We start from the raw sequence: 113,075 nt of genomic DNA on the forward strand, positions 1-113,075 counted from the left end.
CCAGTACAAGAAACAACTCCCTCCATCTCTGAGTACTTGGAGTTAGTCTCCTAGAAGTGCACTTCAGGTAACAAGAATAACTGAACAGTGTTAATGAGAAACCTCTTCCAGATTTATATAGTATATTTATTCAACATGCATCTGCCATGCACAATTCCTGCTGATAAAGAATTATCAGAGTTCTTGCATGGACTGACTTGCTGGAAGCAATTCCAGTCAAGCCATTAAGATTTCATCATGTCTGGGGTGTGACAGAGCAGCCCTGGTGACACTGAACAGATTCTTCTCCTGAATTACTTCACAAATAACCTCCTCTGTCCTACCCATTAATTGGCCATGACCCATAACCTTTATCTACCAATATGGAAAAGCCAGTTTCCACTCTGAATGAAATTTTATGTAGTAATTTTTCAGCTGAAAACCAAACTATAGGAAAATGCCTTTCCTTTGAGAACAGCAGAACAAGAGTACAGATTGTTGCAGCCTCAAAATGAATTTCCTTCCCTGGGGCAAAGAGCTAGCCTGGCAATTAATTACACTTTCTCTAAGAGTCAGACAAAAGATGATAAGTAGTGGTGCTTTCATAACTGAAGGGAAGGACAAGAGATTGTGGTACATGATATTTCTGTCCTCCTATACAGCCTCATCACATCAAGAAAAATAAAAGCAAACCCCAGCAATATTTAGGCTGCTACAGTCAATTCCACAGTTACAGACCATTTTCCTCTCTTGTACTTTCCAATTAGTTTACCAGTATTAGTCTCTTTGTATAACACTACCAGATGGCCTGGGGCAAAATAAGTGTTTTTTTCCTATGACTTCCAGAATACCCTTACAATAAACATAACTTTATTCTGGACCATCTTTTACTTGAATAATCATCATAAGCACAACTTACTAAATATGTAACCTTCAATTTTGCTTAAAGCTACATCAAGGAGCTCACCTCTGTCTCCTAGGGGCTCTAGATTCTCACATAATTACTAGTGACTTTAGCAGACTTGCAAGAACAAGGATATTGATAATTAAAAGCATACCTGACAGGACTCCAAGGAGTTATTGGCAGAACTCATTCTACTAACGCTTGAAAGAAAAATAGCTTAATGGCATAATTTTTAACCATGAGCCATTTAGAATGTTTATATAATACTTGTTCACAAACTAATCCAGCAGCAATTATTTGCACTTCCTTCTACCCCACAGCAATGGAGAAAAGATCAGGGTTTGAACTTTCACAGGTATTTTCAAATGCAAACTACAGTTGTGGATTTTGTATGTCTTCTTGTCATGCTCTTTTTGGAAATACAAAACTATTTTCCAGGGTGATAACACTGAGAAACAAAATCAGACTTTTGAAAGCCATACCAGCATTCTGAAACATTGAAAAATTTCCTTTTTGTTCAGATAAAATCTGAGTAAAGGATTGTAGTAAGAACACCGTAGGAGTCCAAATTACTTTAATGTGCAATGAATTCTAGTGGAAAAAAATGTGTTCTTGACAATGTTTTCTGAGACATTCAGCACATTAAGAACAACATTTATGAATTAACAATCCACGAGCTGAACAGGAAGCTCTGTGAATTTGACTTGTGCAGACACAGTGTGAGCAGTAACCTGAAATTCCAGAATGTCAATATCCATCTCTTCAAACAGTTCAGCTATAAAAGGGTTTTTCCCACCATTGTGGGCATTCATGTAAGGCATTTACTTTATCTAAGTCTGAAGCCACTAAAAGAAATAATGACCAAGAGATGTGGTATTACAACATACCTGAGATGAAACAGGAAGGAGTCTGAAATGGCAATGGCTGGGCAGTGGATGTGCCCAGAATGGTGACAGTGCTGATCATTAGGAGCCAATTCAGAGTGATGATGGGGTGAAGGTGACCTGCATTCATGTTCAGAAATCAAATTACAGCAGAACACACAGTTCTGTACCTCCAAAGTTCTGTAGATCTAAGCACTCAAGGAGTTTAATGGTGACATACATTGACTTCTGGGTCCCCAAGAGTACATGAATGCTTTCACGGTCTGAAACTGCATTTCAGGATATGCAGTTACCTTCATAACCAATATTAACATTTAAAGAGTTAACATCTGTAGATGCTAATGCTACTAGAGGAAACGAGAAATCTTGGCAGAGAGAGAGACAAAACGAATTCTATTAAAGCAATTTGGTCTGCTGGTCTTCAGTCACACTTTTTAAAAATCTAAACAAACTGAAGAATCATCTTTATGGAATCCTTACAGAATAATGCCCAGAACAGGATCTAGCTGCTGTACAAAATAATTTAATATAAAGTATTTGAGTATTTACTAGCTTACTGAAACATGTAATACTAAATTTCAAACAACATACATTAACAAAAAAAAATACAACCATTATTCACTAGTTAGGAGTTCTGTTTTACCACCCTGCCACAGCAGCAAGATGGTCATTTCTTCTGTGAACTCCTGCTGAGAGCCAAAAATCTCATCTTTGTTTACAGTAGATCCAATTTTTGGTACTTGTAATAGTATCTGGGAGGAAAAAAAAGTGATAATTATCAGTAAAGTAGTACATTCTCACATGTAAGAGAAAGCTCAATGATCTGACCAGCTGTTCAGATGTCCACTAGATATATTCAATGCTAGCATTTGTCTGGAAGGATCTGGATCTTGCAGGTCTCATTTGCTAGTGAGAACAATAGTTTTGAGTATATGTACATTCCTAGTGAAGACCAGCATCATCTAAAAGACTCCTTGAGCAGAGAACATCCAGCATAAATCCCTCTGTTGCGGTCTGTATTTGTTTTAATAGTTTCATTGTTAATAGTTTATTTCTATGCTCCCCCATGTTTCCCCCAGAGCTGGTTTGCCCCTAAGTTGTATCCTCCCCTAAGCTGCCCATCACTGTGACTCCTTATTGCAGTACTTTCCCTGTCATTGTAAACCCTGCCCCTTGTTCTGGACACTTCCCTGTGAATCCCATTAGCCCAGCCCCCTTCCAATACCTCCCCTTTGGAAAGCCCTTATTCCTCAAGGCCCCTTTGGCCCATGTGACCTGTCTTCTTTTCCCCCTTATCCTCATTGGTTCCTATATTATAAACCCCATCTCATGTTCCTCCCCTGTGTGCTACTGATTAAGATTTTGTACCCACTCCCTGTATTTAATCCCTTGCACACAGGTGCTCAGCACTCTTCTGTCCCTGACCCCTTTGGCACCAATAAACCCTTCCGTGCTGGAACCTCATATAGAGAGCCTCCTCCTTTCTCCTTCGCTTGATGCCAGATGTTGGTTAGCGATCCTGCACCGTAGAGCAAGTGGCTCTAAAGGTTCTGCCTTCAGTAATTCCCATACTGAGGCAGTTCCCCATACCTGGCACGGCGCTGGTGTCACACTTTGAGCTAGCCCAGGTTCCGGTGAACCATGTCACCCCCCACCACAGTAGGGTCTAATTCCTGATACCAGCACCCTCTAGAAAAGGAGTAAGAAAACCAAACTTTTGTTCTGACAACACTACTTGCTGATTTCCAATTCACTTTGCCCACCAAGTACAACCTGTGTTCTGTATTACCATAATATGCCAGGGCACATGACCTAGCATCCTAGTTCATTGATTTGTAGAGAAGCATCGGATGAGTGTCATTAACTACACGCTTATAAGCACTTCCCTGCATTCTAGATCCTGTATGTATGGTAATAAAGTAGGAAGACATTTCGACCTAAGAGACTGCAAATGAAAATTTTTGTGTGTTCAGTACTTTTGAAAGCTGCCACACTTATACAGTATCTTTGTATTGAATTAAAACAGAATGACACACAACTTGCAGGAAACTTGGAGAAGAACTGCTTTAAACTTTGGAAGACACATGCCATCCAGTGGTACACCAAGAAACTTCATGAGACATGGGAAAGGGACCTCTTTGTTAAAGTGATGAGACAGTTTTGTTCACAGTCTCATTTTTGTTTAACAAAAGGTTTAACAAAAACCTAGGAAGTGAAAAAAGGAGCTTTCCCTATGTTAAGGGTTTCAGAAGAAAATAACAGAAACCTTATGAGAAACAAATAAATTTTAAAGAAAAATATTACTGATAATTTGAACTACTTTGGTAGAGGGGTGGTAGTGAATACCAAAGTTCAACTGAGGCTTACCCTAGAAATAAAGCACAGAATAATAGTAAGGCCTTAATTGTGAAGTAGCCTATGACTTATATTAATTCCTATGCTAAAGATCCTTGGAAGAGAAAACGTTAGTGCAATTTTAATAAAATACTATTGCACAAGAACACTATTAAGCCAGAGAGTTGAAGTTTTATGCATCTTTCATTCTTTTTAGCCTTGCAATTTTTCCAAATATTCAGACTTTTAAAAAAAGCCCAACAACCTTTAAACACACAACTAACCAGTTAGCATCTGCACAGTGTACCAAGTCTATATACTCCTTTACCTTCAGGCACTCCTTTGGGAAGGCAGAACTCTTTCCAGTTAATTGGAACTTGCTGGAGCTGGGAAGGCCTCTGGCCTGGTGACATTCTAACAATGGAGCAGATTTCTTGTCTGTCACACAGAGGCTGAAAAGATTAATGACATTTCATTCACACAGCTATTTCCACTGAAGAAATACTCTGAAAGAGCTAAAAGCTTTCTTCTAGGGAAATTAGAGATTACCTGCAGATTTCAAGGCATGTCACTAGAAAACATTTAAGACTACTTGTGTAGTAGTCAACATGCTATTAGAAAGGGTGATAGAAAGCTTCAAAGCTTTAACATTCTCTTTAGCAGTTTTGATACTGTAAGGACTAAATATACAGTACAATACAAATTAGCATGATAAAACTGGATTTAAGAAGTGCAATAAAATCAGAACCTTTAAAATATTCTTTTCTTCTGGACTTTGAGGAATAATTTCTTTTTCTGAGCTCAGAGACACAGGACCAATTTCTTCTGAATTTACAAATGGACCTGTGGTATTCAGGAACAGGTCTTCCCCAGGTGAGGCTTTATACACCGGCGACAAGCTAAACTACAGCTCCGTTGAAATAAAAGAGATACAGGAGTAAGTGCCCAGTTAAATAACAAACAACAATTCAGACTGGCTAATGCTTGTTGGCTCATGCAAAAGATATTCTATTGCTTAAATAAAAATTATTCAGGGATTCAGCAAGACCCTAATGTTCTCTTATTTATTAATCTAATATGCACTAGCTCAAGAGTGAAGAGACAAGTGACAGTACTGTACTGCCAAAGAATTCAAACTGCCATTTAAACATCAATTTTGAGTCAAAGAGTTTGTTCAAGTAAGGATACTAGTGCTGGTTTTACATTACATTTGCCAAAATACAAAACAAATTCCTAGATTAGGTTGTTTGGGGTTTTTTAATTGTTCAGAATTTATCAGTTTCTTGTGCAATATGCAGTGTAACATATATATAGGCAGAAATGCAATGTGCCACAAGGAATGATTTCTTTGGTTCTAATCATTAAAAAAAAAAATAAAAAGATTAGATAGACACTCACATCTAGCTCTAGAGGCTGAGCATTACCAGGATTTTTTAGGACTTTGTTTTCCTCCATGATTAGCATGGTGGAAGTCATTTGCTAAACAAAAACAGAACTCAGTATCAGTTTCAAAGTCTGCTGTTTATTATTACTCTCACGGTATTTTCCTAATATACAGTACTTTAAGAACTCCATTTAGAATCACTACTAGTTCTTCAGTTTTAAGTATGGAATTCCTGTCATTCAGGAGTTTTTTTGCTCTTATGCTCTCCAAAATTAAGACCAAGAATTAGTTTACTGCAGCATAGACATTTCAGATGTGGCACTTTCTGCCACTTATCCTATTTAATTGTAATTTCGGTCAGGATTCACAACTCCCACTTCCATTCCATGCCCGTGTTAATCCGTGGGGCACAATGGGAATACTCACCTCCACAGCATCTGTGCATTTGGTTGGCAGAACTTCTGCTGTCAACCCCTTTGATCTGACTGACGTGTCTTCTGGAGCATCAAGCTGCCTAAACAATGATGAACCTTCTTCTAAGGAATTAAAACTACTTTTTCCTTTCTTCCACCTTTTGGCTTTAGCTGTTTGTTTATCATGCTAAATAGTGAAACAATTACATTTTGTGTTACAAAGTGAATCTCTACAGCCTTGTAAGCACTAAAAAAAGAGTCCCCCTGTCATAGTCAATCTCAACACAACCCATTTCAGTACTACTGACACAGCCAGTCTGAAAAACAGTGAGCTTGGGGACATCCATGATTACCGCTCTATTGAGAGGGAGAGGCAAGCTACATCTCCACTCTGCCCTGGCTGCAAACACCGCTTTACAAATGTAGCAGGAACTACTATTCCTCTAGGTGGAGTTTTCCACCCAAACAAGGAGAAAATCATTTGTGTTACAACCTCACAGATTTATTAAGGATCTTTCACCTTGCTTTCCGGTCCTAATGGTGAAGAACAGTGCATACCACTTTTTAGGTCTGGAGTTCTCTCTCTTGCAGCTGTTATTTTACAGAGTTTTTTTCCTGTGACAGATTTCCAACACATTAATTAACTTTGAGATAAAGACAACAGCTACTCCCCATCCCATGTCTTACAGGATGATTTCCAAAGAGGAATAATTGCAAAGTCACCCATGTAAACACAGTTCTTTCCTCCAATATAACCCTCGTCTCCTCCCCACCATCAGGACTGCTTTACCTCACTCCCATTCTGTAAACAAGGCTGCTTATTAATCTTATGTTCACCTGGCTATTTAGAGCTGGGTAAATACTGTGGGATCAGAGACGGCATAATCACAGCAGTCCTTACCAGCAGCAACTTCTGCTGCCATTACACTCCAAATTAAGCAGGGGGATATAATGTGGTACCTGGGCTACACAGAGAATTGTATCTGTCACAGGTCAGAACTGTAGTTATATCACAGACTCAAACGTATTTGTGATGCTGATATGAAATAGACTCAAGCAAAGAGCACAGCACAAACAGTTATGTTCCTGGGTAAGGTAAATAAGGAATGTCAATTTTCATTGAGCATCATGGGTGATTAAATGGAAAAATTCAGGGTCTCAGACTTCAGTTGGTTGGTTGTTTTTGTTTTCTTCTCCTAACACACTAATTAGAACTAAGTCCTATTTGCTGGGATGATTTTTCAATATACACTTTCCCTTCTAGACACAACTGAGTTTAGTCTGTGCTGGAAGACAAATGACACAGCAGAAGCCTGGTTTAGATACTGTGCAATCATTTAAGTTTGGGTAGAATATTCTGTTCTCACAGCTAGTACAACTACTTCAGGTCATATTTTACCTGCCAGTGTAGTTGAAATGCTTCCTGCTGAAGAACTGTAATAGCAATTTGATGATCTCTTTCTAGAAGAGGAGAAAAAGAAAAGAAGAACTATTCTGAATTAATGTTAATATTAAAAAAATACTATTAATAAGAAAATCCTAGGAGTGAAAAGGGATAAATATTATTTTAAAGAATACTGTCAAGGAGTTGCTTAATCACCCTTTACAGTTATTTGATAGTTTATCAAGTCACACATCTTATCATTAGGATTGTCACAATTTAAGACCCTCAGAAGACTCACTAAATACTTAGCACTTCAGCATTCTAGGACAGAACACATTTAAGGAGGATGCAGGGGAAATTAGGTTTACAAGAAAATTCAGAATCAATTGGACAGAGATCTGTAACACTAAGACTGATATGTGTTATGAATGAAAATGTCTGCATATAAGACTGGAAGGAGAAGCACAAGGGTTAAAAGAAATGATGCTGTTCCTAGAAAAACATTCTTGTTCCTCAGGTTCTTATATCAGAACCTGAAGGCAGCACTGTGACAAGACCAAGTATAGAAGACCCTTCTCTGTGATAAAACCTTACCACAGACAACTTGTCAGAGAAAACCTGGCATCCAGCAACAGGAGGGTGTCAACAGGGTGTCAGCACAGCACACACGCACCCCCCCCATTGTACTTCTTGGCAGATGCATTCCAAGTAAGAAAACACTATCAACAGGCAGTAACCTGGCCCAAGATTATAATATAAAGTCAGCAGGATTTCAAAGCAAAGGAGCTCCCCATGTAAGCTGATGATTCCTAAAGAACGTAAAAGACCTGCCTGTAAACTGATTTTACTCTGGGCAAGCACAGAATGTCAGACTTAAAGAAGACTTGACAACAGATACCCTTCATCCTCTACCACAGAGACAAGCCTGGCCAGACTACCTTAGCACACCCCTCTTGCTGTGACTGAATGAAATCTGACAGAATTAGTGCGATTTCATAAAAGCAACTTATTTAGCTGTTTGCTTTTTAGGGATTTTGTATATAAATGTCATCTCCTTCCATAAAATCCTTCATTGAGTTCTCTTACATTGACTTCCCTACAGTTGCAAGGCCAAACTAGAAATCTGTAAGGCAAACTCTTCCCTGACCAGTTTCAAATTTCACCAATATCAAAGTTAAGGAAATCACAGGTAGCTGAAACTCCACAGAAGCATCTGCAGGAGCAGAGGCTTATTTGTAACGGCCTTTCTTTTAAGTATCACTCAAAAGAGAAGAGTCTAAACATTTAGGTGCATCAAAGAGTGCTGTAGTGATTACCTTGGCATACATCGGTCTGGAAAATCCTCTGGTACAGGTTCTAAAAAAAGCAAAAACACGAACGCTAAACTTTAAATGCCAGCTTGGACCAGACAATTTTTTAGTGCGAACTAACTTATAAAGTACAACATTGGAAGCAAACACAGACCACTAGCAGACAGCTGCTCTCTATTATGCAGACAGACCTTACATAAAATGACCATTATATATTTTATACAGATTCCTCACACCAGAGTGAAATTTGTTTATGTTTATATCCTGAAGTATTATAGAAAAGAATTACCTAATATTGCTGAAAGATTTGAGATCTGTGGTATCTTATCTATGGTCACTGCTTTGCTGGAGTCCAGGAGAGTAGAGTTCTTGTACTTGCCAAGGTCCATGGAGTAAAAATTGCCTCTTTCTGGACATAAAAAATATAAGTGCAGATTTCTTATGCTGAATTTCATTGAGTTATTAAATTTATGACCAAACTGAAAGCAATCACATTTGCAAGACAGGAACTAAAAAGCAAAATTAAAGCACTGTCTTGGCTCAAACAGCTGCAGAAAAGTTTGGAAGGAATTTGACTGAACACACATTTGTGTGTCATTCCCAATAAACAGCTTGTGTCAACAGTGAATACTTTATGTTTCAAGTAGGATTCAAATTACACAAGGACCTGATTAACACCAGATTAAAGGAAAGATACACAGATTTCATGTTAAGCACAGGTTTATAGCAAAGATGTGACCCGGTGAGTCACACTAAGGGAGGCTGCTAGTCTCGCTACTGTAGACAGTCTCCCCACATTTTCTACATCAAATAAAACTGAAAAAAAGTCACCCAAAAGTGTCACCCAAATCATCATCTCTGAATGCTTCAGGGGATGAATAAGTCTTCAGGCTGTCATCTCTGAATGCTTCAGGGGATGAATAAGTCTTCAGGCTGTTGCTAGCAGTGCTATAATCTGCAGCTGAATCTTCATCTAAACAATCTATCAGAAAGGTGGAAACACCTGTGGGAAGAGTAATTTCTGTACCTAGAGAAAGAGACAAAAAAGGTGGCTAAAAAAATCTATCATCTTGTACAAACCATCAGGATTTCCTTATCTGAGTTTCATTCCTGTAATGAACTAAGCATTGTCATGTCAGTATCTCATAATGAGTCATAATACAGTTAAAGAAGCAAACAAAGGGCATCCTTTGTTTATTTCCATACACTACCATAAGCCAAGAGAAGATACCTTCTTCGCCCAAGGCTCACAAGACAGCCTTTAAGAATTTAGCCTCCAGCAGGGTAATTCTTAAATAGGTCACAAGCTTTTAGAAATGCAGGTTTGAGTAAACTGAAGAAATCATGTTCAGGACTAGTTCTGTCAATGATAAAATCAAGATCATGTGGTTTCCAACAGGCTGGGCTCAAGACTGTCTCAGGTGCTTTGGGTCTGTCTGTGCTGCCTACAACCAATTCATGTGAGCCCAGCCACAGACTGCAGTAACAGGCAGAAGTCCAGCCAGTGGTATCAAAACCTTCACTTCCTAATATCACACAGTCAGAACCAGTACAACAGCACAGTACAAGACCAGTACTTCTACAGAAATAAAATGATATAATGAATTTTACATTTAGTTTATTATTGATATAAAATATATTTAATAATATAATGTATTGCCATTATACTCACTTGACGTCACTTCAGCATTTTTCAAACATCCTTTACTTTCAAAGTTGGTTATTTTGGATTCCTAAAATTAAAGAGTAATATAAACAACCTGAAAAAACTGCAAGTAGACAAAGAAAGGCATTTAAATATCATCCTTTATTAGCAGATGCTGAGAAATCTCACTGTTTAGTACTTCAGCACTTAAGCCTGCTAATCACAGTGTAATCTGTGGCAAGATTTTTCATGCACATTAACGAATCCGCACTCTTACAGCTCTAAAATTCAAGGCGACTATCCCATAATTTGGTTCTGCAATCTTTGCTGGATGAAACTGCTGTTGTAGGCATACTAATATCAACTGAACTTATGCACAACAGAGGTAAAGTATTGAACTTCATTGTCTTTTGATTTTATTTTTTTTCAGATACCCAGTCCTCACTTTCAGAATCCTACACCGTTTCTGTAAATACAAACATCTATGATGTGCAAGCAGTAGATTCTATAAAACTAGGCATTTTGTAGAAAATGTAAATAATTGGTAGACTAAAGAAGAGCCAACATTTTAAAGAAAAATAAATCTTATACCAGTATCACCTGTGTCCTTTGTTGCAGCAGATTTCAGTTCAAATACACCCAGTTCACTATTCTCTTGCCACTGCAGTACTAACTGTCCTGTAACACTTCTGTACCATCATCTCCTATGACCTTATTCCAGTTTTAGTAACACAAGAGCATCAGGGACCTGTTAAATGTCTGTGCCTGACCTAGAAGTGAGCAATTCTCTGGAATCACAATCTACTGAGATCTCTTCCACACAACACAATTCCTACAGGCTTGCCTTGTCCAGGATAATTAGTATTGATGTTTTCTCATGCATCCAGTAGCTCCAACAGTTTTTATTCTGGTCAAAGACACAGAAAATGTAATCCAAAGTACAGGACCAAGTTCAGCCTGAAAAATGTCTGGGCACACACAGACATAATTCATAGGAAATTTTACCTGAATAGAGAAAGAAATTAATGTGTCACACTTCTCTGATTTATCCTCCATCCCTAGTAGATAAAAAGCAAGCCAGCATTCTCACCTTCAGTGGGACACTTCTTTCTTCTGGTTCCTTTTCTTTTATCTTGAAATCTGTTGTTCCTCTGCCAGTCACTTGATTACTGCAGTTGAAGAACAGAACCAAATTCAATCACAGAGCTACACTGTTTTAGACAAAAGCAACAACTTTAAAACGTCTTTACAGGGTGTCAATAAATAATCTGACAAACATCAGTGCACTGATATTCAGACTGCATTGTTCCAAGAGCCATCTCACAAGGCAAAACAATGTAATTTATTAACAAGTCTTAACGATGTTGTGTTTGAATGACTTCTAGCTGACCTTTGGTTGCATGAAGAGCTCTCTTCAGTATATTCAACGTTTTCTTTAATTTTTGGTAGATTTTTCCCACTGAACTTTTTCTGCAGGCCTACAGAATAAATATTTATTTCAGTAATGATAATTTCAATATTAGAATTATATTATTATTTCTAACAGGGAACCTTTAGCTGTTCCCACCCTTTACACTCAATACATTTTGACTGTATTATCACTAACAATGTAAAATCTGAATTTGCTTGTTTCAGCAGTATATGAAGACAAATCAAAAAGGAGACATAAAGAAATACTTCTTGTGTTTTAAAAACCTGTGGATTAAAAGGAAAGAACTCCACCACCTTGGAAGCAACCTTTACCTTGATTCAAAGTAGTTTTGAGTTTTAAAAAATCAGTTTTAAATGGAGTTTATTAGGAGCATCAAGGATGTCTACATAAACTGGTCCTCACTGTATATAATCCCAAATGGCATTAATGACACAATAAATCAGTAACCAGCAAATTTCAGAGACATATTTTCTTATCCTAAAACTAATTTTATAAGCCATTTAGCTTTGTGCTTTGTTTTCATTATCTAAGAGCTAGAAACAGTCACACTTTCATGACCTCAAAGGATCCCCACACTAAAACCTGGGTCTGAGTCACTGCATTTCCCCAGGGCCACACAGAGCCCTTCAACTGAAGCTTCCTGGGAATTCAGGACAGGATGACATACGGACAGGACTCATCCTTCTCTTTCTTTTTTTCAAACATATGGAAGACCTCCAGGCAGCTGGTTGCACTCAGTCCTGTGCACAAGAGCACTAAATACATACAAGAGCAGGAGCCAGCAGAGCAGGAACAATGCAGTAACAATGTTCGCTGTACGCTCTAACACGAAAACTTTACTTTTAAATTACCAATATCAGCCCAAGATCAAGACATCCCACGCTGGTCTTCCCCATACTCTGTTAGCCTTCACTTGATTCCTATCCCTTCCCTTGAACTGCCATTTTTTTCTTAACAGGTCTCAAAATTCTTAGCTTGGTATCTGCTGCAATGCGTTCAACGAGGCAGCTCCTTTTGAGTAACTACTTTAAGCAATTCTTAAAATATTCTCTCAAAGGTAAGCAAGGCTTTTGTCGTGACATTTCTCAGTGCTCCCTTCCAACTCGATTAAATAGAGGGGAGGCACTTTACAAAAGGAAAAATCTTACCTATTGCTAACTAGCAGCTAAAACACAAGTAACACTCCTGTTTTCAGAACAGCAGTTTGCTTTCTACAAGTGGTGAGAGACATGGACAAGAAGAAACCACTTCCCAACCTCACACAGGACCCGCTGCGCTGGGCACATGCGTGAGGAACAAACCTTTTTGGGGACACCGAGGACGCTATCGGTAAAAATCTTGGCCGGATTACCCTGCCCAACATCTTGCCCCACGAGAGCACACCGGACAAAGCACAGCGCAGGGTCCTCTTTCGCCCACGCTTTCCCGTCGGTACCGGCCCAGCCTCCTGCACCCCGAGCCCCAACGCCACCCGGGAGAGGCGCTTACAGGCAGGCTCGGGCCCGCGAGGCCCCGCGCTCCCGAACAGGCGCCGCCGGCACATCTGGGAGACATCGGCGCGGCTGCCCGGGAGAGCGGCCGCCCCCGGCAGAGGGGAGGCGCGGCGCTTCTTCCACGGCGCTTTCCCGGGGCGGGGGGCGCGGACCCTGCGGTCCCGCTCCATAGCAACCCGAGCCCCCGCAGCCACCCCCGGCCGCGGCCCCTCAGGCCGCACCGCCCCCGCGTCCCCAGCCCGCATGCGCGGGGCGGCCGCACGCGCCCCGGTGTGAGGGCCCGGCCCCCATGAGGGACCGGCTGTGGGCAGGGACACCTGCACCGGACGTGGTGCGTTCGTGACTCGTTCCGACCCGGCCTCGAACACTCCCAGGGCAACCTATGACATGGAAAAAAACTCGTGTATGAAAATGGAGTAAATAAATCTTGTGTGTGATAATCCCTGTACTGATCCGGCCCCGTGTTTCAGCTTCAGTTTGTAAGAGAGGAAGAATATCGTTGCTTCGTTACCTGAAAAAATAGAGCATATAGAATCATAGAATGATTTGGGTTAAAGGGACCCCAAATACAGTGCTGTTCCAACCCCCTGCCATGGGCAAGGACGCCTTCTGCTACACCAGGCTGTTCCAAGCCTCATCCAAGCTGGCTTTGGGCACTTCCAGGCGTTTCTGGATACCGGAGGGAAGGGAGACACAAGTGCACACAAAAACCGGAATAGAGCCCGAATGCTTTGAAACTTTATTGGTTTAGACACAGTCTGAAAAAAATACTATGCATTCCCAATTGTCAATTCATAATTAACAAGCATATACATTTGGTTATATGATTATTGATTTAAAATTTAAAAAATGAAACCATTACAGAAAGACTTTGCATCTTCAGAGAACTTAGCAATAGTTTGTTTTCATAGGAGATTGCTAAAATGAATCTCATGTCTCAATATGATTTTGGTTGTTACTTTATTTTACATAATTTCTTATTTTTACAATACGTTTAGTTTAGGCACACATATGAATTCCGAATGACTTCATACCGATGGTGAGGAGAAAGTGCTGGAGGAACAACAGATTTTATAAAAGAGCTTTTATTGTATGTCAGTCCACAAGAAAATCTTATGAGCAGTTTTGAGAAAGGTGAGAATTTAGTTCTTTACAAAAATTTCCATAGATGACTTTTTGCTATACATGCTAATATACCAAAACCGAAAAAATTTATTAAGTTAGGATTTTTTTTACACAAATGTGTATGTTAAATTTTACCTCCCTTCACTTTCAGTTGAAAATACAATAGGCAACACTTACCAAAATGCCTCATTTGTTGGCTGCTTTTACATTGCTAAAATACATAACAAAAACCTGAAATTAAGGGCTTAAAGGGGCTCCAGATGCCTCAGAAAACATTTTTCTTTGGAAAAATTTGAGGGATCTAAAACTTTTTCACTTCTGGGCTACAGGTATCCAGACTTCTCTGAAAAGCTTCATCGTTTCACGGGTGCAGAAGTGGTATAGAAACCACCAAATGTGCAAAATACTGAAGAACATTCAAAGAAGAAAAAATTATTTAATTCTGATTTTTTTCCCAGTGAAAACCAAAGTGACCTAAAGATACAAAAAGTATGCCAATAGAATTGCCTCTAATTAAAATGCTTTTTCAATTTCTTTCTAAGGCATCGAGAGGTCTTTAAGTAACCTATTACCATGCAAAAATAGTATATTCTTTCCCATTTTACTTTCATCTTGTAGCATTTATTTACATATAGATCAGCAGTTTGTGCTTTTAACACATGTAAAACAAAACCAAAAAAAAAAAAAAGTAACTTAATTTTTTCATTCCAGAGGTTAAGGTCAGATTATTTTGTTGCACATGAGAATTTTATATTCATGGCAAAAACAAGACTGGACTTTAGTGTTGCTGATAGGATACTGACTAACAGTGAGGGCAGATTGCAAAATGGTACTTTATCAAAAAAACTTACCATCTCTGTCCCATCTGATGTGCATCAAACATTTTAACCTGCAAATGTGCCTTTCAGGACAGAAGTATTCCATGTAATTTCTGCCCATATGGGGTTAAAGACTCTGGTCTGTTTTCTGCTCACATTTTGTGCATTCTGGCAGAGCAGATTTTTCTTTGTGCAATATATCAAGCAAAGAACATATAAAATATATAACTAAGCAAGTCTCTTCCTGAAAAATGTATTTTATGTGGTTTTTTTTATATATAAGAGATTATTCCAGTGATTCCACAGGCATAGCATCAGGCCCAGGAAGAACCTCCCTTGTTTAGTGTGTCCAAGAATGTAGTACCGCAACTGTAAAACTGACTGCAAAAAGAACTGCCACTCTTTAAGATGAATAATTTAAACTAATTTTGTAATTAGTTATCTTAAGGTAAAAAACAAACAAACAAAAAAAAAAACCTGGTTAATGGACAGCCCTGGGGATTTTATCTTGGTGGTCACAAGAAGTGTTTCATTTTAAGAAAGCTCAATACAAAATAAATATTCCCGGAATTTGAAGAGAAGCAGGATTGAGCCTAGTTCATGCCTTATGCATGTCTCTTTTTCAAATGTTAATTTCTTACAACATCGTTATTACTGTGGTAAGAGAATGACCTGCAGAGGAAAATCTGATTATACAAGTATAAAAGAGAGCTTTTAGTTTATTTATATAATTTTTCACAAGTTCTGAAAGCATTCACAGTTTTGGTGTGACAAAAACTAACTCAGATTTTGCATCATCCAAGTGTGGCCAGATATGCATTTTTTTCTTTCTTATTCTTTTGGTGTTCATATATTTGGTTCTAGTGCATCTGACATTCTGCATCAAATACCAAAAGAAGAATATTATTCAGCATCATATATGTAAAAATAACAGCCATCTAAGCTGTAAATAAACTAATATTGGGATCTTCTATACTTACACAGAGTTTAGTTGTCTCAAAAAGCCTGAAATCATCTTAAAAGAAAAGTAAATTAAATTCAAATTGCAAAAAAATATCAGTGAAAAATATCTTTTCTCTATTTACTTAGATGACTAGGGTTTGGGTTTTTTTATTTAAAACTGTTGCATTAAAACAATCAGGAAATTGTACTGAATTTAATTCTCCATTGCTCTGAAGGTTGTGCATGTAATGACTGTCTTTTGGCTGATACAAAAAGGATATGAACTGAACTCCACTGAGATAAAAATCCTTTATGACTTGACCTAAAGAACCAGATTTTATGCAGTAATCTCTAAACTCCATTAATGTGGCGCACACAAATTCCCCAGGAATGCTATTGCTGCATACATTGGTGAAAAATTATGATCCCAACAGATCTCAGATATTTCTTTACTTGCTTTGGACTGATATGAGTCATTGCACTGAAATCAAAGGAGGAATCAGGTACATAAAGTGATTCAGGTGCATAAAGGGATCAAACACACATTTGATAAATCAAACTGCCACATTGTTCGAATCAATATGTTACTGATACAGTTTCCTATGTATCTTTTTATTCTGAAATCACTGCAATAAATCAGTCTTCATATAACACTAACTCAATTCACTAACTTAATTCAATTTCATTTAGAAGCATGCAACAGCACTTCAGAGAGAAAATAAGATACTGTTTAAATTAAAAATTTAAACTTTTAGCTTCAGAAGTCTACAGTGGATTCCACTATAAAAGAGAGAATAAGTGTGCATCCACTGTCCTAGCAAAGATCTAGCAGGCACACCTCCATGCTAGTATGCACTGGTGCAACAAACATCAGCTAGTAAAATATACAGATATTTAGGACCCTGTTTAGCAGAAAGAAGCCATCAACAGTCCAAGTATTCAAGCAACTTGACATGACAGTTTCCTCTTTGCCTTGCACCGTGCTTTGTACCAAGAGAGAGCTCTAGAGTCTGTTCCTGCTCCTTGTGAGACTTACCCCTTTCTGACAACCACTGAAATCTAAGGTTTTATCCAGACAACTTGCTGGTTATTCCAGAGAGGCCATTGAAGCAATGCCAGTGGGACTTGATGCTTCCAGATGTCTGACCATAAAGATGTTCTCATAAATAACACCCCTTTCTGCCACCACATCTACTGTTCTGCCATACAGTTGACACCTTGCACAGCTATGGCTAACACAGCCTTTAGCCCATCCCCGTGAGTCTTTTGGGGCAGTATTCCTTCCCCTTCCATGGCCAGACAAAGGATGCCCTCCAGTGCTGCATCTCAGGCCGGCCTTTTCCCAAACCTTTTCATTTTGCTAAGCCCCATCCAGAATCACAGCTTATTCCTTGTGCTCCATTTCTTTAGTGCTGTTTCTGAAAGGGAGTTAGTCCAGCTGGAATGCGCAGTATTAGCAGCACGTGAAGTAATAAATTAGGGACTGGGAGCATATGGATTATCGTGAATTCCCACCTAAAGCCACCACAGAGCCAGGGATGCTTTTGCAACCTTCTCAGTTTGAGCAGTTTAGATGTTTGTGAGTGCACTGGACTGAAGAAGCCCTAATGCTGAATCTGCATACCATGAATAAACTGTGTTTGGATGAAAATAGAGGGAAAACTGTACTATTGCTTCCTACCTTGTTCTTGTAATTTCAAGGTAACATTAATCCATTAAATGCAATATACTAATAGGTCTATTAAGTACACATAGTGTGAAATTCCTTCCTATTTTTGTTCTGGTTGTTAAGTCATCAATGATTAAATCAAATCAATGTAATTTACGTCTTGAAAAATATAAAAACTATCACTTAATATATAAACCAATATCCAGCTTGAAGTTCCAAATCAGAGAAAACAGACTTTTACTTTCACCATCAATCACTGATTATTTGAGTTAGACCACATTATTGAATTATTTATTATTTTAGTTTCTAATATATTAGGTTATATACAATCAAGTATCAACAGACATACCTGAAATTTTCCCTATTTTAATTACAAATGTTTGTAGTTATTTATAAGATAAGCTTCTGTAGTTTACTTGGCCATAAATTGAAATTTCTGCATATTTTCTGGCAATTTAGCATAACTTTTAGTAGTGCCTTACTGTGTATCTAGAGTAAAAAAGAAATTGTATCACACCTGATGGCAGAAAGAAGGGAAAATATGGTTAGTGATGAAATCCTAGAAAAATGAAAGGCTCAAATGTAAGATTCAGATGCATTTGTAATGTAAGATTCAGTATCCATTTCAGCAGTGTTGTTCTGGCTCTGTACTTTTTGAGTATTATTCTAATATTGCTATGAAGTCTATTATTCAGAAGATTCTTCCTGTGATTTCAGATGGAGATGCTTGAATATAGCTCTTCTATTTGTTTTTTGAAGTAATCTCTCAGTTCTGGTCTCTTAGCCTTTAATGTTGGTGTCAACAAACCGTTTTGCACTGAGAACATATCAGAGTGAATATAAATGGCTTTGACCTAAAATAAAAGAGGAATATATTTATGGCAAAGGTTACAGGCATCACACTGAATAAACATTCATTTTTTTGCTGTGCTTCCCTCCGGTGGTGCCTCAAGTCCAGGGCACTTTTCTGCTGAGTCCCCAGGATTTCCGTCCCCTGCCCACAGAAGGGAGCTCTCCAAGAGAATGAGCACATAATTTTCTGTATGAAAGCAAGGCCAGAGCACAGCAAGGCATCACACAAGAGACAGTGTGATATCGTCACTGCAGTTTCACACAGCTGAAAGGCAGTGGGGGAGAGGGCAAAGGCAGGGAGTTGTGCTAGGAAACTTCAACTCCACTGCAAAAGTAAACAGCACGGATTTAATCTTGCAAAATTATCAAGGTTTGCAGGCACAAAGCGTGCACATTATGATATTCTTTAGCTAATTAAAAGTGATACAAATCTTTTAGCCTGTGCAAGCGGCATTTCACAAGGCTGCCCTTGTTTGAGACAGTGGCTCTGAGCACAGTGGGGAGCTTGGCAGCACAGATGGGAGTGAGCTCTTCCTTCCCAGGCTGGTGTGGGAGAAAGTAGAAAACTGCTGTGTGACTGGTCAGAGTCCACTGATTTAAGACAAAACTCCCCAGCCATCTGCTACTTTTGTGATTCCCCAAGCCAGATTGCTTTGCAGTTTGTTTGGCTGGCAGTTGCAGCGATACAGGCTGCAAATCCATTTTCTATTCCTTAAATATGTGAGTCATCTTTCCCTGCAAGCATTGTGGTCCAGGCCCTGCCCCCATACAATCCTTCATAAATCAGTGTTTGCACTATTAATGCTCCCACATTTGCTGCACTAGCTTTCAGATCCTGGAAGCTGATGGTTATAGAAGCCACACTTGTCATTCCCAAGACAGAGACCCACGCTGCAGAGGATGATAAAGAGTATCCCCATAAACAGGGGATCCCATCCCACCAGAACATTAGCCACTGTATCTGGCTCAAAGTATCTGGTTTTCAGATTACATATTGCAACAGAGATGGAGTTCTGAAGCCCTTTAATTTTGAAAACTGTATAATTTATTTTTTTATTCTATTATTATTTTCTTCCAATTTTTAGAAAGATGACTTTAGAAAGATGAAGGCTTTCCTCACTACTTTACACTTGATTAATTGAAAACTGCTGGTGGAATCAATTACTTGAGGCTATTTCATATTGTGAAGAGCATGACAGAGGCAAAAAAGACTTACTAGCACAGACAATTATGTGCATTAAAAACTATGCTTTATACTGAATTATTTTAAAATAAATTTATTTTTGCTATAATTTCATTTGCATAGGTAACTGAGAAATTAAGAATAACAGGGTTATGTTTAATAATGCTTCTGCTCCCCTCCAATATGGTGAACTACTCATTAGAATTATCACCCAGAAACAGTCTAAACAAAAGCAAAAAGGCCCTGGCTAATTATATGTAATGATTAAGATGTTCACTTTTTTAATCAGAAATAAGCATTTGACATTTTAAAATGGGGTGGATACTTTTTCTGTGTTTTTAATGCAATGTAATTCATGGTTGATTTCAGATCTCCCCTTCTGAAGTGTTTGTAGCTCTATTGCAGAAATATTTACACAAGCAGGAAAGAACTAGTGCCCAGACTGAAAAGAAAGAAACCAGCAGTATTTCAAGGTCAGGTATAAGCATAGTAATTAGTGACCCAATTTCTAACAGAGCTTTCAGTGGCAGGAAAGTCAGACTCCTACAGATGTTTATCTTGACCTCTGCTTGTCAGTCTGGAGATTATCCATGTCCCCGATTTATATTTTGACCTCTGCACCCTAAACTTTCACTAAATTTAATTCAAATTTCAAACATGGGTAGCAAGCAGAATCACAGCAAATACATTTTTCCAAAGCAATAAATACAACTTGCCAGCAATAAAGCTCTTTCCAAAATTATCATGTACAGCTGCAACAAAGATTTGTAGTAACATCATAAATGCTGACAAATCCCTCTTCTGTACAAAATGCCTGTCTGACCACACTGAATGGTGTATTTCATTTTACCTGCTCAAAGGAGTGAAGCCCACTCTCCTTCCCTAACCGTACCATGTCTTCCATTATCGCTCGCTGCAGTTCCTGCGTTAAAACACAGAAATTCCTCATGAGCTACCATAGTCTACTTTACATGCAATTAATGCTCACTGTTAACACCAAAAAAGTGTTTCTGAGTAAAGTTCAAGTGCCTTACTAACAGTTAATATATAATTAGCAAAATTCTATTGTAGTGTATAAACATTACACTTAAGTGTGGTGATGTAGAGTGTCTCCTTGGTATGAAAAGCAAGGTTCTATTTTCAAACCAGCTATGTGACATAGAAGTTAGATTTACAGTCCTTCAGCCATCTGCCAGACTTCAATGCAGAATCACTGCCCACAGACACCAGTGGGATGGTTCAAGTGGCATCAGTATTCCATGATGTGATACAATGCAGTTCCTCAGTATTAGAAAGCATGTGTTTAAGATTAGAGTCCTTTTTACAGAATCATAGAATCTCCTGAGCTGGAATGGACCCACAATATCTCTGGGCAAGATATTAGCCCTTTTACTACACAGATGGGGCCTGCAGACCTTAATCCTCTCTCAAGGGAGAGAAAAAGAGTGATGACATGTAGAAAAACAATATAAAAACACCGAAGTCAATACAAAAAAAAGGTGAAGCCTCAGATAAAAAAAAAATGAGATGCCCTAATAAAGCTGAAAGTTCTATTGGTAGGGCCATAGCAATAAACAATAATACACTAAAATAGCCCCTTCCATTCATAAAAAAGTATAAAAAGATAAGGTGTCCAAACTGTAGAAGTGAGAAGAAGTATCCATGATACAGCAAAATAAGTGCTAAAAAGACTGTGATCCCATGAAAAGCTTGAACAAAAAAAAGAAAAAGTAATGAAGACCCTTTACCTGTAGGGAGAGAAGAAGACCCCTGTTCCCAGAAATAAAAATAATCACAAAAATAAATTAAAAAATCTTTGCTTTTAAACAGCTCCTCCTTAAAATAATACTGCATAATTTAACAAAGCCCATAAATGCAGCTGTAGGAAGGCTCTGAAAATAAGAAGAGTTTCACAACTGCAAATCTCTTCCCAGACAGCTGCCATTTGTAAAAATAAAAAAAAACATGAGAAAACTCTTTCTTCTAGAAAAGTCTCCATGGCATGGCAATAAAAAGCTCCTCTCCCTACAAAAACTAATAAAAAATTATTGTAAAGTAGGTAACTGATTTAAAATCCCAAGTTTTATTGTCAGTTGAAAAAAAAAAATGACAAGGGGAGGAAAGAAATTCTAAAAGTTTTACTCTAATGCTTCTTATTCTTTTAGTCCTATTAATAAAGTTTTCCTTATACATTTTAAGTTTTAAGCTTATTTTACCCTGTTTTATCCTAATCCAGATCTCATAACAAAAAATAAATACATACAGTAATGATTTTAACCGTCACTAAACCCACCACAAGCCCCATGAATCATAACATGTGCCTGAGTGTTGTCCAAATGCTCCTTGAGCTCTGTCAGACTTGATGGTGTGATAAGTCCCCTTGGGAGCCTGTTCCAATGTCCAGGCAACATGTCTGGGGAAAACCTTTTCCCAGTATCCAACCTAAACCTCCTCTGACACAACTTCAGGCCCTTCCCTCTGGTCCTGTTCCTGGTCACCACAGAGAACAACAGTGATAAAGTCTTATTTAGTTGTCTTATTAAGAAATTGAAGCAAACACAATCTCTCCTGCTGTACTGTTGTTCTCTGTAAGACAGACTCTTGGCCCTCCCACGCTGCAGGGCAGAGGTCTGTGCCACCAGTCAACACATATCACTAGATCCAGGTCAACTCTGCTGAATGTTCAGTGGGGAAATAATTCTTGTCACTGAAACTGTCATTCCTAGACACAGTATTGTGCACACATAATACTACAGCAAAAAAAAAAAGTCTTTACTGCAGACACAAACCTTATTTTTACAGAGTTCTGCATATGTTCCTTCAAACCCTCTTTTCTTTGCCCAACCTGGCATAACTTCAGAATCAGGTACCACAATTCCCACCAGGAAGGCCTGTAGGTAAAGGAGAAGGAGTTAAAGGTAAAAGCTGAACCACATTCCAGGCTCTACATTTAAGTGAATACACAAGACAGGTGAATTTCTGCATGTTTACCACTTCTTTAGTTATGTCAACAATTTGCTAACATACCATCATGAAGTACATTCTGATGTCTGTGCCATTTTCTCAAATAAATGTTTGTCTGTGACTGTGCATTCACCAGCAGTTTTAATACCCTCAGTTGGGTTTGTGCTCCTCTTGGACATTAAATAACTCACATGGCCCTGCAAGTCCCAGGCAAGCTCTGATGCCAAGGGAAGGCTCATGCTTGTGAGCCTTGAATGCAGAGGATGAATTGCCATTGTTTCAAAATCTGTAGGTGTGTGTATAAATGTGCAAATTAACAGAACAAGATTGTTCAGAATAGCCAGGCAGTGTGGGGGACAGGAGTGGCTTTGCCTTTGCCTGGTTTACCAGGCATTGGAGAGACCCAAAGAGTGACACCAAAGCCAACTTAAAGGCTCTTTGCCCACAGCATTCTCTAAGTTGGTCAGGGTCACACCAGCAGCTCAGCTCTTGCCTGGCTGTCAGCCAGCTCCAAAGCAGGAAGGAGACAATGCGGTGTGATCCACTCACATTTTCCCTTTGTCCATGCCCAGCTCTCTGTCTTCTAACTACTAAGAGTAAAGTAAGATTTTCTGAAAGCTTGGTTTGTACCTGCAGGCTGTCTCCATGGACATAGATCTGAGCAACAGGGTCACTGCGGATGTAGATATTCTCTATCTTCTCCGGTGCAATATATTCTCCCTGAGCAAGTTTAAATATATGCTTTTTCCGATCAATAATTTTAAGGGTACCATTCTGTTAGGAGAAAGAAATGAGAATTCCCAGAGTCGTTATTTAACCACAGAAACTCAGCAAGCAGTCTGTCTTTAAGAGAGCTCTCAGTGTCCTGTTGTGCTGTCAAATGCTTCACTGACATATTGAGCTTATTCTGCCAAATATAAACTTAACCCTTTGTAAAGACAGACCTGCTTGGAGACCTAAGTCCAGTCTGTGAAAATTTACATGACATAATACAATTCCCATTAGAATTCTGTGTGTGTCCAGTACGCACAGGTAACCATTTTCCAATGTCTCCTGTGTGAAGCCAGCCCTCCTGGTCGAGCGCCTCAGCTGTTCTCTCTTCATCTTTCAAGTAACCTTTAAACACATTGGGTCCTTTCACACAGATCTGCAAAAAAAACAGGGGTGATGAGGAATTATTTTTTTATTCTGCTATAAATACAAGTTAAATAGTAACTCACAAAATTTGAAATATTTTAATGACTGTGCTCCATGAAACTAAAATAGATTGGGTTATTAAACTATCTATGTATTTTTTTCAAGCTAACGGAAATATGAAGTAGGGTTTGAAAAACTGATTTGTTTCACATTGATTTGCATTCCATTTGCAGATAAATGTTCAATAAGTTTAATTTTTGTGTAGTATAGAAATCACAGTAATGTAGAAATCACAGCAATGTAGAAATCACAGAAATTCAGCTCTTCTTAACTGAATTAATTCAGTCATAGCAGTTCAAGGAATCAGGCTGGAAGTACTGCCACAGCTCCTTTTTCATTAATTCTTTGCTGCTCTATAGTTAAACTGCCATTTTCCTTTCCTGATTGCACTGTGTAACACATCAGCAACCATGAACCCTACAAAGGTAAAATGCTCCTATAAACTATTTCATACAGTGTTAACTAGTGAGAATTTGATATAAAAATGTGATTTTCTACCTCTCCTTCTCCTTTGGAAGCAAAATAATTCAGTTCTTCCACATCCTTCAATCTGATTAAGTTACAGGGCAAAGGGGCTCCTACATGACCTGGAAATCAAAGTTATCAAGTCATTTGTCATCTCTTCTATAAATTATAATTAACATTTTATCATTAGTTACTTGCACAATTATAGATACACTGGATGTTCTTGCAGGAGCAAGATTATTTCTGTGAGGAAATAATTTCCTTAATTAAGGTTTTGCACTATTAAAACTAAATACCGACACCTCCTCTTTGGATATAAAACCTATTCTGAAATAGCATGGAGTGGTTTGGGTTGGAAGGGACCTTAAAACCCATCTCAGTCCAACCCCCTGCCATGGGCAGGAACACCTTCCACTAGACCAGATTTCTCCAAGCCCCATTCAATGTGGCCTTGATGTTACAGTCCATAATTTTCTAATCAAATGTGCATTTCTTTTATATCTTCAAATGGTGGAAGAAAACAATTACCTGATGTCCAGTCACCTGGAGTTGTAAAGGTGCATCCAGCTGTGCATTCTGTTTGGCCATAGCCTTCATAAACCTGACAAAGAGATAGGTATCTTCAAAAGATCATAAAAGATTTCTCTATTACAAACTGAAATCCCAAGCATTGCCCTCTGTTTCACAGTCCTGTGAGCTGAGCCTGCAGCTGCAATGTGTGGGTGCCCATTTGCCATGGGGACACTGTCCCTGGCTTGTACTGTGTACAAAATTACATTTACAAAACTAGGAAAAAACATGGCCCTGTAACCTTGAAAACAGGAAGAAGATGAGTTGAGCACTTAGCCTTTGAGTCAGGACATATGCTACACTATGACAGGAACTTATTAATGGGGAAAAATAGATAGTTTTGTGAGACATTTTGAAAATCCAGCCCTTTCAGTTGCCCTGGGCTTCCTGTCACAGAGAATTAACACAGTGGGTATCTCAAGTGGGTTAGGCTGACATCTGAAGATTAGCTCTCTCCATTTACAAGTAAAACTCATGAAGTTCCCAGCACTTGCACAAACACATTTAATTGCACATACTCGATTTGGTGCTGAGAGGTGGGTGGGATGAGCCTGCAGGGTTTTTCTGGGAAATGCCCAGGGTGAAAATATCTCTTGCCTGTTACTGCCATCCCAGGGCTGCTCCCACCCCACTGAGCTCTGGGTGTACCAGGACTCTGTGGCTGCCCTAAGCCCTGCTGATGGATCCATCCTGGTACAGCTGTCCCAAATGTAGTTCTGAGGGTCTAACCCATCACCTTTCTTAAATATCATGTTTCCTTGCTAACAGTTGATAAACATCCCTGAACAGCCACACAAACCCACCTGGCATCCGAGGGCTGCGCGGAGGAAGCCCAGGACAGTTGGGGATGCAGGGGCAGCTCCTGTCACTATCATGCGGACACACCCCCCAAGACTTGCCTGTTTGGTAGCAGGAGGAAACAGAAGAAAGCATCAGAGGCTACTGCAGATGGCAAAACCACGAGCTTGAACAAAATGTGTTCTCTAGTATAGGTGTGCAGGATTTCCTGCCCATGGCAAGGGATCAGAATTAGATGATCTTCAAGGACTTTTCAAACCCAGCCATTCTGTGGTTCTGTGATGTGGCCATGTATGGAAATACAAACTAGCTCTGAAGCTTTCCTGAGGGATAAAACCCCATTTAGTGTACAGAGACAGGAGTACCCATGTCCCTGGCAGGATAAGCTGCTCAGCCTGGGCTTCTGCAACTGCTGTGCCTGGGCAGGCTGCAGACCTGGCTCTGGGAACTGCTGAGAAAAACAGACTCTTCCCCCATCCAGTCTTTTTTGCTTATTTACACCTCATCGGTTTTAATGAATTGCCTCCCAAGCCCTCTAAAATAATGTTGTCCCTTTTTTAAGGCAGATGACCTTCAAATATTTCTGGAGGGTATTACATCAATTCCTGTGTCTCATTTTACTTCTTTCCGCTCTCCCTTCATTTCCTTTTCTTTATTCTAAAAGTCAAAAAGAAAACCCAGCACAAAATAAAACAAATGCTGTCTGAGTCTGCCTGTCTCAACAGCCTGGCTTGCTCCCGGCTGGGTGAACTCTGCTGTCATTGCATACTGAGCACAGACCACAAGTACAGTCAATTTCTTTAGTTAAAAATAAAATGGTATGTCTGCAGATAAATAATCTGATCAAAAAAAAATAAATCAGAGCCTCCTGGAGTAGTACAGAGCCCAAAAAGGCTGGTTTAAAGCCAGTTTAATATATTTTTTTACTGAGATGTGTGGCAAACAGAAGAGCATTCTGATTTCTTTCCTCATGGTTGCTAAACCATGATTCATTTGTGCAATTTTCTTTACAAACTTATTCTCTTCCTAGGAGGAAAAGTGCGTTTGAATATGTCCAATTGAAACCCAATCCTAAATCCAATCCTATTTGTTGAGATTTTGCAGAAAACTTTGGAGCAGCATCTCTTTGATCAGTGACTCCTTTTTTCATGACCACTTTTCTGAATTTTGTCCCCAGATACCTTTTCTCCCCTGCAGGGGCATAGTTCTGTCTGCAAGCCAAAAAAAATTTTTGGCACTATTCCATAAATCAGTGATTTCTCGGTGCTGCTGAAGAGGGATATGGCCCTCTTAGCCCACCCTGTGTTTCTCCATTTCCCTCTGGAAAGTTATCCCTGAGATAATTGAAATTTTGACAATACCCATGGTGTTTGAAAACCAAACAAAATAATAAATATGACAAGACTTTATGGAGCAACAAATTGTGCTCAGTTCCCTTTTTCTATTCCATTTTCCAGTCTGTTGTTCACTACTGAGTAGTGATCGACCACAGTTCATCATCAAGCAAGTGGACTACACTGACTTTAAGGAATCATAGAATCATAGAATTGTTAAGGCTGGAAAAGACCTCTAAGATCATCAACTCCCACCACCAACCCAGCACAAACACCATCTTCACCACTAAACCATGTCCTCAAGTGCAACATCCACACCCTTTTTTAACACTTTCAGGGGTGGTAACTCCATCACTGCCCTGGGCAGCCTGTTCCAATGCTTGACAACCCTATCCATGAAGAAATTCCTCCTACTGTCTGAAACTCCCTTGTCAGAAAACCAGTCATTGCTAGAAGAAAAGAGTCCTTTGACTTCAGACTCACTTCTCAAATCACTTACTTGTATTTTGTTAAAGAAAAGTTTATCCCACAAACTGTCATTTCTAATGATGCCGTTTCGAACTTCAGCCTTTTTCCGTCTGACCGCAAATTCCAGGATCCAGCGCTTGAGGGATGTGTCAGCCTGGCTGAAGATCTGCGGGAGCACGGGATGGCACATGAGGTGTCACAGAGAAGAGAGAGCACACCAACATCTGTTCTTCCCACGACACCCACCCAGCCAGGTGGGTACAGTTACATTTGCAGCACAGGTAAACAAGGCTACACTGAGGTTTGTTAGTGGGGGAAAAAGGAATGATGTGTTTCACTCCATTCCCTCTTGTACATGTGGTTCCTTTGGGTGGAAAAGACAGGATGGTGGTGCAGGCTTTGACTAGATTGACAGGGCTGCTCTTACTATATAATTTCTGTGATAGGGTTCAGTGAAGTTCACACAGCCTGAGCAACAGGGAATGAGCAACATGAACAGGTATCAGTGGTGGCTGATGTGGTGATGGGGGCTAAATTTAACTGAGCTTCATCAGGCACCAGCACAAACTCCTCCTCAACAAATGAGAAACTCCCATTGCCTGTCCCCCTAATAAAGCACAGAAGCACTGACCTTGGGGAAAAATTAAATCAGTAGCTTGTGCTTAAGCTTGTCTTTAGCAGTTAAGTCTTCTGAGGAATAAATATTCCCAGCTGGTCAAACAGATTTAACACGATGACCAGACATGCCTGTCTTAAATACCTTGACCTTAGTTTTAAAGATTTCTAAATCCAAAAGCTACTGTTACATTTACACTACCTAAGTCCTCAAAGGCTTTTTGAAATTTCTGATTTACAGCTGTTGCTGCCACCAGAACAAGAGATTTGAGTTTCAAATCCTGTTGAAGGGCACAAAAGTTTCTTGTGCAGCCAGGTTTGACTGATGTTTCTGTAATGAAAAAATCCCGTATCTCTAGAAATGTCACTGGTAAGCTTAATGAGAACAGTAAGAGGGGAGTAAGTAAGGGTAGGAGGCTAATACAGAGGGATTTCATATTCACACATGATAGCTGTGTCTGGAGTCTGTGTAAATTTTAATACAGACTTATATAATGAAGGAGCTGTATCCATTATGCAAGGTAAGAATGTGTCTGGAGCAAGGCAGAAATAGTGTCATCTGCTTGAGAAATATCCATGACTAAGGGAATTCTTCCACATGAGTACTAAAGGGACGTAAACTCCATTGTTCCAAAAAGAGTAAAATCAAAATCCAACTCACCTTGTCATACATTCTGTTTAACAGCCGTGGCACGACGGGGAAGATGGTTGGCCGCAGTGCCTTCATGTCATCAGACAGGAGGCGAATATCTCCTTGGAAGAAGCCAATTCGCCCTCCGTGGCAGTATACTACAGACTGATGGGGAGAAAGAGGAACACATGTAACCCCTTTGCTTTCAATTCCCAAAGCAAAACATTCCTCCCAAGCACAGAAGCACCTTTTCTGAATTTCTACTCTCCAATACTGCAAAAATAGGACTTTGGAAAGACCATAAAGTAACAACAGAGTAACAATAAGTAACAATTTTGCACTGAATAGAAATATCCAGAGAGTTCTGGGCATTTTTCAGTACTGGCAATTCAGCATTTACCAAATTTGACACTTGTTCTGGAAGAACAAGGAATCAATGTTTTCAGAAGGGATTTCTCTTCATCCCCAGCATATGGGGATGGAGAAGTCCCAGTTATGGTCAGAGTCTGGATTGGAACATTTCTAATGCCCAGCCCTTCCATAGCAGCTCACAGCATGAGGACCTATCGTCAATACAGAAATGCAAAGTAAGAAACATAAAACATGGAGCAGCGGCCAATTTTTAGATGTTAATACTTTAGTTTTGTTTAAATACAACAATATAAACTACATTAGCAATACAGTGCCTGATCCTGTTTCCCAGAAATAGAATCCCACTTCATAAAAGATGCTTGACTTGTATGGAAACTACAAATCTAGAAGCCTTGTACTTGAAAACAAAGCAGGAAGTTTTCCTCAGATCAGAATGGAGCTCAATGTGTGGGATGGGGCAGAGGGGCTGCTGGCCATGAGCCAACTGGTAGCTGGTTACTGGTAATCAGTAACCCCACCAAGAAGCCATCACAGACTGCGTCAAACTGGCAATTTATCACTGAAGAACATTTGGAGACCAGCCCTTCTCCCACAGTTTTACAGTGCATGGAGGAGAAAGTGTCCTCAGCAAGCAGCTGTGATGCCAGAGCTGAGCCTTCCTGAGTCGACTAGAAACTTCAGCTCCCTTTTGTGGGCTTGTCTTCCCCAGATAACTAAGTTGAAAATTCCTTTAGAGACATCCATGTCTTTTGTGCTGCTCTTAAAAATGTGCAATACTAACCAAATTGCTCTCTCTGCTGTCAGGCAGATAGAGACTGTCTCCATCAGCTGAAACCACAGGAATTTTACATGTGATGTGGGTTAAATGAAAATCACACTGCTGAATCTGTGCTTTACACTGCACATTAATTTAAAAAAGAAAATGTAACCAGTGTGCTCATTGGGAATTGAAAATAACTAGAAAATCTTAGCTTTAAAGAAGGTATCTGTATGATTTTAACTGTAAATTCCAGGAATGATTAATGTTGGCTAAAACTAGGTCACTGATGCAGTGCTTGCTGTTCAGAATGCTTTTGAAAAATACTTTTTAGCCCTTTTGAAAAAATCTTTATATTAATAAGCTATTTCAGATGGGAGGATAAATGTGGACATCCTTTGGAAGCTGTCCCTTTCAGTACAGCAAAATCCTGTGAAATGAAAGCATTTTCAATGTTTCTAATTTGTTTCTGTCCCCCCATCAGATGAATTTTGAGTATATTGTTGTTTGCCTGAACAGTGCTGGCACACTGAACAGCTTGCCTTGCAAGTGGAGAAAGGCTGTGCTGTAATTCTCCAAATCTTTCATGGGCTTTTACTTCCAATTTGTGACATTTCTAACAGAGAAAAAAATATATTACTTCTGGCACAGATGTTACTAAGAAGTGGGAGGTTTATGTTCAGATGCTTGTCTGACTCAGAAGGTATGCCTTCAGTCTGAAACAGGCCTCCCTGAGAAAGTGCAGAGCTGCAACTGGATCCAGATCCAATCTTCACATACTGGATCAACTTTAAGTTTGCAGCTTCTTGCTGGGAGACCTGATGTCTCACCTGCCCTTCCTAATTCACCAACTGCAGTGACCAATCATCACCCTACTTTTTTCCCCAAAGAGACATGGAGTCAGTTCTGTGGGCTGGCAAGAGCAAGTACTTGGATCTGCCATAATTCCCAGGGAACACAGGCTCCAGTGAATGGCCGCTGCACGCTGCCCTGCCAGGAGGATCACATGTATCACACCATGATCTCAGTTTCCTCTTTCTCAGTGTCTGCCAGGTTGGGGATCTTTTTTTGCAGATCATGTTATTTATGCAATAAAATCATTTTAGTTGATGTAGAAAATGGCATGAAACTATCTTGAATCATAAACACCTCATTGTAGAGTCCTTTGAAAAGCTGTCCCACAAATTGCTGAGGTAGCAGTAGCAATAAGCTGAATGAACAATGAGTTTGGCTCATTGTTGAAGGGTTATTTTTCAATCCCTGAGCCAGGTGTAAGCTGGAGAACTCGGGAAACTCTCCTGGACTCACAGCCACGTCACTGAGACCATGGCTCTGGTGTTATGCACATGTCACTTCTGGAGTGCAAGCCTTTTTAGTGCTAAAAGATATCTCTGGTTATTTAGTATTTTATTCATTTTATTTTGTATTTTTGTTGTTGGTGTGGAAAACAGATAATTTCCACTGACACCATGACCTTACCTGTACCATTCTCTCAAACATGTGTGCTAAAGGCAAATAGGAAATGTGTACATCCTCACAAGTAGGAGACCACTGACTCTGGAAGAAAACACAAGGAGCCCCACAAGGCCTCGTCAGTTCAGGCAGGTTTCTTACCTGTATAACTCTTTCAAACATGTGAGCCAGAGGCAGGAAGGAGATGAGCACATCGTCCTGTCTCGGAAAGATCACTTTCTGCAGGTGAAGGGCATGGGAGACAGAAAGGAAAGAAACACTGACAGGAAGACAACAAGAAAGTCAAAAAATAATAAAAAGAAAAATGGCACCAGAGGAGCAAAAGGGTAAAGATTGTCAAGAGAGGAGGGAGCAGCGGACACAGGGAAGCGTTAAAGCCACAGCATCATGGAGCTCAGTTAGCAGGAGGAGTAAAGAGCACGCAGATGTAGACACAGGGCAATGCAGAGGGCTCTCCTTGGCAGAAGGCAGATTGTATCCACGCAGCTCACACTGGGAATGGAGGCTCACCCTGACGGAGAATCCAATTTTTATTCACTGCTTTCTACCAGGAGGTGCTGAGACCCTGGTCTGTGCTCTCAGCTGTGCACAGACAGCAGGATCCTGGTGCAAACCTGCAAGAGCCCCCAGGATCCCAGTGCTAACCTACAGGAACCTTCTGGACACCAGCAGGGCTCTGCAGGAGCAGCACTTTCCTGCTTTGTATACAGCCCATTCAAAAATCACAGTGTTACTGGAGTCAAAATTAGTGATTTTTTTTCTTTTCCTTTGGTTAATCATTGATTTGAATCAGAATGTGTGGAAAACTAATTATTTAATCTTAGGCTTCAAAAACTAATTACTTCTGTTAGTGTTTCTTGTAATTTTAAGTGATTAAAATATGATTTTAAGGGCATTATGACTGTCTTACAGACAGGGGAAAGAGAAGGTTGGACATATTATTTTTAAAAAACAGTGGCCAAAGTCTTGATTTTGCAAAGTTTTTAACTCTCTCTTGAAGGCTGCAATAAACAAAGGCCCCAAGAGCCTTACCTAACCCATTCCCCAAAAGAAAATAACCTTTCTATCCGCATTTCCTACAGTACAGCTTGCTGTAATATTATGGATTAGAAAAACTGAAAGGTTGAATACCTGATAATTTCCATCAAGGCCAGTGGCTAGTGGAAAATGGGTATAAAAATCTATCAGCTCACAGTATTAACAGTTTATACCCACTTGCACCTTCACTGCTCAGAAGGAATCAATGGCCCATGATCTGGGATACAGTGGAGGCAGACACAGGAGTTCATCCCTCAGGGGATATTTTATTGAAGGTAAATCTGGGCTGGTCAGATTTGGGTATGGCCTCCCAACTATCACCTACCAAAGTCAAACATTATTGACCATGTGGGTGTTCTCAGCATCCCATTTCATATTATTGTGTCTGTCAATCTGAATGAAGCCATTAGGGCCTTCAGATCTATTTATACATTATTTCAATTTGGCTTCATTTTCTGCAAACACAGTAATGCAAAACTTTTAATATCAACTAGGGTTATTTTTTTTATTATTACTGTAAGGGCCCAGACAAAATAATCTGGTTTTAAATCAGACTAAAATTATGCCATTGAATAGCATTTCACAGTTGGCACAGTTGTCCAGTTAAATTTAAAAGTACAAAGAACTTATTGATATTAGAAAACAACATTTTAATAAAGCTCTGGACTCACTAAAAAATATGTCCAGTTTTAAAAAAATCACTGAACTAAGCAAAACTGCCACAAGAACTTGCAAACAACAGAACCAAAGAACTTCCCAATTTTTTTCTTTAATTTATACTACTTTCAAGTCTTTGACACTTTACTTCATTATTGTGGTCAGACATTACCCAAATCTTGTGGATCAGCTACAGGCATTTACCCTCTGCCAGCAATACTCTGGTGACTGGAGATACCAAATTTACAATCACACCAGACTTGGGTCTCAATCTGATACCTTTGAAATTAACCAGGGTCCCACTGCCATCAGCAAACACTAAATCCATTTTTATGGACAAGTCCTGGAAGATACCAAGTTCTCTCAGCTCTAAATTAGTGCACTTCCAAAACAAACATTCCTGCCCTTTGAAGCTGGGGCCCCTCCACGCCTCAGCTTTCATTTGTCCCTCTTGCTGCCACTGAAGCCATGGAGAGCTCCATGCTGAGAAGCCCTCATTGCAGCACTGGCATTTCATCCTGCACACTGTGGAGGCACAGTCCTGCAAACATTGGAATATGTGAGTTCAGTGGGATTCCTTACATGTCTGAGTCATCACATGTATGAGTTTCTTTACACCAGTGATCCAGAAATCTCAGAAAATTCAAGGATTAAAGTAATAAGACTGCAGTAATTTCAGCATCAACAATAAGACCAGTATGAGGCAACCAATTGTCCATCCCATGTGCATGTAACTACTTTATAGAATTGCCTGTTCACTACCAGAAGTTAGATTATTTATATTTGTTCTACATAATGTGTAAAATCCTTACTATGTCATGGTAAACTGATTTGGCTTCCTATATTGTTTCTAAACATGAATTTACATGTTGTATGAAACATATTAAAAAGTCACTTGGCCAGCACTATGCTGTGCTCTATTAGAAATCTGTATAACAAAAACTGAGATATACTGGAATATCAATGAAATTAACCATTAATCAATCTTGTAAAAAATCATATATGTTCATATATATATATACACATATATACATGTATATGTATTTATACACACACACTTTGTATGCAGAGAGATTTCAAATATATGACAACATTTTGGGGCACAATTGGACACAAAGAGCACAAAAGGAGCTTGAACTCCTCTTCAAGCACCAGTTGCAATTCTACAGGGCTTGTATGCTCTCCTAATTATTCAAAAAGAGTTAATGAATTGATTTACAGAAGTCAGCATTGTTTCTTAGACATCCTTAGTGCCCTACAGAGCCTGGGAGCCAGGGCTGGAAAGAGGATTTAATGCCTTCCAGTACTGTAGATTCAGCCTTGCTCCATTCCCATGGATTTGGCCCTCTGAGCAGGAAAAATGTCATCTTTTATCTGCAAGAGCGTACTTACAGCCCGTGCAGGGCCACAGCTTAACCCACACACTCTGCACATGGCAATGTTTTCTAGTTCAGGGTAATCACCTCCGTCACTTTCAAAAAGCCTGAAAAATCTGCCACCACGTTTCCATGGGTCAGCATAGCACCTTTGGGATTTCCTGAAAGGAAACAGAGAGGGAGTTTAAAAGATAAGCCAGAAGGTAAATTTCAAAAACTTTAAAAAAAACCCAAAACAAAACAAAAAACAACAAACAAACAAAAAAAACCCCAAGAAATGGTTAAAACATTATGTTCACATTTTCAATTTTAAAACATATGTATTTTTTACCATCATTTCTGTGCACTAATTTGCACCAAAAACACTTACTGCAATACTCAAAACTTAATAACATGATACTGCAAACAGAAATATTTCTCTTGGAGACTCTGGAAAACAGGTTCCAGCAGAAACAGCCCAAATGCAATTTCTGAGAGAGCTTAGATGGAGCCACTCAATGAGTACAGCCATCAGACTTGGCTGGCTGTTCCAGCCTATTCTGGAAGGATTTATTTCATCCAGATTTTGACTAAGAATGATCTTGAATACCAAGAAACACTGTTTAAAAGCCTGATACACTCTTACTTAGCCAGTACTCTGGATAACAGGAGAAATGCAGAGAGCAGTGCAGGTAAAAATTAGGCTACAAGACCCTTTGAGACTGCAGTTAAGGGAAGCTGTGAATAGTAGCAGCAGCAGAGGTGCCTTGAAGACAGCCCTAAACCCATTAGGGAGTCAGCAAAGCCCCTGTGTGTTGTGTTCCACAGCTGTGCACTGCCCCTGCAGCATTTCATCTAGCACCAGTAGGTACCTCAGCACCATCAATATTTGCCTTTTTACACTCCTTTGGTAATGGTACACTTCTTGCATTTCATATCGGTTTGGACACCAAAACACAGTGTTTGTTAAGCAGCAAATACACAGGCTGAAACCCTCATGTTCACAAAAAGGTGGCACAGAGGACTCTGCATGTCCTCCTGTCACAGTACTGTCCCTTTTCATCACCCTCCAAGGCTTTACTTGTGAAAAGAAGGTGTAACTCAGCTCCAATAAAGATTACGGGGCCAGCCTCTTTCCAACATGTTTTTAAGCAGATTGTTTTAATTCGATCACGCCACTGCCACGTAGTTTCTGCTGCTTCATGCAAAGGCAGATCAGAGGAGCTTTACCTGCAGGTGCCCCACGTGTCCCCCATACAGTGGGCACGAGCAGCCTGGCAAAGCTCCTGCAGTTAATGTAACAAAATTGTAAATCAGCCAGAATTTCATTCTGCCTTCCTCAGATTAGGAAGTGCTCTGTGAATATGTTTCAGCACAGGAAAGTATGTTTAGTCCTCTAATTTCAGAACAGTTTGAGGGCTACATTGCTAGCAGCCCTCCAGTGTGGGCATGGGCACATTCAGCACCGAGTCCTTTGCCCTCCCAGCATTATGACCATCACACTACTCAACCTCCCAAATAAGTAAAGGCAAGCACAAACAGCAGTTGCAATTGTTGCATACATTTATTGCAATAGAACAGGATATTTTCAACACAACGTATTATACTGAAAATCCCTATTTGCTGTTCCGAGTGTCTTGAGTAATTCAGTCCCAAACACTTGCAGATGAACATGGTGCACAGGAGGCTGGTTTGGTCTCATCCAAAGCTCAGGGGTGAAGCTGACAGCTTTGCCAGCCAAGCTGCTCCCATTGTAACTTGTTGAACTAGCAGGCTCACAGGTATCAAATCAGCCTGGCAGGTTATTTTCACAGCTGGCTGCACACATGGATCCAGGGTCCAAGAAGAGTCCATGAACAGATGTCAGTTGTACATACACAACACAACTCAAAAATCACTTGTGTTGTGGTGTCCAGCCAAACACATGTGCTCAGTCCTTGCAGAGAAGCAGCTGTGCTCCTGCAGCATCGCAAAACTCAGGCACCAGTGGAGAGGATGTGCTCAGTAATGGTTTGGAAATTCAAAACTGTGCCCTCTGGCACATACACAGTCCCTGCACTTTTTCTGGAGATTTCCAGTGTTCAGTGATGGGCTGGATGGGGCTTGGAACAAACCAGTCTAAGTGAAAGTGTCCCTTGCTGCGTCTGGGAATTGGAACTAGACATGCTTTAAAGGTCTCTTCCAAGCCAAACTATTCCATGATTCTATGAGATTTCTCAGATGTTTGACTTATTTACTCACTCCACCTCTGACTTGAATGGAGATTCAGTACCTCTGCCATGCCTGGAAGCAGTATTAACATCCTGACTCCTTCCTCTGCATCCCTCTCACACAGGCTCAACATAGTGGATAGGCTGCAGTAATAATGGTGTCTAAGCAGAGCAGCAGTGTTGGAGCCAGGAGAGCCTCCAGCAGGAGAAATCCAGAACAAACCAAGCTGTTATGGGACAGCTGCAGCTTTTTGGGTTGGGGAACTCCTGTAAACTTTAACCTTCCTTAGCAGTTCTAAGAGTTAACCTAGCAAAAGAGGTGCCTCTTTCTATAAGCCTTTTCCCAGAATTACCACTTTGAGAGAAGAAGGTTGGCAGGGATGCTGCTTTTCTATTTAAAAAATCAATGCCATTTCTGTAACGCTGTTCTTGTTTAATTTACTCACAAAGACAGACCCAGTGAGTGTCCATTCTGTAGAATGGATACCTTGCAATCCATTAATAGCCCAGGAATGTCAATTCCTCCTTATCTTGGTGCCAGGCTTGTTTGACAGTTCTTATAAGCAATAGTAGAACCTTTAAAAAAATAGAAAAACATTTTTCACATTGCCAAATGGGTCTTTCAAGAGCTCCAACACTAATTTGATGGTGTATCCAACAGCATTCTGGGATACAAGCACTTTCCTCCCCTGGGGAGGTCTGGCAAAAAGGAACATGCACTGCCAGGATGGGAGAAACCACTGGGAAGCAATTTTTTTCCACCTGGTTACCAGTGGATCCTTGAGAGAATGACAGTTGATTTCTCTGGAGTAGCCAACATGAAAAATTGTATCCTGACAGTTTGGGGATATCTATGTGCCTTTGGCCCATTTCCAAGTGCTGATGGCTTCTTGGCACTACCATGGAAGATGGTCTTGTCATCCAAGATCAGCAACCTCAGCCTTCCTTTCCTCCCTGGGGAGGCATTGGGGCATCTGATCCTATCAAAGAAAAGCAAGTGTTAAAGTCTGCTCCTGGGGAATTTTTTCTAATTCTACAATTTTTCAGGCGACAAATTCTACAGCAGAGAATTTTATCGCACCACACAAAAATATTTAAAGCCTTTTGGAATTGGAAAAGGCCTAGAGAACATATCCTTTGGAAGAAAATTATAAATTTAGTCACTAAAAATTACATGGGCTATATAAAACTCTTACATCAAAGCACCGTGAGGAAATAGAACAGAGTGTTGATGCAACCTCTAGATAAGGCAGAGAGCGATGTGCAAAGTCCTGCAGCAGCAGAGGATGGCTCATGCATCACAAAGCATTGTTATGAGAGGGTTCAGTTCAAGGTAATTTGCAAAATTGGAAATCTCTGGTTTGGATGGGAGAAGGGAAATTAATTTCCTGGTTGTCCTGTTTCTGCAACTCTGGGCATGTTTTTAAGAAAAGCACAAAATCAGAAACTGGCCCGTGATTGCATCTGCAATTAAAAAAAAAAAAAAAAATAGAAAATCAAAAGAAACCTTCTCTATGCAGAATTTCTTATTTAGAAATAAAAGATACCAACAATAATGTGACTTGAAACAATAATTGCTCTGTACTTGAACATCCACACAAACACACTGTGCCGTGCTGTATCCCTACTGCTCCCATTTGTTCCTGGTCACTTTGTGCTTACTCTGTACATGGCTGATGTTCATGTCCACCACTGGGTTCAGTCTTTCCTGTTTAGGAATTCCCAGTGTTGGAACAAAGCAGAGTCACAGGCTCCTTCCCCTCAGTGCTCTGCCCTGGGCAGTCTGAAGTGCAGATCTCAAAACTAAGGACCATGCACAAAGGTAAAATACCCAAACCCTTTTAACACATCTTTAGTTTATACTTGGAGCTGATAAAGCAGTTGCCTACCTGGTCTGAAGCACAAGTCTTTTCTGGGAGGCGAAGGATGAAGGTGTTCCCTTGTGCTCAAGCCTGACCCACCATCTGAGAAGCACCAGCAGCTCCCAGCATCTTCTGCTGAGACCAAACTGAGGATGCTTTGGTGTAGGAAAATGTGCTCTCCCAAGAGCACAGGTGGATCTGGAAAAGCTGCTCCAGCAGTCTCTGGAGCATGGACCTTCTCTGTAGGCAAGTGCAAAAGCAGTTTCCCAAGCAGTCATGTCTTGTGCATACAGCTTTCAGGGAGATGTTACGGAGGCTGAGTTCTCATGAGTAGGAAATTTCTGCAAGCTGATGAAGACCAAGATCTTCACTGCCTCTGCTAAGAACAGGCAGGAAAATGATGCTGCTCCTCTCTCCAAGAAAAGGAAGCCAGCAGCACATGAGTACCACCACCATGGGCTGCCCAGGCTCATCCCAAACCTCCCCAGCACTAGGTGTCACGAGCAATACACAAGAAGAAGAGACAGAGGTTACAAGGACCTTGGTGAGGCTGGAGACATCAATGTGCTCAGGATACAGAGAATGGAAAATTGTGGAACCACGTTTTAGAGTTTTGGGTTTTTTGTTTTAAAACATTTGCAAGAGATAAATACCAATCAACCAAGTGCTTCACAACTACACAGCAAAACGGGAAGCAGACACATAGGTGGATTTTCAGACAACTGGAAAATCATACTGGCAAAGTGTATGTCAGAGAATTCAATTGAAAAATAAATTATTATTATTTTTTAATTTGCATATATATACAGAACCTATATATTCTTAAATATTAAAAATGCCTAGAATAAATGCCTAGAAACATCATTTCCATATCAGTATAACAGCAAGTTCACATGTATGGAGGTGGGATTAATAATTAATTTCATAAGCTATTCTAAGATTTCAAGATTAAAGTGCCTCTTTTACCTGTAGTGCCACTAGTAAAACAGACAATTGACAGATCTTCTGGTCGAGGAGGCTAGAAATGCAAAAGGAGATTAGGAAAATCACACAAGACAAATAAAGATGTGTCAGTGGTAGAGACTGTTGGCATTGTAGAAACCTAAACCTATTTTTGCTCTGGCATCAAAAGCTATCATTCCCCTCAGCATATATAACCAGGTTTCTTCAGCTGATGCAGACTCTATTCCTCCCTTTATGCTGTGCTCCAGCTGTACTAAGGGCATGCTTTAGTGTTCATCTCACAGTATTTTCCAAGCCACCATCTATATCTGTAGATGAAGACAACTTGAGATAATTCATCAATTTCCAGATCAGTTCTGGAAAGAACTCCACAACAGGGGTCAGGATTCCAAAGCTGCTGATTGTTCCCATTTCCAGCAGCATCTCTGTATTCTCAGCACCACCCCATACATGCAATATTTTGGGTCATGAATGACTAAATAAGTTTGAATATCAGAAGCTGCTTTTGAGAGTTTTTTATGAATATGAGCAGCAAGTGAAAAATACCAAAGCAATTTTCCCAAAATATCCCATATAAATACTGCCAAGCAGTGCTTCTGAACTATAGGAGCCCCAGCAGAAAGTGAAGGGTATAGAGACATTCCCCTAGTGTCACTAGGATAAGGTAGTGGAATTAGGGTATCTTAACAATGGCATTTAATTACTGTCCCATTAACATGTTAATAGCAGGATGAGCTATCTCAGTTAAGTGTTCCAGGTAGAGGGAATAAAGCTAATATTGCACATTGTTCCCTATGGGGGTGGTGAAGCCCTGGCACAGGTTGCCCAGAGAAGCTGTGGCTGTCCCATTCCTGAAAATGTTCAAGGCCAGACTGGACAGGACTTGGATCAAGTAAACACCCATGGAAGGTGTCCCTGCCCATGACAGGGGGTTGCAAGGAGATGAGCTTTAAGGTCCCTTCTGCTGCAGTTGTAAGTGGGAAAAGCAAAATGCCAACACTCACCACAGGCACATGTCGACTCTCACGGCCACAATCCTGGAAGAGATTAAAGTAACAAAAGTGATTTACACTTTAATTCCTGCAGTGTAACCCACTTGTTAATAACCTGCAAACCACTAAGGGAGAGTGTGGGCTAAAGAAGACAAATTCCTAGCTGGCACTGAGGTCATCTTCACTATCCTGAGTTTCTTGCCTTAACTGCAGTGCCTTCCTTGGATTTCAAGTAGTGTTTGGGTTGTTTGAGCTGCATGCAGGGTGTTTCAAACAAGTGTGAGGCTCTAGGCTACATGTAGTGTGGGTGAGGGTCCATAGTGACCAACCAACCACTATACACCATGATGTGACCAGACAGTGGTTAGATGACTTGTTTTCCTACCCGTAATTCCGCTGAGTCTCTTTCCCATGATCATTTTCTACTTAGCCAAAGTAACAGGCTTGAGCCATGATTTTACAAGGCCTTCCTTTTGTAAAGTTTTACTTACTGGTAACATTGTAGGACAGTGTCGCAAATAACAACCCCCTTCCCATGCTTAAATAGCAGCTGATAGCGTATTTGATAAAGAATTAAAATGTTGGCTCTGCTATCAACAAAGAATAACACTGAGAGGCAAGTGCACCCAGCATCAGTATTATCAGCCACAAGCTGGTTTTTTGTGCTCTCCAGACACTGAACCTGGCACTCAATTCACAAGTCTCTGTACACTGTACTGTCTTTTTACAGATATTACAAGAAATAGTAAAAGGAGAGGGAGAGCAAACTCACTTCTACCTCCTGCATGGTCTGGATGCGAACCCCACAGCGCCTCCCTCTCTCTGTCAGCTCCTTCTCAAATGGGTCCATCAGGATGATAAAGCTCAGGCCTGGTGTTTCTCTCCTCTCCACATGGTCAAGGAGTAGCCTGGCTTTTTCAGGCTTGTCACAAATGACTGTGGAAATGTCAGCTGCAAGAAAAACAGCCAAACAAAGTGTTTGCAGTAAATCTTTTTTAATGCAGGCTTATAGCTAACACTGCATCAGTTCTGATAGTCACTCCAGGCTACACCAGAAATCTCAGCATACAACACGTGCTTCTCTTGAAACATGAAAAAAAATGCAACCTTAGCTAACCTAAATCAATGCCAAAGATGTTGCTGACATTTATGATTATTCTGGGATTCAGTTCAAAATATTCCCACACAGATTAAAAAGTCTAGGAGGTAAAATATCAAGCAGAACAGGAGTGGGTGGCCATGGAGAATTCCCACATCCAGAGCAGCCCTTATCCATGGCTATGCACAACTGGGCATGTGGAAAATGCAACAGGGGCAGCACAGGGACACACAGCTCGTCAGGAACCTCTTTAAATGAATTCTAGACACTCAACAAGTATAATTACAATGCCCCATCCCTGGAAGTGTTCATGGCCAGGTTGGATGAGGCTTGGAGCAACCTGGTCTAGTGAAATGTGTCCCTGCCCATGAAGAGGAGTTGGAACCACATGAGTCCCTTCCAACCCAAACCATTCTAGGATTCTGTGATCATCTGTCTTTTAGAAGCAGAAAATGAACCATATTCTAAGCAACAAAACTGAGAAGATCACATCAGTTTTGATTTTACCTGTGTTGACAATGTACCGAATGGCTCCAGGACCTAAGGTGTCATACAGGGGAACCACCACCATGGAATAGGTATAGCAAGCCAGCTCAGAGATGATCCACTGCAGGAGAACATGGAAGCATAAAGGTGAGAAGGGACCATGAGAGCACATATAACTTGAGAACAAGCTGACAGGTCAGGAACATTATTAATACAATATCAAGTTGGACATAAAGTCTCACCTCTGGACGGTTTTGAGCAAAGACACCAATGAACTGCTTTGTGCATGGCTTGCAGCCCTGCTGCAAAAGGCCTGAACCTAGAGCTTCTGCTCTTTCAGCCACCTGGAATTTGGAGAGGAAATAATACATAAAAAAAGGGGAATATAAACAATACCAAATTAAGCAAAGACTTACAGGGAGGCTCTCAAATTATTGTATTTCCTATCTAAAAGTCCAATTTCTATGTTATCATGAACCATCATTAGCTGACTAGCAGTTGATGAGGTTGGCAATGCCCCATGGCTCCAGAGTGCCTCAGTGTTGCTGTCAGGAATGGGATCATGGCATGGAGCCAACCCCTGAAAGCTGACACACCCCTCTAACACCTGGATATGCCCAGGTGGGACACCAGGAAGCATCACATGGTGCATGAGCAACATCGTAGTCTAACGTGCAGGCACGCCAACACTCCTTCTTGTGCTGGGCAGGGGAAGACAATGCACAGTGGGTGTCACCTCCAGCTCACCTCCTTGTAGGACAGCCACTGGTAGGGCTGCTTGGGCTTCCTGAACCCCAGGCAGGGGCCATTCTCTGAAAGACACAAGCAGAGATAATGAGTTATGGGGGGGCAGGAGTTAACACATGGGGCCATAATGTGGGAGAGCCCTCCAGGAGTAAATCCATAGTTATTGGGTTGGTTCTCACAGCAATCTCCAGCAAATTACACACACAAGTGCATCTGATGGGAGCTGCTGTGATCCCCCAAAAAGGCTTCTGTCTTCCCAACTGATAGCTGTTTGCCCCAAACAGCCTCATTAAAAGACACTTCTCAGAAGGTGACATGAGCATTAGTGTCTGAAATAATAGCACTCATCCCAAACATCAGCTCCCACTACTTACACTGCCTTTTGATTTAAAAAGGTGAAAACTACTATATTTAGTCCAGCCTACTCTGGAGGAAGGTAAAACAACATGCAGCTGTGCATGACCAGATGAAAATTTGAAAAGTTTGAATAATTTGCTAATGGTACCTACTTGCAGAAATCCATTCCTCCATACACCTACCATGTCCTTTATTTACCCATCTTGTGGGGAAGAATATGTGCAGTTTCATTGGGGGTTTTTATGGTACCAAAAAGAATAATCTGACCATGACACTATTGTATCCAATGAGGCAGGACACCATAAACAGCAGACACAGAAATAATTAAGATAGAGCAGGGAAGAGTCATCATGGCTATTTGGAGTGGGAAACAATGTCTCTCAAGTGTGTGAGAGCTTTGTGACAATATCATTGACTGTGGGGTAAGAACATCTGCATGGCCTGGTCCCCACCTCTCCTAACTTCTGATCCTAGGCCTTCTCACCACTGTGTTCTCACCAGAGATGTTGAATCCCCTCCTGAAGACCTCATACATGGTCCTGGCATCATCGTAGTAGTGCGTCAGCAGCTGCGGGCTGTCCCCAATCACTGAGCGGCGTGCCCCAGCCAGGCCCTGTGTGAAATGAGGTGACTGAGATGACACAGCCATCAGCACTGTTCAAGGGCTGGGAGATGGGGAAACCCCCACCACAAAGCAGCACACTCCCCAAATACCAGCAGGTATTCTGTGACCACCACCTGCCCAAAGACACAAAGGGATGTGAGAGGGGGAACATTGACCTCAGCACCTCAGGGACACAGTCATAGAGGAGCATTTGATCCAGCTCATTGTCACTGAGATCATTGATATTTCCCTAGGGAATTTAATAAGGAATTATGGGTCTCGAAGTAATGGACTGGGGATGTGCTGGGGGAAGCAGCTGCTCTGGGCACCACAGGTCTCCAGGACTAGCACCTCCACAAGGACATCCAGGCCAACATGAAGGACAGACTAAGGCACAGGCCAGCCCCCAGTGCCATGAGCTCAGCAGAGGTGTTTTAGGTGTGGGCATCCAGGGTGAGACTGACCAAACCAGGACTGCACTGGAAAAAACAGCCTAACTAAAGCCCTAACCACAGGGAAAAACCATCTTGAAAAATGTTAATTACTCACACCCTTTTAAAAAGCTGTTGGAATTAAAGACAATGATGTTTTAGAGGGACCATCACAAAAGGCTTTAAAAATTCTCATCCCACTTTCAGATATTAAAATAAGCAGAGACAATATTCAGAAATATTTTTGTTCTTTAAAACAGAATGGCATCATTAGAGCCTTTTGCAAGCATAACAATTAAGGCAACTCCTCAGCCTCTAATTACCTAAGTAAATGCTTACCTAAGGTTTACTTTTTCTTACTACTACCAAGTTTGCAGCCCCAAACTCAGCAATGGGCACACATGAAGAGTGCTGGGTGATCTGTTCTCATCAGCTGTTGCCTTTCCATTGTTTCTCCCATGCAATGGCAGTGCCTCTAATTTTTGGCCATGGATGGTTAAGCAAAGTGATGACCAAAATTTTACTGAAAATCTAAGAGAATAACATGCTCTATTCTAGTTTTTTAGTTTACAGAAAAAAATAAATTAAGGGGTGAAGTGATCCACGGCACAGTGCATTACATGGTTGACTTCAGGATGAGGTGGGAAACTTCCAAAACAACAAAAGAAAGCCTTCCTGGCATCCCCTGTGGACATAGATTTGTAGAAACAAGTCCAGAGGGGGCCATGAAGGTGATTAGAGGGATGGGACACCTACCCTATGAGGAAATGTTGAGACAGTTGGGGTTGATCAGCCTGAAGAAAAGGCTCCAGGAAGACCTTAATGAAGGGGGCCTACAAGAGAGCTGGAAAGGGACTTTTTACAAGGGCACATAGTGACAGAACAAGAGGTAGTGGCTTTACACTGCAATAAAGTAGGTTTAAATTAGATACTAGGAAGAAATTCTCCCTGGTGAGGGTGGTAGGGCGCTGGCACAAGTTACTCAGAGAAGCTGTGGCTGCCCCATGCCTGCAAGTGTTAAAGGACAGGCTGGAAGGGGCTCGGAGCAGCGCAGTTTAGTGCCCATAGCAGGAGGTTGGAATGAGATGATCTTTAAGTTCCCTTGAAACCCAAACCATTCTATGACTTCCAGGCATGCAAATCTTGGAGAAAGCCAGCGGGGGTTGCCGTGGCCTCACCTCAACTTCTTCTGACTGCATGTGCAGGTCACAGGGTGGCTTCACAGCCCTGGGCCGGCTGGCAAACCAGTAGGCGACGACAGCTGCAAAGGCACCGATGCCCACCAGCGCTGTGGCCGGCAGGTTGCGGAAGAACTGGCTGAGGTCATCGAACTCGGGGAGCCGCAGGCTCCGCAGGATTTCCTGAGCCTGCATCTTCTCCACCAGTGAAACGGCAAACTCTGCAAGAGCCAGAAGGATGGGTCAGGTCTGGTGAGGTCAGGCTGCGGATGGGCAGAGGCAGCACGGACCTCTGGGGAGGGGAGAACATGCTTTGCCTCATCAGCCATTGCAGACACCCTGCTCTGCTGAGTCCTGGGGCTGCCTGCCAATAGCCACCTTAATAATATAATACACATACATATATATAATAATATAAAACAGAGAAAAACACCATCTGTGGAAGAGATAGAAGAAAGGAGGAAGCATCTGTAGCAGGGTGAGCAAAAGCTCACTCCCTAAGCACAACCAAGTACCAATGTACAGGAGGTGATGCAGCTGCAGTTATCTGGACTGAGAGATGCTGGGACAAGCTTTGGGATCCAGCTATGACCCCTCAGGGCTGCTAGGAGCTTTCTCTGCCTTCCCTGAGCAGGAATGCACAGCCAGTTGTGCTGGGCTCAAAGAGTGGGAGCTGCTTCTGGGAAAGGCAAGGTCACACTGTGGATCAGGCATCAATCCAGACTGCTGCAGCAGGTTGCCTTGCTTTTCCCTTTTGCACATACAGAAACAGCACCAGAGATAAGGAGCCAGGCAGGTGGCTCACTGCTCCAGACTGAGAGGTCAGGCTGCCCTCAGGGGACTCATGTTTGGGTTTTGAATACACAAGAAGCATTTTAAATAACTCCTGTTTACAGTGACAGCCCCATATCAGCTCCACACTGGGGAGTCTCCAGTATCAGCCAGCCCTCTGAAGGATGAGCCAAGCAGGTGCTGCCCAGAGGGAATCCAAACAGTTAAGGTTTCCCACAGCTCTATTTATGGCTTTACAAGAGTCAAAGTCTTAAAAAAGTTTTTCAGCCACATGAGCCCAGGCAGCCCCTTCCCTCTTGCCCTCTGGCCTTACTCCAGCTTGTGGAGCTACATAGCTTCACTTCCATGAGGGGGTCACCACTTCACACACAACAGCACCACTAACACAAAGTTGCTTTTTTCCTGCTGGAAACAGCATCTGGGCTGCACTATCCTGAAGTCCTGAGGGTCAGGACTATCCCCTAGTAGCTTTCTCCTATGTTTGTACCAAGTGATCATTGGGGCTGGCACAGGCTGGGTGGTGAACAGGGGGGCACCCCTTGCACAAGACTCTGGAGAAGGATTGTAAGTTTGCAGAAGGGAAAAAAAACAAACAACATAACAAACAATTAACCTCATTGACTTTTGGGTTATGAAATGATGAAGGCACCAGCAAGGGGACAGTGACACAGAGCCCATGATCAGGGTCATCCGTCTCCCCCTGAGAGCTCTGGCCCAAACGCCAGGCTGCTCCCTGATGCTGACCCAACATCCCACAGTCTCCTCTGCTCCCAGAGAATTCCAGACTGCAAATCCTCTGTGACCACAACCAGCCTCTTTAAGAATGGTTGAATCCCTCCAATAATCACATCCAGATTATGTTACTGGGAATTACCCACACAGGAGATCATTTTCTCCTGAGATCTGAGCATCTTTTCAGAAATCTCCACATTGATAAAATACTATGTGACTACAACGATGCTAGGATGAACTGTGACAGTGGTGAAATACTGGCACAGGTTTCCCAGAGAAGCTGTGGATGCCCCATCCCTGGAAGTGTTCAGTGACAGGCTGGATGGAGCTTGGAGGAAGCTGGTATAATAAGGAATCCCTGGTCATGGCAGGGCAATCAGAACTGGACAGGGTCCCTTTCAAACCAAATCATTGTGGGACAAAATGATTCTATGAACTGAGAGAATACTGATTTTTCCCCTCAATATTTCTCAACAGCAGACTATGAAAAGCAGCCTGACAAACATACTTTTACTACAAAAATTGGGAGAGCTTAGCAAGGGAGCTATTAATTTACTGATGAGTTGCCAATTTGTGCAAAAGCATTTCAGCAAGTCCCTGTTAAGACTGTCTGCTCCCAGAAACAGCCTATCCCATCAAAAGCAGCCACCCAGTTTGCTGATATCTTGGTTTGAAAAGACAGGTGTCAGCTAAGGAAGGCAGAAACCTCCCTTGAAATGGAAAAAATATAACACACACCTCCATCCCGAATTATAATCTTGAAATCAAGGGGCTCTCAGACAAAGATACGGGAATAACAGTTCTTAACTAGGAAAATTAAAATAAAAATGCAAATGCAAAAAAACTCCACTAACAGACAGAATACAGCCTGACACCCTGTTGGTCAGGGTGTTGGTAGCAGTCCAGTTAAATGGTGGCTGCAGTCCTCCTGGAGTGACAGATGTGGTTCTGTTGCAGCAGTGATCCTGTAGAAGGGTGTAGTTTTCCACTGAAGGTCCAGTGGTGTAGATGGGTCTGGTCTTTCCTCTGGGAATCCATTGGAGAAAGGCTGCCTGTGGTGTTCTTTGATTATATCCAGGTAGGAATACTGGGCTCCTCCCCCTGGGTGGAGCATCTCCCAATGGGATGTTATAATTTTATCAGTTGTGCAGTGAGACAATGTCCCACTAACAGCAAATATCCCCCTGGAGGGAGCATAGGTCATGGAAGAGATAAAGAACACTGCCACAGCTGGTTTTAACAGATGGCAATAGAATACATACTTCTGGTTGCATCTTGCATTGTATTGTAACCCAAGACAGCTGGTTACACTCAAATCTTGGGAATTACTTCCTCAACAGCAGCCTGGAAGTGCTGTTTTGTATCCATCCATGCAGTTAAGTTGAAAGTGGAAAGCTGGGAAGGTGCCTGTGGGAACAGCACTGCCATGGGCGGACGCTTGGCTACAGCCATATGCTTCTGTCCTGCTTCTGCCCTGCTCTCAGGGATTGCCTGGGGGGAAGCAGGATCAGGCCTTTACATCTATCTGGGTCAATGGCATCCATGGGCATCTAGAGCTCATAGCATCAACAAAAGGATCATGAGAGTCAGGGCTGCAATTTCTGTTCACATTCAATTTTGGCACAGCAGAGTTCACCCAACTTGCCTTTTGCAATAGTTAATCCTGGGGTTTGCATCCCAAAGTGATCAATGATGAATCCATACTTGATCTGCTCCAAGCAGCCAACCTGCCCTGGGATGGTGGCCAGGAAAGGGGCCCAGGTGTGTTTGGGATGATCAGAGAGAACTGCCTCACTCTCTCCCTATACCTACGGAAAGAGGGGTCAGGGGTGCCTGGATCACAGCCTCCTCTGATAAGTCAAGACAAACAGGTGAACACCTCATGGTCACGTGCTCTGGGAGTACATTTCTCATGTAATCAGGAAAATAAATAATAGTAATTTAAACCCAGCACATTTGGGCTGGGTTACTCATCAGCAAGGCAGCATTGCACTCCAGAGTGCACAGCAATCAGCTGCTGCTGTCACCCAGGATCAGCAGCAGAATGCTCTCCACACCATTTCTCCACCTTTCTGTTACCTTTGTGCCCCATTCCTGCTACCTCTTGGCCCCATTTCTGTTGCCCAGGGGGGATCTACCAGCCTGCTGTAGTTCATGTTCCCCACAAGCAAGCAGCCCTGGGTGCCAGTGAGCAGAGCACAGCACCTGTGCATGTGGCACATAGAAATGCTGACATTTCCATTTATTCCAAATGGCATTTCACATCACCAGATTTCTAAATTATTCCCATGGGAAAGAAAAGAGAAAAAAATATGCAAGGAAGGATGGGAAAAAGTGGTTTGGAGGAAGGAAGGAATAAGTGCTGGAGAAGTGCAAAGAGAGCACAGCCATGGGTAAGAACTGGGGGTGTCTGGCACAGGGGAACTTCCCAGTCTGGGCCCAGGCTGAGCAGGGCTCCTGCAGCCTTGGGGCAGCCAGCAGTGACACTGGGCTCCAGGTCACTCACCAGCCTATGTCTATAGCAATCACCCCCAGAACAGGGCTTATTTATTTATTTTGGTAACAAATGGCTCTCTTGTACAATTTAGTTTTCATCTTTTTCTGCTGGAAGTGATTCTGTGACTCCAGTCAATGGAGTTCAGTGACATAAGCCAGTGTGGGAACAGTCTCAGACTACTGGTGTATGCCTAATGCAATTAAAATTTTACTGGTCCTGTGTGGCCATGTAATCACATCCTTCCTTCCATTCCTGCTTAGGAAGAACAACTCCTATTGGGGCATTTGTATCCTTCTGCCCCCCTGCATCCACAGCGGGATGGTGAAGAGGCGGGTGATTCATTTTATCCTGGAAAGTGGGCAAAGTGTCCCATTACCATCCCTTTATTCAAGCCAATAAAAAGGCCATTTACATAAGACTTCATAGCACAAAACCAAACCCAAATAAGCAGCTTTTCAGTATGTCTGAGAGAATTAATTGTTTGCAGTGGGGAACTCCAAAGCAGAACCAGTGACATGCAATGGCTCAGAGCCCACAGACCCTCTGCTTCTCTCAGAGCAAGCTGGAATATCCCATCAGCAGACACCATGGATCCATGTCCTTGGCTACAGCACTGGCTGCTAACTCATTTCACTGAGGAAACAGAATTTACAAGATCTAAAACATCTCAATCAAAATCATCTCAATCAAAAGACAGGCAGATTTAAAGGGACTTCACTCCAGTGAAACACTACAAGCTTTTTGAACTCTTTTCTCATGTTCAGTTCTGCAGAGCCCAGACCCTGAGATTTATAGTTGTTCTCTTGAAATGGTGTCAGTGACAAAAGATTTGCACAAAGAGGCATCCAGCAAAACTTGGACCACTCTCCCTCACCTTCCAGTGCAGAACAAAAACATGCCTAGTGCTCTGTACAGAGGGCTCAGGGGACTTTGCAATAGGGATTCAAATCACGAATGACACTCCAATTATGACTATGAAAGAACATATCACGAATTATGACATGAAACAACAGAATTTCCATTTGCCAAGGGGAAAGGGAGCATCAGCATTCCTAGGGACACATAAAGCTATTAGTCAGACTGCATCACTGGAAATCACTTGTTTATTTAAAAGAAAGCTGTTGCAATAATTAACATCTTTATGAAAACAAGCACAGAGGCTACCACAGCCATACAGGCAGAGGCATTTAGGGATGTTGTGTATTACTTGCAGAGTACAATCATTCTTATTTTTCCTTTTTCCTCAAACTCCATGTAGGCATGCAGTGGGAAAAGCCCCTGCATCATTAAATGCAGCTCAGGTACCTCTGACCTTCTCCAGCTTGGCCAGAGAGCTCCTGGGACACCACAGGCTGTGAATTCCTAATCACTGCTGTAATTAAAGCCAGAGAGATGATGCCAAGTCAGCCTCCGCTCTGCAGCTCCACGAGTTTTCCCTGTGTAGGCACAGAGGATGAGAAGCTGGATGAGCCTTTAGTTCTCATCCTGGAGCCAGTGTGGGTTGGGTTAGATCCAGGTGAGGAAGTGGGACACCGACCACTCTGCAGCCACCTGGGCTCACATTTCTCTAGATTTTATGGGAACAAATGATCTAATGAGAACTCCTACCACAGACTGTGCTGTGCTTCAGCCACAAATGCAATGCCCAGTTTAATCCAAACCTGCAGATTTTTTTCTCATTTGTTTCACTTAAACAGGAAAATTTGGAAAACTCATGACACTTCACCACCTTTCCATTTTCAACCAGTTTGAGATCAGGTCAATTTATTCTGTTTTAATGATTTTACACTACAGTGTTTATCAAAATGGTAATGCCACACTTTACAGCTGGACAAAGCCAGTGTTAATTACAGAGAAAATGCCATTATGTATTTGTTGGGCATTACAGGGAGCTACTGAAAACCTTACAGAACAACTCCCTGCTGTGAGACAGGAAGCCAGGCAGTCTGCAAGCTTGCAAACTGCTTGAGAAAGAGTAAAGGGTGTGATAAACATAAAGGGGAAAATAGGAACACCAGAAGTATCTGAAACTGTGAAAGAATCGCTGTGTGGAAATCCAGTAAGTAGCCCCAAAATGAAGCAGCAATACTTGGGCCAAATGCAGGACACCTTAGAGCTTCTGTCCCACACATGGAATTGTGGTATAAACACATCACCACAACAGTGACACAGAACATTTCACTGTTCATCCTGCATCCTTCCAGAGCAGCCTGGGCCAGGGTGACCTCACAGCCCTGACCCACCACACTTATTTGGATGTGTGTACAGGGACCCTCTGTACTCTGCAAGGGTTAATCAGCCTTGATTCACATGGGATCCAGCAATTACTAGGATTATTGATCTAGCCAAGGCTAATACTACCTAAAACTTTCTGAAATGATACCTGCTTTTGCTCCACTAAAGTGACCTATCTCACTATAGCCCTTTTCTCCATTTAATGTCTCTCACCTTCAGACACATCACCCTAAGCCATCTCCCACAGCCTCCACATGATGCATCACTGCTTTGATTTTTGGGACAGCACATTTTCATAAAAACTGTGTTTTCCATTAAAAAAACATACCCTCTACCTACCAAAACCAGACCAAATTGAACTCTTACAGGTGCTTAATTTTACTCACTGAGCAAAATAATTGCCTCTGCAGTGCACAACCACAATTACTACATTTTACTTAGATCACACAGTTCTTTTCAGGGCCAAATAATAATACAGGACTCAAATCCAAGGCATTTGGCCTCATTGACTGTGGTTCCACTATAACTCAATGAGTTATAACTGGGAAGGGGAAAAAAATAAAAAGAGGGTGGGAAAAAAAGGAAATGGTTTAGGGATCAAATTAATTTTTTTGGATTATTATGCCAGTGCTCAGGCAACATAAGTGTAAGAGGCAATGAATAGCAAACAAGGGAGGACAGGCACATGGTGCCTGGGAGGCTGTGGCACTTCTCTGAGGAGCAGACACTAGAGAAGCATCCCACAATCAAGAAATGTTATAAAAGCAGTTTATAACTTTCATATTCTATTTATATTAACAAAGAATATCTTTCTCGCTTTCCTTTGAGAATCAGACCCATCCAATCTGTGAAACTGGCCTTTTGCCAACATGACTATTAAAAAACAGAGTTTCAATAGTACCTAAGCCTCTTTAGCTCGAATTGCTTTTGTGATGGCAGAGCCAGCTGGGGGCTTGGTGCACCCCAAACTCAGGGTCTGGGGCATGGGAGCAGACATGGGGCTGCAGCAATGCCACCAGGGACTGTCCCCATGCCCCTGCCTCCCCACTCACCCTCTCCCAATGCCCTCCCTCCCATTCAGCAAGGCAGAGTTATCCACAGTGGAAAAAGGCTTTGCATCCAGGTCAAGCCTTGGATCTGCGGGAGAAGAATAAGGCAAATAAACTTCATGGCAAGGAGGCCAGCCTTGCTTTCCTGTGTTCTCTGGTGAGTGGGTGGGTGAGTGAGTAGAGCACAGGGATGGATGAAAGAGACAAGTTCAGCATATAGCTGGGGCTGTGATATAAACTTGGCTGAGTGGTGTATTATTTTTTAAGGAGAGACAGGCAGTTTCACTCAGAACAGAAAAAAAACGTCTCAGGGAAAAGGCTGCTAAAGTACTGGGTCCCATTTTTATATGGTATTTACACACATGTAATTGCATAGCTACATGCATGGATGTAAATGCTTGTGTGTGCATGTGCATATATGTAAAATATATATAAAATGTAGAATTTCCCCCCAGTCTGAGTGAATGATGATTAACAGCACTAATTGCATAATAACCATGTGCTCCTAGCATGACTGTAGAAATATCTCACTCCTTAAAAAAACATAAGTAGCTGGTTCATGAACAGCCTGGGTGTGACCATGGTATCACATTTCCCCATGGTTCCAGGGAACAGAGCTAATGGCAGACCACTGCACTGGGCTCAGGCGCTTTGCTGACGCTCCAGCTTCCATCCACCTTCCTGACAACCCCAACCCCAAAGGCAGGGCACAGACAAAGGATGGGAATCTCCAAGCAACCATAGGAGCAGCACTGGCCTCTGCTCCCTCCTGCTCTGCACTGCTGGGAAATGTATTTGCAAAATGCAAGATCATTGCAAGCATCCACTAAAAACAGAAAAATGCTAACAAGGAGCTCAGTGTCCTGAAAGAGACCAGAAACCACGTGTAAATAGAAGTATTTAAAGTATCTAAAATATCTGCAGCATATTGGTCCCTTGCCTAAAGAAATTATTCAATAAATAATTCAGTGCTAATCGGAGATCTTACTTTAGACATTTGAGATCTTTCAGAGAGCAAAATCCAGCCCCCAGCTGTCTGGAAATGCCCCTTGCTCAGAGCCATGCATGGACCACCAACTCATCCTCCTCTCTCTGCACGGGATCCCTCTTCATCCACTGATACCAAATCGTCATGGAAAGCTCCATCCTCCATCCCACACCTCCTTACCCACTCAGTACCCATCAGACATGTGAACCAACCTAAAAATACCTTGTGCACTCCTGAGCAGAGCAGTGTAGCAGCCTTCAGAAGCCACACATGACTCACACACATGGAAAAGCCCTGACTGGGAATGTGGTCCAAATCTGCCACTCCTCTAGATAACAGAGCATCAGGAAGCCAGTACAAGCATTTTAAGTTTCCTACCAAAAGGGAAAAGCTCAACAACTCTGCCGTCCCTGAAATCTATCAGTTGCCTTAGGCACAGTAACACAAAAGCTCCTCTAACTGCTGAAACACCCTTGAGGGGCTATCCAGCACCAGCATGATCATCACAAGGTTTCACTGACCAGGCTAAAAACCTCAGCCTGTGGTTGCAGAGGGTGGAGTTCAGATGGGAAAAACCTACGTGGATATTTTTGCACCCACTATCCCCTTCATCATATTAATCTTGTTCCACTTATGCCAGGGTAGCTTCTGTGTGCTCACCCCAAGTCAGGCCATTCCTCCAAACTAAAACATAACCCGGCCAGGAGGAAAAGCAAACCACCAAAGTTGTGGGGTTTTCTGGATGTCTTCAGTTCTCTGAAGCCTGCTCACAAACCTAGGGTCCAAAATTAGCACAGGGGCTGCAAAGTTCTGTCTGGGGAAACCACAGCTTGATCCCTCCCTGTCTGCTTCTCTGGCTCACAGGCAGCAAAGTCCATAGGAGCATCCCACTGAGGTGACTGAAGCAGGAGAGAATTTGCCACTGAGCTCTATGGCAAAGCTTGCAGGTGGCAGTGAACCTTGCACATATTTTCTGGGCTCATGCTGAAGTGCCATGTGCTGCTGGCATTGTCACACAGGGCTGGATCCTGACAGTTCATCCTGGGACTGCTCCTGCCAGAGCTGGGGCTTCATTCTGGACACTGCTCATAGAACACCTGCAAAGCTCCCTCCTTCCCACAAGTACCCACAAGCAATTGTCAGCTTCAGAAGAATGAGGATTGTTGGGTTTTGGCTTTTTTTATTTTTTACTGACGTTGATTGTTGATTGTCCCATATACTATATGGTTCTTGAATACGCTGTGTCAGGCAGCAAACAAACAGCTTAAAGAATGGTGTAAAAATAATTATCTGGGGCAGAGTACAAAGAAGCACTGAATAGAAAGGGAGAAAGAAGCTGTGCCCCTGACAGCTGGCTTGGCAGAGCAGAGATGTGAAGGTGCTTTGCAAAAAGCTTGATGGCTTGTTGACAGGGAAAGTTTTGATGTTTACCTTTAAATATTGAATTTAAATAAACCTTAGTAGTGTCTGTTGAAGCTTTGGTCCAGCTAAGAACTCCAGTCACCTGAAGGCTCTGCAGTGTCAGTGCAGAGGTGCAGGGACCACAAGGGGACTTACCCTTCAATGCAGCCAGGTGAGATTTTCTCCCCTCCTCAGCTCACTGCCCAGCTCAGTTTCAGTCTCCACATGAACATGCCATAGCCAGGCCCTCTGTGGTGATCTCACTCTACAAAGCCCCTGGCCCATGGCCGGGTGGAGGCAAGGAGATTATGGGTACAATGCCAGGCAGGGAAGAAGCTGGTACCACAAGTATGCATTGCCCTGGCTGTTGAGGACTGTCTCTGCTGTCCCCACAGCATGTCACTGCCAGACAAAGGCACACATGCAAGCAAGTCCCTGCACTGCCAGTTCCCAGTTCTCCATGACCATTCACACTCTGCCCTTGGCTGCATCTGGAGGGTCACTGTGTGAGACTGGTCACAGTGACACAGGGACAGCTGAAGGGACAGCCCTGGCCCTGCTCTCCTGCTGCATGTACAAACTGCACAGGTCTGAGTCCTGCTGGCTTCTGCAGGGTGGGATGGATGACCCCAAGTCACACCACTGCTGGACTGGGTCAAGAAGGGCCCTTTGCCTTACACCCACACTGGGGCACATGGCTGTTGGCACAGAAATAACTGTCCTGCTATAGAATCAGAAAAAGTGGTTGGTTTACAAGCAAATCCCCACTTGGCATGATCAGATGGCATCCTAGTGGGAGGGTGGGGTCATGTCCTCCCTGCATGACTCCCTGACCCACCACACACCCACCTCCACCCCTGCCTGGAGCACAACTTGTGGAGCCCACACAGACTGGGATGCCCCACCATATTCCAGGCCTGCCAGGACAAGGAGTCCTCCTGACCATCTTCCCCTTCCATCACTCCCACACCCACCCTGCCTTTCCCAGGCACCAACACAAATATTTGTGCACGAGTCCAGAGGTACTGATCCAGCTGCAAACCCTTTGTTAGTCCTGCAGAGGATAGGGAAGAACAGGAATATTTTGAATACCACTTCCAGGTGTTCAGGTGTTAGCCTGCATTGTCTCTCTGACAGCTCAGACTGGACCAAAACACTTTATCAAACTTCAATTTTGTGTTGTGTTCTGCAATATCAACAGTTATGTAGCAAGTGTTCACAGCAGGGCTAAGCAGGCCAGACTGCAGATGGCATTGCCTCCAGCCATGAAGATCCTAGAAATTTGGTCTGTTGCTGTCTACAGAAGGTTGCCTGTGCGTTATCACACCACAGATTTTCATCTTCTCCTGCAGATGTAGAGAGAGACCTCACAGTTTGGACCATATCATAGCCAAACAGTGCTTATTGAAAGGAACAATTCTCTTTATGCCAATTCTATAGTCTGAAGAGCTCCAATACTTACTGACCTGCCACTGCAGTTAAAGCAAAACCATATAAAAAAGGAGAGGACTGAAAGGCTTTGCCAGCTTTGTGTCAAACACATGCCCATGAAGACAGTACAACTGTCACACTGGAAACTGAAATGAGAAAATTACATCAAAAATGAGAGTTTACAAAAATGTAACAGTAGTGTCACTAACTATAACAAATACAGTTGTATCCCTCTCTTAGAGTTAGCTGATTGTAATTAGACCAGGTTAATTACCAAGAAAGTGCCCTGCAAGTTCATGGAATCACAAATGTGTTGGAAGATTCACTGAAGATCATCCAGCCATCCCCCACACAATGGGCAGAGATGCCCTTCACTAGATCAGATTGCTCAGGGCTCCATCCAACTGTAGTTGTAGTGCTTTTCTAAAGGACCCTGTGTGCACAGATGGGAAGGAGTGAGGGGATACCAAAGGTTAAGAACACATGGAGAAGGCAGAATTTCATACAGACTCTGTGCATACAGAACATGACTGCCTGAATCCGCTTCAGGTTTTATCCCAAAACAAACCAGAAACTGAAGGCAGCCTTGAAAGCTTTCAAGGCTTATTTGGCAACCTTGTAGTGCAGTAAGGGGCAAGAAAATAAAGGGGCAGGTCATGTGCCAAAAAGCCAACAGAAAGCAACTCCACCTTCCCACTGCAGGTGGGGGACAGCAGCAGGGACAGCAGTCGGGGCAGGAGCAGCATGATGCAGCAGCCTTGCTTGCTGCACAGACCTGCCTGCTCCTGCCATGCCCTCTGCCTGCCTGGGCTCTGTGCCAGCGGCCTCCAGTCAGGACTGAAACACGCTGCCTGCAAAGAGCCAGAGCTTCTCAAAATAATCTCTTCTGTACACGAGGGTATCACCATGCTTTTAAAGGAACACAACTTGATGTTTCTCTCTTGCATGGTATCAGTAAAACCGGAGTGATTACTGCAGAAAAGGTCATGGCATTAGGGACACTCTCACTGCTCAGGTGCAGAAGGTTTTCCAAGGAGGCCCCGCAGTGCATACAGCCACCTCTGCAGCTGTACCCAGGGCCACACCTCACCCACCACATGGTACACCTCCAGGAGCAGGCAGGGACCCCTCCACCTTCCAGGAGACTCTCTGAAACTACTGAAACCACCATCCTCCCATTCTCTTCACATCCCCAACCCTCTGCCCCCACAGTGCCAAAGGATGGGACGCACCAGCAACAGGCACATACACAACACAGCAAGCAGGAAACCACACTGTGTCCAGATAGGGGATTTCATGGCTACAGACAAGGTTTTCATGTTCTGTCCCTGACACCAAGGTGCACCCCCATGAGCTCTCACAGCCAACATAGCAGCAGGCTCTCCCCATGTGGATGGAGCATGTTCATGGTTTCATGCTTGAGGAAAGCGTGAATGCACAGCATGGAAGTAGGAACAACACCACACAGTACACCAAATGCTTGCAACCTACCACTGCTGCATAGTTTTGGCAAAGGCAAGTTTTGCCACCAGCTCTGGGAGATCCCTCAGGCAGAGACATACATTGCAGAAAACCTACACTGAAGTCTGTCTGGCTGAAAGTTGAGACACAGAAAGCCTAGAAACCAGCAAGATGTCACAGAATCCCAGTAATTTAGGCTGGAAAAGCCCTCTAAGATTATCGAGTTTCACCATTCTCCCAGCACTGCCAGGCTTGCCACTAAATCATGTCCCAAAGTGCCATATTTGCGCATTTATCAAATCCCTCCGGGAATGGCGACTCCACCGTTCTCCTGGGTAGCTTCTTCCAGAGCTGAAAAATTCTTCTGGTGAATAAATTGTTCTTAATATCCAATCTAAACTTCCCCTGGCACACCTTGAGGTCGGTTCATCTTGTTTTTCCATTAGCTACTTGGGAGGAGACCAACCTCCCCACCTAGCTCCATCCTCCTTTGTAGAGTGATGAGGTCCCTTCTGAGCCTCCTTTTCTCCAGGCTGAGCTCCCCCGACTGCTCCTTATCAGTCTTGTGCTCCACACCCTTCCTCAGCTCAGTTGCCATTCTCTAGACATACTCCAGCAACTGAATGTCTTTCTTGGAGTTGAGGGACCCAAAACTCCACACAGGATTCAAGGTCACGACTAAACAGGTATGCCAGGCTCCGCAGAGCTCCTGCTGTGGGAAACAAGCCCCTATATGCAGGGTCAAGAGTTTGGGGCAATGAACTATGCGGGCAGAGTCCTCCAGGGAAGCCCCAGGTGCCATCCCTGTGACTGGGAGCAGGAGGAGCTGCCCTCGCCGCTGATCCCAGGGGTGCTGGAGCGGTCACCCCGCGCTCTGGAGCTCCGCAGCCCAAGCAGGACCTATGGGCCCGCTGCCTCCAGCGCTAGGAACTCCAGCCAGAGCCGAAGAGGAGCTTTTCCCCTCACTAAGGCTGTTGGAAACACCCCAGCGAAACGAGCCCACCCACCCCAGCAGCACTGGGGTCCCTTCTGCAAAGCCGCCCTGCTTTTTGCGACTTGGCTGTGCTCGGCATCCCCGAGCCCGGCTCGGGTGGAGCCTGCGGCCCCCGGGACCCACCCGGAGGGCCCTGGGATGGGGATCCCGTGTGGAGCCTCCCGGCTTCTCCCAGACCCGGCCGAGCCTTGCCCGAACGCAGCTCCTGGATCCCGCTCGGAGCGCCCCCGGGCTCCTCACACGCGCTGCAATAACAATAATAACAATAATAACAATAATAACAATAATAATAATGAAACCCCCGGCGGGACTCACCATCCGCCGGTCTCCCCGGTGCTCTGATGGCCGGTCAGCTCATGGCCGGGGCTCCTGCCCTCCCGGTCCCCGCACAGAACTGCTGACTCCGGGGCGTCCCTCCCCCTCCCATCCGCAAGCGGCTGAAAGAAGTTAAGCTTGGCTAATATCGGCTTAGGCTGTATTAGCGCAGCAGCGATGCCCGCTGTAACCCTTCAGCTTCCACTCGCCGGCCACCGGAGCCGCCTTCCAGACAGGAAAAACCTACTCCGTCGGCTCCTGAATATTGCAGTATTTTCGCACGTCTCTGTCATACTGCAGGATTTACAGACTCGAAGCAAGGCTTTTTGGGTATAAAACTGTAAAACCTTCCTGCAAATGCGCGATTTAAAATTAGAAACGGCTTTTTTTTTTTTTTTTTTTTTTTTTTTCCCTTTGGGAAAAATCATGAGAGAAAGTTTCTGACACCAGTTCAGATCTGCTGAACTATAAACATCATAGGTCCGGTATAGGCATTTAAATGTCTTGTGACAGGACAAAGCTTCACACTGACAGAGAGCAGGGTTACATTAGATATTGGAAATATCTCATTATATCTAATAAATATCTAATAAATTCTTCCCTGTGAGGGTGGTGAGACACTGGATCAAGCTGTCCTGAGAAGATGGGGATGCCCCACCCCACAGGTCCAAGGCCAGGTTAGATGGAGCTTGGAGCAACCTGGTCTAGTGGAAGGTGTCCCTGCCCATGGCAGAGGGATTGGAGCTGGATGACCTTAAAGGACCCCTCCAACCTAAAACATTCTGTGATCACTGAGTAGAATAAATACAAATCCCCTGAATCAATAAAATAGTAGGATAGTAACTATTGCCAACATCATCCTTATACTGCTATATATATTAAAAGAAAAAACCCAACACCCTGGTATTTCAGCCTAAACCAGGTTTTGTTCATTTACACTCAAAATAACAAGACCAGAACTTTGAAATTCATTTGTCATGGTAAATTATTTACATTTACATTTGAGAGATCTGGCTGAGATACTATCTTAACTACAAGAACATTCCTTTCAACTGAAAGCCAATAGTGTCTGATAGCTTCCAACTCCCCACTCCTGAGCAAAGATAACACGGGTGTGCCAATCCTGGGCCCCCCCGGGAGCCCTTGCTCCGTATCATCACATTATTTACTGTTCATTTTTTACTGTTCGATTCCTGCTTAGGACTCTGGCTGTTAGGAAGGCATTTGAGAGGTCCAGCCTTCCAGATGCTGAATATCTGACATTATTAACACTGAAATTATTGTTTTCCTTAACTCCTTTTTTTCCCTGGCTGGATTTCCACAACCACTCGGCAGAAAAGGCAGGAGCAGAGGGAGAGCAGCTGTCTGAAGACTCACTATTACCACAGTTAACAAAGTTTCTGTCTGACCTAAATTTTACTTGTGATATTGGAGTTTGTAAAGGAGAATTCTCAAAGAACACTTAACACCCATGAATGAAGAGATTATTTAATGAGATTTCAGGCAAGACTGTCAAATATCACTCTGTTGGGGTCACGTGGGGGGTGTTCTGCAATCAGGCTTAATTCATCAAAGTGCCAGGGTAGGGCAGGGAGTACTAGACTGAATGGTCTGCAGGTGCAAATCAGCATCACAGTGCTGGCTTAATGGGACCTCAGCAATATTCACCAGCTCAGGTTCCTGTCCCTTTGTTCCTTATGAGCCACAGCCTGACAGAATCTTTGTAGTCAGGAAAATATTTCAGGGATATGAACAGCCCTGGACTCGTTGGGGCTTCAGTGCCAGTATCCCACAGTCTCAGCATAACTGTGTTCATTATGAAATGCCCTAAAGGGGATGTGGGAATCCTGATTTCAAATGAATATTGGATTAAAAACAACATACTGTGCTATGGAGCTCTTCTTTCAAACACCTGCTGGTAAGGGCTGGTCTGGCCTACCAAGATGAAGCTCACCGTGGGCAATATACCCTCAGCACAGGTGGTGAGGTTGAGTAAAGTATGTGTTTCATGGTAGAGTCTGACCCTTTTACCTCCTCTGTAAATACCCTGAGCAGTAATTCCCTTTCTCTTGTCTTGCTTCCATTGCATACATATGTGTATGGATTCACTCAAACAACCATCGGAGATATTTGAGGGAGAGCAAAGCAAGGAAGCTGAATGTGGGCTGCCTACCTTAGGAGGAAAATGATATAAGCATACTTGAAGTAATACACTGAGAAAAAGCTTTCCCCCTGCCCCAGAATTTTCTGCCAGGTAATTTGCAGGGCAAAGTGATGGGGACAGAGCTTTATGGGAAGACAACCTCATTGTTTGGACTCACAGCCAAGAGAAAGCACACAGTTCTCCGTAAATAGGGGTTGGCTATGAGATCTTTTGGCATGGGAGCACAAAGAACAGCTCAATTCTGTTTTCAGATCCTCCTGTAGATGTGTGAGCCTGTGCCCTGCACAGATGTGTGCCCTGCAGAACAGAAAGCTGAAGGCTGGTGGGGATGAGCACTGAGATGCTGAGCATCCAGAACCCCACCTTGGCAATAGGAGCCACAGAACCCTTTTAAGCTTCAAACCAGGATGTAGGTGACTTCTGTGTCTGTAGAAATCTGCTCCAAACTGGCCCTCACCTTAGAGCATTAAGTAGCAGGGATGTTTATACAAGTACAAAGGAAATTAGACTTCATCTTTTGTGCTCAGTCTAAAGCCCAGTGAGACCCACCTACCAGTAAAACCAATGGAAAGACTTCAAAGGACTTTACAGGATTTGTCTGAGACCTGACCAATCCAGGAAAAAAAAAGATATATCAGTAAATCACAATGCTTTTAATGCTCCCAGCCAATGTTAAATAATCCTATAAAAGAGAGTAACCTATGGAATCTCTCCATGCTTTTATACTTTATCAAAATTAATGAGAGATGCAGATTAAGGTTGAATTGAAACATTGCTGCTTATAGCCAGGAGAATACAGGATAGGACACGGTGTAATTGTTTTAAACTAAAACATTGTCTATTCAGACTAGATATAAGGAATTATTTTTTTATTAGGAAGGTGGTGACACACTGGCACAGGTTGCCCAGGGCAGCTATGGATGCCTCAGCCCTGAAAACATTCAAGGTGAGGTTGGCCAGGTCTTGGTACAAGCTTGTCTAGTTGAAGATGTCTCCTCATTGTAGGGGGGTTAACTAGATAAACTTTAAAGCTCCTTTCTAACACAAACTATTCTATGACTCTAAGTAGAGTCATCAGTGCAGCTGAACAAGGCTGTACCACCAGGAAACCACACAGAGATGAGACAGCTTGGGAGCTTCCATTGCTCTATGGAAGAGTTCCACTTCAAAATTCTGAGGATAACTCAAAAAAATCCAAGCTGCTGCTATGGTTTTCAGGACATTCCCATAAACCAGAGCAATAGCTTCAGTTACAGAATAGAAATCTGCCAACAGTATGTCTACATTCCTGAAGGCCCATCTGTGGAAAATCATGCCTCAAGTAGAAATATAAACCAGCCACTAATTCAAATAATGTGTGAGAAAGGGGAGCTGCCTTGTGTTTCTTTTTAGTGGTCTCCTTTTCTTTCTGTATCTTCTGGTCAGATATTATGCTTTTATGTTTATACCGCCTATATTTTTGACCACTTCCAAAGAGCAGCAGGAAGGAAGCATACAGCACAAACTTAGGATTAATTCAATAATTAGGAACATTAATATTATGTTACTGGGCAAGTGTTTCTGCCTTTTCTCCCTCTAGCACTCAATTTCCTTATGCCATAGGGATGCCAACTGATGGCAAAGTAATAAAAATAAACCCAGGCTGATGAATTTATTGCTTATGCATCTCTTCCCAGCTGTCATCCTCATAATACTTTACAGGCATCCAGAAGCAGTGTCCACACTGCAGCTGAGCATGGTTGGTGCACCACAGTGAGGTGCAGGGGCCATGTCCTGGCCCAGTCCAAGAGGGTCTCTCTTGCACCCTGGAATGTCAGAAGGGATGGCATCCACCAGCCAGAGACCCTAACCACACTGCACACCCAACTCCAGTTCCTCTGGCAGCAAGGCCTTGCACTGTGGTAGAAAATGAGGGAAAAGGGGGGATTTGGCATCATCTCATGGAAGGTTTTTGAGAAATCTGTGGTTGAGCTGTGATTTGAGATGTCCTTAAATATTCCAAATTAAATACTTTGCTGAATTTTTCTTTTTTTTACACTAATAACAAGCAATTACATTGTTTAAATTATTTTTAAACACGTGGCTTATGCTTTAGGATCTTTGTTGTTGCTGCAGGATTTTTTATTTATTTTGTTAACTAAAGCAGCAATTAGGTTATTTCTATTTTCATTTCCAGAATGCTGATCCCACACCCTGAAGCACCCAGCACTTTTCTGTGCCTGATACTGCTGTAACCTGCTTTTGCTCTCCTGTTTTCACAGGTACTTTCAAGTCACCCTGAAAACATTTCTGTCCATGCTCAATTTTGCAAACTCTCTGCAAGTCAGTCTGAGGCTGCAGATAAGTGAATTTTCAGTTCAAAGGTATATGGCATATTTCTGCTGACCTCTGTCAGGACTTTCCTTGTCTCCAGCCTCCTTCCCCATACCTGCTGCAAAAACAGCTTTAAAATCTCTTTTTTCTGGATATTTTTAATCCTCCAAGATGCTGGAGCAAGGTTCCAAAGGGTTAAGATGGAGGAGGCCCCCAGAAGGCTCATTCTGCAGTCTCAATGACCGAAAGCTTTTGCCTTTTCAAATATATTTAACCAAATAAAGTGAATAGAGGATATGCAAATGCCTTTTCCAAAAGGAAACACAGCCCTGAATTGTTGTTGGCAGGTCAGAGCATCACACCACCCTCAGCAGCCTCTCAGCTGCAGGAGATTCAGGCTAGAGGAGGCGGTGGCACAAAAAGACTCTTTTCAGGCAGAAAGAAAGCAGGACTTGGGTATTCCAAGGAGACAGAAGGAGGAGGTCAGTGGGGATGGCTCCCCCGGCACCTCAAAACCCTGGTTCTCTGTGAAGGTGATGAGGCCCTGGCACAGATTGTCCAGAGAAGCTGTGGCTGCCCCATCCCTAGAAGTGTTTAAGGCCAGGTTGGATGGGGCTTGGGGCAACCTGGTTTAGTGGCAGGTGTCCCTGCCCTGTAGTAACATGAGTGGGGTGCACAAGGGACACCCGCAGTGAAAAAAGGTTCAGGGGACATCAGGACACTGGCACAACTTGGGTGACTTTCACAAGCTGGTGCTCACAGGCTATCCACAAGCTGCTCTCAGCTCCAAGGAGCTATTTCAACATTTGGCAGTGTGTTGTTTTGGGCTAGAAATATACTTTATCAGGCATTTCACATCAAGATTTGGGTTGGAAAAAGCAGACCTCATGTCCTAATTTAAAGGACAGGTGTCTGCCAAGGAAGGCAGGAGCCTCCCTTGGAATGGAAAATATGACCCCCTTCCCTCCAAATTATTGTAACTTTGAGAATATGGGGCTTTCAGGCAAAGATATGCAAAAAGCAGTAACAGTTCTTCACTAATATGTATGTGTATAACAAGGCAAACAAAGCACAACAACGACAAACAAAAGCAGAACCAGCAGCCTTCTCTTGGCTGTCTCCCCTCTCCGCGGGTGCAGTTCTGCTCACGGCCGGCAGGGGCGCTGCTGGCTCCCGGCCGGGCAGGGCGGGTGCGATGATTCCCCCACGCCTGCAGGGGCGCTGTGGCGCAGCTCGGCCGCCTCGCCGCGTGTGGGTAATGGCGGGCAGGCCGGCAGGAAAGAGGGGAAAGGGATTTCCTTTGCAAAGCCCATGGGGCAGCCGGTCCCGGTGCCCCTCCGGATGGCAGAACGGGCAGCAGCAGGAACCTCGGAGTGGCAGCTGGAACAGCAGAGGCGAGCACACCCCGCGGTGGCAAGGGAAGCATGGCATTAGCCCTAAGCGGTGGCAGAGGCAGCAGGGGATCCTGGTAGGCCTTGGGTGTTAGGCTAAAGCGTAGCAAAAAACCCGAAGCAGTGGAAAAAAACCACTGAGGCTGTGCAGCAGCAGTTGGGTTCCCACAAGCAGCCAGGAGATGCTCCCTCAGAGGTGCTCTGGGCCTTGTGTTTTCCCCAGGGCACCCCAGTAGATGGTGAGGGCCCTTTTCCAGTGAGGTCAGGTGTTGATAAGGTCCCAGTTCAATGGCTGCTCTGATAAGCAAAGGCTCGCCCATGGTAGGAGAAACAGTAAAAGATGTAATTGTTGGAAACAATATAACATTTAAATTTTTATTTTGTCTCTCTAATTAGGCTTGGCATGACTTTGCCTTGGAGAAAGGAATTTTCTATAGTTTTTTTAGGAGATATAACATCAGTCTTAAGGAGATGGGCTTAACATAGCAGCAGTCTGGGAGTAGCCCAAAGATACCCAGAAAGATAAAAGGTCATCAAGGAAACATCTCTACGAATATCTACCCCCAGATGCCACTTCTTGCAAAGTTGAAGACATCTGGTCCAGAAAGCACTGGTAAGAAAATCAAAGAATGAAGATCTAATTAACATTGGAGGGCAAGAAATTCAGATCCAATGGAAAACTGAGTACTAGGGGTTGCTCAACTAGAGTTCTAAGACCAATTAACTTTGAAACCGTGCATCTCTATGGGTTTTGACTGTATAAAGTTTGGGGGGAATTCCTGCAAAAGCATGTGTCATGGAATGTTTCTCTCTGCACACCTGGGCTATGTGTGGATGAGATTATTTCAGTGGTATATTCTTGCAAGAGTAAAGTAATGCCTTGACTCTCTAACCTTAAAAAATTTGTTGGAGGGGTTTTCCTTTTCCTGCAGTTATGGTGACAGAACTCTGTTGGAGGCGAATTCTTCCCACAGCAACCGCAGCCCAGCCATCTCCCCTCTGATCCGAGAGTGAGAAGCTGAATCCAGCCCCTCAGCGCCCAGCCAAAATCTCACAGTATCTCTGCCCTTCCCAGGAGAAACCCCTCAGCTAAGAGAGTAGCCAGCTGCCTCTTCCTCACTCCTCCTCCCATCCACATCTTTTGTGCTCTTAAGTACCGGTTGTTATTATCCCTTGGGCATCAAATGGGATAAAATTCCCTGAGAGAAAGAAAAAAAAAAAGAGGAAAAACTCCTAACCTCCAGCAATTGGAGATACTAAATAAACTATATTTAATATTTCAAAAGGGGTTCTAATATATTTATCTTTTTTTCTCCATCATTGGAAAAAATCTTACAACAAACGAAATAATGTGTTCTCCACTTATAACTAAGTACTGTTTTCTGCAGAAAAGACATTAAGTCTGCATCATTCACATCTGTAATTTCAGTGCTTAGATCGCTTCCAACTCACTTCAATCAACAGCAGAATGATTGACTGTTTTCTAGATAATTTTTCAAAGAGGAAAAAAAAAATAAATCAGTTTAGCAATCTCTGCTGGTTCCCGTGCCAACCAACTCATACTTGCCCTTAGAGATGGGGGGAAAAAAAAAGAATGCCAGCTTAGCAAACATCTCAGTGCTTTCCCTGCTATAGCTTTTGGCTGGGGGCATCTAACAGCGAGTGGGATATCCCAGCAGTCACAGAGATGTCAGTATGGCTCCTGAAGCTGATTTTAGGGATTTCATTGCCCTTAGAAAGGGGTTGCTTGTTGCTTTGGAGAGGAGTGCGGCTCTGACCCTTACCATGCAGAGCTAGATGCAGGCCCTTCCCTGAAGAAGCTGTTCCAGAGCCCCTGTCCATCCCTGGGCACCATCACTGGTCCACATGGGTAGGCACAGCCCAGGTGCTGCCATGTGCATGTGGGCAACTCATCCTCAATTTCCTAGTGGCTGGTGGGAGAAGGAAAGCTCATTTCTGCCCCTTTGATTCTCAGCCATGAACCAGCACAGTGGCTTGCCAGGAAAGGAAGTGGAGGCTGTGCAATTTTCCATCTAGCAGGAGGTCAAGCAGAAGCCCAAAGTGAGCTGTGGTGCCTTCTGCATCCATCCATACACTGCCCCTGCTCTCAGCAGGAAAAACCCATTCTTTCCAAAGGCAAAAGAAACCAGGCTGAAGAGGGGGCACAGCCCCAGGAGCAGACAGAATGGGGCAGAGATCTGACACAGAGAACTGTCCCAGAGAGGAAGGCTGTGCCATTGTCTGGAGTGAAAACATTGGGAGAAAAACAAATAGCTTAGCTGAGACAAATAGACAGGATCTGGATTAGTCATAAGGAAGTCTGAGAGGAAACTTGGAAGATTTTGTAGTTTCTAGAACTTTCCAAATGAAAGTATGTTCACAGGAGGAAGAGTCACACTTATGTGGAAGGATTAGCTGACATGGCACCACACACCAGGTGTGAGTTGCCTCCGCCCAGGGAGGCAAAGATTTCGTTTCAGATAAGTGTTGTTAAAGTGAGAGGAGTGGCTTTAAAGCCTGGGAAGAGTAAATTCCATCCCTCTGCCTCGGGGGGTGTGTCCTGTGAGCCCGGGAAGAATTGTCCCAACCCCGGACCCTCTTGGGGTATCAGCCAGGGGTTCTGGTTGGTTTGTACCCCTGGGGTTTCTCTCTTGCTGTGCCCCTATTAGTCCTCAACCTTAAACTCCACCCTGGCTCTGTCCCATAAAACCCACCACCCAGCCTCTGTTCTGGGCTTTCTGTCTCTGGATTTAAGCTGAGTTTGTTCCTGTGTTGAATAAATGGTTTCCTGAGATTAACCAAGCAGAAGCCCATCTTGTTGAGTCCCATGTCGGTCACCAGTAACTGCAGCCTCCCTGGACATGATCCTGCAGCCCCAGAGCGCTACAACAGTCCCTACCACCTCAGTGCTTCTGTTTCTTGACCCAAAGTTATATCTTAAAAATTACAGAATCATAGAATCATTATGGTTAGAAAAGCCCTCAAAGGTCATTGAGTCCAATGGTTAATCTAGCACTGTGAAACCAACCACTGAACTATATTCCCAAACACCAGAGCTACATGGTTTTTTAGCACTTCCAGGGATGATAACACCAGCTTTTGGAATTGTTGCTCCTGGGCCAAGTGATCCACTTGACCTCAGAGAGAAAAGTCACCTAAAAATCCCCAAATGCCTTTGGAGCCTGTTACTCTCAGAGGCAAACTCATCCAGCACGGATTTTGCATCATGACTATGCAGTACTTAGTGGAAACTCCTCACTGCAGTTCATATGTGGTGTCTCTGAGATTTTATCTACACAACAGAAGCCGCTTTGTTGAGCAAAGGGAAATGTGAGCTGCAGTCTTGCAACACCATGGCACACAGGTCTGAATAAAAACTTTTCCTCCCTGATCTGGGGTTTTCCTAGAGAACAGTGATTTCCACTGAGCTACACACTTTTTTTTACAAGTGACACTTTCTTCCTGTGGTGTGGAATGGAAGAAAATTACTTGAACAGGTTGGTTGGATTTAGCTTCTTTCCATGTTTATGAGAGTGGAATATCCCACACAGCACAGAAGACAGAAAAACCCCATGTGGCTGACAGGGGAGTTTGAGGGAGTAATTAGGTGGTTGTAGGGGAATCACCACTGGGGTTTGGCCAAACCTTGCTGTGGACTCAGCCCATGACAAGAAGGGGCTGCATTTTCAGCCATGCTTTTCCAAAGTATCTGCTACATACTGTAGCTGAAGCAGCTACATCACTGCTTGCAAAAGCCCAAGCAGTGAGTAAAGGGTGCTGAAGCGTGGCTGCAGCAGGGAGTTGGAGACCAGCTTACAGGTGCTGAACTACCCCTGTGGTTTTGACACTCTTTCCTGACTAAAAATCCCTACTCATCCCAGTGTCTTACTTTCTCAACACCTGCTACCTTGTTTTTCATAGTGCAGTCTACAGCAGGATGGTAAAATACTTATAATTTTACCTATGTACAGAGTGTATGAAGAAACAGAATGAGGCAAAGCCCCTGGTCTGCTTCCTCACCCACCTTCCCACCAGCCTCAGGTCACCTTGGAGGCTCTGTGACAATGTTTATGGTGCAAGGAGGCTTTGACACAGCAAATGACTTGTCATCAGTATGTCTTGGTGGCACACTGTACAATCAATCTAAGCCAATCAAAACATTCCCCTGTATCATGCTGTGTGGAATCAACGCTCAGTTCCTTGAAGTCTCCAACAAGCCTTTGCAAATACTCTGAATCAGCATATCTGGGGAGAAAAACTCCTGGAGAGCCAATCATGGCTCACAGCAAAATGCAGGAAAGTGTAGAAAGGAGCATGAGGGTCCCTGCTGGGGATGCATGGATTTTGCATGTATATTTCAAGCGTATTTATACGTACATATTATAGCCGTATGTTCTCTGATATACCTATCTCCACTCTGTTTGAGTGGTTTCACAGGGTAAGAGGGTATTTGGGTTCCCAAGTTCTGCTAACCCTCCTGTTGAGCAGGAAAAGAGGCAAGAGGATGAAGCATTTTGGACCAGCAGTACCTTCTCCAGAGGGGACAAGTCCCTCCTCCGAGCTGTCCCTGCTCCCAGCACCTGCAGCCCTGCAGGGACAACAGCAGAGACTGATGGGTCCCAGTGCCAAGGACCTGCAGGGCTTTGGCTTTGCACAGTAGCACAAGAGACAGAAATAACAGCAATGGAAAAAACCTCATTACTTGTATTGGCCTATCTCCAAAGGATATATGCAGAGAACTTAAAAATAAAAGAATAAATTAACAGATGTTTTTCTTTCATGTTAATTTCTGATCAGAAAGAAGGTGACTAAGTTATTTTATTAGGGTCTATATGAAGAAATAATGTAGCAAAATTAAGAACAAAGCCATGGGAAAAGAGCTGCCCTGGATGCCTGTGAACCCTCATCAAAAGGTAACTGCCTGCATCACTTTACATCTCACCCAGACTTGCCTCCAGTTACCTATAAGATATCGAGGTGCTGATTGCAACTGTGCAGTGATGAAGGAAGAAGATATTTCTCTCAAAGTGCTCTCAGAAATGTGCTCACACTGAAACATTTAAACTCTCTAGCGCTCTGCCGTGTTTGGTGACATCGAAAGGGCAATTATACCCTTACTGATGTAATGTTGTATTTTTTGTTCCTGGCTCTCTCCCAAGTCAGCTTTCCTATTTCTGAGGGTATTCAGTTCATTCAGTTTACCATCTGTCTTCAAAGCTTCTTTCCTATTTTTATTACTTGAATAGAATTGTAATATCCATACTTCTATTGTGAAGACAAGAATCAAATAAATGTTCAGATTAGTCCAGAGCAGCAGAGAAAAATTACTATGTCCTGTATTTTCCTGTGAGGGAGCAGGGAAATACAAATACATCTATTCTTTCCTTTTGATGGTATCTAGCAAATGTTCAAATGGAGAAGTAATAGAGGGATGGAGAATAAAAGCAACTAAATATACCTCAACCAACACCATGAGCTTTGCTTCCAGTGCAACGTCTGGCACTCCACAATCTGGGCTGAGCAGCCTTGGGCATCTCCTCTGTACACAAAACATCACCAAGGACTCCTGTGTCACAGTATGAGAGCCAGGATCAGGAGTGGGATCGTACAAGTCTGTTGTGACCCCAGAGAAACCTCCCAGCCCTCTGCAAACATGCACTGAGAAATATTTGGAGATGCACTGGTGCTGTTGGGAAGGGACACTGTAATGGCAGACTTCCTTTCTTGTGTCTCCACACATGAATGCAGGTGCCTGCCTGGCTTCCAGCTGCTGCCAGGAGGCAAGAGAACAAAGACTTCATTACTGTAAGGCAGGACTGACAGGGCAGGAAAAAGCTCATGGTTACAGCCACATGAAAGAGAAGAGCAGAGGAGTAAAAGTAGGAAATCCCAGAGATTCAAGAGGTAAGGTGAATTCTTGGACAATTTCAACCAAACCAGCAATGTCCAAATCCCTAGAGGAATTTGCCATTAGGTTTGTGTTTTGTTTACTATACAACTCCTGCATCCATCAGACCATCCAAGACTGCACAGTAGGAAATAACTGGCTTTGTCTTTCACTGACTTCTACCATTATATCATTGAGATGAACGTTATAGACCTCTTCTCAACTTGTTAAAACTTGTCTAAGGACACCAGAAATTAATTTGAATTAAAGAAGAATGTTTCACTGGGCTGTAATGGCCAAGGAGCCCCTTGTTCAGTAAATCAGCACAGCCACAGTGACTCCTTTGCAACATGGAGCCGTGACTGATGGGATGAGGCCACCAGAAAGCCAAAACCAGACATGAGAGCAGCAGCTGCTGCTCCAGGGCTGAGCAGATGCCACACTGCCAGGTCAGGCAGAGCCATTGGCTCTCTGGTGGGATCCATCTCCCAGAGATGACCTGTGGCAGCATACATCTCAGTGCCACTGCAGAAGGCAATAACAGCACATCTGTCTTCTGAGGACACCTATTCTGCAGCCAGAAACATTGGGCTAAAGTCGTGTTCACACTGAAATAAAGTGAGCACAGCATTAAATGAGGCCCCAGACACACACTTTGGGATAGCCAGATGCACAAGAGAGAGGAGCTGGGACACAGCAGAAACACTGAGATGTGAAGCACAGAAATCAATACCACAGGGTGGATGTGGAAGACTGAGGGTAGGAGCTCATACAGGAGACTCATTCCCAGTGGGTCCCAGGTTCTCCTCCTGTTGTCATAAACAAGCCTAATGTAATGGAGCACAGAGCAGTCCCTGGGGCCTTGGGGCCCAAAATACAGTAAAAAACATTTGCCCACAGTTTCCCAGCCAAGTCCTCCTTTCTGTTTCACCCATGTAATTCCCTCATATTTCACTGTGTAAGTTTTGCTACAGTTCTAAAGCAGCTGATCCAAGCTGCTGATATAAGCAGCTTTAATGAGAGCCACCAGGATATTTTCAGAGGCAAAATTCAGGCAAGCAATTTAGGTTCCTTTTTTTTTCAGTGTGAAACATCCTTTTTCATAATCAAAAATAGCAAGTAGGCATGAACATAAATAATTACAATATTTTCCATTATCAACACTCCCCTCAGAACATTTACCTAATGATGCTAAGATATTGTCTTTTAAAATCATTTTCCCCTTTGTACTTCTTCTCCTTGAAAGTCTGCCTGTCTAGAGGGAAGCTCTTCGGTACATAAAGGGAGAAATAGCACAGACATTGAACATTACCTTTCTTTAGAAAAGACACTTCACACAGATTCAGAGGACTCAATTTCAGATCAGCACAGCAGATTAATTCATGATGAACCTTTAAATACCTTACAGAAATCCTTCTGTTTCAGACTTGCAAGAATTTCCTAACGCAGACCCACTTGGAATCGTCATTGCCTGCCCACAAAACAATAGGATCCAGCATCACCCTCTGCCCAACAATTCTTAACACACACACACCCCTCCAAGCGCGCCGCCCTATTTCACATACCCACTACAAACAAAGTGCCCCAGCAAATTTACCGGAGCTGGACTGGTGGAACAAACCAGCAGGATTGTTTGAGAGCTATTATGTAATGCATCCCTCCGAGCTGTCTGCACCACTGCCATAGCGGCTCATGGTGCCGGCCCCCCGCCGCACTCATCACGCCGAGGATCACCCCATCCCCATGCAGAGTGCCGCTCCCGCCTGCCTCTTCCCTTTCGAGAGCTTGCAATGCCCTTTATCCCGGAGCAGGGAGGGCCCTGGGGAGCCGGACCGCGGGCCCAGAGGCCGCTTCGGAGGGTTCTTGCCGGTACCACCGTGCCCAGGCGGGGAGCGGGTCCCCACCCGCTGCGGAAAAAGGAGCGGGGAAGCAGGGAGAAGGACAAACCCCCGCTGCCGAGGCGGGTCGGGGGAGCACTCACCCAGCAGCAGCCAGCCCGAGCCCGCGGAGCCCAGGAGCGGGGCGAGCATCCCTGCGGCGCGGCCCCGCTCCGCACACTGCGGTGCTCACTGCGCACCCGGCCCGGCCCGCCGCGCCCCGCACGCTCCCCGCCGCTCCCCCGGCGGAGGGCGGCGTTTTTAACAGCCCTCCTCCTCTCCCCATCCTGCCGAGGCCTCCACATCCCTCCGAAAAGAGCCTATGCTGCCGCTGGTGCGCGGATGCTCGTCAGAGCATTCCTGTCCTCTCCATGAGCAGCGGCGGGGGGAGAGAGGGGGAGAAACTTACTCCTTTATGGCTTTATTTTCACCTTTGGCCGATGAAATTGCGGCTGGCCGCTGACCTGCACAACAGCGGTACTGAAGTCCATCAGCGATGCTGAAACACACCCAGCTTCATCAGCAGAGACAGCTCGGCATTCCCTCTAGACATCTCATCATACAGCTCGTTATTTAAATGGAAAAAAAAATAAAAATAAGAAAAATAAAGAAAAATAAAAAAAATAAGAGAGGAGAGAAGAGCAGATTTGTGTTCTTGACTGTTCCCTGAACAAGCTAGGCGTAAAAAACCTAACGTCCTAGCTCCATGGCACATGAAGGGCTTTGCAGAAGGAGGTGTTAAAAGGGCTGCACCAGTGGTGAGAACACGTCTTGCATCCCTCTGGGAATCAGAGTATCAGTGGAGTAAACAAGATGGGAATGCCAAAGAGTAGAAGAGATGCTGTCTTTTTATTCAGCTGTCTTTTTATTCAGCAGTTTGAGTCACTAATATGGTAGGTTTGCGCAGCAGGCAGAACTGCCTATTCCAAGCTGTGATATGCAGCTGTTTAACTCTTTGAGAACATGGGCCAAGATACACCAATAAAATTCTCTGCTTGTACCAGGAATTAGCACTAGTTCAGGTATGATTAGAGCTGTGAAGGACAAACATTTTCTTTGCAGATAAAAGCTTTTGGTTTTCTTAAAGGTGAAAATGAAACATATGAAAATAAAGAATTTCTATTCCATGGCAAAAAAAATTTCACCATGTGATTTCCTTCTGATTCAATATGGGAATGACTTAAAAAAACTACCTGTGTTCAGAAGCCCAGCAGCTGATTAAACCTGATGTAATTTGTATTAGAGTCATCACTGCCTACTCCTGAAAGCTGTTATAAAATTGTCATGTCCATTTTAGTCAAGGGTTCTTTGTCTTTCAAGACTCAGTCTCAAGGCAGAAAACCATCATCAAGCACACTGACAAGTGAGCTGGAGACCAAAGAGAACTGTATCTGCTTCCTCAGACTGCAATTCTCATAGTAAATGCCTCTAAAGTAATTGGGACTTCAGCTACATCTTCAAGTGCCATAAAATCAAATATAACAGCTATAAAATAGGACTTGGCAAAATAATTTCTACTGCCATCTATTTTGCTTAAGAATGAGACAGATTATAGATTAAATACTGCACAATCTGTTTTACTTAAGAATATTTGTAGCTTATTCCTATAGCCTTCTCTTTCTTGAGAAAGAAAAACAGTTTTTATGCCAATTTTTACCTGTGTCTCTGTGGCAAATTTTGTGTTGGAAGGCTGTTAGCATGTCTCATCTTCTGCAGGCTTCCTGGATCCTAAAGTTCCTGTGTGTAAGTAAGCCCAGACTTCTCTCTGAACCACCAGAATCATTAACTTCCTTGCTTCTGGACTCCTGAAATCACAATACTGAATCTAAACAAATTGTCCTAGAAATATTCAAGGCCCAGTGGGGCAGGGCTCTGAGCAAAGTGATGTATTGGAAGGTGTCCCTGCTCACAGAAGAGGAGTTGAACTAGATGACCTTTAAAGGTCCCTTCCAACCCAAAATGTTCTATGATTCAGGATGTCTTGATCTTTGAGGAGATGAGTATTTTTAAATAATACTTCCTTAGGGAAGTTGAGGGATCAGAGGAAACTGGTCAAAGAGTACCATCTCCTAAAACTTCACTAAGATTTATGCAAACATATCTGAGCATGCAGTTGCACAATGAGTCCTGGAAACACCTTTTGTTCACCTACCATAGGAGTGAAGATCATTGGCACGACAAATCCCACCTGGGCCTCCATGCCCTTGCTTTGGGAAGCCGCAAGGTGTCTGCCTTTGCTCTGCAAAGCAGAGCTTTCCTGACCTCAGCATCTCTCGCAGAAGCTCCTCCAAGCTCTACACAGATTAAAAAAAGGCAAGTGACTTCCTGTGTTTCACCACAAATTTCCTGCCTCTCTGCAGAGTTCTCATAAACCTTTCTCTAATTCTTGACTTTAAAACCTTTGCTAGGTTTCTACTTTTCTGTAACTACAGTCCAAGGCAAACTTGGCTAAACTAATTATCAAAAGGCCCACCTACAGTTTTCTGAAACTGTCCACACCTCAACACCCATTTAAGTGCTCTCACTTACTGGTATAATAGTAATGGATATTCTGCCTTTGGAGGTGACAGACACCTGTCATAATGATGCTGAAAGTTTCCATGCTAGGAAACCACCCAGAATCTTATGATTCACAAAAGTGCCCCAAATCACTGCTATCTCTCCTGCAGGGGACCTTCAGCCACCAAGATATTAAAGCCACCAGCAGCAGTGACCTTCCTAATAGAGCAGAAAGCAACATCAGGAAAAAACTGGTGAAGGAATCTGAGCTTACACCTCTCTAAATTATGTTAAATTTTCCAATCCACCCCAGAAGCTGTTACTACCAGAACTCCTGTTTCCCCATAAACAGAAAGCAGTTCCTACTTTCTCTCACAATTAGATACAGTAACATTAGCCTAGCTGGGAATAAATCAGTTTATTTCTTGCTTGAATGCATTTATGTGTCTCTTCAGTAGTCCAATATAATGTTTGCCCCAAGTAATATTAATATAATAAACTTTCAGAAGTATTGAATTTTGTTAAATATTTATAAAGCATATGAAATATATTTCAAGCTGGGATTTACATTATTTTTATTTCAAATTTTTCAGCCTGTCCTCATTCCCAACCAGCTGGTAAATAGTTACTATGGCAGCACCTAATGCAGAGTGACTCAGCACTCCCTCACATTACAGTAGCAGCACTATTTACCCTTTTGGTTTCTTATGATTATAGTCTTGTCTTCTCTTCATTGTTTCATTGCAGAATTATGATGTTTTAAGTATCATTCTTTCCTTGTGAAGCTCAGCATTTAGTGGTGGAATTAATGCAAGAATCTGCTAAATAAAGATCATGCTATTCAGGATGCTATTTCAACTTTCCTTCTGTGCTGATCACAAAGATGTTTGAATTGCTTCCATCATTTCTCAGTGTTTCTTTGGAGCTTTATATTTCCAAGTGAGCTTGTTTCATATCAAACCACAACACACCCAGCTCCAAAATATACCTGTTTGATTGAGAGCACAAACCCCCCTTCCCTTTGTTAATCTTGAAGGCTCCTTGCTTTCTGTTCCTGTGGGGTTTTTTTAAAATAACCTTGCTTTAAAGGTTGTATTTACACCTTGAGTCTTCTCCTTTATCCTTTCTTTGGATTTCAGTTCAACCCAGAGGTGACTGGCCAGCCAGTTACCATTGTTACGAAAACTCTTTGAATGTGACCATGCAGCCAATTCTTTAGCTACTACAGTCATCCAATTTATCAAGTCTAAAAGTATGAAAAGATTTTGCAAATCATCAATTGAGAAGAAATTCTTTTTGATAACAGTGAAATTTGCAAAGTCTGTGGTTTCCCACCTCGTGGTTTGATTTCCCCAGAGTTAGAATGGTGTGAACTTTCCCATCATGGATTTTCCTGACATTGAGGTAGTTGTTTTACTGTATTGTGACATTCTGGAAGAAAGTGACTTTAAAGTGGCTGCCCGAGGATCTCAGCTGAGTTAGTTTCTCAACCTTAACTTTCTAAAATATCAGCTGACACATTTATGACAAATAATATTGCAAATATATGTGGGGAGGGTTACGGTATTTTTTCAGTACACTTTATGAACATTAAGATAGTTCTTTTAGACCTGGAATGCAAAAACATGCCTGAGGAAGAATAATAAATTTTTTTGTCTTATCCTCCAGGCATCTTTCACTTTTTTCTCAGCTATTCCGAGCCCTCCCAATCCTGGCACCACACAGGAAGCTCGAGGCCCTTCCCACCAGCGTGCACCTGCTCGGGTATTCTCAAAGACCAGGAGAGATGGTCGCAGCTGGTCCCCGAGGGGCTCGGGAGACACCTCCAGCACCACGGACAGCAGCAGCTCAGAAATTATTTATTAACAAACCTGTTCTTTGTCCCATTAAATCACTGGCAGCTCTAAGGGACTCCCTACTGTGTTCCATATTACTGCCAACAACAGTGATTAATGTGTAACCAGATGTTGCAGTTGTTCCTTCCTTGTCTTCTGCTTCATCGCCAGCATCCTCTTCTGCCATTTTATCTTTTCCTACCTGTGGAAAAGAAGATAAAATTAAGTCCATTCTGCACTGGACTAATAGAACCCTTTAAGTCAGTAAATGTTTTTGATATAATCAAGCCCACCATTAATCCATGTTCTCAACATGTGCCACAACTACACCTTTCAAATTCTTTCAGGGATGGTGACTCCACCACTGCCCTGGGTAGCTTCTGTCAGTGTCTGAAGAAATGTTTCCTAATAGCCAATCTGAGTCTCCTCTGGTGAAATTTGAGGCCATTTCCTCTTGTCTTGTGGGAGAAAAGGCCAACCCCACCTGGCTCCAAGCTCCTTTTTTGGGAATTGGAGAGAGAAAAAGTCCCCTCTGAGATGCCTTTTCTCCAGGCTGAGCCCCTCCATCTGCTCCTCATTCTCCCCAGCTGTCACCTCTTATAGATGACTGCAAGCCTCTGCCTAAGGGCTGGAGGCAGAAGGTGTGCTCAGGATGGGCAGAGGATTTATTTACCAGAGGGACAGCACACAGATTGGTGCTATCTGGCAGCCCAAATCCAGATGAAGGGGTAGGACTGCCATTACAATAAATCTGTTTTGCATCTCACAGCCAAGAGAATGGTTCCAATTGCTGCTGAAATCTATACAAACATGCTATATGGTGCCAACTCTCCAGATCTTCCTGACCTTGAAGATTTAGATAAGATGTTGTGGTTAAATGAAGGGAATGAATCAACCCTTTGAAATCAAAGGTGAACATTCCCTCAAGTCCATAGAAACAGTTCTTTTGACCACTACATTGGCACTTAAAGCATTCCCAGCTTTCGGGTTGTTCATATCAGCTGGCAGAGCATTCTGATTTACCAGCAGCTCTCATTTAAACTATACTTCAATTAGTATGATCTTAGCTTAATGGCAAGGGTACAGCTAACAGTTCCAGTGCAGGCTAATGGCTCCCTAAGCCACAGTAACACACCTGCCCTCCCAGACAGGATGCAATTCCTTGCAGCCAAGCACAGCAAGCAGGACAGGCCTCAGGGTGGCAACCAGGGGTCAGGCAAGATCCTGTAACACCAGATATTACTTGAGAAAGGGCCAAGGTCAGGAAGAGAGTTCACAGCTGGGGGCCAAAGTCCCATGGCTGAGCACAGGCATAGCTGTGACTGAGCTGGAGACCAGCATTACTGCAATACAGGCTAGGAAGAAGCCTCTGGGACTGGGTGTAAATGGTCTCCTGTGCACAAGGGAAGGGGGTGGGCAGGACCATTAGAGCTCCCAGGACTCCAGCAGTTAAAATCTTTCTGCTTCCAGAGCAGTCTTTTAATGTTGGACTCCAGACACTTGGCATAACAAAGGTCCCACATGATTCTGTAATTGTATTAATTAACTGTCTTTTATCTGTTAAACTTCCACAGTTAACACTTTTCATATATACACACACACAAATTAGAATTCTTGGACTCTGAAGCAATTTACCAAGTGCAAATTTTTGTATGTTTCATTAATTTAATAAAATTTCACCTATGCATTCCTGTTAGCTGAGATCAATTAACTTAGTGCCAAAATCTTCATGGCTGTAAGGAAAAGAGACAAGACCTCTACTCAACTATTCACAGAAAAACTCAGCTGATTGACTGTGAAAAAACAAGGAAACATAGAACATTTCATTTTGAGGATACAGAAATACCAACAAGCATTAGATTAGAAGTGGTATAATGACCTAGTTTGTTCTTTTGGTTTCTGTTTACATCCGTTCATTACCATTAACTCTCTGAACTACTTCTGGTGGGGTTATGCAAGGAGTGCACAGGCACTGCTGTTGCTCTGCTGCTGCTCCACCTGCAAAGACAAAGCAAAAACAGAGCTTTTAGAAAAAAAGCAAATCCCAGACCCACTCTTCCTACATTACAATGAGAAGGGAGAAAATAAGTAGGTCTATTATGGTTGTTATGGAACAAATGAAGATACCTAAGTTCAACAGAAGTAATTTAATCTCATAACCCTTCATGCCAGCTATGCTGAAATCACATTAAGAAAATAAGTGATATTCACTTAACCCCTTTTTTGGCTTAGAGATCATACTCACAACTCAAATCTGAAAAGATCCTGTCAATAAAGCAGAGCAGGCTCTGGTCACACTTCTGCTGTGGCCAGAAGAGCTTAATGCTGCTGCAGGAAATTATGTTATTTCCATCAGACTGGAAACAAAGCTTCAGCCGCTTTATATAGATATAAACATACACTGTAATGACCTTTGAGCTTTCTTTAGACAAAAGCTCTTCTCTTTGGATTTGGATAATGGACAAATACAGGTATTGTGATTCAGCTTGCAGCTCATGAGCCACACCTCTAAAATAAGTAAAGGACAAAGCCAAGACCTGAGCATGTCCAAAAGCTCAGAACTCCTCAACTTTAGGTGGAGTTTTAAGTGATAGCTAATGTATATTAAATAATTTTGCCACAGACTTTGGCTGGAGGCAGCTAAATGCTGAGCTGTTCATGGCAGAGCTGTGCAGGCAGTGAGGTTGTGCAGTGGCTGCAAAAAGCAACTGACTGTTCCTGCTGGTGAGCCACTGAAGTGCCAACCCTATTATTTAAAAAGCATCCAGGCTCTTTGGAGCTCTAAGTGCTCCAATGAAACACTGTGCTTCAGCAGCCTGTGTGAGCAGAGGGAGTCCTCATGGCCAGATTTTGCCATTGATGCACAATTTGACCTTGTCAATGGCAGCAGACTGGCAGATCAGGGCAACGATCTTTCCACCTTGTTTCCTCCTGTAGCAATCCCTTTTTGATTTCTGGTTTTGAGGAAGGTGCCATCTGCTGTCAGAAGCTCATTCAGACAATTGGGAGAGAGTCAACTCCAGTGAAAGCATCAGAAGTCAAAGAGCTGCAGAAATATTCCCATTGAGAGTGCAGGTTGAGATGCCTTTATATAACTTTTTATTACTATCTATCATCTCACACATTTATTCATTATTTTCTGTTAGCTTGTACTCAAATGGAACATATTTTAAACAAGCATTTGTGTTGCAGACAAAAAGCCCTTTGTCCCAATCTATCAGGGCTTTTGATGTCATTTGTCTTCTTGCCGTGATCACCTACCAGCTGCCTATTTGTATTGGTTTAATTAAAAGATAGAATTGATTAGTCATGAAACTTTTATAATAGAAAGATTAATAATTTAGAATAACATTCAAAAACAAAGGTAAAAGAGGTCTGAACATCAAAGCTGAACCTTAATATGGTCTTTTAGAAGTACTGTAGAAGCATCAGCATTGAGTTTGTTGCACAGGGAAAACTCACTGTTTACCAAGGTAACAGCAAAAGTAGCTGATAAATAGAAGATTTTTCATTAATATTTTGAATCAAATATTATTTCTTGAAAGGGAGTAAAATAGACTGTATGGTCTAATAAAATGGATGTAAGGGGAACAAATCCCAGTCTCAATGAATGGAGGCAGGACTGAATGTGCAAAAAGGTGCATAAATAAAAACAAAGTGATGAGGGGTTTGAATCACTTCAATCAAAGGGAAAAGACATTGCATGAAGCAATTAATTGCTTACAAGACCATGTTTCAGCAGCAGCATTTAAAGCCAGAATTAGCAGTAGCAAAGACCTGCATTGCTTAATATCCTCTGGAAACGGAGGTGGATGAAATCTGAGGAGTGGAGTGATGCCAAGTACTCTCTGAATTCGAGCATGAGGCATAGTAGGATCTCACAAAGATGAGTGATTGGGCAAGAAGATAACACAAAAAGCCCAGTGTTGGTAAGCAAAGACATACACTCAGAAAACATAACCTAAATAGGTACAACAGAGAGTGAGTTGGCTTTTTTAGTGACATGAGGAATGTTTCTGTTGAGCTAAACTCTTCCCTCCTTAGAGTGGTAACTCTCCCTGGTCACTGCTGTGTGCAAGCATATGATGCTCCCCACAGCAAAGTGCTCTGCTTTCCAGAAGGCTTTTATTTTTCCATTTATGCCAGTATTTTGAAAACACCTCTTGAATGTTAAAGCAGCTGCCTTTAAGCATGCAAGAGACTTCAAGATCTTTTCCTAATACAGATCAAACAATTCCTTGGAGAGCAATATTTCCTTTTGCCTTCCAGAGGAGCATAGGAGGAGCAGCTGGAACTGCCAGCCAGCAGCACTGAAGCAAAAGGCAGGTTGTGCTGCCTGTGGCACTTTTGGATAATGATGGTAAATGCACTGTCTGCTGGTTCCTTTAAAGTAGCACACTTACTCCCAGGACCTACTTCTCTTTTCCCAAGGGTAAGAGGTACTGGAATGCAGTAGTTTATTAGACAATCAAATGAGATCTAGAAACCTATTTCTCAGTACTCAGGTGTGGAAAACCAGACTGAAATCTTCACAGCATTCTGAAAATTCCCCCTTTTTTCCTCTCTAAACAGAAAAAACTGACATTGATACACCTTTGATTTCTCATGTCTGTGTTGTCACATCAGTTTGCTTGCAGCCATGGGGATGCTGCTATGAGCCCCAGCCTGCTCAGTGCACACTGATGGGTATGGGCTGTGTGCTGCACTCTCCATGGCTCTGTGGGGAAAAGAGTCTGGGAGATACAAAGGGAAAAAAAAATTCTGGTTGTTTGAAATGATTTAGAAATAACTCTTTTTGGTTGTTTAAAAATAGTACAGCAATTCTAAATATTGATGTTACTCTCAGCTGATCTGGAGATGTCAGGATGTGAGTAATCTTCCAAGCAGGATTTCTTGCAGCTGCTGGGGAGCCACAAAGTGCCTTGAGACACTTTGCTTCACAAACTCCATATTGGGCTCTTTAACCTGTGACTCTCAGCATTTTTGCCATTGAGGAGCTGGGGTGCATCACCAGCTCCCACACATCCCACTGGTTGTACCAAGCTGGAGGTGATGTTCTTTCCTAGTGCACTTCCAAAAGATCCATCTTTTGCATTTTCTGGGAAGCCTCATGTGTTAGCTGTCATTCTCTTTTCTCAACAGACTTATCAATGTTTAATCACCAGGACAAAATTTTCCATGTTGATTGGGATTCTGATTCATCTTGAAGATGTCAGTAGGTTCCAAATATAGGACCTAGTATAAAAAGATATTTAGTAAGACTGAAAACATGAAATTACTTTTTGTTTGAAATCTCTATGGCCTTATACAGTGTAGTTCACTGAGTTTGTAACCATGCTGGTGTCACTGACTCCACAAGGTACATTGCCTGGGATTTTGGAGTTTGGTTTAAGAAACCCCAAAACTACATAGGAAAAAATGACTTAAAAGGATTATTAAACTTGTGAAACAACGACTTAGAAGTGCTACAGAAAAACTACCCAAGAGAGGTCCACCCTGAGCAAAAAAGAGATTCAACAATTTTTTCATGGGAAAAAATAAGCAAAATATAACTAAAGAAAGTTTGAAAGCACAATGTAAGGAGACTAATATATGGTCACATAAACAAACTACATTTTAGGATTTTGTTCTTAGGAATTATAGAATTATTTAGTTTGTAAAAGACCCTTAAGATAAGCTTCTTAGTGTTCAACTTTGATGTTATTTGCAATAACGTATAAAAAGTGATAAAAGGATTCACTACACAGACAAGAAGTTGGATTTGTGAAATCTTTTACTGAGTCATTTTTATCTTAGACAAACCTGTGTGGAGGCCCTTGAGCCTATGAGGGGAACTTCTGGGGGATGCCCTGGAAGAATCTGCCAGAGGCTTCTAGAAAGCCTGACTGCTTAGGATGAGACAAAAGGCTTCCCCTTGGTGCTCTGCAACACCAGGTTACTCTGCCTCAGTTTCTATAGGTCACTGTCCTTCGCCTTGCCCCCGTGCTGCCCCAGTGTCCCCAGACCATTGCTCCTGACCCCATACTGAACCTCAGACACTTCAGGAAATCCCTGTCTTTTGTCACTGGATGCCTTTGGCAGGGGTTGTCTTTTGTCCTTTGAGTTCGCAATAAACCTTGCTGGAATTCCATACAGAAGACTCTTCCCACCTTCACTGATGTATCTGTGGTGTGTGTGAGTGTGAATTCAGTGACTGTCTGTGCCTGCCCGAGCAGCTTCCTCAGAAGACACTTTCAGAATGGTAGCAGCAATCACCATCCATTTTCCATGCTGCTATAAACCTGTAAAAAATGCCCAGGTAAAACCTTTGGCTACAAGGATCCTATCAACAGCTGTGGCTTTGTGATGATAATTCCTTTCCTGAGGTTTGAAGGTCCATTCCATGGAAGATATTCATATATAAATCCACAACTACCTGTAAAAATTCATTTTTGTTTGTCTTTGCAGTGGGTGCAGCACGGGTGGCATTTTTCCTCTGAAACAGAAACCACCACATGACCTGTGAGCACCATCAGCTCACCACATCTGAGAAGAGGAGTTTCCAGTCCTTCCCACTTCCACCCAGGTCCCAGCATGCCTAAGGCTGCCTGCCACATAAGAAGGAGCTCGGAAGAAAATTGGCTGATTTTTACCTTCATCACTGACAGTAGCCAGATGACCACCAGATTCTCATCAATACTTTCAATTCTGTTTTGCATTTTTTATGCAAAATATCCCAAACTATTTGCTGTACTTAAATAATTGTTGTCTGCCAGGTCAACTTCATGGATGTCCCCTGTTCTGTGTTTCTGGGTGTATGGTTTCTGGCTTATGCTCCTCCCTTTGTGCTATTAATACAGTCTCTAATTCACATAGTGCTGGTGCAGCCATCTCAAGCTGATGTCATAAAAATAGTTATAAATGTAAACTCCCACTGTACTTCCCACTTTGTCACAGACACTACCAAATGCATCAAATTCATTGTGAGTTTGAAAATAAGAAAAGAAAAAAAAGGCACAACCAGAAAATCAGAGATAATAAACAGTTCTACTCGCTGCATATATTATCACAAAATGTCTTGAGTTACTTCTTGGCCACGTGGGAGCAAATAGCACAAGAATCAAGAATGCCTATTTTGGGCTCCATTCTGGAGCAATGAGATCCCAAGGGGTATCTATCCAATACACCTGGCATTATGGCTTTTGTTGTTACAAATGACTCTGCCTAGACATGTCTGAATGCAGTAGATGGTTGGATGGAAAGCAGAGGGAGCAGCCAGGCTGTAGCCCACCACTCAATTTTTGCATTTTGACATCAGGCTGACAAAGCCCAAGACCCTTTCTAAAATCTAGAATTCTTTACATGACTCTGAGCAGGTTTTGCAGAGCTGCATTTCACAGCAGCAAGAATTTGCATGTACATCAGAACTGGAAGTTAAAGATCCCATCATACCATTGCATCTCTGGTGTCCTCATTTGATCTCACAAAGGGTATACTGATGGCACAAGAAAGCACTTGTGGTTTTTATGAGAACATCTGTAAAGTTTCTATAAGAAAACGGAAATAAAACCTAGGTGATATACATCAACTTTCTGACACAAATATTTCTTATTCTGCCAGTGGTTCCCTGCCCATGGAAAGTGAGATGATCTTTAAGGTGCCTTCCAACCCAAACTGTTCCATGATTCTATTCTACTCATTTATTCCCTCAGGAATTTGGCTGAGTATATGTAATTAACATAATTGTTTAATTAAGATCACCCAATAGTTGGTCTTGATAGTTCCAGGAGAAAGTTTTATATGTTTGCAAATACACATTTCAAAATAAGTAATTGGAAGAAGAGTAAATAAATTGAGATTACTGAGCATGGAAGAAATGTACCGTTTTGCATGAGGCCACTCCAGAGTGGGTATCCCCAAAATAATTAAATTTTCAGCTCAGTTTAATGGGAAGCTGAGTGTGAGAGTAATTCAGTGTCCTGCAGTACAGTAGTTGATTCACCCATGTTTCATAACCTGGTTTCTAGTAATCTCATCACTACTGAAAAAATCAAACCCTTCTCTATGTGACTGCATGTAGTGAACAGCAATGAAGCCTGTGGGTGTGGGCTCACTTGCAATTTGGATTATGGCCTGAAACATACAGATTTTTTCAGTATTTACTATGCTGACAGCACAAGGTTATTGCAATATGTTCCACTTAGAGAAACTAAATCCATCTCATTAACATGAGATTCTGTTTGGAGCCAGAACAGAGGACATTCTTCCTCCCACTGTGTCTTCCAGCAGTGTTCTCCATGACCAAAAGAACATTTTGGACGTTGGACACCTTCAGGCACCTCTGAGCGTACAGAAATAGCTCATGAGCTGACAAAATTGCCACTGATGACTACATAAATCTTCCTCTACTCCATCCTCCAATATAGGGCAACACAGCTAACTTGCCAGAGGTACCCAGTTTCCTAGAAAGGGCTTTTTCAGGTTTCTTAGAACAGACTTGTACATTATTTGGAAGGAATTTGTTGTTTCACAGACCGAGAAAACTTTCACAGTGATTCAGTGTTAATGATTTTGCAAAATGCTCTTCCAGTTTGAAGTTTAAGGCTTTGGGGAGACTTTCTATAATACAGATACAGAATAGAGAATGAGCCAGGCTCTGAGATGTCTCAGAGGTAGAGGACAACCTGTTTGCTGACCATGTAGCCCTCTGTAACTCAGTTGTCTTTCTGAGGGTCTTCCTTTGCCACAAAAACACAGCTGTTACTACTCATCAATTGCAGAAATTTGGAGCAAAGACTCTAAACCAGGATGTATGTAGACGAGCTGGTCAACCAAACACAAGAGTTGTCTTCATAAAAATATCCCCTCACAGAAACTTTTAATTAAACAAACTGTAGCCAAGTCTGCAGGATATGATGCAATTAATTTTTGAGTTCCTAAGGCTCTCTGCAGTGTGACTGTGGATGACAGCTAAGAATCCTGGAAAACCCAGAAGACAGTGGGAATTTCTGGGAGTGGACAAAAAAAAAAACCACAGCCTGGGACCAGTAGAAATCTGAGAAGCTGCTTATAGAGCAATCCACAGCTTGAGCTGTGGGAGGATCTGGGAACCAGTTCTCTATCAGTTTTTCTACTAAAGGTGATTGATGAGCTTTCATACATTCATAAAATAATTTGAAACTCACATATTCCAAACTTCCTGCAATGGGCAGCGACATCTTCAATCAGACCAGCTAGCTCAGCCTGGCCCTGAATGTTTCTAGAAATGGAGCATTTTAAAGTGGTCAGTAGAGAGCTGGGGAAACACTGCTGCTCACAGTTAAACTGTTTGATGTGGGTGAGGGTGAAGGGATTGCTGGGCTCCTGGCATGACAGGCTGGGGACTGTTGAAATGTTTGAAGACATTTTCTTCAGAGGATAAAATATCTCATCATTGTGCATGATTTCCTATCAAATAGAGGCAGAACAATGGAGTTTTCACAGGCAGTTTCCTGACCCAGATATAATTTTTAAAAAAGTAGTTATGAACTTTTTGAATCATAAACCAGGGACAATCCTGGTCAGAATTGAGTGTGATGTGCTCTTGGGAAGACAAGGCATAAAGTGCAATGATTAGGGAGGCAAATGGCCAAATGGCCACACACACACAGACAGAGTGGCCGAGCACCACTGAAGGATCACAAACATCAGCTAGGTTTGCCTGGTGCAGATTTTTGTCTTTTTAATTTTTTTCTTCTAATTTATTTTCTTCCTGCTTCCTATTTTATAAATGTGCACAGTTCCTGTGGGATGTACAAGCAAGCTGTGGAGATGTAAGACATGACAGATGCTTATTGTGTCCTGCACATTCCTGCAAACATAACAAAGCATCTCGCAAAAGCCTTTTCCCAAAAAAATTCTCCCTCAGAGTGATGGTGCTGACACCAGACAGCTATACTGTTTTTCCATAACCTCCTCAGCACAGCTATTCACTTACTCTAATGCTCTAGACTGAATCCAGTAACGTAAGTCATAGTTCTGGCATTTATCTCAGATTATCATTTCAGATTTTAACACTAGCTTCTGTTGTTTCTGGCAAGTGCCCTGATTGCAGGATGTAACCAATTGCATGACTAACTGCTTTATGCTTGCCTGTTGTAAATCACTTGCTGTATTTGAAGTTTTCTTACTAATACATTTTACACTTGTTAATTGGTTTTCAGCCAGTCTCCAGCCCTCGCCTGCACATTGTGTCCCCTGCCTAGGCGTAAAAGTATGTCCAGAATGGTGAAAAATTTATCCTGAAATATGCATGACCCTATCAGCTGTACTAATAAGTTGGGAATTACCAGAGAAATGTCATAGTTTATTGATGGAATGTTGAAGGAGTTATTAAGCACAGCTGAAATACTAGCAAAATGATGAGGAAACTATGGGTCATTGCTGGAAACTACCCCTGAGATGAACCACATAGATATGGAGAAACAGAGGTAGCTGGAAGAAAGCCTGCTGATGATGTGATCTAACACTGATGTATGAGATATGCTTTCTCCTTTCCCCTCTTACTTGACATCTTCTAAAGACTATCCAAATTCACAGTGTCATCTGTATTTGTCACGGTGTAAGGGCTCTTGTAATACAACTGGGAAAAAAAAGAGATTGTTATTATAGGGCTGACTTTTCAGGAGAGGAATGTACTCAGTGAATTTAACAAAATGCGTCTGAAAGATGACTGTGTGTGATCTGAACATACCTGACCATACAGGAATGAAAACAAAAGGGAGCATCCAGTTCCCTGAGCTGTCGGTGATAAAGCACCTGCTTGTATTCTGAGGGAGCCTTGCTTTCCCTGAACATCACTTAGCATGGTCCTTCCAGAATAATGGCACAGTATGTTCAAGGGACAATCTGATTTTAAAATTTCTTTCATTTCTGAAGAGCAATAACAAACACAGAGAGCAAAGCAGATCATGTCATACATAACATTTGTTAAAAATAGTTTGCTCTTTGGACTTCTGCTTGAGTTAGTAGAAAAACGTTTATTGACAATTTGTCAAGGCTACAGCATGTTTTCATAAGCAAACTAGGTGAAAAGAACTGAAATTACTGCATTAAATATATCACTGTACAAGCAATTCATCATCAGCTCGCAAGCTCATACCTAGCCTTGGCTGAAAGGATCTGGTCTGGATCCAGTATCAGGCAGGATTTTCATTAGCAATATTGTATTAAAGAGAAGAGAACATTCAAACAAAACTTCTGGATGACAGAGTGTGTGCTTCTACTACTGGCTCTGAAAGTGTGTTAGGTATGGGGAAAATACTGGGTAGAGCCTTCCTTTTCCTTCCAGGATATGGCTACAACCTCATCCAGCATCCACAACTGCATCCTCAATAATCCAGGAGTGAATATATATCCTGGTAACACTCTGATTTGGAAACTCATTTTTCATATGTTTAACAGAACATGGAAAACTACGGCTTGGTTCCCATCCTCACTTGTAGCCCCAGGCCAAGTCAGTGGGAGGTGACACAGCCCTTCTATCCAGGGTAATGCTGATCTAACCTCTCTTTGCCAGGGCTGCAGCATCCATGGTGATCTTCCTCTAATGCAACCCAAGGGACAGCTGTTCTTATGAAATCTGATTTTTTTTTTTATATTCACAGGTCAGCAGACTTCTGAATCATTCTTTTCCAAATTTCTCCACTTGATGTTCATAATTAGCTCGTCCTGTGCAGCTCTACCCATATTAAACCAAGTTTGATTGTAAAATTTCTCAGTTACTGTTCAGCTGTTTTCTCCACAGACAGCTGAAAAATCTGTCCTGAGGCCACAGTGCCTTTCCTATGAACACAAAAACCTTGGAATCTCGGTCCTGACTCAGTCCGGTCCTAATATATTTCCTGAATTAGACAGAATTCGCTGTAGAAACCCTGCTTAATACTTATGTTAACTTTATTATAAATCTTAAAAAGCATAAATCTACTGAGAACTATATCCCTAGCTTTCTGAGGAAACCTGTACATTTTCATTAAATTACCTCCAAAGTTTTGGAAGTCCTGAGAAACTAATATAAAGCAAGATTTAGTTTTCCAGCACCCACAATTGTGTGCACATTTGTCTATATATGTGTATGTATAGTCTATGAATACATGCTTTAATATGGATACAGATATCTGTCTACACTTTATCCACACTAAAGGGTTGTACAGTTTGCCTTCAAAATATATATTTACCATTACACATTTACCCATTACAAAGGGGTTCAGGTAGAGAGTCTATAAAATTGCTGTTGATGCAGAAAGTACATAGACTCTTACTCATTTGAATAGCCAACAGATACCATTCTTCAGGTAACTCTTCCCCGCCTCCCCTTCAGCAAGAGCATGTTTGTGGTGAGATATTAATCATTTCCTGCAGCACTGTGTATATAAAAGGAGCCCAGGGCAGAGCCACACATAGTTCACCCAGCTAAGGAGCAGAGCTGATTCTCAAAATGCTGGTCCAGGTTGTGGCTCTGCTGGGTCTGGGGGTGCTGGGCAGCTCAGCACAACTGCAGGAGGAACGCTCTAGGACTTTGGTGGGATTGATCACTCGAGAACTTCTCCAAGATATGAAGAAACTAAATTTAAATGCAGTAAGTTCCTTAATCTTGAACAACTTTTCCTTAGCTGCCCTTCTATTCCAGGTTCTATTCTGAAGTTACTAATTTCCTTTTCTCTTGAGCAGGTTCCCAGCCTTGTAATGGTGAATGCTACGGTAAGAAACCACATACTTCTATTTAAAATTATTGTCTAAAATCCCCAAATTTCTTTCCCACTTCAGAATTCTAATAGCAGTAAGAGAACTTTACAAATCTAGGGAAATGAAAAGTTTTTGCAAGAACCTATGGAAAGCTGCTGCCAGTACTAAAATGCTTCAGTAGTTCTCTCAGTAGGCAAAGGTCTTACATGTACTCCAGCACCTTCTTGGAAGCCTCACAAATTCACTCTGATCCCTTAGTTTTAGAACAGAATGTTTAGTCCATATTCTATACAGACACATTCATTTCACTGAGCTGTATTTTCCTGAAATCCATGTAAAATGACCTTTTTATGGAGGACACAAGAAGTAGCAGTGAGAAATAGCAGTCCACCTCCTATTACAAGTGAACAGAAGACAAATGGCATCAATCCCTCTTAGTTTCAGGGAGAAAAGTTGAAGATTCACACCACCAGCAATAATTGACAGTTTCAAGAGAGACACAATAGCAAGACATGAAGCCCTAACACAGGGTTGGTCCTCCTTTCCCTCGAGGAACAAATATCTCCAGAATTGAAGACATCCAAATTTTGTGAGTCCTGTTTCTAGTGGCACCTGCAACTTACTTAAGGCAGTTGGGAGTTTTTGGACCCTGGCATATTCTTATAAATGAAAATTATAGATTGGACTATAATTTCCTAAACTTGGTGTCCAGTAAATGCCTGAATATAGAATCAGGGTTAGTGTTGAAAACACAGCTCTTAATTCCTGTAGGTTATTATTTTTCCTGGGTATTTAAATCCTGGGATACAATGTTTTATTTATGTGCTACCAGTTATTACTGTTTAAATAACTGTTGAAATAACTCTTCCCTATCCCTGCAGGTGGAGAGATGCATGCACAGCCACCTGAAAACCTTTGCTAGCACCTTGGCAGGTCTTGACACTCACAGCAAAGTCATGGCCAGAAAACTGACCAGACTTAACACCTACAAAAACATCCTTCCCAAAGTAAGTTTGGCTTTGTGGTACTTAACAGCCAAATAATCAGCAAAGGTTGTTCAATGATGGGGTGTGGCAGCTGGGATGGCACTGAGCTGGCTGTGGTGGACACTAGAAATCTCTTCTAAAAATGATATGATTGAGAAAGGTGCAAATACATCCACCTTCTTCCTTAGATCACACTCTGTCATCTTCTCCCGTGGTAATCCCAATTGCAAGGAAGATAATAATAATTAAAACCTTCAGTTGTGAGTAGCAGCTGGGAGAGCAGTGGGGCTCAGGGCACCTGGCATGCTGGCAGGTGATGAGCTGTCACCCAAACATCATCATCCTGCCTTGGAGCCTCCAGGGGCAGCTCACCCAGCTCTCCAAAACTTGCTGTGGACTATTACAGCCCACTTGTCAGCTGAGGTATCAAATACCATAGACTTAAATGTGATATCCAAGTTATGTGGCTGAATTACATTGTCTTTTTTTTTTTAAAGGATCTTGATAAGAAATGTAAGACTGCACAAGTAACATGGTATGACTTCCTGGACACGCTAGACAGGTTCTTGAGATTGCTCTCTGAGAAAATTCAAAATGCCTAAATAGAGCAACCAGTCCAAATCTGGGAAGAAAAGGAGAACTTGAACTCTGTTGCAAACAAACTGTGACTCAATTAACTTATCCTCAGGAATGTGGCCATAGAATATTTATATAAAGAGAGATATGTTGTGTATATATATATATGTATAAAAAGTGATGTTATAACTGCAGTCATGTTCTCTGTAATGATTGAAACATGCTGATAAAAGACAGGCACTTAAATATTTAAATATTTCAGATAATTTTAATATTTTAACTTATGCCTTTTTCATAATGAAAGATCAGGTTTATTTATTTATTTATTATTTATTTATGTATTTGTTTGTTTGTTTATTTATGGAGACTTTGAGATATTTATTGTGATGCTGCTGTATTTAAGTATTTGCTTTAGGAAATTGCTGTGTGATGGTGTGTGAGGAGGAGCTCTGGGGATCTGCTTTGGCATTGGCTGTCTCAATATTTCTCTCCCATTGTCACAAGCCCCAGGGCTCTCAGAGCTGGGTGAAAGTCAGTCTGTGGGACAGGGACAAGGCCATTGGTGCCACCCAGCCCATTCACTTCCCCTTGGCTCCTGAACTACCTCCAGAACTGGAGAAGATTCATTTCAGTTGTGCACTCCCTCCTCTGCTCCCTCCCTGAGAGTTCAGATCCATGGGGTAGCTTCAACCACCACGTTTTATTGTTGGTGAAGCAGAGCCATATCAGCCAAATCCTGCCAAACTGGTTAACAAAAGCAAAGAGATCTTTTTTGTTTTTCCTCCAAGTTTGCTCAGCTGATACAGTGTTTCCCACATCTCATGTGAGCTGTATTCTACTGAACTGAATCAGACAATACTTTTTTCCCCAAACTGTTTAAGTAGCTATAGCTATGGCAGGTACTCACAAGGTGCATACCCATGTAAAGCCATCTGCTAAGATTCTGAAAGTTAATGTTTAATAAAAGAGTATTGAAGGGGAATGTTCCTGCAAGGACTGATTTTTAAGGACTCTTGTCATGTGCTGCCTGTATTTATGTATCTGTTACTGAATATTTGCAACCTTCCATTAATGTAAATGCACCTTTACAAAAATAAACAATTTTTCCTGCAAAATTAAAGAGTCCTTTATTTGTGAAGGGGCAGTGGTTTCAGCACTGTTCAGGGGAGCTGTTTGATTTCCAAGTGGGATGAACACAACAGGTGCTGCCAGCAATAGGGGAGATTCTCCTGATCTCCACATCTGCCCTCACCTAACCCATCACCTTCCCAAGGCCTGGAGCCACCTGCTGCAGCCTGGCCCTGAACTCACCTTCACTGAATCATGTGCTTGAACTTCTGAGATGTGTCCTCTTGTCTGGGGTAACTCATTCTTGGCTGCACCATGTCCCTGCCACACCTGCAGTGCTGTGAAAGCAGAACTTTTCACAGCTGAGAAACATTCCCTTGCCTTCACTGATGTGGAAAATTTGAAAAACTGAGAAGCATCCATGTTCACCAAGAGAACAGGAATGGAGGGACAGTCCAGGTGAGGAAGGAATCAACACCCAAAGATCCAGAGACATACAGCCACCCTGGCAAGCACCCATGGAGACAGAGAATGCCTTGCAGAAACCTCCAGAAATGTGGTTTTACCCTGCTGACAGCATGGTGGCCCTGGGCAGGGCTTGCTGCAGCAAGGGCTGGCTCCTACACACATCCCATCCCTGTCACACACATGTACAGAGCACATCCCAGTTTTCAGATACACACTTCCAATGGCTGAAACCAAAGCAGGTGCTTTGCATTCAAACTGTAAATTGCAGAGCCCAGTCAGGCTGGACAGAGACTTCATCTCCTGACACAGGGGAAGTAGCCTCAAAAACCTCCACAGTGGGGACACAGCCATCAGCCCTGCATGGGGACAAGTGCCCTGACTGTCCCTGGGTACCACAAACTGCCCAGGCTTCACAGGCAAGGCCATTGCACATTGTTTTATATTGAATTCTTGTAAGAATGGGGGAAAATGGAAATCAAACCAAACCCTGAATCTGTTTACTAAGATCAGAATGAGTCATCAGAGTGAATATCCAGCCAAACTCCCTCAGGTTAAACAGTCAGGAAAACCTCTGCTCCTGAGCTCCATCTCATTCAGTGCAATAGTTCAAGGAATAAGAACTGCCTGAAGAAATCCTTCCTGAATTTCAAAGTTTTCATTAGTAATGAGGTATTTAATATTTCAGACACATAATTTGAAACTACATTTAAATATTTTACATTAAATTTTAAATACTCTCTTCAGATAAATAAGAAGTCTCAGAGTCACACATGTATGGAAAGGAGAAGAATATTAGGATTTTATGGAGGAAACATTAATCAGCCTCAGTATTCTTGGCACAGCAGTCCAGGAAATTCTGACAAACAGACAGGAGGGAAAAGTGAAGCATTAAATAACTCAAAGTCAACACTGGGCTGACCACAGGAAAATGCAGCTGGAGCTGTTGCCCAGGGCAGCAGACTGCCAGAGAAAGCACCGGCATGGTGGGACAGCTCTGGGCCTTGCAGGATGCAGGCAGCAGGATGCAGGCAGTGGGGATGCAGGCAGCAGGATGCAGGCAGCAGGATGCAGGCAGCAGGATGCAGGCAGTGGGGATGCAGGCAGCAGGATGCAGGCAGTGGGGATGCAGGCAGTGGGGATGCAGGCAGCAGGATGCAGGCAGCAGGATGCAGGCAGCAGGATGCAGGCAGTGGGGATGCAGGCAGCAGGATGCAGGCAGTGGGGATGCAGGCAGCAGGATGCAGGCAGCAGGATGCAGGCAGTGGGGATGCAGGCAGTGGGGATGCAGGCAGCAGGATGCAGGCAGCAGGATGCAGGCAGTGGGGATGCAGGCAGTGGGGATGCAGGCAGCAGGATGCAGGCAGTGGGGATGCAGGCAGCAGGATGCAGGCAGCAGGATGCAGGCAGTTGGGTTGCAGGCTGCAGGCTTCCCAGCCATGGTGCCAGCAGCACCCCATAAAGCTCTTAAGTATGGCACAGCCCTTCCTCTTCACCACTCTGCCCTGGCAAAGTCCATTTGGCTGGGGCTTCCAAGGGCTCGGCCGTCATCTCTGATCCCATGCTGGCTCTGAAATGACCTGATACCATTAAGCATAAACTATTGTGCAAACTGCAGTGAAGGGAATGCCTGGTTTCAGCAGGCAGGACAGTTTTATCACCAGCATTGACAGCACTGGTGTGCTGAGCACAGCTGCCTGAATATGGTAACTCCAACAGCTTCATCACAGTTTTAACAACCCGGATAAGCATCCTGCATCATCATAATACAATAAAACACACCTGTCTTGATATCTCAGTTAAGTTCTGACGTTGACTTTCACGGGCTGCTGCAGATTTGTTTGTATTGGAAGTAGATTTTCCATTAAAACATGATTGTTGCATTTCTTACACCAAGGCAGGAAAAGCAGCTTTGTGGACCTCAGCAGAGGACAAGATGTGTGAGTTGCTGGCAGAGCGGGGGAAGGTATGCTGCATAGCTTTGTTGTGCTACTTTCAGAAGTTGTAGGTGTGAGTTATATTTAGCATTCCCCATTTGATGACCAAGAAATTATTCACAGTAAAACCCATCTCCCCAACAGAGTGACAGCAGAGCAGACCCCCTCCAGTCTGCTGAACTCCTTTGGGGTGCACACCACATGCCTAGACCTGCCTGTGATTATGAGATCCATGATGAGCTCTCCAAGGGCAGAAGAAGCCCATCCACCCTGTGTAGGACCAGCCACAGTCTTCTGGGTGCTCTCCAAATCTTTAATGGTAGCAGCTGTCCTGTGCCACCACAACAAGCAGGGGGAAGGTTTGCCAAGAGACATTGCACTCTGGGAGCATGTGGGACACCCAACACACAGGCACCAGCTTCAGAAGGCCACGTTTTTCAGTTTGGTTTGGAGGTGTCTCTCCTGGAGTCTCGCTTTCCAGGCTGTAGATGGTTCTGGAATAGCTGCACAGGGGAATGTGGCAGGGCAGCCTTGAGGGAGATAGCTGTGCCCCAGCCCGCAGGCAAGCTCCCTGCCAGAGGATCCCCTTCATTCATGCCAGGGCAGAACTGATGGAAAGCAGCTTGGACATGGAAATGTGGTTCCCATTCCATCCTTCCCCTACCATCCCAGCACCACTTCTCTTGCCATCATTTCTTAGCACTAAGGATGAGAGAAATGGAATCAGCTATGGCATCGCTCCCCTGCTCAGCTGAGCACAGAGGATGGTGATGCCATCACAACCAGATGAACGCAGCCTCAGCTCCATCAGGGAGCAATCAGCAGCCAGATCTGGGCTTACCCTCTGCAGGGGTAATTCCCCTGTTTACTTTTTTTTTAAACATTTGATTACTCATTTTCTGTTGATACTTTACTTCCTTTTTCATCTGCAGTTCTCATTAGTCACTTGCCAGGATTCACAAACCTATTTTCTGCACAACATGATCCCACAGGCTTTGGTAGACCTGTTTTTTATTTCTTCTGTTATACATGGCTAATGTGATGATTGTCTCTCGCAATTAAGAGATGAATATTGTGCGTATGTGTAAGAGAAGTTTTGTTGATGTATGGTTATATAATTGTAGTTTGTTGTTTGGACACCCTCTGTTCTCCCCATAGTCCCCTTTTCCCCTCCTGTACTGCTGCCACTGGAAAGCCTTGGTTGTCAGGGTGTCAGAGAATATGGAAGGAGGGCACGTGCATGTGCCCCTTGCATGGGGCAGCTGGGGACAGGGAACACCTCACCTCCAATCAAGTTGCAAGAAAACACCAACTGATGGCAAAGAAGAGTTGACTGGCAGACTTTGGGTGGGGATAAAAAAGCCATTTTATGGATGAGCCACTGGCAGTCAGCCCCAGTCCCAGCACTGTCCCTTTTTCCTTATTCAGTCCTTTGTTGTGTTTGTTGAGGTTTCAAAAACCTTTAAAATTTTAAGGTGAGTGGTTGTTTCTCGCACCTCTGTTGCTCTGGAAATTGAAGCCTTCTGATAATGTTTTCATAGTTTTAGTTACTTTCCCATGGAAGTTCTATAAACATGAGTTATCACATTCTTTCTAAGAAACATCTTTTGATGGACATTTCTCATGACCAGAAGTGTGCTTGGGAAGGTGGTAACTTAATTATCCAATCCCTGGTCATTGTCGAGAATTTATAAATACTGGAGTCAGAGAATAAAGGCACTGTTTCTTCTGTTCTGACACTGAGAGATGTTCATGTGAATAATTTTGTGTCCTCTAGTGACTCACCTCCTTCATACATAGTATCTTTGAAAATAAAAAGTTAAGTGTCCCGCTCTGGACGCCACCGCTCTGGAGCCAAATTTCATCAGGCCAGTGGGTGAGACTTGAAAACACTCATTACAGACTTTTTGGATTGATCATCTGTGTTTTTCTCAGACTCACTTGGTTTCAGACAAGTGACTGAGAATGCAATGAATCATCATTAAATACAGTTCTCCTTCTTTGGATGCTTATCAACAATTGCCATGGCCACTGCACAATGGGTGACAGGCTCCATCTTAAAGATGCAAGAGGTGCAAGGTGGTGGCTACTCCCAGGGTGACATGAGGTCCTGAGGCAACTTCAATGTCAGAGTGAGCCCTGTTGACTCCCATCAGCTAGGGAGACCTTGGCAGAGCCTCAACAGACTAAGGGATTGCAGCAGAGGGCAGGAGTCCAGGAGGTTGAGATGTGCAGAATGAGTCAAGCTTTGGATTAATTTCTGATTTCATGTGTCAGTACAATCCCCCCACTGGGTCCTGCAAAGGAAGGACTGTGACTCACAGGCACTTTTTTTGAGTAGCTACAGAAGTCATACAAACACGGGGAATACCTTCTGATTAAATAAAAAATCTTTCTCTCTCCAGAGCCTATTTCAAAACATGTAACCTCTGCTCTCCAATTAGCCTGACTTGGCCCCGTGCTCCAAGGGCCACGTTCCAAGGATGACAGCCCACTGGCCAGACAGCTGGCCACAGACCAGTGACCACAGCCAGAGCATGAAACACAAAAGGAATGTCCTTGGGCTGGGGAGCAGAGCTGCACATCTGCTGCAGATGCCCCAAGTACACTCATCAGCTACAATGATCTTAGTTTCTACTGCTTCTGAACAGCATGTAAAATCACTCTGCAGGGCAGGCAGGGGTATGGCTTCCTCCTTTCTGCAGAGGCAGACCACAGAGATAGAGCACTGCAGAGGCAGACCACAGAGATGGAACACTGCTTAACTCCTTCCAGGACCAAGGAACACAGCATCAATCCTGTAGCACAAAGGACATTGTGTATTGTTTCAGCCTCCCTATTCAAGATTAATTCAAAGTGAAAGGGCTAAGGAAGAATAGAGGGAGGCCATCAAGAGCCTTATGGTTTGGTCTGCTCAGAAGTGTGCAAGTGCAGCTGCCAGCTAGAAGTGTGGCAGGGACAAACATTTGGGAGAAATCAAAACACTTCAAGGTTGTGCAAGAATGAGCAAAGATGGACTTGGCATGTGTGTGACAGGGATGTTCACTCAGAGGAGTGAGAGGAGGTGCTGATCAGTCCTTTCACAGAGGAATGACAGTAAGAAGATAGCTTTGAGATAGAGTGTCACAAATTAGTAAAACTACTCTCAAAACTGTTTGCTTTCTCCCTGACAGGACAGGAAGCCTCACAAGAGCTTGTGTCACCCTTCAGCTGGCTGAACTATCACTCCAGTGAGTGACATGGGTGTGATGATTCTATAATGATCACTAATGTGGTGATGAACCAGAAGTTGTCCAAATCCTTCACAAGGGAAGAACAATCTCTGTACCATTGCTGAAACTTCTCACCAGGAATTCTACCACATAGAGCTCAGCTTCAAAACTGAAGCTCACCATCTCTCCAGTTTTAGAAAAGTGAACAATTCTGATAGTTTTCAGTTCATTTTCTACTATCTTTTCAGTTTTTTGGTAATTTTATGTTAAGCTTTTGCTTAATGCCTAATGGGCTGGACCATTTTCTGTTCATTGATTTAATTTCATGTCTGACAAGGATATGTGTATTTCATGTGGCTCTGTCTAGGACTGAAATCATCAGTGATTTACATCTCATCAGTGCTAATCCTTGTGGAATGTTTTGGTGGTGGTGGAGTTGGATGGAAGCACTGCTGCATGAGCCCTGGCTGGAAATTCCCTGCAGCCCTCTCAGATTCCTACAGCAGATATCCCCTCAGTACAGAAAAGGAAAGAAAGGTCAATTCTGATACAACCTTGAGGAGAGCAGGGTGGTCACTGCAGTTTCACCTCTGAGTGAATATTTGCAAAAGGATTGGTGTGTGTGAGATCAACTGCTGAATGTGCGTACATGAGTAGACCACAAGTTCCATCTTCCTTTCTGGTTTTATCACCTTTTTTTTTTTTCCACCCTGGCTGCAATCTAAGAAAGTATTTGCATGTCATCAGTGGCTTAAAAAAGAATAAAGAGAAAAAGGTGGAGTCATAACCTCACAATTAATTTTTTTCCAGCAGTAAAAGTCCATTCTGCCCACACCTTTCCCTTCTGCCCGCTCTGCGGGAGTTCTCATTTCCTTAGATATTTTGGAGTTAAAAGCAAAATCCCCAGTGCTCTCCAACAGGTTTAGCTGCAGCCTTAGCTCCTACTGCTTTTTCTAAAGGATGAAATTCCCTGCACTTTGAACCTGGCTACAATTTATGGTACCAGCAGGTACAGCCATCCATGCAGGGTAAGGTTAGATGGGGCTCTGACCAGCCTGGTCTAGTGGTCATTGCAAGGGGTTGGAACAAATTTGACCTTCAAACCCAACCATTTCTATAGTTCTATGATTTAATACATACAATCCATTCCTTCCCTTTAAACCATGCTATAATCTGTTTTATCTCCACAGCCACAGCAGTGCCAGGGACAGGCAAAGTCCTGAAACAACCAGAGACAACACCTGAACCTCAGGTGAAATTCTGCTTCCTGAGGTGTGCAATGCACAGGTTCACTGAAAGGGTCCACACTGCTCATGAACTCATTAAAACATAAAGAATCACAGGATTTTCTTTAAAAGAGGCCATGTATGTACCACAGAGATTGGTGAATTGATGCAAATCCCTTGATAGCACAAGGCACAGACAGCATTCCAATGGATGCTGCCCCACTAAGGAAACACACACAGTGGGTTAACCTCAGCTCTGGAGCAAAGCCATTCTTCTGCCTACAGGGAAACACTGGGAATATCAGTGACTCCAGCAAGGCAGGAAAACTACCCCAGGTCCCACACCAGCACACCCAGGGCATGCAGGAAAGCCAGCACATTCTGCTCCACACCTGGCTGCTGCTTTCAGGGTGGCTCATCCAGCAAAGGCTCCTGAAGGCTGAGCTGTGCACAGCAGGGTTTGCCTCACCAAAAATTAGCAAAATGACTGAAAACAAAAAGCTGAACAAGGTGGCTCCTCATGGGAGAGAAGTGCCTGGCAGCATCTCCAAAACCTGGTTTGTAGCTAACAAGATAGTGTCTTCTGATTTAATTAGTATCATGCAAGGAATCCAATGAAATTATGTGTTCTGTGAAACACCAGCTTAGGGACCAGTGGGAAAATGCCATGAGTGTGGAAAAAGCAGCACTTGGGCTCTCATCAGCTTGGATGGCACCTGTGTGTGGGGGTCACCTGCCCTTGCCTCAGGGGAAAAGCACAAACAAAGCCATCTCTGTAGCTACGCACCACTTGAGTTTTTTTAAGGGCAAGGAAACCTAATTCACATTAAAGAATGTCAGTTACATAATAAAACCCTTGCAGGATTGAAAGAGCATAATTTAAATTAAAGCAAAAACATGTAAACATAACATTCCAAGATTCTGGATAGTAAAGACCTGGTGTTCTGCAGGTGTAATCCTGGCATGGTGTTCATTCCTCTTGGGATGAGTGAAGAAGAGCTGTGCAGCAGGGTCAGAGGTAGCCCTGATGCAGGACTAGGGAACAGGAGAGGGCTCTGCACACCCAGGACCCACTATGGCTAACCCAGAGCCCACCTGCAGCTTGAGGAACAATTCTACCAGTGTCCTCATCAATCATCAGTGCTATGTACCCCATCAGCCGAGCTCCCTGCAGATGAAGTAAAATGAGATACCAGCCAAATGGTAAACCTCCTCAGGAGAGCACAGAAACTGGATAAATGCTCCTCAAAAAGAGAAGAGGAGCTGCTTTTCTGTCCCCCCAAGACATGAGTTACCCCAGCAGCCCATGGCTGATCCTTCTTCTCAGCACAGGCCCCACATGGTGTCAGAAGGAGTCTCAAAATTGTCATTTTTGTCTGAGCATGGTACCACTGAATAATCCACGGGGTTCTAATGGCAAGCACCCAGAACAAGGGCAGTGAGCTAATTAGTAGAAGTGAGAGTATGATTTAATGTAATTGCAATATTAAGTAGGGAAAATATGGATGTAAAGATCCATGAGATATTTAGTTACTTTGCATCAATCTTTAGACAGTATCAGTTCATAAAAATGCTCCAGCATTTAAAATCACAATGGCTCAAATATCTGAATTACGTAGCTCCCACTGAACTTCTGGGGGAGTCCTTATTTTAGAAACATGTAGTTTCCTCAATCAGATAAGAAGTGAACAGCTTCCATTTTACAGGTGACTACTCGCCTTCAGTTTAAGCATTTTTGTGGTGAGGTATTAATCACTTCCTTGCACCAGAGCACATATAAGAGGCAGCAGGGAGGCAGATTAGCCAGTCCAAGGAGAGGAGCATACCCCTTTGCCACAATGCTATGCCTGTTTGGGGTGATGCTGTCAGTGCTGTGCCTGGTGTCCCCTGCACCACACAGCAGAGGCACAGCCTGCCCTGCCAACGCCCTCTTCAAGGAAACCATCCAAGTCCTTCGGAAGCTAAGCTCCAAGGTTGGTCCATTTTCTCTGTGCCCTGTGCCTGACTTTCTGTGTTAGCAAGGAACCTGCTAATGTAATTTTTACTAATCTCTTCCAGGGCAGCAGCGAAATTGCACCTCTGGTAAGATCTCTCTGTGGTTCACTTTGCAATGCTGTGGGCTCGTGGGACGCTAGCTGCTTTTTGAGAGGGAGGGGGAAAGCAGATGTTGTTATAGACCATTCAGGATGCTCTGGTGCTCTTAAGTCAGGTCTTAGATGGCAGTCAAATCATCATTTTGGCTTTTTGGGAGCACCATGGTGGGGTTATGTGTGCTGAGAGATCACATGCAGGGCTCTGCTCCCTCCAGAGTGATCAAACAGATCTCCCTGAAACACCAGTGCTTAGGCCTCTGCCTTCAGTATAGCATTGCAGAACAGCTGGCTCCCAGACAGCATCACTTCTCTCTTTTCACAGGTAGATAATCAAAACTGTTTGTCTCCCAAAATCAGATGGAGACAGGTACCTTGCCATTGAAAAGTGGAGAACAGGTTGTTTCCCTGCCTTCTGGGGAAAAAAATACCCACGTTGTTAGAGACCAATGCAAGCAGCATCATCGGCAGTGCGTTTCCTGGGGAAGCTCAGGAGAGGAAAAGCCCAGGTAGCAAAGCTGGAGGTTAAGGATTCTCCTGAGAATCACTGCCTTCCCATGCCTGAGTCAACTAAGGAGGCAATAAAAACCAAATGGTGCCTGGTCATGCCTAGTTCCATCTCCACAGACTCACTCTAACTTTTGAAGGTATCATCAGCCTTCAGGAAAAGGAAAACACTGGACTGCACAATTGCTTCTCAACTCCACAGATTATTATATAATTCTATAATAATTATTATGGAATTTTGCCCTCAAATCATTGTGCAAGATTATTTCTTGTAGCAGGCATTTTGATTACATGGGTGTGATGTAATCTGTGCCAGGAATACAGTACAGAAAAGACAAAATTACGGAACTTTGTTATTCCAGAACAACACGATGGAGGCAGGAGAGAATGCAGCCACCTATCTGGAAGGATTTATCGAAGCCTTAAAAAACAGCAAAGAGAATGTGGAGAAGAGACTCATCATTCTGAACCTGCAGAAAATCCAGGCTTATGGAGAGTCCTGCACTGGGTGGATGGTATGTTTGGGCTGATTCTCTGCTTTCTGCTTCCTGAAGGATTTCCTGCTCGCTGGACTATGAAGGATTCTATGATTTTTCCTGGCTGCTCTGAGAACAAGGGTCTGACCAAAGCACCCACTGCCTCCTGGTCATGTGGCAATGGGAGCAGCTTCCAGCCAGCAGCTGGCACCTGGCCATGGCCTCAGTGCTTCCACTGCTCTGGTCACCCCTTCCCAATGTCTCCTGGCTAAGACAAAGCCCATCACCAAGTGGAGGTGTCCTGGTGCAGGTGGGGACTGGAACCCTGGCTGAGAAACAGCTGCACAAGGTGCAACATGTAACACATTCCTCAGCCATTCAAATCCTAATATCTTCATGAGAGCCTTTCTGGTCTTAAAATTAATTATTAAGGAAAAAACCCAAACTTAGTTAGAGAACAGAATGTAACTTACATGTCCTGATTCTTTTCACTCCTCTCCTTTCAGTCTGCCCTCAAGGAACATCACTGGAAGGCAGTGGAAGAGTATGATTTTTTCAATAATTTGGAATATTTATTAAGGTTCCTGGGTCACAATGCCCTTCCAGAGGAAACAAGCTAAGCTTCAAAGGAGTTTGAGGCACCTGCCCAGATTGCCAGAAGACCTGAACTCAGCATATCCTCCTTCAAGCAGTGCTGTTGGGAGCTGTTATTTATTTGGATCTCTATTATTATTTATTCTATTTATTTGGAGAAACTTCAAATTATTTATTTTTACTGTGGAGAAATACAATAATTATTTGCTTTAAAAGAGCTGCTCTGGGGATTCAGTTTGGGGGCTGTTGTCACACTATTTCTCTTAATGCTGTTCCAAGCCAGGGCTCAGCTGTGCATCACCCAAATGCTCCCAGAGCCAGAACAAGGCCAACCTGTAGGATGGAGCCATCCATGTCACTCAGCATCTCCACCTCCCCTCTAGGAGGCTGAGGCACTTTCAGGAGACAGTTCTACAAAAAGATGCACTTTTTCAAATTATACCTAAATATTTATTTTAACTGCAGACTTTTATTATGCCACAAATGCAGTGACAATAATTTTAAAATGTTAAAAATGTGAAGTGCAAATTGTATGAGCACGACTGTTCTGATTACAGCTGTGTGCTGCTGGCACAGCACTTGTACATTTTTTATATTTAAGTACTTGGGAAATTTGTATGCAGAACTCTATGAAATGTACCCAAACTGTAACAGAACCTATGCAAAATAGATTTCCTGCACAAAGATAGAACTGGTAGGGTTTTTTTGTGGCACATATAACACAAGCACACAGATATTTTATCTATAAAATTATATTTCATTATATATAATATATATTAAATATGTAATATGATATTTATGTTTTAGATATAAAATATCTAGACTGTATAATATTTGATATATTATCTATAGAATAAATTTTATAATATAAACATAAATACACATTTATGGTGATATAAGGAACATTCTATCTAAAAATAATTTTGATTGATTGAATGAATGTCTCCTACCAGTGAGGTCTGGATGGTATCAGCAGGGTATTATATTCAGAAATCTTTATAATATAGCCTATAGATGAATGACAAAAAAATGTGTAGAGAATCACCATTTTTAGGCCTAGATACCACCTAATGCCACTAATATTTTCAAATCTGTGTAAAAGTAGCACTGAAATTGTGCATCAAGATTTAGTTTCTTTCTTTGCTTTCACTTCACCAGTGCAGATCTCCCTCCAGCAGCTCCTCTCTTCCATCCAGTTGGATATTCTTATTTCAGGAAGATTCACCCATGCAGAAGAAAGCAAAATGTAGCTGACAGAATAGAAACCCTTTTTGGGGCTCTGATGGGGACACTAACAGGGACATCAGAGCTGTTGGACACACACCTTCCCCTCTGAGCAATCCAAATTTGGATTGGCCCACCATAAATAGCCCACCATATTTATGTACTTTTGCAGGCATTACTGAGCACCTACAAAGAATTTCCCCAAAACACATGATTCATGGAGAATTTAGCAGAGAGCAAAGACTGTGCAAGCCATGGTGTGCCCGTGGGATACCCCAAACACCACATTATCAGCAGGAAAAGGCAGGTTGAAGAGGCAGAGATATCCATGCTGGAATCTGCAGGGATCCCTTAAGGCAACCAACATATTTGAAAAAATAGCCAATTTCTGTAACAACACCTGAAGAGGAGTATTCTTGAGTGTGGGGCTAGAAAGAAACAGTCACTGCATGGACAGGGAAAAAGCCACAACCCAGCAATGGGTTCAGTCATCATCTTTCTGCCACCCCAAAACAGTCAGGAATAAAACACTAACAAATACCTGCAAAAATACAGAATGCAAAAAATTAAAAGTTTGACATTTTTAGTGGCTTTAGGGTCAAAGCAGCCCACCCTGTGAGGGGGTGAGGGGGCAGGAAGAAGGTGACCGTGTCACCTTTCATTGACTGTCCCTGTCACTGACTTGACATCAGTGCTCTGGGATGGAACTTGTAACTCCTGCAATGACAGGGCTCACAAGGGACCTGAGGGAACATTCTAGTCCCATCACATCCAGTCTGGCACACAACCTGCTGAAAAGCTGGTCTGAAAGGGTTGTTACTGACCTCCAGCTGAAAGGCTGAAATCTCTCTGGGGAGCAGGAGCACAATCCTACACCCTGCGTGCACAGCTGCTCTCTCCTTTGTGACTGGGTGCAAGAGAGGCATAGTTAACCTTCTGAGGAGGGAAGGGGCCATCATCCTGTGGGATGAGAGAGGAAAGCATAGAAAAAGTTTGCTTCCAATGGAAGTTTTACATTTTTAGCAGAAATCTTCTGAGGGGGAGACAAAACAACAGGCCAGGACTACTGGGAAATGCTGTGGACCATTGCTCAAGGTGGGGAGGGAAGATTGGACAATGGAGCAGGCTGCCCTGAGAAGCTGGGGCTGCCCCATCCCTGGAAGTGTCCAAGGCCAGGCTGGATGGGGCTGGGAGCAACCTGGGACAGTGGAAGGTGTCTCTGTCCACGGCAGGAGACTGGGACTAAACCAGCTTTAAGGTCACTTCCAACCCAAACTATTCTGTGATTCTACGATCCTACAATAACATTTCCCTTAGAACAGGTTGGAGAACAGCAGACACACATACTCCCAGACACTGTGTTCCAATCATTTGCTCAAATACAAATAAAATTATTATCACTATTATCCATCTCCCCCAGGCGACCCCTCAGCCCTTAGGCTGGGATAAGTCTCAGAGCAAGGGACCCCTCCTTGCTTCATTTGCCGCACTCCAGTGGCCGTGCCGAGGCTTGGCAAGCGTTTCTTCCCCAAAAAAGGACCCCGAAGATGCCTGTGCAAGTGGCTGTGGATGTTCTCTAGGTGGCAGCCCTGGCCTGTCCTCACCACAACGCTGGAATCAGCCAGAGGACACCCGTAAGAAGAAAGGCTGCCTGTGAGTTACTCGCTCGGGTTTTTAATCATCTTTTCTCAGTATTAATCTAAAGAGCTCAGAGGTGTCACAGAAAGGTGAAGGAAGATTTCAGATGAGCTATTTTTTGAATGTGCTGGAAAAAGGGCTTGTGTGCCTCGGTTTCCTTGCAGTGCCCAAACCCACTGATAAGGCATCCCCTAGGTGTGCAACTCTCAGACCTTAATGTCAAATATTTTTCACCCCTTTGAGAAATTTGATGTTCTGCTTGTTTATCCCAGCTTCTCAAAACTCCCTGTGCCAACACCCTTGAAACTCTTCAGCTGGTTAAAAAATATAAGCATCCTGTTTAGGGTATTTTTGGTTTAAAACATGTTTCTATTAAAACATATAGAACAAAAGGGTTTTAACAAGCACAGAAGATTCTTGTCTCTCATTACAGAAAATGTTGAAAAGAAAACAACTCTGTCAGGCCCCATAACCTCTAAGAGAAGGCTGGCTTTGAGCAGGAATCAGTGCAGGCATGAGGGCTCAGCACCAACAGCCAGCCACTGCAGCATCACCGGGGAGCTGGGCCCAGTCTCTGAGCATGAGCCTACTGATAACATCTTTCTACTTCTCTTCAGCAGCTTCAAACCTATCTGACATCGCAAGTCAGAGTATGTTTTCCAGCTAGGCGTGTATAAAAAGGAGTGACACTGTTCCAAAAGGTATCTGGTGCAAAAATTATTTGATAAATGGGTTTAGAAGGTGTCAATATTTGCCTAATGGCTTAGGTGAACGTACAGCCCACACAGGGCTTTGTGTCTGGTGCATCTGGTTATAAAATCCTTGTACACAGTAAGGTGGTAGTTGAAACTCACATAGGAGAAACTACAAAGACATTTTAGTTGATCATTTACATGTTTTGCATCTTTTGGTGTGCCAGTTTAGCACATTTAAACTTTCATCTTGGTAACTCATTTTAATCTACCTCAGGCTGTCAGTTGAAGAGATGCCCAAAGCTACTTGGTCTCACAACAGCCTGCTTGGGAAATGAGGGGGCCTGGACAACAACAGACCAAGAGCAGCTTGATGCTGAAAAGTTCCACTTTGAGAGAATGATTCAGGCTTCTCATCAGAGAGGTGAACCAAAGCAGTGCTGGAAAGTACATCCATGACCATCATTTCCCATGTGCTTTTTGCTACAAGAACCTTTCCCATAGCAATGTAAATAACTTCTCCAGATTGCAAAGCAGGTAAATGAACAATGTTCATCAAAGCAGGTAAATGAATAACGTGGCCATGGTTAACATGCAGACTTGTTTTTATAGTGGGGATAACCCAAAACATACTCAGACAAAGAACTCAGAACATCATCCAGTCTCAAATATTCATATTAGTAGTAGTAGTATTGTTGTTATTATTATTATTATTTAGAAGACTATCCAGAAGGAAACATATCTCTGACTCAACATAAAATTTCCCTAATCAAACCTGGAAAAGCTCATCTACCAACTCTGTGCTTTGTCAGACGTTTTCTATGAAATTACCTATCTAAAAATCAAATATAGACTTAGAATAGAAACTGGCTTATACAGGAAATATTTAAGAGAGACACCTGGCCCAGGCTGACAGGGATACTGGCAAAGCTCGGTCCTGCTGGGAGCTTGGCTCCTCCCTCACCCTTCCCAAAGACCACTTGCCAAGGTTGCTTCTGGCACTGAACAAGGAGTTCCTCCCAGCTCTCTGCTGGAGCCAGGGCTGCTCCTGGGCACAGAACAAGGTGAGGCAGCTCAGGTGTCCTGGGGAAGGTTCCAAAGCCTCCCACTGCACTGCCAGGCATGGTTGGCAGCAGTGCTGATGATGAGTGATTTCCCTTTCCTTGGTGGCCAGAAATAACTTTGCACTCAGAGCTCCCCTGATGACACCTCTTTGATTGGCTGTAACATTAATTGCTGCCTAGCACAGAACAAATTACTCTTTTTTGTCTTTAGAGCTGCATTGCCTTCACGTTTGGAAGGGAACTCCAGTGTGTGTTCACTCTTCTCTGAGCTGATTGTGCTGGAAGAGCTGCAGTTACTCTGAAAGCTGGGGAAGCCCTGGCTCCCCTCCTGTGGGACACTGGGGTCCCACCCCAAGGCACCCCTGACTCACCACCACACTGTCCTTGCAGCCCCTCTGGTCACTTACTCACAATGTACCCATTAAATAAACCACCTTATTACATTTGGGAAGTGTTACATCAGGGCCCAGGTACCATTAATGAAGAAACAAACATTCCCTGCCCCATGAGAAGGAGAAGCTGCAGTTGCCACCTGAGACTGAAGGTTTGCACAGCATTGTCGTACAAATTAATTATGCCAGGGTAAAATCCAGCTCTCACACTTACTAATTACAATGAGCAAACAGCCTACTGTGTTCTTTTCAGGTCAAAGAGACAATATTTGCTCTAGAAAAGTAGCCAGATTTGCAAGGTTGCTATACATGTCTGTGCCCCACCCTGCTCACACATGCCCACCCAAGTCACACTGTAGGGATGTAGATGATTAATTAGCCCCTATGGGCATCTTCAGCTGATACTAGCTCCAGAAGTGCTGAAATTGTTGAACTGCAAAAATTTACAGCAATATAAGATGTAGTCTTATCTGAGGGGAAGCAATCCCCTTCATGGCTGTGTTACTACAAATTTCCTCAGATATTTTCCTTGATAGGACAAAGGAGAATGGCTTCAAACTGACAGAGGGCAGGGTTAGATTGGATGTTAGGAAGAAATTCTTCCCTTTTAGGGTGGTGAGGCCCTGGCACAGGTTGCCCAGGGAAGCTGTGGCTGCACCATCCCTGGAAGTGTTCAAGTTCAGCCTAGAAGGGGCTCTGGCCAACCTGGTGTAGTGGAAGATGTCCCTGGCCATGGCAAGAGGTTGAAACAAGATGAGCTTTTGTCCTTCCAACCCAAACAATTCTATGATTTTATGATTATTCTGTTGTTCTTTTATGATATTTATGCCCTTACACATCACTTTTTCTTGCATGAAAGCATTGCTCTGAAGTTAGAGGCTTTAGGAAATTTACCAGAACATTAAAAAGTCTCTCAAATCTGACACAATGATAATTCAACTGCTCAATTTGTTGTTATTGCCTGATTTGAATGATTTATGAATGAGATAAGATAGTAATCACATCCTGCACTTACTCATCTTCTCTGTATAAGCCAACTTCATATCTGCCAAGAGAGAAGAGCTTGAATTCAAAGCCCTTTTCAGATAACAGGAGTTAAGCTCCAAAATTAACACCTTTAAAATGTATCCTCAAGTATTCTTGCTACTATTGAGTTCTGGGGTGTCCAGTTACTTTCTCCCTCAGAAGGAAATGCCTCATCTGTTGAACGAGACTAAATACTCACTAATTGATGAAATGCTTTGTTTGCTTGAGGCTGAAAATGGATCCATAAATGTAAATAATTTCTCCACTTCCCTCACACCAGATTTACTTTTTGAGATGATTTCCAGTTTGTGACTAACAGATTTCTATTGTTTCCAGGAGAAGTTCTTCAAACCGCTTCACATAAAGGTAAGAACCTGTTGCTTCCATTATTTTATTTTCAGTCAGAGCCTCCAAAGGGAACTTGGAGTATAACCTCTGGCATAGCAAATCTGAAGACATTTAAAGCAAGTTGTTGCTGCAGATGTAAGTGGTGTACCAAAATCCTGATGCAATATCCTAATTTTAAAAGATTATGAGAACCTGGGTAGTAACCATTCTAATTGCCCTCTACCTCAATTTTTATCAGTTCTTTTTAATATTTTTCCTGAGAAATTTCTGTTGGTGATTGTAAAGTCTGGTCTACAAAGGACTGGCAATATAAAGAAAATGTTTAAAGTAGCTCACTCTAAGTGTCCTACTTCCAATGCAAAGACAAAATGAATCACTCTCTGACTTACATGGAATTGAATCAAATTCCCAATATGGTCACATCCCCCACTGACAGAAATTGGACCCTTTTTATTTCAAAGTTTACAGCTATGATAGTTATGAAGACTGTCCTTATAACAGTTCTGGCAAGAAGGAAGGAAAGAGGAAATCCTAAAAAGAATGAAAGAAGTTTAGATTTTCAGAGAAAAATGGCATATTCAATATGATTTATTAACAGTTCTTTTGAGGGGAAAAAAGCTTTCTTGTTGCAAACCAGAGCACTATATAGCTCCCCTTTTCTCCTAGAAACTAAGCTGTGCACATAATAACGCTGAAATATTTATTCATGAACTAAAAAATATTTCCACACGGACATGCATGAGAAAAGTGGAGAAAGATATGCAAAAGCTAGAAAAAATCTGCTACATTTTGAAGGTAAGTTTCTACTATTTGTTTGATTTGCATTTCAAACATTTTCTTCTAATTATCCATTTATCCAGGGTTTTTAAAACCAGGTGATTTACCATTCCCACATTTTATCAAAGAAATTATCACTCATTTTAAATTTTGAACCAGCAAAGGAAGGGAAGAACAACAAACTTTCTCTCCCATGCACAAATTCATTCTTATGGAGACCATATCAATATGGCTTAGTTAGACCTGTGGTAATGAAGATTATTTATTAGATGACCTAATGACCTGTACAGCTTGTCCTTCAGAAGAACAAGACAATTAATAGCAGAAAAAACAGATCAGAAATACTACAGAGAAAGAATCTGCCTTTTGAATCCAAAAGAGAAAAAGAGAAATTAGGGAATAGAAAATATGGTTGGCATGGACCAGTGGCTGAATTGCCAGTAACTGTGTTTAGGTAATCCCCTGCAATAGAGAAGCAGGCTTTAGGAAGAAAACCAGATAAGCATCAATTTTCTATCTATTTCAGCTGCAGAATAAACCATATCTAAGTCTGTCATCCAACCCAACAAGGGATCCACACTAGTGCAGCTGGGATTGTGTTGGGATCCAGCCAGTGTCCCACACTCTCTCACAGTCCCCAGGATCTGGTACTGTGAGAGAAATGTTTTTGACCTTCTTCCAGATAGGCAGATAACTGCTCTTCCCCCCCAAATCAACATAAAACAGTCTCCAGTGCTGTGAAAGTCAGAGAGAAATAGCTAATTACTAACAATTTCTAAGAATTGTGTGAAATGGTCTTGGGAGTGTGAAGGACAGAATCCTCCATCCCAGTGAGCTGAGACAGAACGCTCAGCATCTGTAACTCATGCATCAGTATCTCCTTTTTGGTCTTAGAAATCTTCATCCAATGACAAGAGCTGCTTAAAGAAGGCAAAAACTAATTTTTCACAATTTAAAGAGAGTCTGCAAGAATTCCTGAGATGGGTCAATGAGAAGTTCAACTGCAGCAGCATTGGGAGAAGCAATTCAGCTTTGTACCTGGATGGCAAATGCAGCTGCCATGGCCCCTGGAAATCCCGCAGAGTCTTGGGCTAGGGAAGAGCTACCCAGGCAGTGAGAGTCTGGCTGGGAAGGGGAGGGGGAGATGTGGCTGTTATAAAATAGAGTCTTTGCTAATTAATGCAAATATTCTGATGCTAATTAATGTTAAATTTTGATGGCAGATGCAAGGAGGCAAATTAAAGCTGTACACAGAAATTAAAGCTTTGTATAACAAGCATGGCCAAGTGTCATCATTTATTTTGTGCAGCTATCAAATGTGAAGCATCTTATGACACTAGAGGATATAAGGATATTGGGGAGGGGGGGGATTGCACAAAAGGAACAGAAAACCAAACATTGACCATGCCAGGAGATTCAGCACAACCCCCAGGAGAGTAGAAGAGAGCCAACACCCACCACTGCATGTGCTTTAACCCCCAGCACAAAATTCATGCTCCTAGTTTTCAGTGCTTTACGTTAACCTAACTTAATAAACCTTGAGGTTCCATGTGCTGCTACTGTGGTTGCAGTGTCTTCTCCCAATGCACTGAATAGACTTTGCTTTGAATTTTTCACATTTTTTCACTATACAGAATTTGTACAGGTTATGACTAGATCCAAACTGGTGCTGAATCTCAGGCCTTAAGAAAGATACTGAGCATAATATTCCTTGCACAAGACCTCACATAGCTCTGTGTAAATCAGTACAGACTGGATGCCAAATGCTGTTTTTCTGCTGTATATCTGTATTTTTGAAAAAGTCTTAGGCAGAGACTTAAATGGGAAGAAATTTTAAAAAATGCAGACTACCTCAAGGTAGCAGCTAAGGTTGACTCTAGTCATAGCAATACCAGTTCTCCTAGTCTGCACTAACAACACCAAGATAAGAGATAGAAAAGGTCACGGATGATGGGTCTTCCAAAGGTTGCTGATTCCCATGTGATCCAGAGGCACCACAGATTTCAAGGGTTTTGTCCTAACAGTTAGAAAAGATGGGGGAACCCAGACTTCTGTAATTACAGACAGAACTACAATTTGCCATAAAACTGAGCCAAAAACCAATTGGCTTGTACAATAACAAATCCAGCTGACATCAGCTAAAAATTCATAGCTCTTCTAAGCACAGAGAAGCTGGACCGAAATTTGAAACTACTGTGATAAAACATAAGGGAGTCATCAATTGGTTTTCTAACTCTGAAGTAGGACAGGTATCTGTTTGCTAGATGAATTTTACGTTGGTGCTTAGACCTTTGCTACTGCTGAAAACACTTCACCACTCCCACTCACAGCCTATCTAGCCTAAGGTTGGGGAGTTTTGGACAAGGATTGATGTTGAAGTCACTAACAACTGTGGAAATTGCTTCTTATGGCAGTATGATTTATCACATGTGTAAACCTTGTAATTGATACAGACACACAAGTCAGAAGGTTTGCACCATTTCCCATCATGTCTGGATCACTAACCAATATCTAATCTAGACTGGACCATCAGAACTAGTTTTTGCAGCTGACAAAATAGTGGTAAGAGGAAGAAAGAGACACAGCATTTATAAGGCATGTGGGGAAAAAATATCTGTCCTATTGTCATGCTTCAGTCCCAGCATAAGTTTTCTATCATGCTGAGCAAGCCCTGAACCATCAGGTACATCCAGGTTAAAACAGCAGTGGTGATGGGGTGGTACAGGTCTTGCTGCAGCTCTCTGCATCTTTTTGTATCCCAGGCAAGATAAGCACTCTGGAAACTCCCACATCACAGAGAACCTTGAAAACTGAAACAAAATTATAAACTGGGAAAGCTC

General features: G+C 42.8%; 2 protein-coding genes across 9 annotated transcripts; both read right to left on the minus strand.

Annotated features, from left to right (window-relative positions):
* Positions 1–1,440: 1,440 nt before the first annotated feature.
* Positions 1,441–13,364, minus strand: MEIKIN (meiotic kinetochore factor). 3 transcript variants are annotated; one of them, XM_088063693.1, is made up of 14 exons: positions 13,158–13,364; positions 11,628–11,715; positions 11,328–11,406; positions 10,265–10,325; positions 9,437–9,595; positions 8,882–9,001; positions 8,599–8,638; positions 7,298–7,359; positions 6,419–6,513; positions 5,912–6,085; positions 5,500–5,580; positions 4,850–5,005; positions 4,430–4,553; positions 1,441–2,519 (listed from the first exon to the last, which is right to left on the minus strand). In XM_088063693.1, the coding sequence occupies exons 1-14, from the start codon at positions 13,330–13,332 to the stop codon at positions 2,473–2,475; spliced, it is 1,461 nt and encodes a 486-aa protein (XP_087919819.1). In that variant the 5' UTR covers positions 13,333–13,364; the 3' UTR covers positions 1,441–2,472. The 3 variants fall into 3 exon arrangements, with proteins under 3 accessions (XP_087919819.1, XP_014108750.2, XP_014108751.2); XM_014253275.2 differs by having other exon boundaries at positions 9,437–9,619; XM_014253276.2 differs by lacking the exon at positions 5,500–5,580 and having other exon boundaries at positions 9,437–9,619.
* Positions 13,365–13,878: 514 nt separating this feature from the next.
* Positions 13,879–73,127, minus strand: ACSL6 (acyl-CoA synthetase long chain family member 6). Of its 6 annotated transcripts, XM_088063485.1 has the most exons (22): positions 73,006–73,117; positions 72,426–72,495; positions 45,375–45,595; positions 43,660–43,774; positions 42,805–42,869; positions 42,300–42,401; positions 42,079–42,178; positions 41,245–41,423; positions 40,485–40,517; positions 39,484–39,535; positions 34,554–34,627; positions 31,537–31,614; positions 28,824–28,958; positions 27,579–27,713; positions 25,751–25,846; positions 24,906–24,978; positions 24,411–24,499; positions 23,746–23,862; positions 23,346–23,489; positions 22,541–22,642; positions 20,602–20,673; positions 13,879–18,570 (listed from the first exon to the last, which is right to left on the minus strand). In XM_088063485.1, exons 3-22 carry the CDS (start codon positions 45,567–45,569, stop codon positions 18,430–18,432), a joined length of 2,097 nt encoding a protein of 698 aa, XP_087919611.1. In that variant the 5' UTR covers positions 45,570–45,595; positions 72,426–72,495; positions 73,006–73,117; the 3' UTR covers positions 13,879–18,429. The 6 variants fall into 6 exon arrangements, with proteins under 6 accessions (XP_087919611.1, XP_087919609.1, XP_087919608.1 ...); XM_088063483.1 differs by lacking the exon at positions 72,426–72,495 and having other exon boundaries at positions 41,251–41,423; positions 73,006–73,127; XM_088063482.1 differs by lacking the exons at positions 31,537–31,614; positions 72,426–72,495 and adding an exon at positions 31,402–31,479 and having other exon boundaries at positions 73,006–73,127.
* Between the last annotated feature and the right edge of the window lie 39,948 nt (positions 73,128–113,075).

The sequence above is a fragment of the Pseudopodoces humilis genome, chromosome 17, assembly GCF_049639895.1.
Source record: "Pseudopodoces humilis isolate 2021_Gansu_Grassland_sample_001 chromosome 17, ASM4963989v1, whole genome shotgun sequence".
In the NCBI taxonomy this organism is placed as follows: Eukaryota; Metazoa; Chordata; class Aves; order Passeriformes; family Paridae; genus Pseudopodoces; species Pseudopodoces humilis.

Coding starts and splice junctions, on each gene's coding strand:
- MEIKIN (XM_014253275.2), bottom strand. CDS start 13,332: ATGGAGCGGGACCGCAGGGTCCGCGCCCCCCGCCCCGGGAAAGCGCCG. Junction 7,360..8,598: donor CCAGACCGATGTATGCCAAG/GTAATCACTACA, acceptor CTCCTCTTCTAG/AAAGAGATCATCAAATTGCT. Junction 6,514..7,297: donor CATTTCAACTACACTGGCAG/GTAAAATATGAC, acceptor AATCTGTCACAG/GAAAAAAACTCTGTAAAATA.
- ACSL6 (XM_088063480.1), bottom strand. CDS start 73,054: ATGCTCGCCCCGCTCCTGGGCTCCGCGGGCTCGGGCTGGCTGCTGCTG. Junction 42,870..43,659: donor GAGGGGATTCAACATCTCTG/GTGAGAACACAG, acceptor TGTGTCTTTCAG/AGAATGGCCCCTGCCTGGGG. Junction 23,863..24,410: donor CTTCCAAAGGAGAAGGAGAG/GTAGAAAATCAC, acceptor TTTTTTTTGCAG/ATCTGTGTGAAAGGACCCAA.